This window comes from Anoplopoma fimbria, chromosome 17, assembly GCF_027596085.1.
Source record: "Anoplopoma fimbria isolate UVic2021 breed Golden Eagle Sablefish chromosome 17, Afim_UVic_2022, whole genome shotgun sequence".
NCBI classification, from domain to species: Eukaryota; Metazoa; Chordata; class Actinopteri; order Perciformes; family Anoplopomatidae; genus Anoplopoma; species Anoplopoma fimbria.
In genome coordinates, this window is record NC_072465.1 from 16,387,120 (window position 1) to 16,509,015 (window position 121,896).

General features: G+C 38.8%; 13 protein-coding genes across 18 annotated transcripts in view; 4 read left to right on the forward strand and 9 right to left on the reverse strand.

Moving 5' to 3' along the window:
* Positions 1-7,783, reverse strand: part of slc6a11a (solute carrier family 6 member 11a) — a 13,427-nt gene extending 5,644 nt beyond the window's left edge. The window contains exons 1-5 of the mRNA XM_054616581.1: positions 6,814-7,783; positions 2,369-2,503; positions 2,140-2,280; positions 1,883-1,970; positions 61-193 (exon numbers count right to left, since the gene is read on the reverse strand). Of these exons, the coding sequence (XP_054472556.1) occupies positions 61-193; positions 1,883-1,970; positions 2,140-2,280; positions 2,369-2,503; positions 6,814-6,988 (672 nt within the window). The 5' untranslated portion in view covers positions 6,989-7,783. The remainder of the gene's footprint in view (positions 1-60; positions 194-1,882; positions 1,971-2,139; positions 2,281-2,368; positions 2,504-6,813) is intronic.
* Positions 7,784-13,780: 5,997 nt separating this feature from the next.
* Positions 13,781-29,457, reverse strand: LOC129105512 (sodium- and chloride-dependent GABA transporter 2-like). The gene is made up of 15 exons (XM_054616580.1): positions 29,172-29,457; positions 28,672-28,856; positions 28,054-28,188; positions 24,939-25,079; positions 24,448-24,529; positions 23,204-23,336; positions 22,462-22,596; positions 22,202-22,305; positions 21,162-21,286; positions 20,694-20,806; positions 20,412-20,549; positions 20,112-20,214; positions 18,356-18,456; positions 15,959-16,129; positions 13,781-14,316 (listed from the first exon to the last, which is right to left on the reverse strand). The coding sequence occupies exons 1-15, from the start codon at positions 29,177-29,179 to the stop codon at positions 14,167-14,169; spliced, it is 1,824 nt and encodes a 607-aa protein (XP_054472555.1). The 5' UTR covers positions 29,180-29,457; the 3' UTR covers positions 13,781-14,166.
* Positions 29,458-38,870: 9,413 nt separating this feature from the next.
* Positions 38,871-45,655, reverse strand: frs3 (fibroblast growth factor receptor substrate 3). The gene is made up of 7 exons (XM_054617623.1): positions 45,600-45,655; positions 43,957-44,082; positions 43,749-43,837; positions 43,400-43,586; positions 41,741-41,902; positions 40,406-40,527; positions 38,871-40,324 (listed from the first exon to the last, which is right to left on the reverse strand). Exons 3-7 carry the CDS (start codon positions 43,812-43,814, stop codon positions 38,999-39,001), a joined length of 1,863 nt encoding a protein of 620 aa, XP_054473598.1. The 5' UTR covers positions 43,815-43,837; positions 43,957-44,082; positions 45,600-45,655; the 3' UTR covers positions 38,871-38,998.
* A 3,032-nt stretch (positions 45,656-48,687) lies between these two features.
* Positions 48,688-50,615, forward strand: tspo (translocator protein). Of its 2 annotated transcripts, none has more exons than XM_054616946.1 (4): positions 48,688-48,813; positions 49,532-49,707; positions 49,831-49,969; positions 50,073-50,615. In XM_054616946.1, exons 2-4 carry the CDS (start codon positions 49,535-49,537, stop codon positions 50,244-50,246), a joined length of 486 nt encoding a protein of 161 aa, XP_054472921.1. In that variant the 5' UTR covers positions 48,688-48,813; positions 49,532-49,534; the 3' UTR covers positions 50,247-50,615. The 2 variants fall into 2 exon arrangements, with proteins under 2 accessions (XP_054472921.1, XP_054472920.1); XM_054616945.1 differs by having other exon boundaries at positions 48,689-48,822.
* A 415-nt stretch (positions 50,616-51,030) lies between these two features.
* LOC129105610 (ubiquinol-cytochrome-c reductase complex assembly factor 2) lies at positions 51,031-52,938 on the reverse strand. Its single transcript, XM_054616737.1, has 4 exons — positions 52,754-52,938; positions 51,863-51,937; positions 51,300-51,366; positions 51,031-51,214 (listed from the first exon to the last, which is right to left on the reverse strand). The coding sequence occupies exons 1-4, from the start codon at positions 52,889-52,891 to the stop codon at positions 51,108-51,110; spliced, it is 387 nt and encodes a 128-aa protein (XP_054472712.1). The 5' UTR covers positions 52,892-52,938; the 3' UTR covers positions 51,031-51,107.
* A 21-nt stretch (positions 52,939-52,959) lies between these two features.
* LOC129105609 (mitochondrial import receptor subunit TOM6 homolog) lies at positions 52,960-55,986 on the forward strand. 2 transcript variants are annotated; one of them, XM_054616736.1, is made up of 3 exons: positions 52,960-53,136; positions 54,619-54,753; positions 54,913-55,590. In XM_054616736.1, exons 1-2 carry the CDS (start codon positions 53,039-53,041, stop codon positions 54,713-54,715), a joined length of 195 nt encoding a protein of 64 aa, XP_054472711.1. In that variant the 5' UTR covers positions 52,960-53,038; the 3' UTR covers positions 54,716-54,753; positions 54,913-55,590. The 2 variants fall into 2 exon arrangements, with proteins under 2 accessions (XP_054472711.1, XP_054472710.1); XM_054616735.1 differs by lacking the exon at positions 52,960-53,136 and having other exon boundaries at positions 54,735-54,753; positions 54,913-55,986.
* Positions 55,987-56,117: 131 nt separating this feature from the next.
* Positions 56,118-58,872, reverse strand: sirt4 (sirtuin 4). 2 transcript variants are annotated; one of them, XM_054617479.1, is made up of 4 exons: positions 58,710-58,872; positions 57,984-58,468; positions 57,203-57,497; positions 56,118-57,106 (listed from the first exon to the last, which is right to left on the reverse strand). In XM_054617479.1, the coding sequence occupies exons 2-4, from the start codon at positions 58,466-58,468 to the stop codon at positions 56,954-56,956; spliced, it is 933 nt and encodes a 310-aa protein (XP_054473454.1). In that variant the 5' UTR covers positions 58,710-58,872; the 3' UTR covers positions 56,118-56,953. The 2 variants fall into 2 exon arrangements, with proteins under 2 accessions (XP_054473454.1, XP_054473453.1); XM_054617478.1 differs by lacking the exon at positions 58,710-58,872 and adding an exon at positions 58,552-58,640.
* A 1,217-nt stretch (positions 58,873-60,089) lies between these two features.
* On the reverse strand, positions 60,090-67,913 carry sxph (saxiphilin). The gene is given in 18 exon segments (XM_054616633.1): positions 60,090-60,142; positions 60,248-60,434; positions 60,977-61,161; positions 61,260-61,342; positions 61,710-61,857; positions 62,653-62,835; positions 62,973-63,020; positions 63,534-63,624; positions 63,725-63,873; positions 63,952-64,138; positions 64,271-64,428; positions 65,297-65,361; positions 65,479-65,641; positions 65,765-65,941; positions 66,064-66,163; positions 67,099-67,262; positions 67,641-67,718; positions 67,751-67,913. Coding segments are annotated over 18 exon segments (2,373 nt in total). The 3' UTR covers positions 60,090-60,098.
* A 369-nt stretch (positions 67,914-68,282) lies between these two features.
* On the reverse strand, positions 68,283-76,535 carry sfi1 (SFI1 centrin binding protein). The gene is made up of 31 exons (XM_054616632.1): positions 76,214-76,535; positions 76,061-76,132; positions 75,821-75,931; positions 75,646-75,740; positions 75,425-75,542; positions 75,230-75,332; positions 74,949-75,105; positions 74,649-74,810; positions 74,444-74,514; positions 74,265-74,357; positions 74,084-74,181; positions 73,861-73,927; positions 73,547-73,677; positions 73,372-73,453; positions 73,097-73,275; positions 72,918-72,993; positions 72,385-72,480; positions 72,232-72,308; positions 72,044-72,146; positions 71,848-71,944; positions 71,414-71,574; positions 71,248-71,322; positions 70,730-70,804; positions 70,451-70,627; positions 70,165-70,373; positions 70,012-70,083; positions 69,622-69,874; positions 69,469-69,541; positions 69,226-69,358; positions 69,033-69,132; positions 68,283-68,459 (listed from the first exon to the last, which is right to left on the reverse strand). The coding sequence occupies exons 1-31, from the start codon at positions 76,375-76,377 to the stop codon at positions 68,286-68,288; spliced, it is 3,654 nt and encodes a 1,217-aa protein (XP_054472607.1). The 5' UTR covers positions 76,378-76,535; the 3' UTR covers positions 68,283-68,285.
* Positions 76,536-77,172: 637 nt separating this feature from the next.
* Positions 77,173-90,207, forward strand: eif4enif1 (eukaryotic translation initiation factor 4E nuclear import factor 1). 3 transcript variants are annotated; one of them, XM_054616565.1, is made up of 19 exons: positions 77,173-77,510; positions 78,129-78,293; positions 78,638-78,711; positions 80,151-80,278; positions 80,668-80,942; positions 81,372-81,570; positions 81,709-81,872; positions 82,566-82,725; positions 83,680-83,856; positions 84,227-84,498; positions 85,141-85,215; positions 86,154-86,340; positions 86,930-87,018; positions 87,259-87,395; positions 87,754-87,835; positions 87,971-88,094; positions 88,190-88,504; positions 88,643-88,813; positions 88,976-90,207. In XM_054616565.1, the coding sequence occupies exons 2-19, from the start codon at positions 78,180-78,182 to the stop codon at positions 89,161-89,163; spliced, it is 2,931 nt and encodes a 976-aa protein (XP_054472540.1). In that variant the 5' UTR covers positions 77,173-77,510; positions 78,129-78,179; the 3' UTR covers positions 89,164-90,207. The 3 variants fall into 3 exon arrangements, with proteins under 3 accessions (XP_054472540.1, XP_054472538.1, XP_054472539.1); XM_054616563.1 differs by lacking the exon at positions 77,173-77,510 and adding an exon at positions 77,944-78,022; XM_054616564.1 differs by lacking the exon at positions 77,173-77,510 and adding an exon at positions 77,944-78,022 and having other exon boundaries at positions 82,587-82,725.
* A 1,355-nt stretch (positions 90,208-91,562) lies between these two features.
* patz1 (POZ/BTB and AT hook containing zinc finger 1) lies at positions 91,563-101,017 on the forward strand. The gene is made up of 6 exons (XM_054617019.1): positions 91,563-92,991; positions 93,789-93,852; positions 93,942-94,113; positions 95,695-95,853; positions 98,739-98,951; positions 99,335-101,017. Exons 1-6 carry the CDS (start codon positions 91,724-91,726, stop codon positions 99,811-99,813), a joined length of 2,355 nt encoding a protein of 784 aa, XP_054472994.1. The 5' UTR covers positions 91,563-91,723; the 3' UTR covers positions 99,814-101,017.
* A 2,647-nt stretch (positions 101,018-103,664) lies between these two features.
* On the reverse strand, positions 103,665-110,244 carry LOC129105672 (solute carrier family 2, facilitated glucose transporter member 11-like). Its single transcript, XM_054616826.1, has 12 exons — positions 110,204-110,244; positions 109,365-109,463; positions 108,499-108,659; positions 107,173-107,297; positions 106,943-107,072; positions 106,524-106,672; positions 106,066-106,253; positions 105,821-105,931; positions 104,822-104,923; positions 104,655-104,730; positions 104,429-104,556; positions 103,665-104,310 (listed from the first exon to the last, which is right to left on the reverse strand). Exons 1-12 carry the CDS (start codon positions 110,216-110,218, stop codon positions 104,116-104,118), a joined length of 1,479 nt encoding a protein of 492 aa, XP_054472801.1. The 5' UTR covers positions 110,219-110,244; the 3' UTR covers positions 103,665-104,115.
* Positions 110,245-112,090: 1,846 nt separating this feature from the next.
* On the reverse strand, positions 112,091-119,572 carry LOC129105673 (solute carrier family 2, facilitated glucose transporter member 11-like). The gene is made up of 12 exons (XM_054616827.1): positions 119,464-119,572; positions 118,749-118,847; positions 118,261-118,421; positions 117,519-117,643; positions 117,266-117,395; positions 117,012-117,160; positions 116,151-116,338; positions 115,482-115,592; positions 114,506-114,607; positions 113,821-113,896; positions 113,095-113,222; positions 112,091-112,416 (listed from the first exon to the last, which is right to left on the reverse strand). The coding sequence occupies exons 1-12, from the start codon at positions 119,485-119,487 to the stop codon at positions 112,198-112,200; spliced, it is 1,512 nt and encodes a 503-aa protein (XP_054472802.1). The 5' UTR covers positions 119,488-119,572; the 3' UTR covers positions 112,091-112,197.
* Between the last annotated feature and the right edge of the window lie 2,324 nt (positions 119,573-121,896).

Genomic DNA, 121,896 nt, shown 5'->3' on the forward strand with positions numbered 1-121,896 from the left:
GAAATGAATAATAATAATCAATACATGTGTACGAGTCAGGATTCATCGTTTCAGTCCTACCTTTCCTGTGGATCTCACTCCCTTCCAGACACAGAAGTAGCAGATGACCCAGGCCAGAAGAAGGTACAAACAAAGCTCCCACTGTATGCTTCCCAGAGCCTCTATGCCGGTGGATATATTGAGCACCCGTCGTCTGTAAGGACCAAGGTACCGTTATTTGGGGAAATATACATCTTAGCAGGTCAATGAGGCTACTGTGATTGACAATCTAAAAAGTCCAAGTTGAAAGATCTAATGATGTTGAAGCTCAGCAAACTATTCATAATACATGCATGAATGTGCAATTAAATTAACTTCACACCTTCAGTACACAGGTGTTTGAAATTATTCTGGCTGATTAAACCATTTCAAGGTGAAATTAGGGGGAAGCTGTGCTCGGAGTCAGGTGTAAACCGTCCCGCCCTAACAGATGCTAGAAGGAATACCAAAACAGGGATGGAGATGCTGATCAATCATAGTCTGTACATGTCCACATAGTCCTGAAAAGAGGTCTAATCACTCAAGATAAATGAAAACACATGTGCTTGAGTGTTTTTTTGTAATGAGCCTGATAGTTCAGCACTGATGGGGCATTTACGTCACATTGCATTAATAGTAGAAATGGAAAAGACTCCCATGCTTACGACTTGGAGCGGGTTAAATATACTGTGCATAGACAATACACTGTAGTAATCTATACAATAAAGTGGGGTTAACCTTTATTGGCGAAATATTGCCGATGTAAGGCATCCACATTTGTTTGCCCTTTCTTGAAATTCTGTATCATATGGGATCTTTCTGGAATATCGTAAATAAGTATTTACAAGTAAGATATAGTTATAGCTATGATGCGTCCAAATTTGCTCTAAGTAATGTAGAAGCACCTAAAAACCCAACAAATATGGACACCTAACATCAGCAAAAGACCATAATTCAATGTAATTAAACCCAGATTTAATTGTCAACACACTGTATTTTTCTATCCTCACACTACCATTTCTTCAATCATACGACTTCTTAGTGATATGAACACTCGCAAGTTGTTAATGTTGGAATATATATATACACACAGTATTTATATAATTGAACAAATACAGACCTGTATATCTAAAGTTACTGGAGCTGACTTTGATATGATAGAGAATCAATTTATAATGATTAAAAACAGATTCTGAGATGGTTAACCTAGTTCTTAGAATTCATAATACACTCCTACAGAATGAAAAGCGCAGGGAAAGAGGGAAAGTCAAGCTCATTAAAACACATATCATATTTGTTTAGAGGGTATGCTTTGTGATTTCCTGCCCTAATGCAGATCAGGTAAACTCAACTACTTAACAGGTCTAATAGATAAAACTGTCATTTTAAAAGAGTTGTTTGAAAGTTGTTAGGTCCAGCACTCCGACATTATTCTGGCTGATTGGTCCTCTGCTCTAGTTCCAATTTGGTGGAGTTATGCCAAGAACTATGTGGTCAAGGAACTACATAATAAAATTGTTATACATGGAAGCTGCCTTGCCAGCCCAAATATGTAAAAATTATGAAATCAGCAAATCCATCAAAGTTTGCAAACACCCAACCAGTGTTGAGCAGCGGTCTGGTCTGCAATAATAAAAGTGGAGCAGGGGCATTAAGGGTCTCTTACATTCTGTCAGTGCCAGACAATACCTCAATGTGTCTTAATAGGTACGTGATAATATTTTGGAGAAGCACTGTTTGCGGCCCACATCAAAATGCAAATAGCACATGTCTTTGTTACTAAGTTAATTGATCTTGTAATCTTTTGATATTATGTGACAAATTTATACTCAATTCAGTTTCATTTTGATAAAAAAAAACTTACTGCCAGAACTCTGATACAGATGATGATGCATTCACAGGCGATGTCAAGTTAACGGTGGAATTAAAGTTGTTCAATATCATACAAGAATCTGAAAAAGATCAAAGATCTGTTAATCACAGTTTAAGCTGGAAATGCATGCTTCTGCAAGTGTCTCAACCAGACATCATACTTAATTATGCATACAATGAAATAATGTGTGTGTAATTTGTGGGAAAGAGATTACAGTTACAATGCTTAAAGAAAAATATTGAATTTACCTGAATTCCATGAGTTATTACAGCTGGCCCATGGGAGCTCAGCAGAGAAGGAAGAGAAAAGGTAGAAAAAAGCCCAGGCTAAGATCACAACATAGCTGATACATCCATAGAAAAGGATGATTTGGCTGGCGAATCCCATGCCTGGAAACAACAGAAATTGTTAGCATTGTATTACCGTATTATTTCCGTCTCAACTTGCTAAGATTCATGACAGGTACTTAACCCTCACCTTCAAACAAGGGGCAGACCATCCTCCAGCACATGATTCCTCCCTGGCTGGTGTACTGGCCCAGTGCTACCTCCAGCATGAACAGAGGAATGCCACAGGCCACAAGGAACAGGATGTAAGGAATGAAGAATGCACCTGCAAGTGTGAATAAAGCATTGTAAATATGCATGGTATACCACAGAGCACCAAAATAGCATTATTCTTTTCTGACTTCTGTAACTACTTGGACATTTTACCTTCAAAATAAATTGAAACACATAACCGTTAAAGTTTCTGAACCCCAGCACAGGTGTTTTCAGGTTTACAAATCCCCTTCATACAACTGCATCCTTGAAGTTTCTCACCAAAACTACAATTTACAAGATAATATCTGAAAACGTCTTGATGACGTTTTAATTTACCTTCGTCTAACGTAGTTTTTTACTTAATTGCAACACGATGTAACTTAATCTGAACTCAATGGCGCGCCGCACATTATATAAAGCTGATTGCTGTCGCTGCCAACGTTTTGCACTAACTCTCCTCCTGCACGTGTCAACACGGATTTGTTGTGCAGTGTTGCATTATCAGGTACCGACGTCAAGAAATAAGTAGTGCCGAGCTGTAATCGCTCAGTAATGCTGAATATAAGCCAATAACTAACGGGAGTAAAGCTTTTCCACGCTAGTATGGTTAAACTGTGTAATTAATCAGCGGTTCACATGACTCAATGGTCTTTTTCTGTTTTCTAAATGCTGATTTAATGCACATGTTTTGCGTGTATAACGCTGGAGTGTCGGCTCCCTCTGAACATTGTTTTATTGTTAAAGCTCTTTTTTCAGGTGAGGGACATACAAACAAACCGCTACACACACGTGTTACGTGATTCGTGCGAGAGAAGATTTATCACACACACAAACGACGTGTATCGCGAGACTCGTTTTCAATAGTGCAATAGTAGCAATAGTGCAGGATATCAAAGATATAAAGCTTCTCCAATTCTCACGGTTATGAAACCGTGATTTACGGAAATCCGTTATGAAACGGAAATGCGGTTATAGCTAAATCAGTTAATCCCAAGATCTTTAGTCAAGAATGCAAGGTAACACAAGGTGAGTAATTAAAGCGTTATTTTAAGGATAAGTGTTCCTTTACATTCTATTCTTAATGTTAGAGTGCAAGCAGCTAAACTGGATTGATGTGCTCTCTCCTCTGCTGCAGAGTTCTGAATGAGCTGAAGTCTGTCTGTGTTTTTATTTTGTTATTTTTTTGCAGGGAGTTACATCCTCAGATTATCAAACAGCAATTCTCTTTTTGTGTTAGGGCCAACTGTTTGGATTTCAGTTTTGTTCTCGTTTAAGTTCAAGAAATTATTGCTCATCCAACTGCCAACAGGTAGCAATAGAGTTTAGCCACAGCATGATTTGGTTCAGCAGAGATGTCCAGTTACGTGTCATCTGCATAACTATTGAAACATGCATTGTGCTCACTAATCATTTCACTGATAGCATGTATAGTGAAAATAAGAGTGGACCAATACTCCATTGATTGTACAAGCTCAAAACTGATGTCATGTTTCTTAGACACATAATCTCCAAGACTGACGTAACACCTTATCCCTTCGAAGTATGTTTTAAACCAGTTTAACACACAGTCAGAAAGACCAACTGACTTTTCAAGATGATTGATAAAGATATATCGGTCAATCTATGTCAAACGCTGTGCTTATGTCTAAAATAATTTATTCATTAATTTCATCAGAATTTAGTCTGAGGTCGCTTTTTTTTGTAAAAGCAGTTTCAGTGGTGGTGTTTTGAATTCTGATTGAAATTCGTCCAAGATATTATTTTCTTTAAGAAAGAAGTTAACTTTCACTGATACTATCTTTTCAAGTATCTTACTAATAAATGAAAGGTTGGACGACCACTATGATTATAAAGTATGTCTTTGCTTATTTCTATTCATACAAATCTAATATTAAGATGGACTTTTTAATCATCTGCTCCTTTCTCCTACTTAGTTTTTTATCAAACTTCTTAATCATTTTATTCAATACAGAGCATTGTTACATGTCTTGAAAGGCTTGGAAGTACGATCTCACACAAAAACTATACAATAGTACAACTTGACTACAGACTGTTTGGCTTTCTGAAACAACTTCATTAAATTAGAGAAAAAACTATTATTTAATTATTAAGCAATAATTACTACAAAGTATGCTGATAATGAGAATATGTATTGCTGCAACAAATAAAAAATGTCATTTTACAATTAATCTATTGCTTCTTTATTTTTTTATCTTTTGAGTGCAAGCGGTGAAGCATAAGAAAACTGCAGAAGTTCCCAAAGCCAAATATGACATTTTAAAATCGCTTGTATGTCTGAGCAACAGTATAAAACGCCAATAAATTTAGGTGACTGAGTAACAAAGAAAATGCAACAATCCTCACATTTAAGAAGCTGGAACGAGAGAATATGTTACTGTTACTAATTTACTATTTACTCATACTTTTTGCTTTTTTGATCGATTATTAGAATTGATGCAAATTGCCATCGGCCACTTGACCTATTGATTAAATATTGATTGTTTAACTTAAGCTCTAATTTACCCAAGCAGTAACATATTTCAAATATCTGATATAGGCGTAGTTTCAGTTGCAACTATTTTCTTGTTGATAATTTGGCCTCAGAAAACATCCACTCTGCTGTGTCTTTATTATTTGGATGAGATCGGTTGTTTTCCAATTGTCTCAGCTCTCAATCTTAATTGTTTTGTTAATCTTGGATGTATGGGTATCATCCACACACTGACTGTGGCTGGCATTATTTCACCTAATGCGGTTTGGTGTCTGCAGGCAAGTTCCCACCATGTGTTGACAGATGTTGTGTTTAAAAAATAAAGGTTTGAGCCACAGATCTGCATGATGACTATGACTAAGTGCTTTTAATGGATTAAAAAAAAAACACACAAAAATTCATATCGAACCAGATCTAAAAGCCACATGTGGTTAAATTTAGCAACTAAAGCTCACGACCTTTCCAACACTCTAGACTCTAAACTTACTATTTGTCTTACATGACAAGGTTTGGGGTGCTTTAAAAGAGATGTTTGACCGATCACAGGGGTGATGGAGAATATATGATGGAAATATAGACAAATTCAATAGATGTTTGTATTTGATCTAATTTCACTGACTGCAGCTGTTTGAATAGAAAACCAGTAGTAATCAGGTTTGAAGTCAATACCATAAAAAAAGATACAAAACTACTGAAATGTACAGTAACTAACCTGTTTAAAGTACTAATAATACACAGTATGATACAAGTATTAAACTGTCTTCCTCCTCTTTATGTTTTCAGTGTTAAATAAGTGTATTTATCAGTTTAATTCATTCAAAAGTATTCATTGTCCTGAAGAATTTTACTAAAATGTTCATCAAGTTCTCATTGTATCCCAACTTGTTGCCACAAAAGTGCCGATAAAGGTTTGAGTCCCCCATAATACATACCAAGCGGTGATCTTACAGTCCATTAGTTGTCCTAAATCAAGCACAGGAGACACATTGGACATGTCCACTTTGGAAAGAGTTAAGAGTTCTTTGGGGAAAATCATAAATCTTTTGGAAAATTGGGGAAAGTTTAAATGTGGCGCTATTAAAGAGTGACCATAAAGCTATTTATTTGAAATGTAACATCTTCACAGTTTAGCTCAACAATAAAATGTGTTTCTCGGCCATTGCGACTCATAGATTTACCTGGAAGGCACAAGTGTATTGTCTTCCCTGTATAAACACATTTTTAGCCTTTTATTGCATGTTTCTGTTGACTTGCTTTGTACTGTAAACTGTTCATTTAAGAGACCAGATCAGTCCAATCAGGTTCAGTGTAACCAGTATCACCAAAGTTAAAAAATCTCAGGGCTTCAGCAAAGAATGTGACTCTTCTCTTTGCACAAACACAGGCAGTAGATTATTTTCATAGCTCTTTATTACCCGTCACATCCTTAATCATCAGATGTGAAGTGGTGGGAGACACAGACAGCAAGTAGGAGAGCTTTACAGTGTACAGCCAACATGGTGTGTGAACGTAAATACTGTGATAAAATATTGTATGAACTTATAATGATGCATTCGGCAATTTATCACATGCAAAACGAGTGTTTTCCAGGCTTAAGAGGTGTAGTTTCTCTGAGTCCACTGTCATTTTTTTGTATAGATCACAAGTATTTTAATATTTTACAGTAACAATTTAAAGAGGCGACTTTGAAGTAAATTAAATAAAACAATCTTATAATCTTGTCTTGGTTAAATAATAAAACGTAAGTACTCCAACCATTTAACATCAATTGCTTTATTCCTCTAGATGAAATACTTTTAAAAGCCTGCTTGCCATAGATGATGCACTCCTTTTTTTTTTATGCTAAGCGGCAATGCTAAACTGAGAGAATAGTAAACAGAAATACTCACCACCACCGTTCTTGTAACACAGATATGGAAATCTCCACACATTTCCAAGTCCAATAATAGCACCAGCCGCAGACAGAAGGAACTCTGTTTTGCTTCCCCATTTGCCACGCTCCTTGACTGTTTGTGAAGTAGCCTTAGGAGGGAGATGGCACAGCCTGCAAAGAAAGTCTGCCATACTGCTGAGGGAGAAATGCTGTAATGGCAGGAGTGCGACAAATCCTTGAGTTTCTGGATTGACTGGCCGGGGATTGTCTGATGCAGATTTGTCTGGGGTTACCTAATTGACACACTGCGAGGTATTCAGCCACAAGGGGGACCTCTAGATGTGCGCCAAAAGTTTCCACAAAAACATCATTCTACTCAAGCTACAAACAGGAGAGTGATATATTATGTGTGACTAATTGCTGTTTCGACATGGCATTGTAGGCTTTTACAGCAGATTCTTCGCCTCACACATACAGCGGCTAAAATAAGTATTGAACACGTCACTGTTTTTCTCAGTAAATATATTTCTAAAGGTGCTATTGACATGAAATTTTCACCAGATGTGGGTAACAACCCAAGTAATCCATACATACAACAAAACAAATAAGTTCAGAAATTAAGTTATGTGTAATAAAATGGAATGACACAGGGAAAAAGTATTGAACACATGAAGAAAGGGAGGTGCAAAAAGGCATGGAAAGCCAAGACACCAGCTGAAATCTATCAGTAATTAGAAAGCAATCCTGCCCCTTCAGTGCAAATTAATATCAGCTGGTTCAGTCCCAACTGATGGCCTATAAAAAAGTGTCTCATTACCAAGGTGTCACACAAGAAGCATCTCATGATGGGTAAAAGCAAAGAGCACTCTGAAGACCTTCGCAACCTTATTGTTGCAAAACATACTGATAGCATTGGTTACAGAAGGACTTCTGAACGTTCCAGTGAGCACTCTTGGGGCCATAATCCGGAAGTGGAAAGAACATAATTTCACCATAAACCGGCCACGACCAGGTGCTCCTCGCAAGATTGAGTGAAAATAATTATCAGAAGAGTTGTCCAAGAGCCAAGGACCACTTGTGGAGAGCTTCATAAAGACCTGGAATTAGCAGGTACAATTGTTTCAAAGAAAACGATAAGTAATGCACTTTGCTTCTGAGGGACAAGCTGGAGCAGACCGGGGTGGACCACCACCTCACTGCATGGATACTGGACTACCTCACCAACCGTCCACAGTATGTGAGGATAGGGGAGTGTGAGTCAGATCGGGTGTCCTGCAGCACGGGGGCCCCACAAGAAACCGTTCTGGCTCCATTCCTCTTCTCCATCTACACTTCGGACTTCACATATAACTCTGCTACCTGCCACCTGCAAAAGTTCTCTGACGACTCTGCAATCGTCGGCCTCATCCCCGCCGGCGATGAGAGGGAATACAGAGAACTGAACCAGGACTTCATAGGATGGTGCCGGCGGAACTGCCTCCAGATCAACTCTGGTAAAACCAAAGAGCTGGTGGTGGACTTCCGCCGGGGAAAACACTGTCCTCCGGAACCAGTGAACATCCAGGGACAGGACATTGAGATTGTGCAATCTTATAAGTACCTGGGTGTTCACTTGAACAATAAACTGGACTGGACTAATCATTCAAATGCACTGTATAAAAAGGGTCAGAGCAGACTCTATCTGCTGAGGAGACTGAGGTCCTTTGGAGTGCAGGGAGCACTCCTGAGGACTTTTTTCAACTCCGTGGTGGCATCAGCCATCTTTTATGGAGTGGTCTGCTGGAGCAGCAGCATCTCAGCAGCAGACAAGAAGAGACTCAACAAGCTTGTCAGGAAGGCCAGCAGTGTGCTGGGGTGTCCATTGGATACGGTGGAGGTGGTGGGAGACAGGAGGGTGATGGCCAAGCTGTCATCCCTGATGAACAACACCTCCCACCCCATGCAGGACGCCCTGGCAGCTCTGTGCAGCTCCTTCAGCCACCGGCTGCTTCACCCCGGTGTGTGAAGGAGAGGTACCGCAGGTCCTTCCTTCCTGCTGCTGTCAGGCTGCACAACCAACTCTGCTCCCAGCAGACCACATGACACATGACAATAAAAACACTGTGCAATAATAGTTAATATAGTTTTTTTTTTCTGTCTGTAAATATTATATTTCAGTTATTGTGTTTTTCTACTGTTTTTATTGCTTATTTATAATACTTGTCTTTTTATTTTATTTTTATTTTTTTATTTTCATTTTTATTTTTATCTTGTCTTTCTTTACTATGTCTCTTGTGTGCACTTTAACTCTATGCTGCTGTAAGCCTGCAAATTTCCCCGCTGCGGGACTAATAAAGGATTATCTTATCTTATCTTATCTTATCTTATCTTATCTTAACCGCCGTGGCCTGTATGCACGCTCACCACGCAAGACTCCATTGCTGAAGAAAAAGCACGTTGAAGCTCGTTTAAAGTTTGCTGCACAACATTTATATAGTCTGGTCAGATGAGACCAAAATTGAACTCTTTGGATGCCATAATACACACCATGTTTGGAGGTCAAATGGCACTGCACATCACCCCAAAAACACCATACCAACAGTGAAGTTTGGAAGTGGGAACATCATGTGTGGGGCTGTTTTTCAGCATACGGCACTGACAAACTTCATATAATTGAAGGAAGGATAAAAATCTGCTGCCATCTACCAGGACGATGAAGATGAAACGAGGGTGGACATTTCAGCAAGACAATGATCCCAAACACAGCCAAGAAAACTCTCAATTGGTTTCAGAGAAAGAAAATAAAGCTGCTAGAATGGCCCAGCCAATCACCTGACTTGAATCCAATAGAAAATCTATGGAAAGAACTAAAGATCAGAGTTCATAGAGGAGGCTCACGGAAACCTCAAGATTTGAAGACTGTTTGTGTGGAAGAATGGGCCAAAATACACCTGAGCAATGCATGCGACTAGTTTCTCCATACAGGAGGTGTCTTGAAGCTGTCATTACCAACAAAGGCTTTTGTACGAAGTATTAAATAAATTTCAGTAAGCGTGTTCAATACTTTTTCCCTGTGTCATTCCATTTTTATTACACATTACTTAATTTCTGAACTTATTTTACCCGCTGTATATGAATAACTGAAAAACTCATTTTAACAGTCGTGAATCCAGATAAGCCTGTCAACCTGACAACTAAATTACTTTGCAATATATATATATGCATATTTGTAACGATATAGTTTTGTTGTAAAAAAAACTCATCACAGGAATTTAAATTAATCACCTTTCAAGTGAGCCTGTCTATGTTGCTTTTAACAGGCTTCTCTTCCATAAACTTATATAAACCAAGTTTACTTTTAGTACATTTCTGTTTATAGTGAACTCATATTTATATAATGTGAATTCCAAGAAGGAAATGTTAAAGCATTACCATATAATTACCATTTGATTTAAGGCTCAAAAGCTTGAAATCTTATGCATATCAGAGTCTGAGAGGAGGGCGAAACGGTGCAGAAAAAATGTTATTGTTTCAGTGTTTGGAGGTGATAGAAACATATCCAAAAATCCCATTTAAACATGTCCCTCAACTTTTTTTTGTTTAACTTACGATACATACATCAATCTTTTCTATGTGTTCCAGGACTGAATGACCTGCCAATCACCTTTATTGCAAAGCCACAGGCAAAACTGATTTCAGGCTTTACTCAGGTATTCACTTAAACTACAGTCATTTACAGTATGGTATGTGTGATTATAACACTTATCAGCCAGGTGTTAATGGAGACATATCATGCTCTTTTACAGGCTCATACTTGTATTTTGTTATTCTAGAATATGTTAAATGCTTTAATGTCCAAAAACTATAAAAACATTTCTTACACTCTCCGTCTCAATATGTATTCTCCCTCTGTCTGTTCGTTACCCAATAAATATATAATATATATTATATATATTTATATCTTCCTTGGTTTCAGCGTATTTCAACAGAATGAGTAGACAACAGCTTGGGTCCACGTTTACTACCCCTGATGTAATTCACGTACACTGCAAATAGAAATAAAATGGGACACATTTTGAATATTTACGTTTAAAACTTTAAATTGGTCCATGAATTGTAAACTTCGGAAATCATGAGGGCTTTTAATGGCACAGTTTCTGAATTTGGGCGTTGAGTTTTTCTACATGGATCAAGGTTTTCGTTACTCACAATATTTATATAGCACTTAGACCTGCTTTATAATAAAAAGACAAAATTTAACTTTATACAATTTAGGACCTTTAAATATTGTATGTCCTGTGAAAAGCCATTCAAATCTAATCTGATAATCTTTTTCAGATATTACTATACTGTTTTCAGTGTGATTACCTCTTTATATTTTTGCCTTAATGTACTTCTGCTTTGTAGTTTAAAGTTGTGAATAAGTATACCCGTCGTCGGTCCTTATGCAATGCAGTTGCTCTCATGCATAAGCACAGTTCTCCCTTTCCACCTTTTTTGCTCCTCCAGGACTATTTCAGTGCAGCTCAGTATCTTGCTTAAGCTCACAGCAGGGTGCGCTAAGATCTTTGGTCTTTGCTTTCAGTGCTGAGTGACACCTCCAGCCGCAACTGTAGCTTGTCGGTTGCCATTTCGAGCTTTCACTCATTCAGGACAAATATGTTTGATATACTCATCACCAGTTGTGTAAAAAGTAAGCAGATCATTTACTTAAGTAAATGATCTGTATAAGTACGATACCTATACAAATAAGTTAAAAGAGCTGTTCAAAAAATTCTGAACATTAATATAGCACCGTGAATGCTGTTAGTACATGTCAGAGCATGTTCTCCCAACTGGTTAGCTCACAGCCGCCCCTCTGCTCTGCTCTCATAAAGCTGATAATGACGTCCTGACCGTCATCGTCCCACTCTTCAGTTTCCCCCTCAGATAAACACTGTTAGCTCAATCACCAATGTTGTGGTATTTTCCACTGTTAACGCTGTTAGCACCTTTAACTGTGAGCCGCTGGCTCGGTGCCAACATGTTGAGAGGCAATCGAAATGCGCCCAATCTCGAATCTTGCACCTTTATTGGGTGTTGAAAGCAGTGAGGTAAAAACATGAACATGAAATAGGATTAATCGAGTAAAATTCATGAACCTCAAAATTCTGCAAAGCAAGCAAATGTACTACTATTTTTTAATGAGAAACATCTTCTATTTGGAAAAGGAGTGGAGGACAAGACCGGGAAGACAGTTCAGGCTTTTTAAGGTTCCTCCTGTAGTCAGGGGAGGAACACTGAAAGGAAACTGCTTTTGGTTGTGTCTAATTAAAGAAATGTCCAGTCCAGGACAATACACAATAAAAAAAAGAATGTGAATATAAATATGGTGTGAACAAATACAATGCAAATCAAATTCAAAATCAGCACAATATAAAATTTATTGAATTCTCAAAACATGGATATGATTTGATAAAAATATGTTCTACATTTCCATCTCCTCTCAATAAATATTTGTATTGGACAGGAATTCAATGTCAATTTTTCCAGGAATCAGCTGTTATGGATCTCTACAACACTAACAAGACAACTACAGTGGGGTTCAAAAGTCTGAACCGACTACCAATAATGATGCATATATGCCAGTGAAAAAGATCTGAATATCTTGTTTGCACAACATTAACTGAAGACCTTTTAAAACATCTGTCAAGGGAAGCATTTCCTGTGGGCAGAGCTGCAGGTTCTAGAAATATTTCAAAATTTCTAAATACATGTTTTGAATTATATTTGAAGGTTATTGTGATGATAACTTTTTCCTAAACACAGAAACACTGCGGTCTGGGAATTTAATTATACTAAAGGATTACGGCTATTGGTTATAAACATTACAATTTAATTTAAACTATTGGTTTTCTGTCAGCTTGATATGGCTAATTGTTCTAAATACTACAGTTCCCATGAGCCTCAGCAGCCTTTGCTATGGAGAAGAATCCAGACAAAGCCTTGAATCAGAATTTTGACAAGTTCTGAATGCTTTGTTGTTAAAATCAAGATCAGACTACTGCAGTGTAGTTGTTAAATTTATCCAAAATCTGAAAGTGTAGTGATTTTAAATTGCTGAACGTATTAATTCTGTACTACAAGGTGTAATCTGGAACGGAAGACTGCAATTAGTGTTGCTGGCAACATGATTTAGTGCCAAGAGGGTCATGAGAGTGACTGCCAAGTGCCAAAAGGGGGAATGTCTGCAGTCAACTAACATTTTCTATGGAGAAAATAAATTGGTCTTTTACTTCTGGAACTCTGGAGACTCTTGAAAGTCTCACTTTGCTTCTCTATACATTTAAAACTTGGCAGTAACCACCTACTAAGCAGAGCAAACTTTGATCAAGCGGTAAAACCTCAGTGCCATGTCATAACTTAGGTAGCAAAAAACAGTATTACAAATCTTTACTCTGTTGTATTATTTTAAGGAAAGTATCTGTACAATCTGCACAATCAATCCACTCAACCATTTCTCCATATGATAAACTGCATGTTTGAAGCCCAGTAAACAAACAATATCATTAGGTGAGATGAGTGTGGTGGGCTTACACGGCAAAGCAAAATGCAGACTGAACTGCTGGAAGCAGTTTGTCTCTTGGTAGCAGAGTCTGGTGATGATCCCCACTTAATTCTAATGTAATCTAATAACAGATGCAGGTAAATAAATGTAACAGCAATTATATAATACAGAACATAGATAGCTAATAGGGGACAAATTATAATATAATATATAAGGCAAATAATGTCCTATGTGTGTGTGTGTGTGTATATATATATATATATATATATATATATATATATGTGTGTACATACCTTATAAAGTTGGCAGTCTGTCAGCCTGTTGCAGCAGCTGCATTCTTTAAATTACTTTAACATGTTTTTAAAAGTACTCTATCTATCTATCTATCTATCTATCTATCTATCTATCTATCTATCTATCTATCTATCTATCTATCTATCTATCTATCTATCTATCTATATCTATCTATCTATCTATCTATCTAATCTCGTGGGATGGGATTGCCTAACAATCTGTGGTGACAGTGCATGTTACTTATGTTCAAGATTGGCATCTCTTGATCCTCTGGCAGACAAAAACATGAAAATGATTACTTGATCTGACCAAGGTTTGCTTTAACTTAAAATATATATATATATAGTTTGCTTTTCAATACTGTATATACAATGTTGGTCGACAGCAGAGACATTTTACAGTGACACAAGACTCACTGCTTATTGCCTAGGTATAAGACCTGGTAAACTAATTGCTCATCATAATTTTCTTTAAAAAGATTCACTTGTAAAACCTGGAGTTTAAAATCAAAATATTACATTTAAAATATTCTCAAAAAATGTTAGTTTCTCACAATTGCATCTCCATCTCAGCTCCACCACTTGCTTTGTATTCATTGGCAGCAGAAGAAAGAGTGTTGTCAGGGTTCAAAGGGCATTGCTCAGGTTGCTTCGCTGTGCCGTGCGTCTTGATTTCAGGCTGACAAAGCTGCCTGAGGTTCTGTGGAAACAAAATCAGTAAATTCATGTTAGTAGAATTGTTGAGGTACATCGCAGTAGGTTTTCCAAACGTGGTCAGCAGAAACACATACAGAAAAGGAGGGAATTACGACAAACAGCATCAAGGCGTACTCAGTGCTCCTTATTTGCCAAAAGTATTGACACATTTGTAACACACTGTACAAATGTAAAAATAAAGACTGATGTAGCAACAGTTTAACAGAAAGGGAGGAGCACTGAGAGTGGTAAAAATATTATAGGATTGTCTGAATTGGTGCTGTCAATTTGTATGTCTACTATTAGTTTGAAATAGTTTTAGTAGAGTTGAAGAGATTAGAAAGGCAAATAGTTTAAATAATTCTTTCATAATGAATTGATAAATAAATGTAATATCTGAGTAGGAAAAAAACAATCAATCAGATATTAATATGCTGTTTAACCCATAATGACTCATTGTTATTGTCAACAGACTTAACTGACAAATAAAATGGTGAGTAAAAAAAATATGAGCCTTTATGTAGCACTCAGACACATACAGGCGGAAATATCCAAACTGAGGCTAGATAAGAAAAAGCCATGGCTCTCACCTCTATCTCACCTTATCACACTACTAAGCTTCATTAGTGTCAAGTTGAGTAATTATGTCGGTACGTGCAGCTGCGTCTCCTTGACATTGTCTGGCTGGAGGGCCTTGTTGATACACTACTGTTCCTTTTGAAAGCTTTTAAAACTCCTGTATGTCTGTAATTGCACTCTGCTTGTCTACAACAGCACTTGAACTGTAATTCTTGCAGTAACTACTTCTCAATGTTTGAAATTTTTGTACCTGAGTAACCAATGTTGTAACCTGCTAACTGTTAACTGTTTCTTCAATGCCTCAAATTAACCATAACATTTATTTACGGTACATGTTGTTAAATGGTATTAAAGTAATGTGAAAATCTTACCTATGTGTCACTTAGTAAGAATAGTACAACAAATTAGTTGACATGCTCAATTATTCTCACAGTCTTGTCCCCTACTGTTCTCCCTTGTTCTCTGACAAAGTAATTATAGTAAGCAAGATTTAAATCAGTGAAATAGAAAATACACTTTAAAAATGATTACTAAAATGAACAAACAAACAGCAAAACAAAATCAAACTGTTAGATATGGAACACAAAATTGCAATGATTTTAGCTTCACCGCACAAATGAAAAAGTTGGGTTTCCATTTTTAGATTAAAATGTAAGCTTATGATTTCACAAACTGATCTAATATTGTAATAATCACATTAGGGCTGCAACTACAGATTGTTTTCATAATCAAAAAATCTACTGTTATATTTCTCGATTAATTATTGGTTAAATAAAATTTCTGGAAATAGCGAAAAAATGCACCAAAGAATTTCCCAGACCTCCAATGACACATTTTAATTGCGTGTTTTTGTCCAACCAACAGTTCAAAAACCTAAAGATATTCAGTTTATTATCATATAAGACTAAGAAAATGAGCAAATATTCACATTAAGGAGCATTTTGGGGCAATTCTCTGTTGATTGAATTATTACTTCAGCCCTAGACTACATAAATTACCTTAATCATGTTTTGAAATATTACATTTTTTTGAATATTTATTATATCTTTCTTCATTGCAGTACATACCTGCCCTATAGTCCCTTTCATCCGCGTAAGTTTAAAGATGATCCACAGAGGAACCAGGAGAACACAGAACAGTCCAAGGAACCAGCCCAAAGCATAAGCCCAGGTCGGGTAGACGTAGGTTTTGTTGAACTTGAGAGGCTTGTATTTCACCAATGAAAAGATGAAGGTACCCTGACAGGAAAAAAAATACCAACAACTATTATTTTCAGTTTCAGTTAAATCAGGTCAGATCACTTACTTTTACCTCCTGATGTCCAGTTTATCATACATTTTCTCCTTGAAGAAAGTTATGTCTATTATTAACACATGTAAGTGTTCGCCATAAACATAACACACTTATAAATAATTTACTGATCTATTGTGGCGTCTTCTCATTTACACTATATGAGCCAAACTATTAGGACACTCCTGTCACATATTTCAGTGTACTTTTGGTCTGGGCAGGTTTTTCACAGTTTAAGCTACGCTGTAAAATCTTAATTTACATACAATGATATTTTAAATAATAGTGTGTTGTGGCATACGTCTGGAGAATGCTCTGAGCTGTTTCAACATGAATACCTTAAAGAAAAACAAAGTCCCTAAAGAAATAGTTATATATTCAACAGAAGTGGACTGTGGGTATTAGCCTGCCATTAGCAGTGTATCTCACGAGGTATCTCTTCCCTTTCAGCAATCTGCACTATTTTGCGTACTGTTGATGCATCCTGAGCTAAGCAACGCCCGAATCTCAGATCCTATTTGCCTCTGGCGTCGGTCTGACAATGGATTAGCCTCCAGGTGCAATCTCCAAATTTTGGGGGATCCCGTGTAGCCAGCCAAGACTTGTGCGCTGTTCATTGTTTGCATTCGGATTAGCAACTTCAGATATGAGACTGAAGTTGGAGTTGAGAGACGACGTGAACCACTTGGTTGTTTCACAATGCCAATTTACAAGCTAATCTAAAACCAATAAAAAGCTAAAGTATTTTCAGACAAAAGTCTTTGGGTTCCAAAATTGCATTTCAGCCAGTGCAATTGGCCTCTTTTGCTCTCCACACGGACTGTTTACTTACATTCAACCAAAAACCTGGACTACAAATGGAAACCAAAACCGATACCAACATCCTGTTTAGCCCTGACATGTAGCTAAAGAAAGGTCTGGCTTTAGGGTTATGTAATAAATAACTGGCCGGCAGAGCTCTGAAGCCTGTTTCACTCGGATAGACTTTGACTATCTTAAAACTAGTCAGACTTCAGATGGACTTCTAAATTCATACGTTTCACGGCAAACAGTTGTCTGGTTGCTGACAATCTCTAAGTAAGGAGTAAAATAAACTCCATCAAACCACTCAACTCCCTTCACTCCACCAGCCTTCTTTTTCAACATTTTTCTGGGAAGCGTTTGTAAGTCAGTTTCACAACACAAGAACCTTCCGGTCCAGTGCAGACCTGCAGCAGAGCTGAGATGCTGTGGCTTCGTACTGTGGCAGAGATCAAAACCTCTGCCAACTCGTCCTTGTTTGCTCAACACCGTTAGCTAGCCACAAATTATGAGCCACGTTATTTTGTCACCACAGGCCAGCAGATGTCACTGTTACCATGGAAACATGGCTCTTAAGTCAGAGTTAGCCTGGGGGTAGGGAGGCTAACCTTTTTAGGCTTAAAATTGGCCAAAGGGTTTATTTTAGTGAAACTTTCTTTTTTCGAATTTTGGCTTGGTTAAAAGAACATTGTTGTCATTTCTCGTTTGAATTGCCCAAACTTTGAATGTTTGAAATTTTGTTTCTCTCTCTCCTTCACCTTATGTAAGGACCAGATTTGTTTGCTTTTGTAAACCATAGTTTAATGTGAGGTAACCATCTCATTCCCTCTCTTGTCCATGAAAAGTGAGTGATTGGGAAAGTTGAAAAAAACTGTATTTCTTCTGCTAAATGTCAACATATACCATATATTAAGTTTCCTGAATTATATGCCATAAAAACATAAGCGGCAATATTATTCTCTTCCCTCTTTCCTCTCTGTCACCTCACAGTAGGCAATCTTTTTTCTGTGAAGAAAACTTGTTTTATCAGCCTCAATAACAAAGAAAAGCGTGTCCCTATCCCTCAAACTGAGACATCTCAGCTGTAGCTTGTTTGTCAAAATGAAATTCTCAGGAAACTCTCTTCAGTCCACATTTTTTTTAAATCCTCCTTCCACTTACAGCATGAGTTAGACACAGTGGTAACATTGTAATCTCAATGTAAACTCAAAACATCATTGAATTTGATGTTAATGACCAAAAACAAGTTTTCCAAAACTGCTTAGATTTCCCTTTGTTCTTTCTTATTCACTTTGCCACATATATTATCCACAAATGCATCAACTACATGTCTTTTCACTATTGAGGCAATTTAAAGACACTATTTCACTCACCAGACACACAGTGGGGGTAATGTAAAGCCAGCAGTACTTCATTATGGGCCACGGACGATAACCCACCATGTCTTCAATGTTGTCATAGAAACGATCTGAACCTGGTAATGAGAAGGAAAATAGATATATAGTAGATATGAAAATAAATTCTGCACAGTCACCAAAAACACAAGTTAGAACACAAACAAATACATGATGTAATATATGGACAACTGACACTGACTCCAAATCACACTTGTATTTAACAGGACAATGTTAGTATTTGAAGAGAAACTATCGTCTTACAATATTTAACAATTTTTTACATCATTATTAACTATTTTATTAAAAAAAGAAATATGTAACCTACTACAGTTGACAACGCGGCTTTAAAGTGACGCATAATTTATCACATTTACCCCAAACCCGTCTGAGGCAGCATTTAAATCCTAGTTGACAGGGAGGCAGTGTGAAGACGTGTTTTATAGAGTGAATGTTTTGAGCTCAATTTAATCTTTTGTAATCATTCACAGTCAAAGAAAGAGTGCCGAATAGAAACACCCCTCCTCAAGAGGATCACATGTCTATCAAGCTTAAACATGCTAAAACAAGAGTAAAAGCTGAACGTTAAGGAGAGCACAGGAATGCAAGTGTGGACAAAAACATCTAGTAATCAACTGACAAAGTACCAGAGGAGTAAGGCATTAGTTAGAAATGCAGTCCACGTTGTAAAGCCACAAATGCACCAAAAGAATGTAAGCTATGTGAGGACTGGAGAGTAAACATTCACCTCAGTCAGTATCGGACAAACAACTATTAACAGTCAAATGTTGTTTTCAGTGTAATTTAAGTGAAAACTTGACTATTGTTTAACCTTTTGCAATCATTTAGTTCAGTTTATAGATATTGACCACTCTGCTTCAGCCTGAATTTAAACCTGGTTCAATGGGTTTAATGTACTTTTAAGCTCCAATCGTTCATATTTTCAGCCTTCAAATTAGGATTTTTGAGTCCCTTATCGATATTTCTGACCAACGAAATAAGAACTTTTAAGAACCCCTCAAATTTGGTTGTTAAAAGAGTTATGACTAAGATATGTACAGAGCGCAATATTTTACAGTTGTCAGTGCTCTCTGGTTGACAAAATGAGCAATGGAGACCTCAAACTAATCTTTTTTACTGCCATTTCTTATTACTTCTCTGTCGACAAAAACACCGATGCTGATGTATGAGGCCTGTTTTTCTGCTGCTGTTTACAAACATCCCTGATGTAAACAAAAAAGAATAATATCAACGGAATCACTTAGCTATAGTTTTATGCTTTTTAAATATACAAGAAAGAACGCTCTCTATCAAGATTTGAGAAATAGTAAAAGCATTTCAGACGGCTTTCTTTGAGACCGCCAGGTGCTCAACAGCATGAGGTGCTGGACTTCAGAAAAGTCTGCTGAGCCAGCTCCTAACAGCGGCAGTTTATTTTTCATTTAGTCAGATGTTTCAGATTTGCTTGAATGAACTGACACACACCTCCTCTTCTTTCCCCCCAGTAACAAACGAGTCAAAGCATGTTGTCCTTAACTGGTTAGCTTAGTGTTTAAGTTCACTTCAGTCAAAAATTCTGACAAACCACTTAACGAAGGCTTTTAAAACTTTTGCGTCAAGGAATAACTACCACGGTATGAAAAGATTTTTCAAAAAGATAATTTCAATAGGCATAAAAACAAAAACTGTAACAAGATCATTGTTTGATTAATGCGGCACCACCTTGATGACTCACCGTATATCCATCCGATTGCTATCGACTGACACACTGAAAGAAGGAGAAGATTGCTGCCACTACAAACGTAATGGTCGAAAAGTTGAAGGAAATATAAGCCTCCCTGCAGAAAGATAGAGGGTCGGTTTTTACTGCACATCAAACACAAAAACAACACAACAATTTTGCTTAATGTTCAGATGCTTAACATTTTTGCTTTGTCTAAATTAGATGACTAAAGAGATTCAGCATGCTGCCGGTCCGGGAGAGATTGTCTTGGCTTTTATTCATTGTTAACACACCACAAATATGAGTTCTCACCTCTGTGACGAGAAGGAGGCCGAGGAAGAAGCAAACAGCGCAGAGACAAAGCAGCAGCAGTTCTCTGCGATAAGCTCTTCTAAACACGGTGGGGAACATGTCTGTCACAGAGGTCATCAGGCACTCCAGACTCACAAACTGTAACAGAGAAACAGAAGAATGAGTAAACTGAACACTCAGAGACAAAAAGCTGTTGTCTGCAATCAACAAAGGTTAAATAATAAAACTAAAAAAAAAAAAAATCTGCTTAATGTAAATGTTTGTTGTGTTTTGTTATCTCACCTGGGTATCTGCACCCAACAAGATGACCATGATGAAGAAACATATAGACCATAACTGAGGAAAAGGCATCATGGCTACGGCACGTGGATAGGCAATAAACGCCAAGCCTGGTCCTGTATTTGGGAACATGCAGATTAAACTTTTTGATTCCACAATATAATTAAGATTACTTTGAAGGGACAATATTATTCTTATGGTGTAATAATGTAACATACAAAGTACAGTTGCTATTTTATTCCAACTACCACAAACAATCTTTTTTGGCCTTTATTGGCCTTTTGAATATGACCACGCCAATCACTCATATCAGCATGAAGAGACAAATGTGTTATGCAGGCTCCATATTCAAGCAACAGCTAAACTCTCAGCCCAGTCTATGTCATTATTTCTAATGGGAGCGCTTTACCCAAACAGAGGTGATCATTAAATGTATGTACTGTAACAGATGGGGTGTAGTGGTGGTCTTACCAGAAGCAGCCACCTCAGATATCGGCAGCCCTTGTTCGTAGGACATAAAGCCCAAAACTGAAAAGATGGCAAACCCTGCCACAAAGCTTGAGGCGCCATTCACCAAACACAGAATGAACGTGTCCCTGAGGAAACAATTAAAACAAAAAAGTGTTTAGCTAATGATTGACTTTTTGGTAATATTGTTTTCTGTTTTAAAAACAAATGGAATTGTGTAAAAATGTTACAATGAGAAGAAAACAATAGCCTAGAGGATGATGGAGATAACGGTCAAAGTGAACACAATGGCTGTGATATATTGACATTTATCTATATAAACTGGGATGATGAGTGATGTAAAATGTTAACAGACATGAGGTGGATGATTGTCTTTATATGAAACCAGTCGTTATTATCTGCCTTTCATTAACTCTGCCTTTATGAAGAGCATGCAGGTTGAAAATCATGCCTTACTGAATAAAGGCTTTTACTCTACTGTACCTCTTCCCCTCTCAACATTTATAACTTGAGTGCCGACGCAGTGGCCGCATTAAAAAAGACACTGTGGTAGAGAGCAAAACATGCTGAAAGCAACATATAGACTGCATCACTAACAACGAGAGATCACCTTATACTTCTACAAACAAAATGTATGCCAGCACAATAAGTTGCTATATTGTTTTTACATTTTTATACAAAATGGCTTTAAATGTGAAGAATTTAATTTGAAATCTCCTTCTTCCTATCATTTATCAATCATATTGCTGGTTCATTTAGCACTTGACTCTTTGTATCTTTTTCCCAACTTTAGGCAACGGATGAGACCAAAGGTTGGAAATGATAAACTTAAATTAGAACAACATAGCACCATGAAATATGCCACGGAAAACACAGATATTGTTATTAATGGCAGTATCTTTATCAAAACATCTTTAAGAGCCCATTTACATCACAGACTACATCCAAACTAAGGCTGACACTTTTTTGCAAGAATCTCAGGTTAAATATGTTTTATTGATGCATAAAGATTCAAAAACAGAAAATAAGCAGCGAGCACTTACTTGTAGCAATCATTATTATATTGATTGTAACTGCCCAGAGCTGTCAAACTGCCCTGACAAATCCCAAAAGAGAAAAGGACTTGTGCGCCTGCATCCATCCAAACCTAAGCAGATGCCAAAACATACATATCAGTAAACTTTCACCACTCAAACTACTGTAAGAGTGGACGCATATATCGTGCACTTTAGGTATTTTACAGTATTTGGGGTTCCAGTGGGAAGCCATCGTATAAAGTTGAATGTTTGACTTTATTACTTACTTGAGGGTCCACCAACCTTGTCGGGTCAGGATAGAGGTAAAAAGCTATGCCATTAATAGCTCCTGGTAAAGTGAGTCCACGAAGCAACAGAACCACAAGCATCACATAAGGGAAAGTCGCTGTAAAGTAAACCACCTGTCAAAATGAGACAAAGGCAGTTTTTAAATGTTGTTTTAAATCACAATTGATCATTGAAATCTGACAAGAAGCAGCAACAGAACAGCAAAATAACAAGCACAAGTGACATTAAAGTAAAACAAAGGAAATATCAAGAGGAAATTTGAGAAATATAATTTCCTGAACGCGCAGTTGGCACACAATGTGACACAACTAAAATCTCTCCCTGTTAAACTTTAACAGCCATTATACCAACCATAAATCCTGGATGTTTACTGACGTTAAACTAACTATGTAAACAGATGCAGAATAATAGTTATTGTTTATAATAGGTTTTCACGTATGAGGAATTAGCTTTTTGTGTGTCGTAGCAAAATATAAACATAGTAAGAGAAAATTAAATTCAATATAAAAGTAAGTACAGATCCAAGAAACAAATATACAAGAAAAAGTACAATAAACATACTATGAAAATATTCACAGTATATCTAAATCCAAATTTCAGTGTGCAGTTTTGTTCAAAAAGTGAAGCATAAAAAGACTTTTGCAATGTGCAATCTGCGATCTATCGTGGCATCTCCATCGGTAATGTTTCATTTATTGAGGTGTTTCTTTTATATTGTACCTTTCCAGTGGATCTCACTCCTTTCCAAACACAGAAGTAGCAAAGGATCCACGCCAGTAAGAGACACAAGGCCAACTCCCACCTCAGGCTACCAATCTCATCAATCCCTTTAGAGATACCCAACACTCGTCTCCTGGACATAATAGTGCCAAAACAAGGTCAGTATGAAGACAACAACCCTACGAACGTTGTTCACGATAATAAAGAAGCTTGTTATGCTACTGAAGAATCAATGTGACTGATCACATGGTGTCATTGCTACATTGAACCACATTCATTTTGAAATTAAGCAAATATTGTTTGCCTTGCAGAAGTAAATTTTCAGTTTTAGGTGGAAAATGAGTAATCAAGATATTTCTGGCAACACTAATACAGTAATGCAGCTTAAAAACTATCCACTAATTATGCTACTTAACATTAAGGTAGTTCAGCGCACCCACCAGCCCAGTACAATCAAATTTATAAATATTTTTTAGTGTTTAGTAGTAGTATTAGTTTTATTTTGTATCATTTTGTATCTGTCCCGTGTGTTAATTCACTTTTACATTCATTTTCATTTTCAGCTCAGCATGTTACATGGAGGAGATATGGAGTAGTATTTTTTTGTTCATGTGTAGCTTGCCAGCAAGTGTAGAGTATCAAACAGAGACTGTTCCTCAGACAGTATCGTCTGACTTAAGTCAACCTCATAAATCATAAATGGTTTCGGGAAAGGAAAATCTCCTGCAGGGACACAACTACTTGTTCATGTGGTGTACAAATGAAAAATTGAAAAGTTAAAATGACGGTTGTTTTTATTGCCTGAGCTACATTAATAGTGTACTAAATGTTCTGCATGTTATCTACTGAGAAAGGCTGACAGTGACATAGCAAAATAAATGTGAGAACATTTTCACACCCTGTTTTATGCATTTGCTGCCAAATAATATTTGTCAGCAAATTATTTGTAGAATTCTGTTCCGATCACAGAGACTATGGTGAAGTTTGGACATTTTGGAAATATATATATATATATAAATATACATATATTTTTGTATATGTAGGAAAACTCGAAATATCAGCTTACCTTTAAGGCCATTTTAACATGTCCTGTTAACATGTCTTGTTCATTCTTGTATAGTTTTGTATACTTTCTACCCATAAACTAGTTGAATATAGTTCTTGTTTCATTTTTTCTAATTGTTGTATTTTAAATCAGATCATCTGGCGTAGCATAAGGAGAAATATATAATCCACACACTTACTCCCAGAATTCTGTTGCAGGCGTTGTTGCGTTTGCTGTCCAATTGGATGACGCATTTGTTTTATCAAATTCAACACAAGACTCTGAGAGAAAAAAACATTTGGAGATGTTTAAATTGATCAAAGTGTAGATAGATATTTGAAAACAAAAAGACAGATTCTATATACTCACCAAATACACAATAATCCTCAACCACTTAATAGTTATTTGAGCTGTGAAGGACCCTCCACTGTGGAAGTTTTAGTTATCTAACTGTACCTTTTATGAGCTACACGGCTGCTATGAAACCAATAGCTTCATCAATCAATCAAGAATGCAACAAATTTTCAAGAAATTCTGATATTTCTGTAGCCATTTGAATCCAAGCTTGTGGGCTTGTTTCTCTATTGCTCCTGTTATAAAGATGCAAGATTAAAAGAAAAGATGAGGAAAACGTAGACACTGACGTCTGTCATGCACGTAGTTCATTTTTGCGCCTGTCTGCATGTCTACCTGTGTTCCAGCTGTTTCTGCAGCTGGCCCATGGGATCACAATGCTGAAGGACGAGAAGAGGTAGAAGAAGGCCCACGCCTGGATGACGATGTATGACACTGCAGCATATGCAATCACTACCTGGGTAGCGTAGCCGATCCCTGAGGAGGCAGACAAGGTGTGGACAATGTGGATTTTTGATAATGACGGGCAAAAATAATAAAGCACATAGGTCTATAGCAGGGACAGACAATCTAAGGTACGTTTGCCACTATTGGCATAGGGTGGCTAAACCAATGGTACACTCACCATAAGTCTCATCCAAAGGCCAAAATACCTCTTTCCCCGGGCCTGGCAGTTACATGGCCTTTTATTTATGGTAGTTTGAATGTTCTTTTTTCCACATCCGCATTCCATGCCCTACTATGCCTCTGATTTGCTGATGAACATCGTTGGTGGAAGGTCGGCCGGTTAATGATTTCCACTCAGATCTATGTGGACTTTTTCATATGGATGGCAGTCTTCTTGTAAAAGGCTCTCATATTTATGTACAATGTCTTGACTTTGGGAGAATTTCTTTATTTTAAATGTTGCTATGCACATTGCCTATAGAGATGGATAAAAGTACAGATCTGTTGGAGATTTTAACTTTTTGATGTGGTGTCAAGCCTTAACTTAATGTTGGTATGGCACACCGATCAACAAGAAAATATTGAAATGGCACTTTATATAAAAAAGATGGCCGACCACTGAGGTATAGCATCTTGTTACCTAAAAATAGTATTGTTATTGTGGTTCTGTTATTGTTGGTTGGTCAATTAATTCAAAGTACCATGCAGGTAAAGCAGGTTGTGGTATGCTTGGGCAGGATTTAAGTGTGGTTGGAGAAAAAGCAAAGCTAGCTGGTTTAGCTGTTCTGATGGCTCATGACAGGACTGTTTGCTCAGAGTGTGGCATGGATTGGTAAACTTTTAACACTGATTTGAGGTGCAGGGTTTCTTCCCACTCTGCCAGTTGGCACACCTGTCACGACCAGAGTTAACTGACCGGTTAACATATGTTTAAGTTTGTGATTTTCCAGGAGGTGAAACCAAGTGAGCGCTGTGTCATGGAGGCAAGCTGACAATCTGTGTCCAGTTATCCAGATCGGTTTGTTTTCAGTCTATATTTTTGTTCGACAAATTCCATGAAAACGCCAAAACCAACAATGAATTGAATCAACAAGTGTAGCTTGATCTTAATCCTCTGTGTTACAAACCTCCATTGTTGTCTAAAACCCCCAAAACACATCGATCCGACACACTGTTGCTCTGGGCTACATGTTCCTTTATTTTGATGAACATGGGCACTGTAGTTTAATTTACCCATAAACTAATAAAAAAATTATAGAAATTGTGATTTGATTGAAATAATATATCTGCTGTAACACCTGAACTCTACAGCTAAGGTTATGTTGGTAAAAATGTGTGAGCAAACAAACACAGAAGTTTAAACAGGTAGCTCAAAGTACTGAAAATATGTGTTTTTTTGTCACTTGGGTTGCTTCGTGGGAATAAATTTTTGAACACTCCAATATATTTGAGATTTTTGGGTGTGTCTCAGAGTCTGTACTAATCTCTGGGTGACATGAGGCATGACATTTTGCCAAGTGGAGAGTGCCAAGCAGCAACAGACACACCCGTGTGTGCACACTGAGGGTCATTAAGTTTGTGCAACAGGGTCTTTTAACACACGTGATTGATTATCACAGCTGATCAGTTGGCTATGCACTATGGACAATTTTGCTTCACGAGCAGCCTATTTACAATGAATCATAGGTCTTTGTTCTCAAGTTAACCAATCATTACACCTCTGACTGGATAATAACCTTCTTGGAATGAAGTTTACTGTTATTATAAATAGACTCATTACTCATTACTATTTTTAAACAAGTAAAGGAAAAAATGCCAAAACTACACTTATTGGCCTTACTTATTTCCTGTAATTCAAAACTCTATATGTTATAGACAAATGTTTTGTTCTGAGCTATGTCTTTCCCGAGCTTATAAATATGAGTTAGATCATCAAATTTAACTCAATAAAACTCAGGGAAATGTATTCATTATGTTCCAGGGTTTAAGGGATATAGACTTTTTTCTGTAGAATCATCTTAATTCAAGGTTCAAAGTTATATTTGTTATCCAACTAATCAAGACATTAAAACACAGAGCTAGAGAAATTCCTACCAAGTACACATGTACAATAGTGAAAATGTGCAAGTGTGCAAGGACAGTGCAAAGAGTGCAGCCAGAGTGCTAAATGCTATTGAGCATATTGATAGCATTTGGGATGAAAGAGCCGTGGAATCTTATATGTTTCCTAACGGTGTCCTGAAACGATTTACTGGATGCAAAAGCTTAAACTCCTTCAGGAGAGGATGGTCCTAGGAGCCCAATATAGCATTAGCCTTTTTTATAGCCATTACCCTTTTAAGCACCTGCCTGTTATGAATTTCCGAGAGCATATCCTGACGTCCCCCAGAAATCTTACTGGCTAGTTTAACAAGGCTTTTAAGTCTATTCTTCTTTCTCAAATTTATTTTTCCAAACCAATGATACAAAAGGTTAAACAGATTTAATTAAAAAAAACTGTTAACTGTCATCATCACAGAATAAATGTTAAGAGTTCATGTTTCTGGACCTTTTTTGAGTTAGCATAAACATGGGATTCAAAGCACAGTTTGTTATAAGCAACAATACCCAAATATCTGTAGCTGTCTAGATGTCAACACCTTCAATAATGTCTCTCCTAAAGAAACTCACTGACCTTCAGATTAGAAAATTTGGTTTGTTTTTAATCAGCTGAAGTAGATTAGTCTGTCTTTACGTATCTTTAAAGCTAAGATAAATAGATATATGTATATATATATATACATATATGGTCATCTGAAAATTACTTAAGATTGCATGTAGCTGTGCATCCAGCATTTGTATAGAGAAAAGGGAAGTAAAAGTTTAACCATGGGAGGGTGAGCATTTTCTTTTTAGATTTTTAAAAAATATATAATACAGACATATGTAATTGCTAAATTTGACAGAGTGATGATGATTATCCACACTACTAGTTACATTAAGCATTTCTTTTTAATACACTGACCTTCAAACAAGGGGCAGAAGTGCCTCCAGCAGGTAATACATCCTTGAGATGTGAACTGTCCCATGGCCGTCTCCAGGAGGAACATTGGGATGCCACATGAGAGCAGAAACAGGACGTAGGGAAGTAAAAATGCACCTGAGAGAAAACATGACAAGCAGATCAAAACACTGCTCCCTCTGACCGTTCATGTTTGTAGAGGGATCATACAAAAAGATTGTTGTTCATGGCTTTCTTTTATTGTCGCTTGCACAGAAACATCTGGATTCTGTAATAACCCACATTGGTTCTTCTTATAGAATGTATGTAAGAGTTTAGCAAGACATATAATTACTTTCTGATCAACATAACTGTTGTTTATATAAATGGCTGATTTCCAAATTTGGCAAAAAACAATGGTCTCCTTTGTCCCCTGAGCTGCATTTGGTTAAACCAAGAAAACAGCAGCTTTGATCAACGCCTGAGCAACTTCCTTGTTACTTTAATGCATTTATGTGTCAGTTCTTTTTCCTCAGTTGTTGACAGTACATTTTGATTAAGTGCAGCTGCTTGACTTTGTGCAGAAAGTATTGTATGTTTTTGTATGTATGTTTATTTTTGTTGCGTGGGAATCCTGCTTACCTCCCCCATTTTTGTAGCACAAATAGGGGAACCTCCAGAGGTTTCCTAGCCCAACCAGGGTTCCTGCTACAGCCAACAGAAATTCCAACTTGTTCCCCCACTGGCCCCGATCCAACAGTTGTGTCTTCTTCACCAGACTTTTATCTTGCCCAGGTACATCATGGCAATTTCCTTTAAGGAATTGTCTGGACATGTTCAGAAAAAGCCAGCAGATTAAGGAATGAATCAAATCCAATGAAATCTGAACTGAAATGTCTTTCAGCCTCTTCCACATTTATGGGAAAAGTACAGCCAAACCTTTGTAGCTCTGGGTTATGTACAGAGACAAAACTACTCAGCTGATGGTTTGGCACTGCGCATAAGCTTTGTTTTTTATTTGTTGAATTTGAGCTTGTGGGATTATCAGGAATGGAAAATTTTCACCAGAAAGTGTTTATCAGAAAGCTGCAATTTATTGAAGCACATTTTAGAATTAAAGTGTAAAACAAGAAGGTACTTACCCCTCCATCAGAAAGCACCCTCCCACAAGAGTTGCTTACAGCAACAGCAAACTGATCAGTATTCCTCTCAGCTGGGTGTACTGCAGGGTCTCTACACAAACAACATGTCAAGAGCAAAGCTAGAGTAAGAAACAAAGTAGCTATGGTTTCCTTTGACTCCTCTATGACCTAATTATCTGTCGCACTGGTCTGTGCACCATGCCGTCTCACTTGAAAAAGTGTTTTGCTCTGACAAAGGTATTCCACTTCCCTGCTGTATTTTTCCACTGAGACAGAGCAGCTTGAGTCGGTGAGATTAGCACAGTTGCTAACAACTAAACCAAATCAGCTGAGCCTTCTCTGTTATATCAGTGCTCACACAGGCTGCAGTTATCTGCCAATTGGGAATTTATGTTTTGGGGCAAAACTTGTTAAAATACCAACATGCTGCCAGAAGTTATGCCTATTACCATGCAGGCATGGCTTATTAACTGTAGTTTTTTTCCATTCCTAATATTGGTACTACTTTGTATTTTTATCTTTATGATGTCTGACTTAACTGGACCTTTTTTCATCGTACATATTTACTACAATAGTTTCTATATTTTACTGACTTTCTTTTCTTCTTTTTTGACGTTTTTATAGTCGTCAACTTTACTGTACTACATCAATAAAGTTTATCTTATCTCAGTGTTATAAATACCTACTGATATTGACTCTGGAATATACTACTGAAATATTTATACAATCTTTTGGTGGTTGATTGTATTGAGACAATAATGTGATGCATTTAAATTATAATTTAAAATAAACAATGAACAATGAATCGACAAATTTTTTGCATTCCTCCACCAATCATAGATCAAGTTAGCATTTCACAGTTGTGGCAAGCCATGCTTGCTCCCTCTGTGGCGACATATGGGATGACATTCTAAAGCATGTACAATCGTCTCATGTGTGCTCATTCATTCAATTTAAAATAGTCTACAGATGCCATATTTCCAAAGATAAATGGCATAAAATGTTTCCTGTCGTCGATCCCAGCTGCAATAAATGTAAGGGGGCCAATTCATCACTGATCAATATATACTGATTGAGAGATTTTAAACAATTTCTCAGGCTTTAACCGTAACAATTGAATCCTCCTCTCAACTCTATTTGGAGTTGCAGATGAAGATGCACATCTAAACAGTAAACGTACTGTATTTTCCGCACTATAAGGCGCACTTAAAAGCCTTTAATTTTCTCAAAAAACGACAGTGCGGCTTATAATCCGGAGCGCCTTATATATGGATTAATTCTGGTTGTGCTTACTGACCTCGAAGCGATTTTGTGTGGTACACGGCGCTCTGTCAAAATGTTTTAGTACGACTTTGGTAAACTACAAAGCCGCACCGCTTGCAGCATTACGGCTACCGTAGTCAGGAGCGTCAGGAGTAATACATACTGTGCTTCACCATAATATTACAGTGTGTGTGTATAAGGATCCAACATGGCTCCTGTCAAGAGACACGCTTACGACGCGGACTTCAAACTCAAGGCTATCAGTCACGCAGTAGAACATGGGAATAGAGCAGCTGCGAGAGAATTCAACATTAATGAATCAATGGTACGGAAGTGGAGGAAGTTTGACTGACTGACTGTTTTGTTTTGCTTAATGCGCCTTATAGTCCGGTGCGCCTTATATATGAAAAAAGATCGAAAATAGACCATTCATTGACAGTGCGCCTTACAATCCAGTGCGCCCTATAGTGCGGAAAATACGGTAATGCTCTGGCTTTTGCTAATCTTCTAGCTAAACGGGCAGTATTTCTGAAATGGAGGAGGCAGCACACACATTCTCAATGGTCAGAGGACAAAATGTCCCGCCTGAAACTTGTTGCTACGATCTGATTATATCCATGTAAAGATAGACTGCCATACAATTTGGTTCAGACATTCATGTCCACCTTAAGATGAATTGTATCAACTTTGATGATCCACTGACCTTTCCTCTAGTGCCGCCAACAGGTCAAAATGTTAATTGGTCCAATACTGTGCCCTATGTCCAAATACCTGCAAAACTAAACCAGCGATACATTCATCCTATCCATGAATGTACCGCTGACATTCCTATCCACTTCAGCCGTAGGATTCTTTGTGTTTAGAGCTAGAAAATGTTAGCATGCCAACATAATAAGATACGGTGGTGGACATTGTAAACATTGTTCCTGCTAAATATCAGCATGCTAGCAAATGTCACTGTGATCAATCGATGCTAACATGCTGATGTTAGCATTGATTTGGAGTGGTGTTTCATGCCACCTGGTGAATGTTAGTCGAATATTCACTCTCTTTTAGCTCTGTTTTGGATTTCATATAAAAATTCTGTTCCAGCCACCTAGGTGAGAGGCTGCTTTCATAACCACTATACCATGGTGGCTGTAAACTTCAACTCCGTATCTCTCTTTTATTGTTTGAGGCCCAAACTAGCTGATGAATTTTATGTCATGTCTGTAACATTGTGACCTCATAAAGTTACGGAAGTGAAGGAGAGAATTAAATCGAGCCGTTTCAGGCAGCTCAGGAGCAGTGATTCTGAGGGGGACGGTAACTCCTTTTAGGCGTGGACTTCAGGTTTTACACTCTACAAATCTTTTACATTTTAATTTTATTTACAAAAATATATTTAACACACTAAAGAAGAGGGAAAAAGTGGAAAAGCATAATAGGGCCACTTTGACTACAAATGACAAGGAACATGATTGCCATCATTTGTGGATCAGTGCAATCAGTTAAGTTACATTTGACTAATTACAGCTATTTACATTTCAGCGGCCTTATCTACAGTTTGGAATCTACCAAGACAAGTTTTGTATCTTAGATCTCTCTCGCTCTTTTCCATTAGATGTGCAGCCCTACCCAAACTTCCTGTCAACCAAGTAAGACCATGTAAGATCATGCCACTGTTTGTTACACAGGGGAGGGGCTAGATAGTTTGTGGTGAAAACTCCACTGGGGAAACTGGAAATTCCAGATGATCATATTTCATGTAGCCTACATTCAGTGGCTAAAAAGAAACCCAACACTCAAACGGCAAACTGTAGTGTTCTCATGGAGATTAATGACGCCATGTGCAGGCATTGTCTATCTACCTGTGTTCTGTTATAACAAAATAAATTATTGAGCGCTTTAGGTAAGACTTAACATTAGTGACGCCAAGTAGAGTAGAAATAATAAAAGCTCTGCTTTATTTGTGAGGCTCCTCTTTTGATACAATAATTCAGTAACCATAAAACAAGACAGACATACAAACACAAGACAAGACAACTACTATTTAAGGCATATATTTACAATTTGCTGTAAATTGATAGAGCTAACAAGGACCATGCTCTCTGTACATCAAATTATTAAAATTGTTTACACATTGGCAGACACTAATTTACATGCTTAAAATAAGTTAATGTTCAACTGCAAAAACAATTGTGGAATAAAATCATGATTTAATTTCTGGTTTGAGCAAAAATGGGAAAAAAGAAAACTTGGATAATAAGTAATATATTCTGGGCGGGTTACTGAGTTTGATAGTTGTACATTTTCTCAACAAAAAAAGCAATCTACTTTGACTGAATGGTATTCAAACAACTCACATCATTTCTCCTCTCAGGGTAAAGACCCCCATCACACAGCTGCCTGGCTGGAGGTTGAATAATTATTCGCATACCGGTTTGATTATTGTATTACACACGTTTCACGTCTGTCCATAGCAAACAAAGCATTTCACCTCCAAAATTGATCAGGTTTGATCGGCGTAAAATGTTCAGGTTTCACACAAGTTGTGTTGACCAGACTTGTTTCTTTCTCTCTTAAAAAAATATTATTTTAAGGGTTGTATGGTTCTGATTGTTGGGCAGACTGTTCAGGTATATTTTATAAAAATATTCTAGGAATACCTTAAAAAATATCTTGTAGATGTTGTAATGTTAACTTTTTTTACATGATATTGGAGGGAAAATGCTTTGTTTTACTCAAATACATTTATTGATTCTTTGAGACATTAAGGGTTTGACGTAAAGAAAAAAAATAGACACTGTTTAGTGCGCAATAAGATATTTTCATAGCTTCATTTTAATATTAGAATTACATTTACTTTTACATTTTGGACAAATCCACACTATAATTCAGGGTAAAATTCATCAAATGTCAGGCTCACTTTGTTTTGGGACAGGGTGGGATGAATAGGAGGTCAGATAACATACATCTGTTGTCTGGAATGATTCAAGAATGAAAATGACCCCAAAATTTATTTTTGACAGTCCAACAAATGAAGCAAATCAGCTTTTTGTATTAATTTCTTGATAAGACCATCACTGCATACACCTTTATAAGCCATGGGTAGAAACACAGAAACATACAACAAATATATGAAGAAACTGAGACAAAAACATAAAGACATTTACCCCTTTTTCATCAAAAATATTAAGCATGGTAAAACCTTCAGCTGTGCATTCGTATCACAAGTAGAGTCTACGACAGCAGCGAGTCACTCCAGTCTCACTCATTGAGTCAGAGAGTACCTGCTGTTCCTCGTGGGTCCCCGATTTTGTCATGCTCAAGCATATTTGGCACTCATTCGATTTGTAATTTGATATAATAGTTACAAAGTTCAGCAAATGCAAACTGTATGCAAATACACAAAACAAAAATGTACAGCTCAGACCCGTATGAGCTACATTACCATCTGGTGGTGATCACACCATTGTACCAGACAAAAACAACCAGATAAAAAAATAAAATAAAAACATGTAATAATATTAATAATAAAGAGATATTACAGTTTTCTGATACTTTCAGTATTTTGACAGAGATCTATCTCATAGTATGGACAGGAAGTTGAGGTTTTACAATATGTTATTTGTGATGTTCTGCCATCTTGAAGATGAAACAGAATCACTTAAGAGATGCTGATGATGACAAACCACTGATGAAGATGATGTGTAGCACTTAGGTGCACACCGTGTTGCTGGCCTTTTCTTTCTGCTGTTATTATATTCTTGTAATCTGACGTACGTTACACATTTTCAGTGGTTACAAATTGGAAAAGTATACAAAAAGAAATCTCTGAGAGGACTTTTATTTTCACATTCTTCAGCACTATGAGAAGAAATGGCAGCTGATGAGGAATCATGGAGTGCACCGTAGCCACATGACATTATAATGACAAACACACTTCAATCTTAACTCATAATTAACATTGTATGCTATATAACATACTATGATTAAACACCTTTTCAGTCACACTGAGTTTGGCTATTTTCACTGCATCTCCTAAACCATTTAACAGATTATTAAAAACATGACTCATGTAATCTCAAAAAATCACAGCTCATTCAATTTCAATAACAACAACGCTAAAGGAAAAGTTTTTTTAGAGACAGTCTTCGGATATTTGCTTTCTTGCCAAAGAGTTCGATGAGACATTACATGAGACGTGGCCGGAGGCAGTGACTTCCTGGCATTTCTCCTGTTTGCTAACTTTTGTCCCCTTTTCTTAAAATCACAATTAATTGTGTTTTGATTAAATAGATGAAACAAAGGAGACCTAACAGCTTTAGCATGGCTGGTAGGCAGATTTTGAGTGAGGCTAGTCATTTGCCCCCGATTCCAGTGTTTATGCTAAGCTAAGCTAACCATCTGTGAGCTGTAGCCTTATATTAAGCGCACAGACATGAGTGGCATCGATCTTCTAATCTTACTCAACAAGGAAGCATCTGAGGATGTTTCCCAACATATCAAAACCTTCCTTTACCCAGACATAATTAAAACATATAGTATGGTGTAAAACAATCCAGAGTTGGCCCTTTTTTAAAATACAACTTGAAGTATGAAACCACTTTGACTAAAGCCCGAAGCGACTTTGTCACACTTAAAACTTTCAACAGGCAGAACTTTTTTTAAAAATTATTATTATTTTTTATTTTTTTTACAACAGGCCGCCCCCTTTAACAGCAAAGGGAATGTTACTCCGGCTTGAAAATGAAAGGCACAGTGAGATTTTTTTTTTTTTTTTTAAATGGACTAAATGGCGTTCATGTTTGTACAGTAAACACAGAGCAAGCCCTTTTGTTAAACAACCCATTCAATAAATTCAGTTTGGGGAACTTAATGATAGTTGTTATCTTGACCTTTGGTCCCTTGCCCTGCAGAACCAATCGTACCCGTCAGCGGTGCATGTTAACTTTCCAACACCTGTGTGAGTTACGCCTTGAGCATAAACACTGAAGGTGATGAAAACGAAACCTTGAGATAGCATCAACCCCAAGTCATTAGCAATGAGTTATGGGGTGGGAGGTGCACTGTATTTGAACTCAAGTGCAATGAGATCACATGTTTTTTGTTTTTTTAATGCAATTACTTAACACATCTATTTGATTATTAATCAGTAAACACAGGAGTATGTGTTAATGATGCCGTAATCACTGTTAACTGGTTTGGGTGGTGGTGAGGTTACTGCGTTATAACAAAGATAGTTAACACATTTCAACATGGATATTTTTTTCAAATGACCATAAAACCACATGTAACAATATTCTGAGAAAGACTTTCTGAAACCTGTATGAAACATCGCCACCGGTTTGAAAAGATTAATACAATGAAATTTAATTGAAGTACTGGCAATAGCCACCTACCGTATGGCACTGTTAATGTGAGTTTAAGCAAACACAGCGTGTGACCATCAAGAAAACAGGCTTTTTTTTTTTTTTACTGTCATAGCTGAAGTTGTACTATGAAGATTGAAAAGTAAACATTGTATTCGAAATAAAAATAAGACTGCTGATTCACTGAAGAACAGGCGATTAAATACACTAAGCCCACAGCTCTATTGACTACTATTTAAATTTCACACTTCACACATTGGTCTGAATTAGATCAACAAAAAAATAATTCACCTATTATTGCAAAAATGTAAACATCCTTTCAATGTGTCATGACAATATCTTTGCAAATACAGTCAAAAAAAGTTGGCCTGTTTGTTATATAAGATAGTTCTTTTTTTAAATGTCATATTAAAGTATGACGATCAAGCAAAAATACAAACCATCAACATTTGACGTGGGTTATTTCAAGCTTCTGTGTTGGGAATGTGAATCAGAAACTAAAAATCCAAAAAAATATTATTTTGGTATGACAAAACAAGCGATTTACAGACATAACCTTGTGTTCAAGAAAATTGTGATGGAACTTTTATAGACAAAACAATTAACCAAGTAATCCACCAAAAATTGCAAGATTAATTAATAATGAAAATAATCGTTACTTATCACATATATAAAATCAACTCATTACTATTATTAAAAGATTATTTCAGTTTGGGAACCACCGATTAATTAAATAGTCTACAATTTTGATAAATGATTCATCATTTAGATTTTGTGAAAACAAAAAATCCCCTCCCAAAAATTCATTTTTATGTCTTGGGAAAAAAAATCACAAACTTGAAGCTGTTTTTTTTGGTTGAATTAATAAAAAATAAAAAATCTTTGATCTGCCTTTGTGTGACACAGAAGCAGAAAAACCTCCTCATCAAAAGTTAAGAATTTGTATTTGCATCCCTTATTGATCTACAGCTAAATGCCACTGCCATCTGTAACTCTCGAACATTTGGCCTTCCTACGTCGGTTGAAAATATCACCTTGATGTGAGTGCTCAACAAAAAGATGAAAGCATCAGTGGGCCTGTGCTTCCGTTACCTCTCCTATCAGACAACCAGTTTGTCAATGAAAACAATCGATGAAATGGAGCATTGGCCAAATGAAACATTCTCTGAAATGGTACATTAAATATTTCTACTGCTTAGAAATAATCTCAGAAGAACACAACAATGCTACTTCTATTAGCAATTAACAATATGGTAAAAGATCTGACATCGCATAGGTTTAAACACATATGTTTTTCATTATGACAAGTACCTGTAGCTTACTCCGGCTACTGTTAGTATGTACATGTAGCAGCATAAAACCACCCTGGCTGTGATTATCAGACTACAAGATTGCCATTGTTATATCTTGCTCCCAAATGGCTGTCAATGTGGATGAGGTGGAATGTGCCGTTAATATATCCTTAAAAAGTTGGATTTTTCTAAAAAGTTTGTCTCGTAACCGTTATCACCTCATGCCCTTCTGTCCTATTGTTTCCTACAAATCCTAATGGCACGCTTGATTTTATTCATCATATATTTTGCAAATAAGTTTTGGCACTTCAAATATAAATACAGTCTTTGTTATTTTCTTTCCTTTTCAAAATATAATTAAGCACAGTAATAACAGTAATACACCAGAGTCCAGTGATAATTTGAGCTAAAACTTTGGTCTCCATATTACCAACTGGATAACAAAACACTGGTCATCAATTGGAAAACAAAATGATTACAATTAGAAATTAAAGAATGAATAAATAAATAAATAGATAAATATCTGACTACGATTGATAAATAGCCTCACAAAAATCGTCACTGCATGACTTTGCGACATACTTGATTACCCTTTAAAAACAGACCATTCACATCTGATAACTGACAAATTATAGATTCAGCACTTTTTATGTGAGGTTATAGCTTAATGCCACTATTTGAGGTTGTTGATGTCTCCATCAAAACATGGAAATAAATCCTATCTACGATGCTGATTACGAATGTCCATGAAATATTTGGCCCCCTGCTTTTGGTAAAAAGGACACGGTCGAACCTGTTGCTCCAGTAGAGTGGGAGAACAGAGACAAAGAGCGTTTCAGTGGCCCCTGGTCAAAAGTGCAACGTGACAAGCGTAAACTGCGTGGACCTCCTGCAGGTCTGGGATGATGTGCAGGAGGTGTGATCGAAGATGATATGCTACTTCTTCATTTGCTGAATGTGGATAGGAGGGAGCCAAAGCTCGTTTAATCCATGTGTGCTACTTTTACCATCATTCAATTTAGTACACCTCTGCTAATATCACCATCTATTCTGTTCATTTAATTCTTGGACTGGACGAAACCATTCCCTAAAATATGATAAAATACAATTCCATAGGATTGTGTGCAAAATGCTCAATAGGCATATAGTAACAAATAATGGTCTCTTCTACTAGCCACAATATTAGACTTAAAATGCTTGTGATGAGGTATGAATATTGGCCAGTATCTTGAAGGAACCATTAACCTTCTTTCATGTCAACAACTACTGTACTTCTTCTGTAGTGAGGGTCACATTTTTGACCCTCATAGTATTTGAGTAAAAAGCTACATGGATGTAGAATAACTAAATGATAGCAACAATAATATATGTGAGTGGAGATGGGTTTATGAATGAAAATTTGCTGATACGGTATGGCAATGACAGCTTCCACCGGAAACAGAGGTCTCTGCTCTAAGTCATAGCTAAGCATAAAGTCATATACATATATCTATATATATATTTATATATATATATATATATATATATATATATATACACACACAAATATTTCTATATGATTTTATGCTTTTTTTTTTATATATATTATATATATTTTATATATTTATTATATTATATATATATATATATATATATATATATATATATATATATTTGCAGAAAAAACTGCAAATTTCTCGAAAGAGCTTCACATCACATATCTAATAAATTACACAGAATAAAATGGCAAATTCTCCTCAGAGATTTCTCATTTCCTTTTACACGCACAGATAGGTTTCAGCAAGTTTCTAATCAGGTACCTGTACTGTATCTGTCAGCCCGACAGTTGAATGGATGGATGACAGTGAAGGGTCCAGTGTGCTAAGATGAGGATAAGCCTTCGTCTGTCTTCATTGTTCCTCTTCAGTTTGAACACCGTTTACAGAGGCAGGTCTGTGCTGTTGTGGCGAGTCTTTCTGGAAGTCCCATCATCCCTGGGCAGAGCTTTCTGCAGGTTGGACATGGCAGCGGTCTTCTTTAGGTCAATGACTGCGTAGCATTCACTGCGCCGGGGTGCCTGTGGGCCACATTTTTTGGGTGGTAGGCGCTGGTGCTGTGGCTGGTTCTGGGCACCCCCGCTGCTGAGAGCTTGGCAGGGAGGTTCTCCCTCTAAGTCCACCTGGATGTAGTTCAGCTGCCGGGATGGAGGCATGTGGCCGTGCTCACAGCCTCCGACCCCTGACCTCGATCGTCTGCGGAAATCAAAGCTAAATATTCGCCCCCCTCTGTCTGTCTGACAGGGCCGTGGATGCGGGGCGCAGGCGTGTCGGAGCCGTGGCGGCTGGACCTGCTCTGTGTTGACATAGTTCTGCAGGGCATCTCTGTGGATGCCCCGACCGTCCTGGTGATACCCGTTGGGTGTTCCAGGGCCCTCTGAGAATTCATACTCATCAAAGTCCTCCTCCTCTTCCTCGTATTCCTCCTCATCCTGCTCATCATCTTCCTCTTCCTGTTCGTCGTCCCGCTGCAGAGCGCTGTACTCCCACACCGGCGGCAGAGAGGGCAGGTTCTCGTAGTTAAGCAGAGCTGTCCGACGATGACCTCCAACCATGCCCCTCTCGCAGGAGTAGCCCTGCGGGGGAAGAGACGACGGGCCGAGGGCGTGTGGGTGCAGGAGGGAGTGGGTGTGACTGTCCCCAGTGGTGCTGCTGCTGCTGCTTGAACCCACAGACTGCGACACGCTGCTGGGACTCAGCCGCTGCTTACGGCCACTCCTCAGACCGTTGATGTTCTCGTAGGTGAGTTCGCCGCTCTGGCAGCTGTCCGGGTGCTCAAGGCCAGGATGCCGATGCGTGTGGTGATGGAAATGGTGATAGGAGTGTGAGTTGCAGAGGTGCATAGAGGGCTCGTCTCCCTCCGTCTCTGAGCCTGTTGCACCCTCTACTGGCTGAAGGTTATGAGGAACGTGCCCATGCCTCTCCCTCTCTCTGTCCCTCTCTCTCTCCAGCAGATGGCGTTGTGCCGGAGTGGGGCCAAGCATGAATTTGACCTCCTGCGATGATGGCTGCAAGAACACCTGAGGATCGTTATGCTCTTCCAGGGGACAGCACCGCAGGTTGGGCGGGGGATTTCCTTGACCCCCGACAGGCATGGCTCCCCGTGTTGTTTCAGGGAAAGAGCCGGGCCGAACCTCGGGCAGGGAGTGAACACAGTGACGCATAGAGAGATCCCCCTCCATACTAACAGTATTTACATAGGTGTGGGTCTGTCGGGGACCACAAAAATAGAGTCACATTGTGAACGAGCATTGATACAGTGAACTGTAAGCAGCATGAATAAGTCTTACCTGGTCTTCCAAACCCATGAGGCCATGCCCATGATCATCAGCAAGAGAGGGTTGGGAGGAATCTCCTCTGATTGGATAACCAGGGTATCCATTGGGAAAAGCCTGGACAGGGAACGCTGGAGCTGCAAACACATTTATATGACGATATGAAGACATAGAAATTAAATGCAATACAGAAGTATGATCCGGTTGCTCGACAAACATGCTCAGAGAACCCAGAGAAAATAATGTGTTATGAATAGAATGACGCTTTAAAAAGGGCATAGAGAAATTGAAGAAAATACTGTTTTCCAATCGATGTATTTTGTCATCTACACTGCAGTTCCTTTGTTCTCATGTTTGGATTACTCAATTGATATCTCATGAAGCATTATTCCAATGAAGCCAAAGCCTGACATGTTTAAAGAGAATCATTGTGGCGAAGGAAAAGTCCAAATAAAAACAATCTACAGTTTGTAACTGTAATAAAAATAGCTTGTAGTCATATTTGCTCAAATTGTCACTATATCCTGACAGCAGTTCATGAAACTGATAATCTGTGAATTACCTAGTTTCATAGTTTTATCAGAGTTTGAGAGCTTCACAAGCACGGCTCTGACTGGGCTTTTTTCACAGATTGTCTGTATCATGTCCTATTGTGGGACATAGTGACACAAAGTATATGGCACAAAGTTAAACTTACTGACTATAGCTTTGAGTACTAAAACATGACATGATTAAAAACCTAAATTCATACTTTAACAATAGTAATATTATGTTTTAGATTAAAATCATTCTCAATTGTTGAATGGTGGCATTTACGGAGCACTTTTTATCCAAAGCGATTTATAATTAGCTCCTCAGGTTAAGTGTTTTGTCCAAGGATATGTTGACAAGAGGAACTGGGAATCAAACTACCAACCATGTGACCAGTGGGAAATCCTCCCTACCTCCTGAGCCACCACTGCCTCATGTGAGTCAACTTAATATTCATTTAAAGAGGTGAGCTCTGAACCACAACATTTTCAGCTTGATGTAAGAGGCATAATAGCAACTTTTCACACAGCCCTAACTAGCAATATGAAGTGTCCATGGCTGCAGTCTGTACTTCATCTTTACTTGGTGTATTTGGATACCTTTGTACCTGTGACTCAGTGTCTATTAATCATTAAAAACATTATTCTAAATGTACTGCTTATTGCTGCATGCAAGTTCTATAATCTCATGTGTATTATTAGCCTTACTTGTGTGTGAGTGAGTGTGTGTGTGTGTGTGTGTGTGTGTGTGTGTGTGTGTGTGTGTGTGTGTGTGTGTGTGTGTGTGTGTGTGTGTGTGTGTGTGTGTGATGTGACTCACTGTTGGGAGTCTGTGGTGTGCGAGACATTTCCATCTCTGGTGTGTGACCACTGCGACTCATCATCATGGACTCTTCCACCACGTTGATGCTGTTACATTGCATCAGCTCCTGAAGCAGATTGAAGATCTCTTCTGCCCGGGAACACTTGAATGCAAAGATCCCTAATCAAAGCGGCAAATTAACAACATTGTTAGTTACAATTAATCGCCAGCAGCAATGAAGAGACACAGAACTCCCTGGTTGAAGGATAGATGGTATATCATCGTTAAACAAATTATTTTTAAATGCTGATAACACACCATATCAATAAACAGTCAACTGAAATATCACTTTGTTTACAAAGTAATATTTCACTTTGTTTACAAAGTAATATTTAGTCCCTCAAACAGAGGTTTGACATCTTAACATCTCGTACTGTGTACATGACAAGGTGGTTACAAGCACACATGGGATGCCTCAAGTAAAAGTCCCCGGCCCCCAGACAGCACTACATAAATTCACCAGTGCAGGATATATTCTAAATAAACTGTCTCTTTCGTGTGACATCTTCAAAGTGAACGTTTATGCTATTCTTCAGTTTTTCAGTAGGACTCTTAGGGCTCTGTTATGACAGAAATGACAAAAAAGCCTTTTGGGGTCCCCTGAGCTCTTGGGGCCCCGGGCCTCCAGTAACACTACATAGGTGTACACGTGTGATGTGTAACACTTGTGAAATAAAATGTAACATCATTCCTCTTTCCCTTCTCTTTGTTTTTGCCACAAAGCTTATTTTCTGAAAAATGAATCCCATTGGCTTTTTGTAAGGGGGGCCAGTTTGATGATAACTTCTGGCTTATGATAATAAGTCCTCCCTGCAGCACTCTGTTGTACACGAAAGCCCGCTTTGTGCACCTGTGGGTCAACGTCGCAGAACACATAGTAAAAGTTTTCAAACAGGACGAGAGAAGGTAAAAAGATTCAGACAGGCTTTTGATTGGAATGTTGAATACGAAATAAGCCTTTTTCACAGTATTTATTTTGATTTTGTCACAGTAGGAAAAGCACAGGTCTAACTAATAACATTAGTGCTCTCTTCTTTTAAAAGGTCCAGGTAGGTCATAGTGTGCCAGCATGCAAAATACCAGGACCCTGAAACTGAACAGCTACAGGGAATTCAGCCAACATTAATTTGAATATGCACACCTGCTTTTCTTACTGTGACATGTCAAAATTCTTTCAGAGAAGAAAAAGCCCAATAATCAACTTACAAATTGTTTAAACAGTACATGTAACTAGAAAAAACATCATAAGCAATATGAGCAATATATTCGGGCATATTGATATTTTGAAATGAGAATAGATCGTCATGTAATAAGTGTTGTTTCTTCTTGGTTTTAAAGGCTGCATTACAGTAAAGTGATTTGTTATTTTATGAACTTAACTTATGTATGTTTTATTATTTACCTTTACCCACTTACTCCCCGTGTCCACTTTTCTAATGAAATATTAATCAAAAATCTCATTGTGTAAATATTCTGTGAAAGCACCCACAGTCAACTCTAAAATATCGTCTCAATATTATTATAGAGGTATTTAGTCATAAATATTGTGATATTCATGACCAAAATATCACCCAGCTCTAATTATGACTCTACTGAAGTAGAGAAACAGTTTCTTACCCTGCCCAGTCTGACAGCGACGACCGCTCTCAAAAGAAAACAGGTTGGAGTCGTAGCCGTAGCGGCGCAGGCAGAGGTACGGCCACCGGATGGCGTCTCTCTTGCGTGTGTGAAGAATAAGCTCGGTCTGGGTGAGCTCCATGATCCCAGAGCCCAGCTCGTTGCCCTCATCGTCCACATTGGTGACCTGGGAAAAAGAGAAGAAATATATTACATAGAGAGAAAGAATTGCAGAAGTGCAGATTTTTGCAATACACTGTAATATTCATTAGTGGGAATATACAGTGGATTAACAGTGAAAAGATCTTAAGAAATGTGTTGAATTTAAAGTAAATGTGGGATTATTTACCTTAAATTTAGTGAGATGGTTGTCTCGGATGGGGTCTCTGTACAGACAGCTCCAACAGCTCCCCATAGCTTCAGCAGGCCGGCTGAAACCTGTCATGGAAGCAAACATCATCACCCACTGCCATTAACAATATCAGCAAGTTATCCAGGTCAGACAACACAACATTGAACATCCAACTTCAGGGAACAGGCACACGCAAAGTTCTTACTCAGTCCAGGCCATCAGCGTTAAGGGATTCACGGATCAATCCCAGGATCTTCGACTGGGCATCGTCGTCACAAGCCGGTTAGTTTGTTGGACTGACATCTTCAAGAGAAGCATCATTTTCTCCCCCCTGAAACCGTCAACAAAGTCCAGGTTTAGAACATTTGTGAACATAAACCTCCCCTACAAGCAAGCATGAAATATAATTTTTCGCAGAAATATATGTGGATTCAGGGCATCCTGGTGGCCTGAACCTGCTGCATGTCATCCTTTCCTCATTTCCTGTCACCTCTTTATTATTCAGTATTATTCAGTGTCAATATAAAATGTCCGAGAAGCCTCACATTTAAAATCACGATTACAAAACATTTAACAATCTTACTTTTTAGTGACAAAGTAACAGTGAAAGTTGATAGCTTTGGCGGTTCTCCCCGTCTGTCAACATTATGAAATATACCCCATAACTAAATAATGGAGTTAAAGTCTTCATTTCCTGATGAAGACCATGAGATGTGGTTAAAAGCAGGGATGCACCGATTCCATACACTAAATCAGCACCAATTCTGACCTTACCTAGCGGATTGTGTATTGGCCATGGCAGTAATTCAGTCTCTTTGTCAATTTTATTAATAATTTCATTTTTACATGCACAGTGGGCTGCTGGTTTGGATTAAGTCCAACAACATGTTGCTATAAATAAAACATATGATATCCAGATTTTAAACTGAGCGTTGGTTTTGGCTAATAACCTGAGTTGAGGTTTCGCCGGACCGGGAGAGAAATAGCTGACCAGGGCATCACTAGTTGAAATAATAGAAAGTGGAACTTTGAGTTAAGATTATTTTGTCGAACATCTCCTATGAACAATCTCAAACAACCAGGCGAAATATTTCAAAATTATTAAAATAGTACTATTCTGTTTTTCTTACAGTAGAGAGAGTTTTCTGTAAAGTTATTATTGTAAAACACATGTGCATCTTTGAATCAGGAATGAAAAATACCCACAGGATTATCATAACAAATATTCCAAAACAATCTTACACATCTGGGCTTTGAGCTCTAGACAATAACACACAACAACATCTCCTGTTTCTTGTGCTCACATCTGCTCCCGTGATTTCTACTCCTTGACACACTCACATAGCCCCGCAAACAGATTTCTGATCAACACCGCTGCATGATGTGTACTCTAACCTGGGCCTCCACATCTGACTGGAGATGCCAGGCTGGACTCCAAAAAACACCAATTCACAGCTACCTTGAGTCAATGTAAGAAAAACAAAACAGAAAAGCTAGTCTACTTTATAGACACATGTAATACTGCCTACTGATTGAATAGGCTTTCCCTCCATTTGGGTTATTTACAGCAGGAAAAAAAAAAAAAAAAAAAAAAAAAAAAAAAAAAAAATCACAGCCGTTTTGCTCAACAAGCCAAGCCGACGAAGAGCTCCCAAAACAAGCCGACAGCGAGGCTTCATGTGCCCGGTCAGTGTGCAGAGACTTCGGCTCAGCCACCGTGAAACCCGCACACCGACTCTAAATGCACAACGACACGGTTCAATGACCATTTGTTCTCACTGGTGAGAGGATACAATAGCGTGAATAGCACATAGGAGTCAGGACGACAGCGATGGTTTTGCTACTCACATGTCTGGCACGGATTTTTTTTTTTTCTTATATATATATATATATTAGCCTTAATGCGAAATAAGCATTGAGACTGCGATTAGTGGTGGTCGGCGGCGGCTGCTGCTTCTGGTAGCGGGATGTGGCTCTTGTACGGCAGAGATGCGTAGAACAGATGCAGCCAGAGCAGTAGAAATGTTGTTATTTTTTCCTCCTTTTACGCCCCCCTACTGCAGCACGGGCCTCTCTGCCTGTATGACATTTCCCAAGCAGCTGGGGTGAGAGTTCACCGCCAGACAACGTGGCTAAGAGGAGCTACAAGAAGGTAAGAAACGCTGGAGGACCGGGAGAGGAAAGGTGTGTCTGGCTGAGAGAGGCGGAGGAGGGGTGGGGGGAAAAAACAACTGAACTTGTAAGAGAGAGAGCATCTCAAACTGGGATTTAAATGTATATGTTCCCCCCATGAGTATGTGCATGACTTTTATTTATGCAATGCTTTCCTTCCCATCGTGTTATTAAAGTCATCCTGCACTCAAATCATGTTTGGCTTATTTTTATTTTTTCCTACTTCTTTTTAACCTTCACTGTGTTTGATGCGAAAAAAGGCAGTTTTTTTTTATATTCATCTTCTCTGTGATCACTTTAAATAATAGTTTGATGTTGTGTGAAATATGCAAATGTACTTTCTTACTGGGAGTTAGATGAGATATTGATATCACTAGAAATAATAGTGTGAAATATGCAAATGTACTTTCTTTACTGGGAGTTAGATGAGATATTGATATCACTAGAAATAATAGTGTGAAATATGCTATAATATGTGAAATGTACTTTCTTACTGGGAGTTAGATGAGATATTGATATCACTAGAAATAATAGTGTGAAATATGCAAATGTACTTTCTTTACAAATGTACTAGAAATAATAGAAATAATAGTGTGAAATATTGTCTTTTTACTGGGAGTTAGATGAGATATTGATATCACTAGAAATAATAGTGTGAAATATGCAAATGTACTTTCTTTACTGGGAGTTAGATGAGATATTGATATCACTAGAAATAATAGTGTGAAATATGCTATAATATGTGAAATGTACTTTCTTACTGGGAGTTAGATGAGATATTGATATCACTAGAAATAATAGTGTGAAATATGCAAATGTACTTTCTTACTGGGAGTTAGATGAGATATTGATACCACTATTTATGTAATGTGAGGCTACAGCCAGCAGGTGGTTAGTGTAGCTTAGCATTAGGACTGGAAACAGCTGGCCTACTGTACTTAAGTATAATTTTAAAGTAGGCCTACTCTTACTTTTATTTGAGCATTTCCAATTCCGCTACTTTATACTTCTGCACCACCATTTATTTCATAATTTAAGTTACTTTTTACTTTGCAGATTCAGATTAATAATTCAAATATTATCACAAATAATTACGATGTATAATAATAATGTAAATCAACCTTTAACTGAAAGGGATGGGAATATATGCATCGCATTCTAGTCAATTATATAATATACATTATTCTGAAATTAGCCGTTCTACATAATGAGTACTTTTACAGATGGTAGTCTACTTTAGGTATATTTCAACGCTAATACATTATAAATTTTCCTAATTATAAATTTCTAGTGCTACTACTTTTAGGCTTCTTTACTTAAATATCTGAGTACTTCTTCCACCACTGTCCAAAGGTAACATAATCCACTTTACAACACCTTTATAGCTCACCAACCAACTAACATATGATATCTCTTGTTTGTTTAATCTGACCAGATTAAACAATTTAATCTGACCAGATTAAACAACAGGGGGCTATTTGTCAACAAGCTGCTGGGCATCCAGATGAGAAGGTTCCTGGAAGTTTATATATATGTCCAAAAAATGACTCCCTCGTTTACTCATATCATACTCCCGAAGAGACATTCAACAACTTACTCTACTCATGGACAATTTTGACATACTTGTAGTTTACTTAAGTAAGCTATAACCATTTTGTGCTATTTTATAGGCCTAATTCTACAGTACCAGTCACCTTCTCATTCAACTACTTTGAAGAATCTAAAATATAAAACATATTCTGGTTTGTTGAGCATTTGTTTGTTTACCACATAATTCCATATGTGTTCCTTCATAGTTTGGATGTCTTCAATATTAATCAACAATGTAGAAAAAAATAAAAATAAAAATAAAGAAAAACCATTGATTGAGAAGGTGTGTCCAAACTTTTGACTGGTACTGTACTTCACTACATATCAGGGGAATATATCAACATTTTTAGGCCAACCACCACATACGTAGATAGTATTACGTTAGTAGCCTAATATACCCAGTATCATAAGAATCTAAAATTGGCTCCACATGGACGAACTACAACATCAAAATGTTTTTGTATTTGTTTGTGATATCAATAACATAACACTTTTTTTTTTTTTTTTTTTTTAAATGATGGAGGTTTTTTTGGGGACCATGGGATTTCGTAAAAGTGCTTCACCACTCTTTGAAGCATTTTTATGGTGCAATAATTTTACGAGACTAACTATATGTAAGATTGCTTAACACTGCTTAACATCATATTTAACGTGTTTTTCAAGTTTACTAGCCAGAAGAACATTTAAGTACAAATCTACTTCATATAGACCGAAAAGCCAAGTATGAGAGTTACTAGGGTCAACTATCTTGAATGCATTTGCGTCTCTGCTGCTATTCAATTTACGGTCCATGCTATTCAGTCACGGATCCAGTTGTGCGTGTTTTGGAGTTAACAAGAAGGAAACATGAAGTAACCGGACAACCAGGAAGTAAGGTCGTGTTGTGTGTGACCTTTGGACGTTTCTAATGGGCCACGGTAGCTGCCGTTTTACGACATAAACACTCCAACAGTCTCAGCCTCAGACCAATCAGCTGGTACGGCTGGTGGAGCGCGCTGCGACGTCACATTGTTTTTCTGTGTACGTGCGTGTGCGTGTGTGTGTGCGTGCGTGCGTGCGTGCGTGCGTGCGTGCGTGTGTGTGTGTGTGTGTGTGTGTGTGTGTGTGTGTGTGTGTGTGTGTGTGTGTGTGTGTGTGTGTGTGTTAGCATGGGGAGTGTCTGTGACTGCCCGCCCCGATAAGGCAGCCCTGCCCGTTCAACTAACTACATATCAGACAGTGCTTGTTGGGCATTAGTCAGTCCGACAACACAATACAGCGCTGCATACTGTACATACTGTGTGGAGGAGCGGACAACTGGGTGAGGAGAGTGAGTAACATGGTGCAGCGTGTTAGCCAATAGTATATGGATTAATGGCACTAAATGTATCTTTATCTGTAACGTTGACTTGTCTAGTGTCGTTCCGTGCTGTTAGACATAAAACGAAGAATATACTTATTAAGGTTTGCTTAAAACTTGCATGCGTTTCAGTTGTTACAAAACGAATTAGGTAATTTCCTAATATTGAGACCACGTGACTGTGAAGTCTCCAGGTTTATGACTTTTTATATATCTTCCTTAGCCAACAGACATTTGTCATGATTTGTAGGACAACATGAAGATAGACCTGAGTTTGGTGAAGATGATGTATAGAATTATTACATTAAATTATGTTTTAGTGATTTTTCAAGTCAGTCTGCATGCAGTAATAACTGGAAAATGGGAGAAGAATTATCCCCTGACTTCAGCTCAGTACTGTTTATATATGAGCATAATAATAATAATGATAATAAATAACAATTTGGTATGTTAATAATACCACTATATGAGCATTATGCAAATACAGGTACTGCTATTTCTATTTATGTTCAGTGTTTTTTATTTTCTATTTTATGTTATAAAGTAACAGTATTCAAATGTTTGAATACTCAGTGGTATGGACACATTTTTGATCATTACCCCCCAAAAAAGTATTGTTTGTTACCCAGCCCCAAGCAGAGGTTAAACAGTTATAATGTGTCCTGCTTTTTTAATGCAGATCATGTGGCTGCCCATGCTTGGAATGACTGCCCTGCCACACCTGGGGGGGCTCTATGGCGGTTACATCACACGCAAAGAGGTGAAGACCTGGTACCCCACCCTGCAGAAACCATCATGGCGTCCACCAAATGCAGCATTCCCTATAGTTTGGACCTGTCTGTACACAGGAATGGGGTACGCTTTACTGTGACTGGCTCACACATTCTCTGAGATGTACAACTGCTTTTTTTTTTTTTTTTTTTTTTCAGTGATGCAATCTCCTTACATAAATTATAGTTTTTAAATTTTGTTATGCAGGTATGGCTCCTACCTGGTGTGGAAAGAGCTGGGAGGTTTCACTGAGAATGCACTGGTTCCACTGGGACTTTATGGGCTGCAGCTAGCTCTGAACTGGGCCTGGACTCCAATCTTCTTTGGTGCACACAAGCTGAAATTGGTAAGTTTCGCATACACAAAATACACAAAAAGATTATGAGGGATGACAGCTTGATATCCATCATCCACATGTCCATTCAACGTCCTCTCGCTGCCCAATTTAGGCACTCATGGAAATTGTGCTTCTCACTGGGACTGTCGGAGCCACCATGGTGTCTTGGTATCCCGTCAGCCGCACTGCCACACTGCTGATGGCTCCCTACCTGACCTGGCTGTGCATCGCCACATCACTCAACTACTGCATATGGAGAGACAACCGTGAGACGAAAGAAGAGTAGGAGACTGATAAGTGTTGCAATAGTATGTCTAGCAGACTTGTTTGTTTGTTTACAGTCGTCTGCAGCAGTAAAGACATTAAAGAAGGAAAAGACAACCTGCCTCTGATCAATCTTTTTCATCATTTTGTTTCCCAAATTCAATAGATCCCTAGTTAATTCATTCAAAGCTCTTACACATTTGCCAGTATATCATCAGTTTTTCAATATCCATATTGTACACAAAAAGCAATATTGATCAGGTTACATGTTTAAAACGAAGTGAATGAAAAAACCTTGTCTTATCGATTTATAAATTAAATTATTGGTGTGTTTTGAAGGAAGCATGAAACTGCATTTATTTGCTTTTTTAAAAATAAAGAATATCTCATTGATGTGTGCATTTATGATGAAGTCTTGCATTAAAGTAACTAACTCAAATTAAATAAAGATTTCTAACCAATTCATCAGTATTGAATCAATTATTTCAGTCACAGCAGGTCACCAACTCAACATCCAGTGAGGTTTACACATTTTTAGATTTGAGAAAAAGATAACACAGGTATCATCAATACTGAAATAAAATGTGCTTTTCCTTTTAGTTGATTCTGTAGTTTGTGAAATAGGGAGAAAAGAAAAGTATCTCAGTAAAATGTATGTTTTTGTAGAGAATTCCTTTTTAAAATCAACCTTTTTTATATTTAGTTGTGTTTTGATCGCTACAAATGACACATTTAACACTTGCAGAGTTAAAATTGTTTGAAAAGACCAACACAATTGATCATAATAAAAACAACATAACAGTCCATAAAGATAACAACAATAAGCTTTATTTCTATACATGTAATGAGAAAAGAAAAAGGTGAAAAGAGTGAGAGAAAAAAGTTATTTTTCAGGAGCTTTCTCTGGAACGTCTTCTGGTGATTTGGAGAATCTCTCCATTAATGTCTTCCACAAACCCTTTTTTTCCTCGTCCATCTGCTGCACATTTCCTGTACAATGAAAATGAAGTTAACTCTAATAAAAGTGTATTCAATAGATATTCATTAACATAATTGTGATAATGTGGGTCCATACCTGATAAAAGCAATTTACACTCTTCCACTGTAACTCCAGTAAAGCTTGTGTCTCTAACGCGAGGGAACTGTTAGCAAATACAAAGACAAGAGTTCATTAAATACATTGAAGTCTTTTTATACCCGTTACACTCATAACAGCTGAGTGAATACATTGTTTCGAGTAGTACTCGATGCAAGTTGTCTTTCTGATGGTAAACAGAGGTGCTTCTGTAACAAAAAAGTAACGAGACCTTTGTACTAACTGTAAAACTATTTTATTATCCTCATCATATAATGAATGCTAAAAAGTAACTTACACAAGGGTTTCTTTGCAGTCTTTAACATGACGGATAAGTTATTCCTTAACTGATATACACTTCATGTTACAAACTCTGGTAGGGAATTGTATTGTATTATATTGTGTTGTAAGGATTTATCTTCCATCTGTTTAATTTAAAAGGAAAAGGGCACTCCAAATAATGTCCTCAACAGCCAACGAAATAATTCAGTAAAATAGCTCTAATAGGTAGCTGAGGCAGATATAGAAGCACATTAGATGTGTGAATAATATACCGTACTTACTCGTTGTCTGTAGAAATTGCCATTAATGCGGGCCAAACTTTCATACATGTGGTCACACTTCTCTGGATCTGAGAGCTGGTTGGAAACATAAAAGGTACATATATACATACATGAACAATGTGACCGCTAGCATTGACAAATTCCATGAAAAAATATAACTTCAGATATTTTGCTGCCATTTTATAAGAGAACAAGAATATTATAAAAGTGCAAACAGATGAAATTTTTTATTTTTTTTAATACACTGTAAAGTAAATTGTAAAAGTTGAAGTTCCACAAGCAAAGCTCATTTGACTAGTTATATGTGTGTTTATGCTAAAAGGGAATATCAGCCATTATCCGATTTCTTAAACTGTCAATTGTTAATAACAGTATGTACTTTTGAAATCTGATATCAGTTGCACTATAAGAACTACACTAAATCTGAATTGTCTATTGCCAAGTTGTTTTTCCACATACAAGGAATTGGCTTTGGATATTTGGTGCAAGAAAAAATAATATAAGATTTAAGACATTCCCAATAACAATACAAAAAAAATACCATAAATGTGTACAGTATATCAGTTTGCTGTACGGTTTTGTGCAGAAGTGTAAAATGATACAGTAGTATAAGATATAACAACTTTAGTTCAGGTCATTTTACCTCAGAATTGTTGTACACTTTCCCACTTATGAAACAGTGTCTACATGATAACAGCCTTTCTAGCTGGTGCATTGAAGTTGTGTAATAAGGTATACATGTTTATGATAGTGTTGATCATAAAGTGGCTTCACATGCATCAATCAACAACCACACAAGGTCGACGGTGGTTAGCACATCACGGTTATCCTCTTAGCTTAGCTCGGTGTGTGTGCAGCATTGCGTGGTGTCACTTGCCGTCATAAACCTACCTGTGTGTTTTCTCCCTCGCGGAAGGCTGAGGCTACTCTCTGCCGCAGAAACGTCCCCAAATCCCGGGCTTTCTTGGCCTCGTCCCGGGGCCATTCCTCACACAGCTTCAGGAACCGACGGTACCTGGTGGCAGACATCTTTGGACATGTAATGAAAAAAACGAGTTGGTTTAAAGACGCGTGAAGTTTGAGCTTTGACGCTCTCCGTACTTGTGTTGCACCTTAACTCTTCCCCCTCCTGTCCTCGTTGTTGCTGCTTAGTTCGAACCACCGCACGATAGCAAGATGAGCGGAGCAGAGGGTAAAAAGGGTCCTTCCACCAGTGTGATGGAGTGGGTCGGTTCAGCTTGTCGGTTTGCAACAGACAGAAACGACTTCAGGAGGTGAGCTAATGTGGAGAAACGTGTGTGTGTGTGTTTGGACGGCGTGGTTGTTAGCGGCGTTAGCTAACGTTAGCACACACTGCGTCAGGGAGATTTGTCCTTGTCCAAGCTCCCTCGGATCACCACTTAGTCTCAGTCAGAATCAAGGCTGGATTACCAACCAGGTTTAGTAGGTTTCAAAACTCCAGGGGCCCACGAGAGGACTTTGTGTATGTAAAGGGATATTTTAATTGATTTGATCCTGAAACTGCACCATCAACGTTACAGCTGTACTCACGTTCATGACCTCTTTGTGGATCCTGATTTATTACCTGGATTGTGAGGCCCTGCATGGAAAAAGGGTCCTGTTTCAAGATATTTATTGTTTCAGTTTTGTGCAAGTGTGGCGTTAGAACTAATCTGGGCATACAGTACCAGTCAAAAGTTTGGACACACCTTCTCATTCAATGGTTTTTCTTTATTTTTATTTTTTTCTACATTGTAGATTAATATTGAAGACATCCAAACTATGAAGGAACACATATGGAATTATGTTCTAAACAAACAAATGCTCAACAAACCAGAATATGTTTTATATTTTAGATTCTTCAAAGTAGTTGAATGAGAAGGTGTGTCCAAACTTTTGACTGGTACTGTATATTGACCAATACCGACTTATTGCATGTGTGCAATCATTGGTGAATATGTCACATGTCGTTAAGTTACAGGAAATTACTGTACAGAATTGACAAAATATGTAAGAGGCAATTTGCAAAGCAGCCACATATCTTGTTTATTGCATATCTTGGTCACATACAGTACCAGTCAAAAGTTTGGACACACCTTCTCATTCAACTACTTTGAAGAATCTAAAATATAAAACATATTCTGGTTTGTTGAGCATTTGTTTGTTTAGAACATAATTCCATATGTGTTCCTCCATAGTTTGGATGTCTTCAATATTAATCTACAATGTAGAAAAAAATAAAGAGAAACCATTGAATGACAAGGTGTGTCCAAACTTTTGACTGGTACTGTATAAAAAGTTAAATGGATCCCTATTAAAAATGTTCACGTTGAGGCGTCCCCATCACTTGTCTACGTACTATGTGACTGCAAATCCCTGTGACTCTGTTAACTCTCCCCTCTCAGTTATGGTTACTGTGAAGTAAATGCGAATGTGTGTTCTGTGTTCATGAGCAAACAATTACCTTCATATGGTGACATTTAGATTTTCATTGATCATTCATTTTGTCTCAAAAATCCAGTACTGGTCAGCTATGGTACATTTGTGTTTAATCAAGTTACCAAACAGCAAACCTGCACCAGAGGGGGGGAAAAGTACACTATTCCACAAACAGTGGAAGCCCAGAAGGGCATTTTTTGCTATTTAGTATTTTTATTTGCAGCTGACTTGTAGATGTATGTTTTTGTTCACTTTGTTTAAAGCTTTAATCTCGTCAATTGTTACTCAGTGCATGTTTTATCTTGTTCATTTTTCAGGAATCTACTGGTCAACCTGGGCTTGTTTGCAGCTGGTGTTTGGGTTGCAAGAAATCTCTCAGATTTTGACCTGCTGTCTCCTCAGCCCGTGACATAACGGATTCAAAATACATCGCCTCTAAAACCAGGATAATGGTGAGATCATCTCCTTTATTAGAGCCAGAGGGAGGTGTGGTTCAGTTCACTACTGACCAAGCAAATGTGTCTTATTGTAGCAACTTCATTTATCTTGAAAATGTTGGGGAAATGAAAGGTACGTGTTTGTAAGTGATGGCATCTTCTTCTTTCCTTTAGGTGTCTTGGACCAACAAAGAAGAAACCAGGGTCCTGAATGAATGTTTTGTTTGACTGGTTTTACTTTGAAAACAAATCGTCCTGTTGACCCAAATCGGCTTTATTTTTCTGTAGAACATTTTTTGTCATGTCATTGAAGGTGGCCTGAAGAGAAATAATTACATTGAATAAGTGTCTCCTTTCTTATCGTTTTTGTCCCATATTTTGTTAAATAACTAAAATCATATGTCACATGATTTCTCCAGCTATGTCCACCCAGGAGCTCTTTGTTGCTGCAGCTCGTAAATGTTTGTCTGCTGGTAGAAAATCTCTTTCTGTCCCTCAGAGTCTAGATCTGGCTGTTCAGGTCTTGGCTGTTGATCTGGGATTGAAACCGGCTTTATTGTACGATAGCAACAGCGCCGGTGCAGATCAGGTGCAGCAGTATTTGAGCTCTTTGCAGTCTTCCCAGCTTGTGTCTAAATCACTTGTCACACTGGATTTAAATGGAAACACTCTTATTGTTAATACACTTACAGCCAGATCAAATGTAGAACAGCTGTTTCATGATAACAATGTGGCTGTGATTGATGTCTGCCACAAGCTGGAGAAGCCCTGCATCGCTGACTCGCTCGGAGGAGAGACGAAGAGCATGATACAAGATTTACTGCTTCTCCTGAGAGGGCTTGAACAACTGAAGGAGGCTGAGAAACCTCATTATGTTGGAGAGAAGTCAGATGAGTGGAACCTGTGCACAGTGTTTGGTCTTTTGTTGGGTTTCCCTGTCACTTACTGGTTCAATCAGACCAAGAGCTTTGAAAACTGTCTGTCTATGACTCCCCTGACAGTAACTACAGCTTCGGCAACGTGGCAGACGGACTCCGCAGCTCACAGATGTTGTTTGTACTCGTTCAGCTTCCCGGCCGATCTGCTTAAAACCGTGCAGTCCAACCTGGAACACTGGAGGCTTCGTTTACAAGAAAGATTTAAGCAGCAAAATGTCCTCAAGGATCTTACATTTGGTCAATCCACAGTTACTCTGCCCTCAGTTTGTTTGTGATGCTGACATGAAGTTTGTCTTTAAAATAAACTGTCAAAGAAAATGTGGGCGTTTACTTTATTTCTACATTAAACAGCTGTTTATTTCTTAAAATGCACTGGTTGAGAAAATGCACACACACACACACACACTTCATTTTATGGATGAAATACTATAATGCTTTGATGTTATTTATTCATAAAACAGAAAATTGTGTTTGTCATGACATGAATATAAATATTTGCATCAGTTTCAAGTAAAACATGATCCACTGCTTGACAGGTTGCAGTTTGTAATTTCAAGACTCAAACTTGAAGTAACATTGTTTAACATATTGAGGAAATGTTTAAATTGAAAATGTTCAAACATCAGCACCTTTATTTAAAAACATGAGTAAATCATGCCAGTATAGTGCAAATCAAATCACACCCTTTAAACCAGTTGATTACAGTATATTTTGCATTATCTCCACTTGGATTAGTTTCCTAAACATTGTCAAATCAATCTCTATTGTGTCTAACCTGCCACATGATTTTTAGCTCAGCAATAACAGTTTGCACTTCCACAAACATCTTGTACACCGCTTATCTGATATTTCCAATACAATAACAGTGTTGCTTGTAGCTGCACACACTCTATGGTGCTAAAACCCATAGCAATGGTAAATACAGTACAACTTGGTTCTCTCTGTGTCCCCTGGCAGGGCAGATGTGTCACTGTTTATTGGACCAAGAAGCTGATCCACTGACAGCAAATCTGTAGTCTGATGAAGAAATTGAATTTCCAAGACAGGCACACTTGTTTTGCATAAAATAAGTTAGATGTGTTAGATTTTGTCCTCCTTAGTTAATAGCAGCAAATTATTTTGGCAGAGAAGTGTAGATGCTCCTGGCTACATTTATGTTGCTCGAAAGTGCCAGTCGTGACTTTCATCCTGAAGTTGATTATGTCGTTTACCGGTTTGAATCTGAGGTAGTTTTGACCATCTTAATGTAGATTATCCAAACTGCATGTCCTTGACAGTCAGAGAGGTTGGATGACTGACAGCACTTCACCACAGCGGCCCCTCACCTTCAGCTCAGCCAGGTGGTCTGCCCTCGTGGGCCCAATGTTCACGATGGCAACTGACATTTTCCGATCACCGGCTGCCAGTAAAAACCTGTATCCTGAATAAACCTTGTGGATAACAGAGAGGGACACAATTAGATACAAACGAGTTGTGTTGTAAACTAGTGTTGATTTGAAGTGCCTCATACACCTTCTAAAACCTACCTGTAATGATGACCCCACCACTAGTAACGCATCCGACTCGCTCAGTCTGTCGTGCACAAACTGTACCGTCGCTTTGTTCACAGTGTCTCCAAAAAACGTGACCTCAGGCTTCAGGATACCTCCACAGTTCTCACAGGAGGGAACTCTGAAATTGAGGACCTGCTCGTCCTCTATGAAGACGTCACCGTCCGGAGCCACGCCACCCGTCTGTGCTCTCCAGTCCGGGTTCAGTGCTACGAATCGCGCCTGCAGCTCCTCCCTCTTTGAGATGTCACCACAGCCAAGACACATCACCCTGAGGAAACACATATAAACACTTATAATTCATCTTCATAGAGACTTAAAGGGTCACTTCACCCAAATGACAAAACATTTTCTCACGTACCCCTAGTGGCGTCAATAGATGCATATTGGTTTCTTTTTATTTGCCCAGGTTTTGGGATGTTGTGCTGAGATATCAACTCTTTTGCATCTGGGTGGCAGCATGAATAACATTGCCAAATAAACCAGATTTTTTTGTAAGACTATACCTCTAGGGGTGAAGATGTTTTTTCTCATTTGGGTGAACCATCCCTTAAAATATTTACTGACAATTGATATTCTGCCGGCTATGCCTATCAGTTTTTATCTACACCAGATCTAAAAACATATCTTCGGCAAATATGTCACAATTCTCCTTTTCCATTAATCCTGGATAAAGCAAATCTGAAGACCACAATCTTGACAACCATCAGAGCAGGCTTATGGTTAATGTTTCAGGTGGGGGTTTTTTTTTTCTCACCTGTGTGCACAGCCGTGGAGCTCAGTCAGTCTCTTCTGTCCAGCCTTTGAATGAAGAGCATCCACATTCTGGGTCACCAGCCAGTGCAGCTTGCCTCTCTGCTCCCACTGCTGCAGGGCCTTGTGTGCGGAGTTTGGCTGATGGGAGGAGAACTGGGGCCACCCGACAAAGTTCCTGGCCCAGTAGCGCTGACGGGACTTTGCACTGCGGACAAACTCTGCATGCTGCATGGGTCTCCTGTCAGTGCGAGCATACAGCCCGACCCCCTCTGAACGATAGTCGGGAATCCCTGACTCAGTGGAGAGTCCGGCTCCACTGATGACAAACAGGCGACTTGATCTGGAGACAAAGTCCTGCAGCAGCTCCAGGGACTGTCTGTCTGCGGTGCTGCAGGCGGGGACAAAGCTCGGGACACCCGCGGGGACTGAGGATGTCCTCCTGACAGCTGATGTGTGTAGTGTGAGGAACCGCCGTGGTAGTCTCATCTATGGCAGGACAAATGGATGAACATAAATACAACCGCATGTTTTTTGCACCGACGTCAACTAAGAAAATACACTTGAATTACCATTTAATATGCTTAAGAAAGTTAATGCCAAACAAAGCTTGGTAAATATTTAAGTATATCAAATATAGCTTTGAAACAGGCTACTTTCCCACAGTGCAACCTTCACAGGTAACTTGGCTCACAGCTGTCTAAAGTACCCAATTAGGTCAGTTAGTTACCTTTCCTTATCTGTGGCGGTGGCTGCAGTTTAACGTGAATAACCGTCAAAAAGAAGTGTCCGCAGCTTCAAAGTGTTGGTTGAATAACATGACTGACCACAACAGGCTGATATAAGATGGGAACTTTGGTCACCGTGGCAGAAACCGGAAATACTAGGTTTAAGGTTACACCAAGCACATTCGCGCTGTAGGCTGGGAGTTGTAGTTTAGAATTTAAAGATCCAGATTGCCAGGGTGTTGTTTTATTTGCCTTTTTTTCTAAAGAAAATAAAAGAATTCCTTTTTGACAAATCACTTTATTTATATTTTTATTTATTTATACGCTGAAGGCACATTAAATCCATGTTATTCTTGATGACAAATTGTAGTCCAAATGAATCAATATATTTATGGAGCTGTATTTAACACTGGACATTTATATAGCAGCAAACAACTATTTGCTATGTAATGATATAGTGGAGTAATGTCTACCTGAGCAGAGAATTAAGTCTCTCTCTCTCTCTCCTCTCTCTCTCTCTCTCCCTCTCTAGTTATCCAAGTTCTTCTTATGCCTTGCTTTGTTTACAGTGCCCCCTCAGGCAACCATTGTTGGCTCTGTCAGCTCTTTCGCTGTTGTTAGCGCTGTTAGTTGGAGGCCTGCTTTCAACATGTTGAGAGCCGTTTGTGAGGCAATTGGGATGCTCCCAAACCTGTAACTTGGACCTTAAACTTATTTATGAAAAGTATTACTTTAACTAACTGTCAACAGAGACACAAGTAAAAAAGAAAAAGATGACTGAATCATTTACACACATCATATTGTACATACATTGTACAACACACTGCAGTAGTCGTATCTGTATTAAGCTGTATTAAGTATTTTTCCTGTGAAGTTTGGATATCTTTATTCAAACCAAAGCTTCAGTTTAAAACATTCTGTAATCAAGTTTCAGATCTCCTTTAAGACTAATGAACAATAGCTATACGCATTGCTTCAAAATGGCATCCCCATATATCTTATGTTCCCAGTCTCACACTCATGTTGATATGTATTCACAAATACAGTGCTATAATTGGTGTATGTAAAAATGTAACACATGGTTACATATTCATATTCTACACACCCATATATGTGCCGTTACACAACACAACATTTTAAGTGACATTGGCATCTGAAAGTTGATTTTTTTTCTTTCCTTTAACATGTGTATTAATAGTGACAAAAGAAGAATGTTGTTGAAGGTTTATTCACTTCAATCAGGCAGTAAAGTTTGAATTGAACCTCAGCTGTGAACAGTATGACACCAGTTATGGTCTGCAGACATGGGATATGGACGAAACCAGATTGTGGATGAAGAGTTGAATCATTGAGTGGCACAGAAAAAAGTAACTTTTCCCTCTGTGTGTCCACTAGAATATGCTGCAAACATCCTGATTACAAAACTCCAAGATATCTGTTATAAGGAATAAAAAAAACATGTTCACATTAGTATTATGTGTGGGCCGTAGTTTGATTATACGTTTGACAATCAAGCAGGTGTGTCTGATTTCAGTCTTACCAGAGTGTGTGCAGTTGAAGACCGTTTCTGCCTGTTGGTAAAACTCCTCTCCGAGGATGGAACGGTAGTCCATGTGGCTCGTGTGCACAAAACACTGAGTTGCATCTTTGAACAGCAGATCACTTTCCCCATATTGCTGAGACTCAAAGAGCTTGAACTCTGTGTTTGGGTTGGCTGCAAAAGTTTCCTATAAAGTAAAAAAAAAAAAAAAGAGAGTAAATATGCACCTAAACACTCCGCTGTTACTTTCTTCAATGCCAAAGATCACAGTTTAACTGTCGGTTCTGATTTCAGTCAGCATAAACAAAAACTGGAATCGAATGTCTGGTCAGATTGGTATCTCGTCTACCTTCACTCTGATCAGATAATTCCTGATTTAAATCAATCATTAAAATATTATTATTACTCATGAAAACATCTTGTAAGGCTGCTTGTGTTTAGACAATTTGAACATCTTTGATATGTCTTTTTTTTTTCTTTTTCGCATTTGTATATTTGTCAAAGTAAAGCATCAAACTGTGACCTGAAATAACCCTGTCCAAAATGCAGTGGGAAGGATGGTGTATTTTTTCTTGAGGGCTGATCAGAGAAAGACATCGTCAAGACTTTCCTATATCATCTGTCCCAAACTGCAGCTTTAAGGGTTGATAGTCTAAATAAGGTGTAAAAGGACAACATGATTTGAAACATCCCCATTTATTAAACAGAAACCTGTTCACATAAGCTGACCTGTGATTTCATGAGGAAGTCGTACACTCGTGCCGTGAGCACCGGCCTTGTCATGATGGAGTTCGGTGGGATGACTCCGAGGTTACAGCTCTCCCACTCTGACAACGGGGCACGACGACCATCACTACACAGCAGCTCGTAGTCTGATGACGTTAACCCCTCTGCCCAACCAGTGGAACTCAAACCTGCAACAACAAGACAACAGCGTAATGTTACTAAACATAAAGTACATGTCAGCACCAGTGTGGTTGTTCATTTCAAAACTTTGTCTAAAATATCTCACTTAGGATGTTTGCAAGAAGGTTGTGGTGCTCGAGGAAGGCCACGTCGCCGTAGCTTTTACCACTGGGATCTCCAACCAGACACCTATGAACGATGAGTAAAGGATTAAAGGGTCAGTTCAGCCAAATGACATTAAGGCATTTTCTCATTGGTGATTTTAGTTGCTCAAGGGTTGAGATATTTGTTTTTAAAAACTTTAGCCTCTACTCAAAAGTGAAGGCATAGGCCGAATGATTTTCAACTCCCTACCGGAGCACCATAAACCTAATCCTCACACATCAACTGTAATAGGTGGCGGAACATCTAAAAAGTAAAACCAGTACAAATAAAACTAAAACTGTCTTAATGGCTGGATACCACAAAATATATGCAATCTTCATATAAACTCTTTAAATGCTCCACACCATCAATCGCAGATGAACAGAAAGCTTTGGTTCAGGTAAGCGCATACCTTAATGCCCCCATGTTGCCATAGTAACGCTCATTGTGGTTGTCAGCACAGCGTTTGGTGGCAGCCTCCCCGATGCCTCCCAGACACACTTTACACAGATTCCCCTGAGAGCCAGGAAGGCAGCCTTTCCAAAACACGTCGTTGTACACTGAGGAAACACACAATGACAAACTGACGCTTCACTGTGTGTGTGTGTGTGTGTGTGTGTGTGTGTGTGTGTGTGTGTGTGTGTGTGTGTGTGTGTGTGTGTGTGTGTGTGTGTGTGTGTGTGTGTGTGTGTGTGTGTGTGTGTGTGTGTGCAATAATATGTTTAAAATGCCAACAGCAGAGAGTGTAAATGTCAGGAAGTCAGAGCACAGAGAAGAGATAAAGCATAAAGAGGACTGCTATTGTAAATAAAAAATGTAATTCTGGTTCAATAGAGCTTTTTATGCAGCTCCACATGAATACTGTCGGATTATGAGACAACAGCCCTCTCAGCAGAGACATGCAAAGGACTTTTATAGTTTGTTATTGTTGTTTTGTGTCTCTTTGTAGTCAATTTGAGTCTCTGGTAGTTGTTTTGCCTCTTTGTTGTCCCTGTGTGGCTCTCTCTAGTTGTTATTATGTTCCTTTGTTGTCATTTTGTGTCTTATTTTGGTTATTTTGTGTATCTTGTGGTCTATTTCTGTCACTTTGTAGTTGTTTTGGCCCTTTTCATAGTACTTGTGAGTCTCTTTGTGGTCTCTTTACAGCTATGTTGCATCACTTTGTAGTTTTGCATTTAATTGTAGTCTTTTTGTGTTGCTCTCTAGTCGTTTTATGTTTCTTTGTATGTTTCTTTCATTTTGAGTCTCATCCTGGTTGGCACTGTTTCTTTGATTGACATGTTGTGGGTGAAGGTCAGGGGGGGACCCTAACACTTGGTAATCCATCCATGCAGAGAAATGATTTGAAACAGTACCTTGGTTTGGATCACAGGGGGAGCTGCTGTTGTGCTCCAGGCTTAGTGTGTGTCTGTACGGCAGCAGCCATCCTGCCGGGCTGTACATGTAGCCAAGACATGAGCGGCGGCCTCCCAGGTTCCCGATGAATACGTTTCTGTTGGAGCGCTTTGCGACCGCCACACCCACCACTGAGGGCAACACTGAGGAGAGAGGCGGTGGCCGTTTTAAATGTACAGACAACAATCACATCAGATACCAAGATAATTGTATGAAAGGTGCGTTATTAATAAGATGCATTATGATTATTGCAAGTTGTTCGTTCACTGTGCCGTCCTACCATCTGTCTCTAAGTGGGTTGATCCCTCAGCAGGCACACATTTTCCTCCTGAGAGGCCAAGAGAACAGAGTGCAAACAGATCAATGTCTTTTTATCAATAAAAACTATGACTGAAGATAATGTAATGTTAATTAAGTACTTTAGTTTATAAAATCTGTACTAATCCAATTGAAAAACAAAAATAAAACAGAAAGAAAATTGTAGGAACCAAATAAAATAAAATAACGACCATGACATTTTCCCAGAGCCCATGGAAAAGTCTTAAAATAGCATGTTTTCTTCAACCAACATATATCCTCAAAGATATATTCAATCGTGACTGGTATTAAAGCAGAAATTCTGAGACCAGCAAATGTTGGAATTTTTGCTTCATCAATAAATTAAAAAACTTGTTGGCAAAACAAATCTCATGTCAATCTGGTAAAAGATGAAGCGACTAATAGTTTCAGGAATAATGATGGCCATTAGTCGATAATATACAGTCGAAAAAGGCTCCAACTTGATTTTGGAAAAGCCTATTTGCTGTGAGTAAATGTATTTTGAGAATGTAAGCAGTCTCACCATAATATTCTGTAACTACAGGGACAAGACCACATTTTCCTGCGATGTAAGAGTGAGTTGCATCCAGAGAGGCGGCGTCCACCTCGTCCCTCTGTAGACAGGTAGTTGTACATTAAATTAAAGTTTTTTTCAAATATGATAGAGTTATAATATCCTGAGATAATGTGACTTATGCTTCTTGAATGATTTACCTTAATTTTCTCGATACAGTCGCGCATTGAGACGGCTTTGACACACACCAGCGGGTCTGACTTAATACTGAGAGCCCACTGCTCACATTTCTTCTGCTCTGCATGGCTGATGCAGCACCATCGGACAACACTGTCCTCCAGTGAGCTCCCTGCACACATACAGGTTCAATGAGATCATAAAATCTGTCTGTATTTAATATAAAAATTAACAATGTGGGTACAATCACCTTCATGTCCAAGACCTTTGAGGAGTGCCACATAATCCAGCCCCAGCACCTGACTGACATCCATGTCATCTGGCAGAACAGCTAGTTTATCTGTTACGTCTTTGAAGAGCAGGTCGTTTTCTCCAAAAGAAGATGAGTTGAAGAGTTGGAACCGCTGTCTCTCTCTCCCTCGTTGGCCAAACAGCATCTTAGCAACAATAAAGAATCCTTTAAGAATCTTTATTTGGGTATACAGACATGTAGGATGGGAAACAAGTGTTTGATATTTTTGGCAAAAGTGGGAAAAAAAACAATAAATGAACAAAAACAAAATGTTTACCTGTATAGTCACTAGAAACTTGCGAGCAATCTTGCGAAAGTTAGATCTAGTGACCGCGCCGCCTCCTGGACCACGTCCCAGATTACAGTTTCTGTAATGACTGACAGGAGCCTGAGTGCCATCTGTGCAAAGCAGCCTGAACTCGTCTCTATCACTGTCTGACAGAACAAACAGAATATGAGAAGAGTCAGCAGGATGTTGTTAAGTTATTATCAGTTATTTTGTTATTTTGATACTATTGATACTGTTGTAATATTTTTTACAAACAAGACATAGCGATCCTCCAATTGTCAATATTTAGGTTTGCATTCGTACTTTTACTGTATCACTATCACTTAGAGTGGCAGACGCTTGACATTTCAATCATCACCAGCTGGACAGCGACTCTGGTATTATTTTCCACTTGTGAGTCTGTGTGTGTCTCGTCAAAATGTGGTCCTGGAGACACCTACTGTAGCAGGAACTACCACAGAAGAGGTTTTCAGTACTTTGGTGTTCATATTTCTGTCTGTGAACAGATTTTGACACAGCGATAGCGTCACAACAATCCAAGGTGCAGTTACGAAACTTGAGATCAAAGTGAAGGCCGAGTCTGAAAAAGGGTGTGTTGCAAACAAGGGCGCCAGAAGTAAGGGGGTGGGAAGTGATTAGTCACAACCTGGCTCAAGGCTGGACAAAGAAGGGGAGACCACACATGAGTTACACGACTCAAATCTAACGATAAATTTAATGTAACATAACTGAACAGAGTGGAAGCCAGGGGAGAGAGACTGGCTGACTGCCACCAGTTTATATAGTCTACAGGCTGCTCAGAGAGGGTCATCATTATGCCTTTATTAAAAACACAGAACATAGTAATGAAAAGAGAGAGATATGGTGGATTTGCAACTCAAACTGGGAATGTTGCAGTCACATGGTCCGTATCTTAAACCCTTTTGCCCTGAGGTCGCCTCAGAAAACATCTTTAATTGTAACAGAACAAATGAATGCTAAGATACTCTAGAAGTCTATTCGACGATGGCTTACCTCCAATACTTTCAAGAGCTAAATGGTCCACAAATGCAACATCTCCCGCCCCACTCCTGAGACATCTGTGCCAGAGCAAAAGAGGCAATAGAAAAAAAAAAAGTTACATGGTGGACATGTTTGAAATGTAGTAAATGTGGGTTGTAAGTTGAGAGCTTTGTTGATTCTTTTTAGAGCATGACCTAAGGGCCCCTTGGCTGTTGTAGAAGGGCTCATTGTGGGACGTTTCGCAGAGGTAATTCTTCTGGCGAATGTAGGACTTCTGGCCTTGGCACAGAGAGCAAAGGGTTGGTGCCATGGCAGCAGCTCCGGGAACACAGCTGGCACTGAAAAAGGTACTGACGTCTGCTCGAGAGGAGAATAACAAGTCAGGGGAACCATAAAAACAGAAATGCCTAAATAGAAAACAGAAAGGAGAAACGTCCACACTCTGCTGGTCTCACTGGCAGCTGATTATAATCGCATCACCCTGAGTGAGTGGCTGCTCCTTTGACCAGCTCAGGTAGTTGCGGGACAGCAAGAATCCGAGGGGGAGACTCCATCCAGCCGTCCATCGAACCCCATTGTGACAGCTCCTGAGGCCCTGCAGGGAGCGTATGTCCAAACTGCTGTTTCTCACCACCGCCACAGATAGAACGCAGCCTCCTGCAGGACTCAGCGTAGACACGAACACACACAGACACACACATACAGAAAGGTTAACTGACACAGACACTCGTGCTGAAAAGATGTACCTGAAGTGTCTCAGAAATCTGAAGTAAACCTACCGTCACTGTATATCTCCTTGGCGACGGCGACAAGGCCAAACTGTTTCACAGCAGAATAAACTTCTCCTGCATCTAACGTCACTATATCAGCACGATTTGCCTGAAACAAAGAATTAACACAGTGAGTTTTAGTGAAAGGAGGACTCAAGGAATAACTCACTATAGTTAATAAAGGAAGGGTTTTCATCACTCTGAGATATTTTGTTGAAGCACCTTTTCAGTTATCATGAACGATTACATTTTGATCGTCCTGGTCTTCATTTACTTCCATCCCACATACAAACTTCTGGCCACGTAAAAAGGTTATCATCAACAATAGAGCTAAACTGATAAATCCTCTGGGTATTGGCATATATGGCAAAGTTACTTTTAAGTAATTGAGAAGCAGCTCATCTACGCTCCATTACATCTAATGTCCATCAGGGAGCACTGACTGGTTTAAAATGTCCTGTTCAGGGATTACTCTAGTCCCAATTTTTTAACAACAAATATAAAGGATTCTTATCAAAAAGTTTATGCAAAAAAAACATTATTAGTTGCTTTATTGTTATAATTTTTTTTTTTAAATCAAATATCGGTATTGGCTTCAAAAATCCAGTCTCAGTTGAGCTCTAAACACAAATCTAAGTGGCCTTCTTCAGTGTTGCAGAAAGCTTTATACCCCGCCCTGATCTGTCCTAACGGAAAAGCTACCTGTGAGACTTTATACAATAAACTTAATATTTTATTAAAAAAATCATCAATCTGTTTTCTATATGTCTGCTTTCCAACTCAGGTTTTTCTTTTCAATATATGTCTGAGACTTTGTTGAGAAGAAATCCTCCTTAAAATTTTCAATCGAGGGCAGATTTCTCTGTGAATTTGTCCCAAAAAAAAATGTACTGACTGTACGAATTCAACTGTAATTCATACAAAAACACAACTTCACATCATTGTTATCTGCTACAGTGACTTCTTAGTCCCTTGCACACCTTTTTGCTTGATGAAACTGGGGATAAAATCATGACACTGCATTTAAGGTGGAAGATGGCTCACCCTGATCCTATCGATGCAGTCAGTCGTGCTGGACGCTTGTATGCATGAGAGTCTGCCGTAAGCTGCCAAAGCAGCTGGCGGCAGCACTGCCACCAGAGCTTTAGCTAGTTCTGCACATTTCCTATGTTCTGGATCTGACACTGTGCACCACCTCGTCTTCTTAGCTAACATGGAATGAATAGTTCAAACAGGCCACACAAGTTAATTAATTAGAAGATAACAGAATTTGTTATTTGTCAACCATGTGATTTTTAGTAAAATGCTGGTATTTAATGTATTTCTATGTGCATTCATTCATTAAGAAAATAGAAAACAACTATTTTGTTGAAATGTGAAATTATTTGACAACATCTATAATGTTTGAATCAACTTTAATAATATAAACAAAAAGCTCCAAAAAGAGGACAGCAATCTTGCCAACAACTACCAAAAGTCAACATCTTCAAAATAATACAAAGATTTTCAACATTCAACAACATGAGACTGAATATGAACATACAATAACTTTACTATGAAAGTAATAAACTAGTTCAGTAACTCACCCCTGATGCAGCAGACACAGATGAAAAAGAGTAAAATGGCATTTAGCCCTCGCATTCTGACCTGCTGTAAATCAAAGACTCGGACAAAAATCTGTTCGTCTGTCGTCTGCAGAACCGCCGTCCTTTCTGTTAGTCTGAAATCCCTGAAACTCTTGCATAGATTTCCACAAGTATTAGAGGCATCGGTACTAAAGAAAGCCTGTTGTGCAAGGGCAGCTCCTCTGAAAACAGCAAAGTTACTTTTTTCACACATATGGAAATATTTAGCACCATCCGTCACAAGGACGACCCCTATCCAACCTTTTTCACAGGTTTTAAGTGCAAATGTAGCAGTCTAAGTTGCTGTAAGGAAGTTGGCTACAATGATTTTTGATTTGCTCAGTCAAGACAGTTGATGTCATTCAACGGCAATAAAAAGCAATACGCGGACATCAAGATATCTGGTTTTTTTACTCACAAACTGAGTGCAGTAGAAGTATAAATGTTTATTTAAAATATGCATCAGCTGGTAAAAAGTTTTCTCATTCAATTATTGTGTCAGTCTTTGTGTTATTTTAGGAAATGTGATCCAGGCAGATAAATCTTATTCATAGTCCAAACTATCAGCAGGTGTAATCACTTATGAGGGTGAGGCACTATTTTCCGTCATGTTGTAAACACAGAGCAATCTGTTTCCATTTCTTCTGTTTTCTGATGGAGAAAAAAAGCTCCTGAAGACTGGAGGGCAGTCTGTAAATGCTGGATCCTCTTTGCATGTAGCAGCATTGTTGGTTTCCGTTTTGCCAGCTCAGTGGACTGACTGCCGATGCGCTCCTCCAACTGTCAACATGAAAAACATTGGATGTGAGACCAGTAAAATACCTTTGAGTGTTAGCGATTTCATATCGCTTCCCCTCATGTGACCTCTGATTGTTAGCTTTTTCACAGACGACGATTTATTGTTCAAGCGGAAACCCAAAAGAATGCCTGCTAAATTTAAGCCTTAAGCGTAAGTAAAGAACCTCTGATCATGAACTGCATTCATTCTGGCTCATTATCAATCTGGACAAAGTTCCGTGATACAACATTTTATCTATTTTTTTCTCATTTGCTTTTTTTAATTTGTTAGTCACGGTTGATTGTAGTGAGTAGTGGTTAAACACTTTAATATAAAGATAAAGATGTGTTAAATTACGCTTAAGGAACCCACAACATCACAAGTATTGATGGTTTCTAGAGATTTGGGGTGTAACAGTTAAGGAACAATATATTCATCTTAAATACATTATCATCTCTAAAGTTTAAAATAAAAATGTAAGTACCAAAATTCTGCACTGCAGTCGCAACATTCATAAGAGTTGTTCCCAGTTTATAAAAAAAACAACCCAGGACAGAATTATCTTATCTTCTTACCTCCTTCAACTCTTGACAGACAGCATTTTTTTCCATTTGTTCTTCCCTTCCACTGGTCTGCAGCCAGCTTTGTAATACCTCTTTTAGTCTTTGCCATGCCCTGAGTCGACACACACAATCAAACATCACTCACTGTGAACTGTGATAAATAACCTGAGAGGGAAAGGAAAACCAGTTGTCACAGATTTCGTACCGGAGCTGCTTCCTGTCCTGTTGGTACGTCACCATGTCCATCTGAATACTGAGCAGTTCTCCAGTGAGAGCTGAAATTTGATCCGTTGCTGCATCTTCTACAGTTCCTTTACTGGATGCTCTCCCACGTACATCTTGAAAAAGCAAAACAAAAAAGTTGATTGGCATTTGTGATGTTCTGTATAACCAAAGCTAGAAAATGAAAAACAACCCTTACTGGGGAAGAAACGTGCAGGTAACATGCCTGAATAAGCTGATGAGTGTTGTTCAAACGGATGAGGAGCTTCTCCAAAACCTGAGCTCTTAGTCTTCCCCAACTTGTGAAAAAAAGCAGACGTTATAACCAAGTCAAGTAATTTAATTCAGCTTTGAACGCTTTCAAACAGGTGAATATTACCATATCTTTATTCACAGTGGTCATGAAAGCCGAAGGGGGTAAAAGAAGGTCTTGGTTTAGGGTTTCCTGAGGAGAATCCACAGTGGACATGTTCGGTTCAGAGGGTGACACGTTAGATATGAAGATGCTCTGACGTGTGGACGGAGGATGAAGGCAGGACGACGCTGTACGATGGTCTTCCTGTGAAGGACGACTGAGCTGCGAGGGTTTTGGAGCTGCTCTGGTGCCGGTGACTGTAGTCAGATTTTGGGTGCTGAAAAAAAAAAAAAAAAAAAGGGACATCTTTTGTCAGTTACATCCACCGAGTGAGAAACATGATGTTTTAATAAAGGCTAAATCCTAACTTGAAATAGATGTTTAGTTTTTAAAAATATAGATTTTTATTTATACTTTATTGCCAGTTGAGACTCAAACAGTTCCTCGCAGCGTCGGGGCTGACGTCGAGGCGCGTGGCTGAGTTGTCTGCAAAAAATGAAAAACTCTGTTAGACTGAGTCCAAGTGTTGAACACAGATTCGCATCATGTGAGGGGCTCAAGACTCACAGCTTTCTAAGGACTCCATCTTCAGCTTCCTGCTCCTCTGAGTCAGACGGTGATACACTCTTGGTGGAACCACATGTAGTCAAACAGAAGGTCACGCTCTTTTTGGGTGATTGCCCTTTGACCTCCTGCCCTCTTTGTGGTTTACTCAGCACCCGCTGCTTCCACCGCATCGCACAACGCTTCACCACTCTCTGGAGATGTCGTGAACTCTGCAGGACATGGGTGGACTTGATAAAACGATACTTCAATTTAACGTCTGAAGTGGAAAAAAACAAACTCAACAAACCTGCTCTTGGCCGTGCTGCGTTAGGCTCGTTGTTAGATCGTTCATGTGGGCAGCATATGTGAGGATGCACGTCACGCCCTCCCTCAGCAGCTGGTCTCTGTAGACCTGAGCAGCTGTGGCCGCCTGCTCTTGTTTTCTGCGCTGCTCTGTGACCTGCAGCCTCCATCCGTACAACACCTGCAGCAAATTCACAAAACAACATCAAGGCGGTGTGGGCACAAATTCTACAATTCAGTGCTCAATATTGCAGTGAGCGACGGCTGTGCAGGCAAGTGTTACCTTGGCCTGAAGAGTGAGGGACCAGTGCCAGAGCGCTCGCTCCGTCTGCTTCGCTTCTCTCCGTCTGTGCTGCAGCTGTTGGCGGGAAGGAAACCAAAGTCACGGACAGTTTAACTGCACTATATCGAATCACATATATTGATCTGACTCTCTGATCTTGTTCCATATAGAGAGCTGAACAACCATAAGAAACAACATCATACAAATAAAACTACCTCTGGCTGAGATTGACTATTTAAAAGGGGTACACGAGCGATTTTATACTTTAATAAAGTAAAGTGAAATTTGAGTGACAATTTTTAAAATAAGAAACAGAAGACGCCTAAATATCCTGACTTTTAGTCACTTGTATTTGTCTTGCTAAAGAAAAACACATTCAAAAGCTCCTCCAGGGCCAAAGAGGACATAATACAACTGTTTTTACAGGCTGAGTTCTTCATGACAAGTACTTGTACTTTATGTGTAAAAACAGTAGCGTTAAGAGGATAAAGTTGTTGGGGTGTGAAAAAGAAACAAACCTTGATTTTCCACTGGTCAAAGTACGTCTGGTACATCTTTAATCTCAGCAAAAGGATTCCCTGACGTTTCAATACCTATGAAATAATCACATTTTTAAAAAAAACTCATGTCGGGAAGTGTACAGTGTGGCTCTATATAACAGTTTATGGATAATAAAGTTACAACCTTGTTTCTCTGATATTGGTTGTGATGGTTTTTCCAGGCTTCCAGTGCTTTTGAACGGAGTTTGGACTCGTGGTGCTGCCTGGCTTTTTCCATGTACATCCTCTCTCTCCGAGCCTCCCTGGTCTGCTTCCTCCATCGCCTAAAAGACCGCAGGAGCCGTTCTAAACACAGACAGCATCAATCTAAAAAGTGTAGAACAATTCAGGTACATGTGCCTACTCTAAACAGTATCCCGACACAACATACATATATATATATGTATGTATATACATATATATACTTATACTTATATACATATATATATATATATATATATATATATATATATATACATATATATATATACATACACAGACACACACATAATATAATAATAAATGGATCTGAAACAGAAAATGAAAGTGGTCTTGAAAATACATTGCATGTGTTGTTACCTTGATTTATGGACCTCTGAGTCTTGGTGACTGCTTCCCCCTGCTGGTGTCGCTTAGAAGCTGCGCATGCTGTTGCTTCTCTCCAAGCAAGAAACACCTTGACAGATTAAGTGCAAAGACAGCAATAAGCAAAGGCTCCCACAAAAGGTATAGCTGTGATAGGTTTTCATTTGAAGGCACTAGACTGCTTTATAACCTTAAGACGAAGGAAGTGCTGAAAGTGATTCTGTGCTCGCTGCTCTGCGAGCCTGACTTCTGTCTGCAGCACTGCGTTCTCCCTCCAAACACACAGAACCGTCCTGAAGAGATAGCAATGAGGTAAAGCTCACATAAATCATTCAGGTGGAGCAGCAAATGTCAGATCTTAGAATGTGTGTTCAATACCTGAGAAATCTCTGATTATGTTGCCTGTAAAGTTCCTCTACGTGACCGTAGATCTGACACATCTGGAGGTGGTGTTTCTGTGAATGCAGCAGGCGACAGTGCATCAGCTTTATCCAACTTTAAAAAATCATGTGATTTCAGATGATCATGTACCTTCCAGGCCACAAACGTCTGTTTGAGGAGTTTATCTTCATGGTAACGCTGCATCTGTTTCAGTCTGCTTTTCTTCACTCTCTGGCACTGAACAAACTGACCGAACACACAAGAGCCGTTAACGCACAAATACCACACACACACACACACACACACACACACACACACACACACACACACACACACACACACACACACACACACACACACACACACACACACACACACACACACACACACACACACACACACGAAACTGATAACTGTGCATCTGATATCTGTTGGTATCTGTAGCGCTGCTTCTTGAGTTTTCTTAAAAATATGAATATACTAATTGGATTGCAAACACAGGGGAACTGTGTTATGAATTACAATGATGAGCTTTTAAATAAGATGCATATGTTAATATTATAATGCTTCCAAGTTTCCTTTTCCAAGTTTCCAGACCTAAACCGGTCACTTTCTGTGAGGCATATCATGTACTACGTGAACAAATGTTGTGCAAACTGGACTAACAAGTACTATAGAGTTACCTTTTTCCATTTATCCACAGCCAATCTCATGCAGCGCAGGTCACCCTGATGACAAGCCTGCAGCTCTCGATTTCTCCTGTCATGCAAACGAGAGATTTCCAAAACATGTGTTTATCAACAGACCAGCCAGTTTCAACACACTATACCTAATCTCTTCTGCAGCACTTAGGTTGCCTCACCTGTCTCGTATCTCAGTGCTGGTTTCCTTCCACTGTGACACCGACTTGTGGAGAAGTCTGTGAAGGTACAGACGGTCTGAAGCCACCTGTTTCTCCTCTTCGTCAATTTGTAACTCTGTCCGTTGCCTCCAGCGAGTCCAGGCTCTCTGCAAGTGGCAGCGCTCCTCGTGCAGAATTGCCTGATAACAGCGAGTTATCTGTCAGTATCTGATTAACACCTGAGCTCTTTACAAACAACATAGAGTAGTTTGTGTTTCCATTTACAGCTAACATACCATCCGCTCAGAAAGCGTCCACGCCTTGTGTTTCTCCGATTGTTCCCACCAGGTGTAAAACACCAACCTGTACTGACGCTGCCTGATAACACAGTAATCAAACCAATCATGTGCAGGCAGCAGACAGAAATAAATCACAATCACATAAATAGAGATCGCAGGGTTCTTAACTCACTGGTTAAAGACTTCTGCCTTGTGTCTCGTCTGTTTATGGAGTCTTCTCTGTGAAGTAAACTCAACCCACGAGTTTAAACAGCGAGGCAGCATGCCTTCAGCAAACCAAACGTCTGCACGATGCTCTAGTTCCTACAGAAGCCATTAATAGTTTTGAGTTTGCAATTAGCTGATATATAGGAGATAAGGTCACATATCATCACTCATATTTCACCTACTGTCAGGCTACATTGTGAATGAATTCATTCACTTTTATAATATGTGTCCATATCTCTTCCCTATAATTGTTTCTCATGTGCTGGATCTAATAAATACCTGCATGTGTCTCTGTTCAGAAAGTTTCTCTCTCCAGTGTTGAAAACATCTGCTCAGCAGAGATGTGCTGTAAAGAGAACAACAAGTCCAAATGTATATCCAAATCATGCTAACAGGGAAGACTTTACTTGAAATATGCAATATCTTTGTAGCTCGGATGCTACAACATAAAGCAGTGAATATATTTTTTCCCTTTTGGGCAAACAAAGGTAAATAAAAGCACCTATGTTTAGTCAGTGCCAGATCTGCTAGGGGCTGAAAACTCTTGTCTTCAGCTTCCTCCAAACGGTCCTTCCACAGCTTCCAATAGTTACACGTCATCTACAAAAACCAGAAGGCAAACCTTCAGGAATGTTACTTGATGCATGTTTGAGGATTAGGATGATAGAGCTTTCATTAATTACAGTTTGATGATAGTGTTGGACAGCCATGTTGTTGTCCAGTCGGTGTGTTTTGTTCCTGATGATGTTGAGAGAAAGTCCCTTCAGTCCAGCATGCTGCGACAAGAACACACAGAGATCAATACATTGAATGATAGCACTCTCTACTTACATGCAGTTGCTTAATTAGCTCTTCATCTTACCAGTAGATGATGATGATGACTTTGACTTGCAACCCTGTTTCTTTCAGCTTGTTCTCTGCACAACGTCACGTCTACTGACAAGCTCAAGAATCAAACAACTGTTCTGATTATGATAAGCCCAATCTATCCTTCACTGAACTACCTTTGATTCTGCTGTTGGTTGAAAATGCAAAGGTGTGTTTATCTTATGTTTGGCTAAGGATACAAGCTTTCCAGCGCTCCAGAGCTCTGCGCTGGGTGATCCTTATGGCCAAATGCCCGGCAGCTTGCAAACGGTCTTCCTCGCACCATTTACAATACAAAGCACTCCTCCATTTACTCCAACACATCATCACCAAGCGGAGATCGCAGGCACGCTGCACCAAAGCTAAAAAAATAAAAATTAGAAAAGGAATTAGAAAAGAAAATTGAGCGATACGGCTTAAAAATGAGAACACGAGAGGTATGAGTATGGATGAGCTTGTGGTTTATATTAAATGAAGAAAGACAGGTGATTTATAACAACCTTGTGACGTTTTCTTGGTTTGGAAGGATGACACGTAACTTTTCCAACGATGAAATGTTTTTCTTTTCAGTTTGAGGATGAAGTGAAGTGCAGCTTTGGATTCTTTCTCTTTCTGGCAACAAGCAGCTTTCTGCATTTCTTTCCACCGAAGCCAAGTCTTTGACAGAAAAAAAAAAGATATTCACAAATCGCCACGCAGAACGCAAAGCAAGGAGATCAGCATTCATCAAACATAATGTTGACAGCATATGGGTCATGCGTGCATTGGATTATGTCTTTACCCTGCTCTGTAAAGTGAGCGCCCCCTGTTTCAGGGCTTGATCCTCTAAGGTGTGAAGGTCTTGATGGTGCTGCAGCCGAGTCCGCCACAATCTCCACGCTGAACTGCACAGGTGAAATAAACACAATAGCGTTAAAACAGATAATCCTCTAAACATTATAAATGTCTGATTTGTAAATACAATGAATGATCTTACTGTAGGGTTGACAGTCTGTTCTGCTCAAGGGCAGATTGAAGCATTCTAGTCTTCATTCGCCTCATTTCTGTGAAAACCTCCCATCGTTCCCAAACCAGATGCATCCGTTGCTTGTCAGCTATTAAGGAAATACATTTGAAAAAACAGCTGCTTGTGATATCTATCAAAACATAAGGCTTTACGGTTTGATATACTCTTATTGTGGGGTGCAAAATTCTTACCAAATGATTGAGCAGATTGGACTTTGCTCTTCTTTTCCCTGTGTAATGACATAAATGTTTGCCAGCTGTGGAACGCCAAGTTATACAGATAATACCTGAAACAAAAACACATTATTATCAGACACAATCCTCTATCTGCGAACAGCTGACTGAGTTACAGGAAGGTGTTATGTACCTGTAGTGACACTCTGCCCGCATTGTAAGACTCCACTCCCTCCTGGACGTCCACCACTCGTCTCTCCATCCTGCAAAGGCCCGTCTCAAGACCACAGAGTTATAGTGGGACCTGCAACATGTAAGATTGCCTTGGATTAGAGAATTTCGGTTCAGAAGCACATTTGAAAGTGCCAAACAAATTTTAAAGCTTTAAAGTTAAAGTAATTTCTTATTTTAATGAGTTTCCAAAAAAAATTACTTTGCTTTATGAGGAAGAATTCGGCCAAAGGTGTTCTGCATCCATATCTTCAGGAACTTTCTTGCCAAGTGCCTTAAGTGGTTGAAAAAGTTTGTTTAAGTTATCAATGATAATATAAAAAGGGATAATGCAGTAATTCAAGTGTCTCAGCACCTTATTCTCAGCTCCTTGAGTCTTCCACCTTTGTTCCAGCTGTAGCCAACTCTGTAAGGGAGCTTTCTTGTGTGAACTTTGCGGACTTGTTTTCTCTCACCACTAGAACTGACACAGCTTGGTCGGGGTCTTACTGGATCTGTCTTTCTGGCGTTACTTTGCATTATATTACACCAGAACGGTAAAACCACAACAGCACATCTAATATAAACATGAACACCGATATTTTAAGTATAAAACGAAATGAACACACTTCATTAATGTGGAGAAATTGTTTCGGTAACCAAGTGGCGCGCGTTTGTTTTTCCTTGTCACGTGAACGCGGGTGTGACTTTTGGGTCTGTTCCAGACACAGCCGTCCACCGCAAGAGGTAAATCATCGTTTACAAATGCTGCGCTCAGTTCAGGTTGCGCCTGTTAAATGTGTCTCTCTGGCACTTTTACACTGTTTAATAATATTTTAAAGCTAAAGCTGATGCGAATGTAAAAAAAAAAAGCCTTATTTTCAATAAAATAAATGTAATTGTGGCATATTTATTCTCGTTGTTTTGTGTTGACTTGTTCTGTTTACAGGAGGTCTGGAACGCACCCGAGGTCCTTTCAGGGTAAGGGCTATGCGTAATGTCAGACCTGGACAGCCCGTGTGGGCGGGGTGCTACTCTTTCACAAAGAAGCACCGGGAGACGGCTATGAGTGAATGACAAATCGGGCAAACCCCCAGACAATGAGTAGGTGCCCAAAATACTGCCTTTCGAATATTCCAAATTTAGTTTAAGTTAAATCCCCACAAATCAAGTAATATTTTTTTTTACCACAGTTTGAATAGCTGCACAAAATAAATATTGTAAAACGTGATATTTATTATGATTTTAATATGAAAATGCAAAACGGCCGACGCACACCAGACTTTATAAAATTCTACAAAGGCGCAATGGGCACAATGTAATCTTTCCTAGGACCTTCTTAAAGCGGTGATCAGAGGAAAATTGCTGCTACGACTTAGAAAACAGAGAAAGAGCTGACAATAATTTGAGATTACACAGTCACCGGTTGAATTTATTTGTTACCTGGACTTGTGTTATTTTTGTTTAGTTACCCCAGTACATTGTGTGTTTGCTGATATCGCTGCAACAACTCAGCAGGTTAAAGATTTGGTACTCGCTGGGTGGGCTTTATCCCCTTTCCCCAGCTAGTTAGCTAGCTAGCTAAAGGTGCTAGGTTAGCTAGCTAGCTAACTAACGTGAACTGCCGCTGCTCGGCCGTTAGCCACCAGTGTTCCACGCACCATTTAAACGGAGTAAGTTGGCCGTTTGTGTTTTTCTGAACATACCTACTTTGTTAGCCAGCAGTTTGTACACATTGTAGGCTTTTGATACCACGAGTGATGTTCAGCGCTAACTACAACTGTGTTGGACGCTAGCTTAGCCAACCAGTGTCTGGGGTAATTGTGGTTAGCATTTTATTTTCCTGAAACAATTAAGAGAGGATTGATTGAATGTGAAAGCAACATATTCAAACAATGGTCTGTGACGTCACGGGCTGGACACGTGCATCTTAAAGGCTTCATTTACGGCCCAGATACTAACCTTTACAAACAATTGGTCAATTAACGCGCAGGCTGGGTAAATAGTGGTAATTGACGTGTCACGTCTCATGTCAGCGGTGCACGGCTGTTGTCAATTAACTTACTAATTGGCTATCAGCGTTTGATTAAAACAGTCCCCATCTAAGTTAGCCCCACGTTAGGTGAAGTTTATTGATCATGTGATGACATTTTTGGGCTGTATGTTCATATGTGTGAGAGGCCAGGTTGCCTTTCTCTTGTGTATTAAGTTTGAAGTGTTGAGTAAATCATTCTTAATTAAGTCCATGGATCTGCTTAATACATTTAGTAATGTTTAAATGTTTCCAACAGGAACAAGTTAATTGTTGGACTGGAAGCGGTTTGTTCTGTCTGAAGTCAGTCATGGAGAACGATGCTTCTGTCGAGCAGAAGAATGGTGATGGAGATGCTGCTGTGGACCAAGTTAAACAACAACAACAACAACCAGCAGCCACAGCTCCTCACAGATACACCAAGGTGATGGGAAATACCAATGATATTATATAGAAGCCATACAGCGTTCTTTATGCACACAAACCATTAGTTTTACTGAATAAACTGTAAATGAAATGTAAACATGCATATACTGTACATATCCACCCACGCATTGAATAGAAAGCAACCTATTAATCAGGATATTTTAAGTCTAGCATATTTACAATGCACTGATGCAATACTGTTTTATTGTTTGCAATTTACCGAAACAGGTGTTTGTGTGTGTATATGTATTTAACTATATAAATAATAACTAGTCACATTCCTGGTGTGTTCACTCATACCTGCCCATTCAAAACTGATTCTAATTATCAATTATTATACAGGAGGAGCTCCTGGAAATAAAAGAACTGCCAGTCTCGAATGAAAGGCCAGAATGTCTTTCTGAGAAATATGACAGGTAAGAATACATTTATCCACACCATATGCAGTCCACATAATATTTAGATCTAATATGGCATTTAAAAAAAAAAAAATGTGGCAACTTAGATGTGCATCATTGGAAAAACACCAACTTTTTGCTTCTCTTTGACAGTAACTGACATAAGTGTCTGCTTTGGTCATAGTTATGTGTTCACATTAATAATGGACTGATGAGAGTGGAAAAAGCTTTAATTCTGAGTCAACAATATTTGCTTTCATTGGCAGTTCTAAAACGGCATGCTGGAAGATGGTTTCAATGGGCATTAATTGATAACTTTTGTAATTTTGGGCAAAGAAATTATTTACATTCTAAAAGTCCATTATAGGATATGGGGGAAAAAACATTAAAAAAAACAGAGATTCAATTTCACAGATTCTCATTATACAGAACAAAGCCCATGTCCCTCATGCCAGGTTAGACCACGTCTCAGCATAGAGATCAAAGTATTCATCAAGTATGGCTTTGTCTTATCGTTTGTGCTGCTGGAATGGTGTTAAGTGTGTAGGATCAAATGTTTTTATTTAAAAATTACTTTGAATGAATGGGGTTATGAAGTCGTGAAGTATTTTACTCACAACCTCAAATTCTATGACTCGAGTTAGATTTGACTAGATTTGATTTTTATGAAAAATAATTTGGGTAGCCCCTGAATATTCTCAGGATCTGCTCTTTAGTCGCATTTACTTCAGTCTAGAACAATTAAACACATTTTAATTCCTACTGGAAATATTGACATAACAGTTAGCCAAGTGGCTAGTCAAAAATGGGCTCTGATGTTAGATGTTGTGTTTTGTCTTCTTGAGAGTAAAAAGGCATATAAAACAAGTGTTTGGTGTGCAGATCACTTGTATTATTTTATTATAGTTTGTTCATTCTAGAGGCAGTGTCTCAATTAGGAAAACCAATGCTTCAGAAGCTTAGTCCCTCCCCTAATCCATAACCAGTCTTTGTGTGTTTTCTGCTTAAATGATTTTCGATCCTGCAGAACCCTGCTGTTTTTAATTTAATTAATATTTTTTTATTTTATTTTTTTGACATGGATGACTGATGAATGTCATGAAAAATAGTTGGTATGATAGAAAATATGATTACTCTTCCTGGTTAAAAGAATAAAGGTTGAAATCCTGTGTTGTTGGGTTTTAAGAAATGTTGGCCTTGCTAACTTTTACTTAATGCAGTTGTTATATTTATTTTATAATTGGTTTTTTTAATGCCCAGAAACAAAGAAACTATATAATATTTGATTTATAAGCTGTGCCCTGCATTAGCCTTTTATTAGCCTTTTTTTATGTGCAAAATGTACATTATCTTTTAATCGGGTGAGATATTTTTGTAAATGATTTTAATCAATTTGATTTGTTTTAGTCAGCTTGTTGAGTATGTGTTCTAACTGTGTTAAATGGTCTTTGATACAGTGATGGTGTCTGGGACCCTGAGAAGTGGCATGCCTCACTGTATCCCACTTCAGAGCGTAACTCTCCAGTGGAAGGTTTTAAAAAGGACTATGTGGATGACAGAGTTCCTTTGAAACGAAGAATTCCAGGTAAATGACCCAAAGCCAAAATTCTAAAGATTAAGATTTAAACTTAAACGTAGGTCATAATATTATCTTACTTTCTGTGGCAGGATGTTTACGTGAGTTTATCTTACTATGAATCATTATTCTTATCCAGAAAAGTTGTCTGTAATTGTAATGCTCACAACTCCTGAATATTCAGCAGCTCTGGATTATGCTTAAACAAAAATAATTTGAGCTACATATTATTGTAATGCTAAGACAACAATATAAATCAGGTAAAAATGAATATTTCTTGTGAGAAAATTGGAAAATCTTCTTCCTTATCTGGGCTTGCTTTGTATTATTGGTTTGTTATGATGTACCTGTTGGTTTTAAACATCTAAAGCCAAGCTCATTTGCTTCATTGTATTCAGATCCTCGAGAGCGGTTAAAGGAGGATGATCTGGATGTCATACTGAGCCCGCAGCGACGCAGCTTCGGTGGTGGATGTCAAGGCAACGCTGCGCTTGCACCCCACGCCCGTCGCCCAATTAGCCCCCTGGAAAATAAGGAGAATGAGACTCTTCGTCTAGGAGGGGCCCGCAGAATTGGCAGTGGCCGCATAATTGCTGCCCGAGCCTTTGAGAGAGAAGCCCGTGTGGAGAAAGAGAGGGAACGTGAGAGAGACTTTAAGGATAAAAGATTCAGGGTTGGTGTTCATTGCTTTCAGTCCATCCATAATGCATTTCCCTAAAGTGTTTGGACAGTGAGGCATTCAGTTCATTAAGGTTGGCTTTTTTTTAAATGGTGATGTAAGTAGAATTGCCTAAAAAGTTAATGAAGAAAGATGTGTATGCAGATAAAAAAAGCCTCATATTTTAAAATAGTTTTTTACAAGATTTGGTTTTGGCGCACTACTCAAATATTTATCAAATTACATAAAAGCACGCATTTACTTTCTACGTGGTAAAATAAAGAACCTGCTGCTTGGACATAACAGTCCCGCTTAATCGGTGTGCTTTCCATGTACAAATAGGTTATTTCAAGAATGGCCCAATTCATTTAATCAATATTTTGCATGTGACTTTTTATCATCCATTGTATACACATTGATGTTATATTGTCTCATCATTTGCAGAGAGATTTTGGTGACAAACGGGTGTTTAGTGAAAGGAGAAGGAATGACTCGTATGCAGAGGAGGAACCAGAGTGGTTCTCAGCCGGTCCCACCAGCCAGTCTGAGACAATCGAGCTCATTGGATTTGACGACAAAATGCTGGAGGATGATAAGCGCCGGTCCAAGCGGTCAAGGAAGCGGGCAGAGTCCATAAGAGAAGGCATGTCCAAGCATAATGCAGTTTAACTTCTTTTTCATGCATTTTGTTTAATCAGTTAATGCATGCTATTTTGATAACCAGCGTGTTGCTGCTGCTATCACATTAGGAATACTTAAGATTGTGATTTTTGTTCTGCAGTTGCAGAATGTAATGGTGGACAGGCAGATGAGCGAGATGCAGGTTTGCAGTCTACTGCTGATCAGGAGGTTCCCCACCCTGATGTCCTGCCTGAGCAGTCGACTGGAGACTTTGACTTCAATGAATTCTTCAATCTGGAGAAGACCATGCCAGGACTGGCCTCTGTAAGTTTTGGGTTGCACTGTGTGGTTTTGTTGGTGTTTTTTAAAAGTGTGAATGTCACAGATTGGATGGCATCTAAAAGTCCTGTTTCCCGACAGTCTTCTAATCGGTATAAACTTTTAACAGAGGTTTTCAAGTGTTCGTCCCTTCTCCTCAACAAACTTGCTGGACATTTTCTTCATGTATTTATACAATCATTAAGAACAATTAGAGACTAGATTGACAGTTGTGGCACAATTGTGACCTGAAAGATACATAGTCAGGTGTCACATAAAATAAAATAGCCTTTTTGAAGCCAAGTATTACGTTTGTAGATACTTTGTCAGCACAAGATTACCTCTGCTGCTGGTGGTGGGGATTATCACTGAATGATGCACTTTCCAAATATTTTTGTCAATGGACTACTGCATGGGGTTAAAAAGGTATCAACAATGAAAATTTATGCCCATCATTATCGCTATATTAGGCCTTCTAATGGGAGTAGTGAGTAAACCAGAGTACAAACTAAAATAAGTGGTGTACAGACTGGTTTGAGGCATTTAAACCAAGTCAGGCAAAAGGGCAGTGCATTTAATGACACTGCCCTTTATCTTCTAGCACATTTTGTGCTAAATCACTGGGCAAACATCCTAAACGTAAGTGTCCTTGTACCTTTTGGCTTGCTTTTATATTTGTTTTCTCACTCTGTTTCACAGGCTCCTTTTTCTGTCTTGCAGATGATAGAGGACGTTTTGGGGGAGGGCCCTGTATCAGCTAGTCGCTTCAGTCAGTGGTTCTCCAGTAACCTGAGCCCTTCAGGCAGCCGGTCCAGCAGTCTGAGGTCCACTCCGCATGAGGAGCTGGAAAAACTTGCAGGTAATAATTTGATTACCCCAACGGAGTTTCATGTAACTCTGTAGCCAAAAACCAGACACTCTTTGTGGCTGTGTTTTTGGAAATTGTTAGTATAAAACGTCAAGATTGTATTGAGAAGGATTCCGATGGCTATGGTGTGATTTATGAATTTTATTAAATATTTTAAAAAGTAATGCAACAAAAAGTAACATTTATTTAAGCTAAACTTACTCAAATTTAACATTTTACTTAAGAGGTTTTAGTATGCGTAGTGGCGTAAAGAATAATACATTTGAGTTATACAAAATGTTTTTATAATAAATCAATGAAATTGGTAGGCTAGCTGCCTTTTTATTTCTCAGAAACTTCCCAATTTATTCAGTATGATCTAACGTTGCATGTAATTTCAATCAATGAAAGTGACTAAGTGTCTCCCATCATGCAGTGCATTCTGTGCGTAATTGGCAGACAGATTGTTGAAATGTTCATTAAAAAAAAAAACTTTCACAATTGATTTTTGGAAGTTGTGAATCAATTCAGAATCGTGGAAGATGAGCATCTTGATTCATACATGACTCGTTTTTTTAATTTTCAATTTATGTTTTTCTTCCCCCACCCCTACAGATGATTAAGGAAATATGCTTCTCTGTACAATCCCCTGGATTATGTTGTCCTGTTGTTGAAGCTAAGCTTAAAGGCGAATGACATTTAGGCATATTATCTTTTAAAGAATTTAAAAAGAAGCTTACTGAAAACAGCCAATCCTGACTGAACCTTGGTCTGGGGGTGTGGCATTCAAATCTTGACCTTGGGGTGTATTTTGTTAAAAAATACTTTGTCAACATAAAAACTGCTGCTTTACCATATCACTCCAGTGCTATTTGATTACTAGCCTGTTACATTCTTGCTTTGTAATGTTCATGCCCTAAAACACAATTTCTGTGTTGAATCTTGGACTGTTTTGCTCCTCTGAAGGGCTTGAGCCACGCGGGACGTCCTCTAGCCAAGGCCCTGCCTCCCACTTCACACCTATTCAATCATCAGAGTGCAAGGAGAAGGTGGACATCCTGGAGCTTCTGCACAAGGCCAAAATAGACTTGAAGCCTCTTCTTTCCACCCTGTCGGTCAACAAAGCTCGGCTACGGGAAAGCAGTGAGTGCCAGTTCACTATAACAGTTGAATTATACCATGACACAACTTTAACTGGGAATAAACTGTAAACTATGGAACTGGACTTTCTGATTTGAATTTCATAGTCTTCCAGTACCTGTTTTAATTTATCACAAACCAATGCAGCCCCATTGGAAACAGGGAACCCGTTAAGGGTAACCAGGTGTTTGGTATTCAGTAATCTGACTGTAGAAGTCCTACCTAAAGGTCCAAGTATGCAATCAGTGTCCTATTATAAATCTCAAAAGTATATAATATGGTATTCTCTTAATTAGCATTTCAATAGCACTAACTTTTTTTTTTTGTCTTAAAGTGTGCTAGATAAAGTTTAATTATATCCATCTGTCCACAGCTAACTGTGGAGCGGTGCTCTCGCTGGAGGAAGTGGAGGGAGAAATAAGGGGGATGAAGCTGGGCTCAGAACCACAGGTGCGAAAAGTCGCGCCTCCTCAAAGAGGAAATGGCACGCCCTTCATGGCTCAACATTTGGAAGAAGCTTTAACTGGTGGCTCCAGTGCCCGTCCACGCTCACGTGACACAGATATGTCGGCCTTTAATAAACTAGTCAGCAGCATGAAGGCAAGTGGAACTCTGCCAACTCACCCCAAAACCAACACAAACAGTGTAAGTATTTATATATTTTTAATCTATATTGTGACAAAGGCGTTCACTGGATAAGTAACATGATGTGTATGTTGCGGGTATTTTTATACAAATCTATCCCAGTGTGATGCTGCATGAAAGCTTTTTCAACATAACCTAGACAACCCACTTTTTGAAAATGTATTTGAGAAAGTGATGGGCATAAATTTCTTTAAATGTTTTGGAGGTTTTTTGTGATGGATGAAAGCTGCAAGGGTCCTTTTTTATGCAAGTTGGTCAGTCTTAATTTGAAATTGATTTATTTTTGTACTGAGACAAGAACAATGTTGACTTTTTCTTTGGATGAATGCATCACAAACACAACAGTACATGTATCCAAAGGGATTCCTGACTTGCATGAAGGACACTTGATTGTGACTAATGTACAAATCCATCTCAGTTGGCTTTCAGTGGTGCAGTTTGATGAGGTTCCACCAAATTCTATACAAGATGCATGTACACATTTTCATGGGGTTCACTGATGCTTGATATCAGTTTCTATGCAACTTTCACTTTTGACGTGCATCAAAATGCCTACCAAACATTCAACATTACTTACTGAGATGGATTTTTTTATTATTATTATTGCACCTGGAACATATTGTTTCTTTCTGTACAATGCAGCAACCTTCAGACCCAGCTGTGGTGACAATGTCTGAAGCTCAGGTGCCTCCTCAGCAGCAGAAAAACATATTTCAGGTTTGTATCTTGACTATCGTCTAAGGCTAATGCTGACACATGTTTATTATAGGCTACAGGTCTTCACATTAGGTTATTTTTAAGTCATGCTGGGTGCAGAGTATATTCAGTCCAACCAGATCTGAGTAGGTCACATTGTACTACAGGCTTCTGGTGCTGTGATTATGTGCTGCGTCATACAGTGTAAACTGAAGTGCAGGGGGAAAATTACATGTATTGTTCTCCAACAGAATGTGCTTATTAATTTGTGGCACAATAACTATGATGCCAGAGTTGTCTTTTATGTTTGAGTCTTTTTGGGGCAACTTCATTGTGAGTTTTGTCCGCAGGTTTATTTCTTATTTCCAAACTTCTGACTGTCCTCCAGGCCCTATCAGATCTTTAACATTACGTAACTAGACAAGGGGGGTTTTCTTAATAGCATGATGGCAACATGCTATCTAACTGTAGGGTGTTGGAAAATAAGTCCACCATAGAAAACAACTTTATATTCTGAATCAAAATCTTCAGTCAAGGACAGCCCTAAGGCAAACTTTAATAAAGGAGTGTATGTTGAAGTGGATTTATTGGTCATCATTGAATTACACTGGTATTGGTATATCTCTGTTTTGAACCCATTCTTTGAATACTATATGTAAACTAGAGGCCATGCCTGCTTCAAAAATATACAGTTCGTGCCATCTGTCTAAAGAGGAGATTCAGATTGTGTATTAGGGACAAGCCAGGGTTTTAAAACCAAAAAATAAAGATTTAATGTTCAATTACACTCTATCTTAGTGTGGGTAAATTGTCAGGTGGAGTTTGATGGGTGTGAAATACATTCTCCATCCCACATTTTATGGATGATGGCTTTTGTGTTTAAATCTTAACTGGCAGACCAATAACATTAAAGGGAACTGTGACATCTTTGGAAATGCATGTGCATGTTTGTATTGTAGGAACTCCTGGGAGGTCCTGCTCGTAGTGGCTCTCCTACACTACTTGGTAATCTGATGGCCAGCTCTGAGGGCCATCCCACCTCTGCCCCTCTACATGGCTTATTACACAAGGGCCCGTCACCCCCTCTCTTTCCGCAGAGGGCACCCTCACCGGACTACTACAACAGTCGGATGCATCCTTCTGCAGGTAAGTAAATGACAAAAGTGACACGTTGCAGCTAAGACATGTAAACCATACCTTTTTTTTTTTTTTTAGAATGGGAAAGAATACATACTGTTTAGATTGACTTTCTCTCAATCGATAGGATTTAATTATTCCCAAACCAGAAATTAACCCATAAGTATTTGGACTATTGTGGGATACCAAATGTGTTTTTTGTTTTTTCATCATATGTTTGTCCTCAGTGCTCCCTCTAACAATGTATAAGTGATAATGCAATCCAAACTATATTACAGCTTTGATACATCGTTGACCCTGTCTGGGAGATGAAGTAACAACAGGAATGTAGAAGTAAAACAAATCTCGAGGCTCTGTATAGTTTTACTACTAAAGTAGTAAAACTCAACCTTGTGAACCTTTTTTTTAAATGTTTGGTAGTTTTTCAGCATAAGCGAGTTTCAAGCCAATATATGGGTATATCACAGCAACTAGATGGTGCTATACTGGGGCTGTAGTTATTTCAACATCCAATATCTTCAGTTTTATTTTTGTTTGAGTCGATGGTGTTGGTCAGAAAAGCTGGATCATATAATGGTTATTTCTCTCTCTCCTCAAGGTTTTCCTGTTGGTCATCAGCACATGCTGCCAGAACAGTTTGCTGAGCTTCACAGGTCTATCAGCCCTGGATCTGCTGCACAGCAACAGGTAACATAAATGTCTGGACACCGTGAACCTGGATATATAGCTTTATTGTTTGACTGAAAATATATTTTACACACAATCAATTGTCTTTATGTAAAATTGATATTTAATTGAACACAAACCTTATTTTATAATATGAAATGCACATAAGGGCTCAATTTACAATGACTTCCCAAATAGGAAGCTGCATTATGAAAATATTTGATTAGACGGTATATGAATTCGTGTGTTCTGTTTGACCAGATGAGGGTGCTCTCAATGCCTGTGAATCAGACAGACTTGGAAGCTCTGGCATTTCAACAAGACCTTGCTCTACATGCCCACCACTCATTCCAGTCTGGCTACAAACCACCACAGGACAAATCCTTCCGAAATAATAGGTTAGTTTTGTTTAAAGGTATTTAGATACTTCACAGTATCCATGTTGAAATAATTAATTGAATGTTATCAATGTATAAAGAACACATTTGTCTTTGGTTACATGTTTTGCTTGTATATCTTAGCAACTGAAATTATGACAAATTATAGCTTAGTGTAATACATGTTATAGAGATGCTGCTTACAACAATTTGTTTTTCTTTTGTCGTTCTACTCGTATTGATCTCTTAACAATAATGGGGAAAAATGTACCTACGTATTGGCATACATTTGTGTCCTAAATGTATGCACCGAAACCAGGTAACAAGGATTGTTTAGCATTTTCTAGCTAAGTGTGACTGATGTGCTTGTGATCCACAGACTGCAGCGTGTTATTCGCTCCCCTGGTCCAGGCCCTCAGCCTGGTGAAAGACACTCTCCAGGCAATGCTGTCACCAGCATGGTGAGCAAAAATGTTATCTTCCAGCTGTCATTGTTCGGACTTGTCCTGTGAAGCTTTGCATTTGGCAGTCATCTTTAAACACTTTTTGGTTTTGCTAACTGTTTTCTTTCTTTAATTTATTATTGTTCAATACAGTTGTCCCCATCGTTTACACCCACATCTGTGATCCGCAAAATGTATGCAACAAAAGAGAAAAGCAGAGATGAGCCATCAAGTCGTTCAGAAATGAAGGAAGAGGCAGCAGGACACTCTCGAGATGGTACAGGGCATTACTTTACCCACAAATACCTGATTTGACGATTAGTACATGTGCTTCAACACTGTAACATTCAGATTTTGGCTATGCAATTACAGACGGCAGCTCCCCAAATCTATACCTGGAGGCGATGGATGGTAATGCTGCCCAGTCTGGGGGAGTAAAGGCCGGTTCACAGACGTTGCCAGGCAAGGACCATGAGCGTCTCAGGCCTGGCTCTGCTGGACACCATAACCCCGCCATGGGACCTCCAGGACCCTCCTCATCTTTCCCACGTCCCATTTATCCCGTACCGCTGCTATCACATGTACCTATGGTGCGCCCTCCTCCCCAGCTCCACCCTAATGTGGTTCAACGAATGCTGGCGCAGGGTATCCAGCCCCAGCAACTAGGACCTGCTCTTGTGCAGGCAGGTAAGTGTTGGTTTGTTTATTTTGCCCACACTTTCTCCTCTTTTTTTTAAAACTCATTTTTATTTGACTTTGAGTTGACCTGATGTTAAAACTTTGACATTGATAACCTCTGATGGAAGTCTTAATTTGTACACGCAGGTATATTTCCACAACATGTTGACCTTGCACAACTTCAAGGCCTGCCTCCTGCCCTACTTGGACAACAGCTGTACCCTCTAAGTGCAACAGGGCATCCACTTCTACCTCCTAGAGCCAATACTCAAATGCAGTTAGCAGTAATGCAGCAGCAACTTCAGCATCAGAGACAAAGTGAGTGGAAGTCAAATATTACGAATCAGAATGTGCTAGTGGAACCATTACGTCCACACGTTTTGATTACTGCCCAAAGAGAATAAATTAAAATAAAAGGAAAATTTACCTTTTTTATTTTCTCAGCTCTTGGACTAAACTGTCCCTTTGTCTCATCTTCAGTGCATCCAGGCGTCTCAGGCCATCAGTCGCAGAGCCAAGGCCCTCACCGGACAAATGGCTCCCAGCAACACGGGGGCCCCACCCCTCTAGGCCTCGCCAAGTGGTTTGGATCAGACGTCCTAGAACAGCCACTACCCTCCATGCCAGCCAAGGTCATAAGCGTCGATGAATTAGAGTTCCGGCAATAAGAAAATAAACACTGCTGGAAGCAAGATATTTTTTTTTCCATTTTTTCCCCATCTCCACCTCCTTGTTACCATAAAAATGTGAACTTTAATTTGAAAGACGGTGCACAGACCTGGACAGTCTAACCATGCCATGCTTTGTCTTCAACCTTGAAGTCACTGTTTTTTGGAGAGGCTTATCAGCAGAAAAGGGAAGATGAGTGATGGCGATATGTTTTGTCGACTGAGTGAAATTATTATTTGTTTTTTGTATTAGGCTCTGCGCAGTAAATAATGTATAGGCCCAATTGTACAGACCATGGGAAATAATCGTATTCTCCCTGTATATAGCTATTTTTTTCTTTTTCTTGAAATGGGGAATGTGAAACTATCCTGCAGTTCAACTGAAAACTGCGAGACAAAGTCCCCAAGAGCTGGTAGCATTCCTTTTCTTGTCCAACTTTAATTTCCCTCGCTGAACTGCACTGAGAACGGGCTACTGCTGGTGAGAAATATTGAATTGACGAGTAACTCCCAGTACTTTTGTGGCATGGGTAGTAGATGTGATTAGCTGGAGCTTTTCAAGACAACTCCGGGGGATGCAGCGAGTGCTGGTTGTGCCTTTTCTTTGTGTTATTATTTTTCTTTTCTTTTTCTTCCTTAAACTGTATCCTCTCCCATCCAACCTGTCACTGAGGGGGGGCAGCACTGCTCACATTGTCAATTTTTTGAGGGTGGTTGGGATTCAGTTTGTTTATGTGCTATTAAGTTATAAAAAGCACAAATAGAATTAATAAATAAAATTCAGTAAAACACAATTTGCTTAATTGTTTTAAATGGTTTTGTATTTCCTATTATGAATATATACCCTTAGTCAGTGGCCACTTTATTAGCTATACATATGCAATCAAATACAAACGGCTCTGCCATACAGCCAATCTTTGCGAAACTTGTGTTTGGCTATTTACACCGTCAGAAATGTGTTTATTCAACTACTGTTAAACTGGACTGTATTAGATGTGTAGATCATTTTAGGAGAAACGTGTTTCAATTAAAATGTGTCTCAAACGGCACAAACAAAGTCATAAGGTTTATTTATTGTTGAAATGCAGTTTGTAGTCTTGTTTTGCTTCAAAAGAAAAATGTTATACAAAACTATATAGACATAATGGAAAAGCTGCAGTCTTGGCTTGAATTAGATTGTGCTGTAACTTACAGTAAAGTGGCCACTGTGTGTAAATATGAACTCTGAACATGAGCGAGCGCATCCTTTTTCTACTGTTGGATGTACTTTCTAGGAGAAATGCTGATAGTTGTCTTGCAGATACTTGTAAAAAAAGTAAGTAAACCACTTATTGCATACAGTATGTAAGGATCCTCAGCAATTACGGTTGTGCTACTTAAAAGATTTAAGAATTACCTTCTTATTTGGTTAAAGTAAAATGTAGAGAGCTAGACTGATTAAATTGCCGGAGCCGATGGGTTTGTTTGCAGATACAACAGCATCAGTGAGTATTTGGGCCAATAATTGACGAGACATGTAATTTATGGTTCAGAAATATGGAAAATATTTTGAGGTTTTACAGGAATATTGTCTATTTACGACTTTAACATCTTGGTCACAATTTTCTTAACATTAAGTTAAGATGAAAAAAAAGTTATGACATTTTTAAAGTTTTTATTTTGTATTGGTATCTACCTTTAAATATTGATTATGCTCTAGTTAAAGCTCTTCTCAGTAACACTTTTTTTTGTTGACACTGTCAGAGGTGTTGATTTATGGTTTATTTTCCAGCCCGTGGTGGTGGAACGGGTTGTAATATTAAATATATTAAAAGTGCTCCTTTGTGTGTGTATATAGCAGTGGACAAATTGGAAATCAATATTTTCAAGTATAATCTTAAAAGATTAAAAAAAAAAAAAATGTAATTTATCACTCGAGACCCTGTTAAAAAATGGCAAACACCTCTCCACGAATTGCTAATCTACTGTTTAATTATTTAAGTTTATATTTATTGCATTTCACGGACACCTTTTGTTCTCGCAGTCAGTCCCGAGCCTCCCTCAGCGTACAGTAAGGTACCGCTCTGCATGCGCACAGACGGCTCTCTGGCAGAGGAAAGGGGGGGTTTGGTTATTTGTGGTCGGTTGGGGGAGGGGTTAGAAAAACCGTCCAGGCAGGAAGAGACCTGCGTGTTAACATTTCGGCTGAAAGACGTGAGAGACCCCTGCGGTGCCGGGGCTCTAACGTTACAGCCATTACACTGAGCGACTAATAACCACACATACACAGCCAGTATATATATATAACCCCCCCCCCCCCAAGAGGAACAGTTTTCCACCAAACAAGAGCGACCCCCACCCCTGAAGAAACCAGGTTCAAAGTTCACAGGAAGCTGGGGGGCTGCCATTTTTCCCTGCTACTGCTAACGTTTAACGTTAGACGCTCAACCGTCGGGGAGGGGCGGTTGGTTTTTTTGGATTCTCTAGCTAGCTGGTCTCAACCGTTCGAATCGTCACGCGAGCTTCTCCGTCATTTCTCCGACCGTCGTCGTAACAACCATTGTTATTGGATGAATTCGGCATGGAGAAGGTAGCGGAGCCGTCTTGGACTTCTTCGTACACCTACCAGGTGAGCAAGCACAGCGCGGAGATGCTACACAACCTCAACGCTCAGAGGAAAGATGGAGGCAGGTTCTGCGACGTGATCCTGCGCGTCGGCGAGGAGAGCTTCCCCGCGCACAAGGCGGTGCTGGCCGCGTGCAGCGAGTACTTCGAGTCGGTGTTCAGCCGCCAGGCGGAGGCGGACGGGGACGGGGGGGACAGGGAGCTGGAGATGCACACCATCAGCGCCAAAGTTTTTAGGGACGTTTTGGACTTCGCCTACACCTCCAGGATCGTGGTGCGACTGGAGAGCTTCCCCGAGCTGATGACAGCCGCCAAGTTCCTCCTGATGCGGTCTGTCATCGAGATCTGCCAGGAGGTCATCAAGCAGTCCAACGTGCAGATCCTCGTCCCGACCCTCCGGGGAGGCGACGCCAGCCTCTTCCAGGCCGCCGGGGCCACCACCGGGGCCACCGGGGCCACGGAGCAGGGTCTCCCCGCCGCGCAGCTGGTGAACGGCGCGGGGCTGCAGGTGAACGGGCAGGGCTTTGTGAACAATGCACAGATGCATGTGGACGGAGGAGGAGGAGGTGGAGCGGTGGTGGTGTTGCTGGAGGACGGAGGAGACTCGTCCATGCCGGTGCTGGAGCCCGTCGAGGGGCTGAGCACCGGCTCCCCGTCCGCGGACATGCTGTGCAGCGCGTTTCAGCACGACGCCTCCAAACGACACCGAGGGAGACCGAAGAAGGCTGTGGAGGCCGTCCACTTCAACAACAACACCACCACCACAAACACCACCCACACAAACACCACCCAGAGAGACATTGTGCTGTTCCCTTGCGGGACGTGCGGGAAAGCGTTCACGGAGGCGTCCCGGTTGAAGAACCACGAAGCGCAGCACGGAGCCCACACGGCCGATGTCCACAGCGCCGGGGACGGCTCCGTGATGTCTCCGGCCGGCCTGCTGGAGAACGGGCTGCAGCCACACGGGGGGCTGACGCTGGACAACGGCCGCAAACGGGAGAGGACCAGGCGGCACGTCGGCTGTGACATTTGCGGCAAAGTGTTCCGCGACGTTTACCACCTGAACCGACACAAGCTCTCCCACTCCGGGGAGAAGCCGTACGCGTGCCATGTGTGCGGGCTGCGGTTCAAACGCAAGGACAGGATGTCGTACCATGTGCGCTCCCATGACGGGTCTGTCGGTAAACCCTATGTGTGCCAAAGCTGTGGCAAAGGGTTTTCAAGGTGAGATGAACTGTGTTGACTGCTGAGTGTGATCTGTGTGTTTTTGAAGTTTGCAGGAAAAAAGCAGTGCTGTACCTCCTATGTTCTCAAGCAAACCCCCAGGACGCTGTTTTCTTACTGCCTGCATGTGTAGGTATTAAGGGATTTAAGCTACGGGCTACACAATCACACAGCTGTAAAAACAAAGCTTTGCAACAAGTCAAACAACTGATGGAAGAGGGTAAGGTGTCAGCCCTGTTGTTTTAAAAAGCTGTCAATCACCTTTTGAGATGCACAGACACAGACATAATCTAGGTCTGAGGTACAACAATAAGTAAATTAGTTAAGCTTTATCTGAAGTTATTCTTTAGAGTTGGGACTAATTGATAGAGAGAGAGGGCATAGTTCAAACAGAGAAGTGTTTGTGTGTGCGTGTCTGACACACTCTTGTGTGTTGTCATACACAAAACTGCTGAACTGTTACAGAGTGACTTGTCATCTGAGCCATTTGGTTTCAACCACTCAGACAAGTTTCCCAGGCTCAGTGCTCTCAGGCCCTGCTGCAGACTCACTGTCACCATCTACTGCTTTGGAGGGTAAAAGACATGCAGATAAAACGTGTGAATATGTCACAGGTATTTGCATGCTAACTGCTGAAAATTAATCCAAAAATGTGATACGGGAGAGAGTGGAAGCTTTGCAAGAGCCTTCACCAAATTGTTTGGTGACAAGACTTGTACTGGTCTTTAGGTGTGTGGAAATAAATTCAAAATTAGAGCTCAGTAAATATTTTTTTTCCTTTTTTTTTTCCTTTCAAGACCAGACCACCTGAATGGACATATCAAACAGGTTCACACAACAGAGAGACCCCACAAGTGCCAGGTAACATTCAATGTATACATAGAAATTAAACTATATAACTAACTATGATATGTGAGAAAGGTGTTTACGAGTTTATTTCTGTATTTCAGATTTGTAATGCCTCTTTTGCTACAAGAGATCGCCTCCGCTCACACCTTGCATGCCATGAAGACAAAATCCCCTGCAAAGTTTGTGGCAAGTTTCTGCGAGCTGCCTACATGACGGACCACCTCAAGAAACACAGCGAAGGGACGCATAACTACTGTGGCATTTGCAACAAAGGTAGTTTAAAAAATAATAATAATAATACTGCATGCACCACACTTTTACAGGCTCCTCTGAAACTCCTCTGTCTCGTGTCCAGACAAATATTTAGTTGCTACTGAAGTCATCACCGTTATCCGGTTTTGGTATTTGGCTGGCTCTGCTGTGTACTCGAAGAGGTATAAAGGATGTCTGGAGATACGGTCATGCTATTGCAATTAATACATTTTTATTTTGTTAAATACCTTGTTTATTTGTAATGTAAAAGTATTACTCTGGCCAAAACCCTTAGGATCTTCTGTACCACTCTCAAGGTGGTGTGCTCAGACTGTAAATCCGTCACTCAAAAGCTCCAGATGGCCAATGTCTAAATGTTGATCCGGGATCTAATGGGGTAATGTGTCAGCCGATCAAATATGTGCAAATGCGCATAGGGCATAAAATACATTCTAGCGCTAAAGACAGAACATGGGATAGAAAGTCACACCTCCATAGTGTGCTGTTTTTGTTCTTCTCTCCCCTGGGGTTGTCTGTGTTGGCACCTCCACTGTGTACTTATTTTCTGCCACAGGAGGAAGCATAAAGACCCTTGAGATTTCCCAAAGTCTTTTTCAGGCAGTGTGTTTTATCATTAGAGTGTCTTATGCTCCCTGATTTCATGGTGCCACTCAGATGCAATGTCTGTAAAATTGCATCTTTCAGGGATAGGTTGCATTAAGTTGTACAAAATAGTTTTTAATTCTTTGTTTGTTTCCAGGGCATGCCTGTAGACAAGATGAAATGCACATACTGAATGTGACAAATATGTGTGAAAGTTGGCCCCTACTTACATTCATTCTAGGTGCTACATGCTGAAAAGGTTTTTTGCCGGCTTCTTCTTTTTTTTGGTGCTCGTAGAGCATGCACATTAGAGTCCGATACCGTTGGCTGCGGCCACTACACCAAAATCACCTCACATCCTTGGTCTCCTCCTGGAGCCTTGGTTGCACTCTGTCTTTCTGTTAGCTTAACCTTTATCTATACAGAGGGGTCAAATAAATGTTGTGTATCCCGCTTTGCTCTCTGTGCACAAGACAATTAAAGCAGTGTTAGATTTCAGATAGAAGTACAAACAAGTTAAGAGTGAAACATGAAATGCACAAAGCTGCAAGTGGATTAAAGGGTAAAATATTTTTTTTAAAAAGCCATCAAAAGCATCAATAACTAAATTAAATTCAAGCCGGTGGAGTAAAGCTGAGGTAAAAAGAAATAGATCAGTATAAGGGGTAAGATGGTGCCAGCAGTATAGACTTCTTGTGTACCTGCTGATGCATCTGTAAACAATCAAAGAGTGAAACAAGAATATAACTATTCTGATCATTTAAGAATATCCCTTTAGAATGTCGTTTGGTTGGGATGATCACAGTGATACAATTCAAAAGAGATAGATATTAATGAAACTTCTCCTAAATAAATCATTATTGTTCCAAAGTTCTCCTGGTCAAACCAATCATGGTATCTGGCAGATCATTTTAATCAAATAGCCAGGGCGCCCCACCTCATAGTCAAGGCTTTAAGTGTGTCAAACAACTGCCTTGTTCTTTGTTCTTCTGGTCCCAGGTTTCTCCACTGCGTCCTACCTTAAGGTGCATATAAAGACACACCATGGCTCTCCACTGCCCCCCTCTGCCTCAATGCACACCTTCCCTGAGCCAAGGGGGGAGCTGCAGATGCACAACGGCACCCCTTACCACATGGGACGCCAGTGCTCAGTGGAAGGCAAGCAGCCGCCCGCCCCGCCCCAAACTCTCATCTGGCTTTCATTTGCTCTGCTGCTATTTGGAGAAACATGCCGCCGCATTGTTTGTGTTGTCGCAAGCACACGTCGACCTCTGCTGCCTCAAGCTTTGCGCTCAAATATTTTGTGCGATTTCATGTGCTGGTTGTCTTTCTGCTCGCTGTCGATGTCTTTCATTCAGATGGGGGCAGAGTACAAGAGAACCACAGCTTAAAGTATTTCACACCTCATATGAGGATATTTCTCTTATTATTGTCTAACATCTTAAACTGAAAAATTCATTATTTTATGATTAGGCAGCTAGTCAGGGTTGGGGTCGCTCAGCATACTGGCACAGTAAAAGCTAGAGGAGAGTTGGAAGTACTAGTGTGTTATCAGAAGTTTCACTGACACATGTCAACTGCTAGAATTGCAGTCTTGCTGTACCTGTGAGTGGTGCATCTCTTACTATAGAATAAAAGCAGGTCAATAGGCAGACAACTTATTTACTCACATACAGGAGTGAAACTACGGAGGAAATAGTGACCTTTCTGTAATTTAGGTAAGATACCTGCTACTATGTGCACCTCTGTTACTAAAACACTACGTTGTTACTTAGAGTGAAAGCTCTTTATAAGGCTGGAAATTGGGAACACATTGTATGTACCAATAACCACATACACATATTTAGAGGTGAAGAAGTTGTCTAGACTTTATAGTTGACCGTTCTCTTACACATGATCATGTATGATTTTGGAGTGCTGAGTCACTGTGTGTGTGTGTGTGTGTGTGTGTGTGTGTGTGTGTGTGTGTGTGTGTGTGTGTGTGTGTGTGTGTGTGTGTGTGTGTGTGTGTGTGTGTGTGTGTGTGTGTGTGTGTGTGTGTGTGTGTGTGTGTGTGTGTGTGTGTGTGTGTGTGTGTGTGTGTGTCCAGCATGGCCATGGCATCATATGGTGTTTTTGTCTGCTTGGCTGGTCCATCAACAGTCGTTCAGCAAAGCACAGTGTTGCATGAGTGTCCTAATGTGTGCTCCATTTGCCCAGGATTCTCTGGAAACATTGTAGAACCAGTTGCATAGAGACAGTGCACAGCGAACTGTGAGCCATAACCGCAATTAACATTATGGAAGACGATATTTACATCGGTTTATTGCACTTGTAACTGACGGACTGACTTATGTGAATTAGGCATGAGTGCAGAGCATTTGAAAAAATATGTTATTTGGCTAGTTACCAAACTGAGGTTGGCTATCAAAGCGATTGATTATCATGAGAGCTGCTTTTATCACAGAACTGATATAAGGTGAAACCATTAGCCAACTAGTAAACCCTTAACACCAACCATGGTCACTTTGTTTACACTCTTCTAAATTCCATCATGGCAGGCATGTGGTTGCAGGTGCATTAGCACATGTTGATATTTGCCATTATCGTTTTTTGAGCTGAAGTTGTGACTTGACAAGCTAATAAGGAGTTAGTCGATTAGCAGTTTCCTTTGAATCCAGGATGTTAAAATCAACGTTGGCTGCCAGAGTGTTCGCAAGCAGGTTTGAGACGAGAACAACCTGTCACACTACGCGATGACCCACGGATGTACCAGGTCAACATTTCCCTGCATTAGGCGTCAAAAGATTCGGCATATTGTTCATGCAGGTCCTTTGGACAACATCACTTTTTGTTTGTTGCTCAGGTTATATGCTGTTATGCAAGAATTGTCTCTTTTCTGCATCTTTATAAGATGGTTCAGTTTCAGAATAGCACAGTTGAAGTTGTGAGAGCACTAGTGGCCTTTTATAATTGATTGTGGTGTCATTCTCTGGTGATCCTCCCCAATTCATTCCTGGTATGAGTGTCACTAAATGAGCAGACCTATTGTTGCGATAGTATAAACGTGTTTTCCTTCAGCACTGTGGACAGTTGACTGACTGTCACATGGCAGATAGATATCAGTTAAGCAGTTACCAAAGTGCTTCTCAGCATGGCTCTGGACCACAAGTTTCAGTGAAGCTATGACTGAATATTTGAATATATATATACTAAAGATTGAATGAGCCTAGAAATCAGTGGGGTTTGCAATCATTGTTTTTAATGATTTAGTTAATTGAGTGATAAAAACCGATCGGATACATTTTTAAGCTGAAAATATGATTTATTCTTGGAAATGGCCACGTCCTGAGTGTGTACTGTCACTATAATTACTACAGTTTTCACTGTAGTCTTCATTAAGAGTCATTTCATTTTGTGAGAAAAACAAGTTGTATGTGTGAACATTATATTTTGTTATTCACAGTACCGGCTTTTCTCACAGGGATATTCTGACATGTTACAACAGGACACACAGGTGTAACTAATTACATTAATGATGGCTCTCTTATAAGGCGTCTGTGAACCAGTATGCACAGTGGCATAGTCCTGGTATTGTTATGTTTGTTGTGTTATGTCTTTAAATACACCTGTGTTTAATAAGTCAAAGTATCCTCTATGAGAAAGGTCTGCACTGAAATTACACACAATTTAAGATTATTTTTTTTCTGATAAAGGTGGATTTCTCGTAATATGGATGATTCACTTTCTGTGTTTTCACAAATATCTATTTTAGTCAATTATTTCAGTAATCATTTATGTCACAAGTCACCTAGTTCAGGGATTTGGTGTTTACTGGAAGGAAAACGAGGAAAAAGTTAATGAATGAATCGCTGACAGCTTTAGTGACGGGACTCACTCAACCTGGGTTCATTCAAACTAGCAAAACTGTCTCGTTTACTTTGTTTACAAAAAGCATCTCCAGTCCTAGTGATAAAATGAAGGTAATTCTATCCGTATGGTTTCCGCCGGCCTGTGATGTCTGCCCCCTCCCCTTCCTTTCTCCCTGGCCGGGTGTTGTGTAGACCTGTGTGCCAGTCGCCAGCTGCTTCTCACCTCGTCAGAGGCAGAGTGTCGCTTTCACGGGCTCTCTGGACACACAGTTCTTCCCCAGCCTGGCCCTCCAGCCTTGGGCCTGCAGCCTGAGCTGCTCATGGGGAAGGCAGGTGGGGCTCCATATTTCTGGGATTGTCGCTCTGGCGGGGTGCCTGGCTTCCCCGTCCATGGGCCTGCTGCAGGTCAGTACAGTCCAGCAGGAGGGTGGGTGGGGGCATGGTGCTGGCGCTGCCTGCTGTTTGGAAGAGCACAGCAGAATTGTCAGTGGACACTGTGCACATGGACTGAGATAGATAACTGTATAGTTTATTGCTGTAGCCACATTTTTTTTGCTATTTTTGTGATAGGTCTATAAGATTAATTGCCATTAATTTGTTTTACGTGTACTTGATGCCTTTTCACTAAAGTACTCAAGTTAAATGTTTACGTTTTTGCAGGTGCCAACCAACTACTGGATTAAAGTTGACATTTTTAAAACCTTTTACAAACCATTTGTCCTACCTTTTCTCCAATTTCTCTCTCTGTCTCACTCTCTCTCTTCGTATCCACGCTGTGCTTACCACAGATGGGCAGGAAAGCATTGGGAAATGTCCTCATCTCGAATCTGAAGAATCCGATCCTTCGTTTGGGGAATTGTCCAACGGGGACGAGCTTAAATCTCCACACAAACCTGACGGGCCGGAGCTGGAGATGCCCTCTTTAGCCTGCAACGGAGCCTCTGCAGAGGCCTTGGGCTCCCCAGAGGGAACGAAAGCCAAGACTGATCCTGAGAAGAAGTTTACCTGTGGTATCTGCGGTCAGGCCTTTCGCACCAAGTCCTACCTCAACAAGCACCAGCACCGAGTTCACAAAGCCCAGAAGGCCCAGGGGGTTTCAGGGTCGGGCTTAAATGAGCTGTCCCCCTCCCTTACCTCTCCTTTTTCCCCTCAACAAAACATGTCCCTTCTCGAGTCTTTTGGCTTTCAGATAGTCCAGTCTGCTTTTGCCTCTTCACTGGTGGATGCTGAGGCTGGTCAAAGCGGAATAGACTTTGGAGGGAAGTGACATATCTGCTAAAGTTCTATCAAATCCTCTCATTCTTAGGACAAAGCTGGGTCGCCCACAGAAGATGCTCTGTATTTGGGAATCACTTGGCCTCAAGGCTACTTCTTCTGTTTGTTATGTCACTTAATGTGTTTCCAATATTTTTGTCAAAGACTGCCATAGGATTCCTACTTTTTCTACTTTTACAGAGCATAAAAAGTGAGTGCAGTGTTTTAGTTTTCTTTATAAAGAAACGACATGAAGGTTTTATTTCCTTTATTTGATGTGGATCTGTTGAAGTTATGTTTGGTGTTCTTTTCATTCGTTTTTTGGCTTGTGTCTTTTGAGCTTTTTTTGCTGCACAAACGTTTCTTGACATGAGATGAATTATTTGCTGCAACCTTTAAAAAAGTAATTACTTATTGTCTGTTCGCCCACTTTAACTGCTCTGATGTACCCGGTAAATCAACCCTTGGCCGTTTCAATGATTTTAATGCTTCTTATTCCTCTTCCCTTAAAAGCTGTAAACTGATGTCTTTAACTCAGAGCAACAAGAGGGCTGACTTCTGTATTTATGTTGTTCTCTGCTTCTTTTGAGAAGGATTTCTTTTCTTTACTTCAATTTTGATAGCAGGTTCTATGAGAAACATTCCTAACAGGCCCACGGCATATTTCATGACACATTGTAAACTGTTTTGTCTTGTCCAGGACCTTAATGAATAACTATTGTCAGAATTACAGCTAAGAAGCACTTTTAAATCATGTGTTGATACTACTTTAAATATTAACTGTTGCGGCATCCACACAAAAACAGAAGAACAAATTAAGCTATATCACAAAAGAAAATGTGAATCAATGCAAAATGAATTGTTAGGCCAACTTCATTAGATTTAAATGATAAAAAGTTGTATATACAAATGATTTACCTGAGCAGTTGTGAATCTTGATCAGGGAGCAGAGTTGGTACACTGACGTAATAGCTTGAGGGATTAATGTTCAGAATGAAGTAAATCTTCTGGCAGCTCATTTGGATGTGAAAAGTTTTGTATCATTTTTGGACTTGACTATTTGTAAATTATTTGTACAAAAGAGAAGTAAGGAGAGGAAAGCCATTATAACTTAAATCAATGGTGTGTTTGAAAATGATCTTTCCCAGGATCATATTTTTTTTTGCCTGTTAGCATTTGTCTTGAAACATGCCTTGAACTTGTTAGGAATGAGAGACCCCCCCTCACCTCACCCACAATGACAGTGTTTCCAAACTTTGTTTGTTTGGTGTTAAATCAGCTGTGTACATTTAACAGGGACCAAGGTAAGGTATATATTTTAAGAAATGTAGATTATATTTTATTAACTTATTCATGCCCTCAGTTTTGTGTACTTTTTAAAAAAAATTGTCAAACAAAAAAATCTTGTGATTTTCCCGTTTTGATAGTTTTTCACTCTAAATTATGTTAAATAGAGATACGTCGTTATGTGTGTGTGTTGTGCAAGAGTTAGGGTGGATTGGAGAAGGAGTCACACCCTGATCCACCAGCCTCTGGACCGACCAAAAGTAATGCTACTTTTACAGACTCGAGTAATTAAGCTCACCTTATTTCTCCAGTGTTTTTTTCCCCTCTTCATCACCTGCACTTGTATTGCTCATTAATACCTCCTGTCAGATTTGCTTGTGCTGTTAGAAGATGACATGTCTTGTGTTTGCACTAATGGTCGCGAGGTTAAGGCGTAAGCTATCCATCCGAGTGTCTTGCAGTGAATTTTCTTTTTTATACAAAATGTTGACCCAAGACATTCCTGTGATGACAACAGACTAAATTGAATGGCTCCTCAAATCAGTACATAATGGGAGCCTCTCATCCACTTTTCTGCATTGCTTTGCTTCATTTGAAATCTCGCTCCACTTTCATGCCATAATGAAAACATTTCTACGCTGCTGAATTAGTTTTGCCGTTGACAGGATGTTACTGATTAGAAAATGTGTGAATATCAATTTGATTAAGATCATTTTGGTTTTGGTTGAAACATTTAAAAATGAAAACATAGACACTTTTCACAATCATGACGTACGGCCCCTTTGACTTGTATATACTGATAAACAAAAATAAGCAATCACTGATAGAAAATTGGCACGTGAGAAGATAAACATAGATAAAAATTCAAATGCAATCATCTTGTAATCATCTTATTGACCTCTCACAAACCCTTTTTTTTTTTCTTGTGTTGTAAAACCTGTATCATGATGCAACTCAAACCCAGTCCAGCAGTGAAGGGGCTAGCAGTTTGTGTGTGTGAGTGTGAGTGTGTGATGACAGTCTCTGTAAAAAGAGAGTGTATATGTGTGCGTGTGTGTCTTTTTGTGTTTTGAGCTGTGCTTCCTTCTTTCTGTTTTAATTATTATTCGTGTGTAATTTAGGCTGTTAAATTCAGTACATTCCTATATTATTTATGCTTATGTTGTGATTGTAACAAGTGTATATACCATTCATATACACATTCTATAAATATAAATATATATATATATATAAATATATATGAACCAACCAATATGATCAGTGTTTGTCAATGGTGGTCCTGTACATATATAGATTTTTTTTTCTTCTCGTCTATCATGAGGAGGGATGTTAAGTTATGGCCATTTGATTGAAAGTGTAAACTGCATGTTCTGGCCTGCGAGCTGAGCTGGGGGCTGAATGTCGATCACTGGTTGGTGGCAGTAAAAGTTTGACTGTTCACCGTACTGTCGCTCTGCTCTGGTAGCGCTCACACTGCCAGCTGCAAAACCCACGTCTTTGACCAAGTTTTTTTTTCCCCTTTTTTTGATCCACTCTGCACTAGTATTTACTCCTTAAAAAGTGATAAGGGTTGTTTTTGTTATTGTTAATTTGAAAACAAGTGGAAGATGCTGTAAGGAAATAATGTTCCTTTGTTTGTGTTCTTCACCCTGATGTATGATTTTGTTTCACTCATGTTGGTACTCAAGTGTAAAAGGGGTGTTTTTCATTGAGTATTTCGCCCTTAATGTGTTTGCTTTCTGCTTTTGGTCTGTTGCAAAGTGCCTTCCAAATACTGTTTGTGCACAGCAGTGGATTAAAAAAGGTCCTCTTTTCTAAAGGTTAAGAATTGTACAGAGTGACTTGCATTGACACTTTTGTATAAAAACCCATACAGAAAATGTAAAATATGTTAACTTGGTATTTTATCATCGTACTCAACAAGATTGAAGAAATATGAGCTACATGTTTTGTTATAACGTCTTTGGACATATTTCAATATAAGCATACTTTTCTATAGATATTTGTTTTTGTACTCTGTCATTGAGTCTCACCATTCTTGTTGGTACAGAGATGAGCATCAAATAAATTGAGATTTTAAAAGCTCTCAACTTTTCTCTTGCAGTTATTACTTGTGGATGATGAAACAATCAATCCATCCAGGATTGAATACTGTTATATTCATGTATGAATTTAAAGCCTGTAGGGATAACTACTGCGATTCACATGACATTGCATTACATTACATTACAGTCATTTAGCAGACGCTTTTATCCAAAGCGACTTACAGTCAGTAGTATATTACATATCAGACTTGCCCAAAGTGTCAGGTCAGTGTTAAAACTGCCAAATAAAAATGAGAGAAACACGCCCTTAACTGATTGAAAGACCATTCAGAAACCGAGGCACAACTGCTGCAGGTAGTACGACAAATGACCATCCCCTGTGTTTGTGTATGTAGGAACTGAAATAGCTGTGTGTGAAAGACATCAAAACTCAAAAAACTATGGAGCGTCACTATTAAGAGCTGAGTGTCAGGTAATCTGTAAGGAGTGAAAACACGTGATGTGGTGGGTCACCTGACAGCATTGAAGGGAGTTGAAGTATATTAAATAAAATAAATTTAAATGTCAGTTCAAGTGAAGGATGTGAAAGGGTGTAAAGTATGAGCAGGTGAGGAGAGCAGGTTTACTGATATTTAAGCACTTCAGAAGCTCCTGTTACCTTCTGGGGTTTTTATTTGGAAATATATATAGCAACACTGAGTGCAATTGACAGTTTATCAACATGTCCACAGTCAATCTAAATATATCCTTCTCTTTTTGGTCAGGCTTTGTTTCATGTTGGTTAAACAGTCCTAAATACCATTTGTTTGTAAGTTGAATTGCCCCCATAAGAAGGCAGGGGAGCATATTAAAACAAACAGCAAGAACAAAAAAGTGATTAGATAACTGTATTTGCCACTTTTCACCTCCTTAAGCAGATAAACCAAGATAAAGTGTTCAGATGCAGTAAGAAAGTGGTTAAAAAAAAACTATAAATTAACATGTTAAAATTGAGTTGCAAGAGTGACATCAGTCCTTTCATTGTCAGCGCCCCTGTTCTTGTAATTCAGTTTGTTGAAGTCCTCCATGATCTCTACCATTGTCTTTCCTTTGGTCTCAGGGACAAAATATAACAGAAATGCTGCACTCAAAAAGGTGTAAACCACGAAAATCAGGAAGCAGAACTGCCCGAGTCCATTCTGCAAAGATACACATAGAAGCAGTGATTTAGATAAAATAGCCAATATCATAATAAAATAGAGAAATAATATATATGGAATATATGAAATAAGATATGTTACAGAGCAGCTTTCTCACCACTATATAGACGAACAACATCCCCACGAGGAACAAGCAAAGCCAGTTGACAGACCCACTGATCACATAAGCGGAAGGACGCCAGGCTTGTAGGAAGAGGTCAGCAGGAAGAACCATAGACACTCCGGCTTTAACAAAAAAAAAGAAAAATAATAATAATGTTAATAATATACATTTATAAATATGAAATAATTCCCTTTTGGGGTACAAGCAACAGAAAACTCACAAGGTCCAAGTCCATAAATGCAGATGACACAAAAGATCAGGGCGATGTTCACATAAGGGATCCATGAATTCAGATCCTGAAAGAAAACAGACACATTTATGAATATCTATATATCTATAATATTATCTTCTAGGGCTAAGTAGTGTGCACTGATTGAGTTAATTTACCTTGATGGATAGCATGATGGTAAGAGCAACCATGGTGATACCCATCAGTAAATAGCCATAGCCCATCAGCTTCTTTCTGCCGGCACGATCTATCAAGAAGGACTGAGACACAGCAGAGATGTCGAATAGAATATACTGGATATTTTTTTCTTCATCACACAGAACTACGTCTTCTACAGTACATCTTACTTATCAACAATAAATTACCATCTGTTTTACCCATTTGTTTTTTGTTTGATTTTATTGACTACATTTTTCAAGCTCTATACCAAATAAGTACCAGGGTACTGGAAGGAAAACCCGCAAATACAAGGCACAGAATATTTCCCCTCTCTGAACCCGACCAATCCCTCCCTTCAGCAGGCTACAACAAAACTTTTATAATTTTAAATAAAAAACCACTGGAATCTAAATCTATAGAGAAATCACTAAATTTTTATCCCAGTGACCATATCGTATAAAAGGTGTCCAGATTTGACTAAAATTAGCAGATTTTTAAAAACTATTTCTACTATAGTAAATTAAGTGTTATTTACTTTGTGTTGTTATTTTGTGTTTCTGTTTCACTGCTGCACAACAAACTGCCCTTGAGGGAGAAATGAAGTGATTGATTTTGAATCCAACCAATAAAAAAAACAAGAATGCTTTTATTAAAGCAGTTATTCATTTGATCTAATCTAATCAATAATCTATTTCCCAGTGTTTTCTGTGCGTTTGAGGTTTTTTTTTTAAGAATAAGTAGCACTCTGTATCCTCACCGAATGGTAGTACTGAATTATTTTTCCACAATCACCTGTTTAGATCGTGTACAGTGCAGGAAAGGTCCATAAACTGTGATATAATTCTATGTGCATCCAAACTCAAAACCCAGATTTCAGACTCATTCAAGGAGCAAACACGTGTCTCTTTGGCTCTAAGTTGTTTTGTACTGCATTGTTTTCTTCTTTCAGGTGTGTAATTTCACAATACAGTTTCATGCTACTTTGAAGAGATACTTACACACAGTGTTACAGTGATGAGCTCTGTTGCTCCAAGACCAATGGACAAGTAATGCATCTGGTCTTCTGGCACTCCAGACTCACGGAAGATGTCAAAGGCGTAAAAATACAGCTGGAGGAGAGAATGAAATATTAGAAGCCATTTAACTGGATGAAGCAGAACACTAAACATGCTGTGTAAAACAGAACTCAGTTGCTAATATATATCAAAATATACTATTAAGGGGAAAGCTGAGTTGAACATACAGCGTTGATGCCACAGAGCTGAACTCCAGCACAGGGGATGAGCAGAGTCAGTAGCTGCCATCTCACACAGCGAGAGCTGAGTACATCCTTCACAGTCTTCGCCTTCTCTCCCTGTGTGCTCTCTTTCTCTTTCTGCATGTCGTCAAGCTCCAGCTTTAAGTTGTCTTCCTGCCACAGCCACTGCAAGGCTTATACATGCATATACATACATATCCTGGATCATACTGGAGGTTTGTGGGTTTTTTGTTTTCAACTTAACTATGCTTAACCTGAATTGACTTAACACATTTGTTAAGCTTAAAACAATATGGTGAAAATCATCCATAGCTGGAACAGATTTCTGTGATTTTCACAGTAAAGTGATGTTAAAGACAAATTGTATCTCAACAAAAGATTACTAGATACCCTTTATGATCTAGTGTGGATATGTAGATACAGAGTCTGCTGTTTCCATTCACCTTTTTTGCTGCCTTCCGTGTCTCCTTTGTCGATGTAAAGGTATCGAGGTGTCTCAGGGAAGAAAAGCAGAGTCACAAACTGCAGGATGGCAGGAATACCACTGATAGCTAAGAGGTATGGCCACATTTCTTCGGTTCCCATCAGCTCCCTTAAGAGAGTGCAAAACAAAGTCAATCTGATAAGTGGCAAGAGCAAATTTGCACTTAATATAATTAACATAACTTTATACAGCACATTGTGCTGATCAACCAGACTAATTAGTAAGACATATATACATTTACATATAATAAGTTTAAATGGTGTTGCACTTAAGTTTCAAACGAGAAAAGAATTTGATCCGGTCCTTTTCTGCCCAGCTTGACTTGGATTTTCCTTGCTATAAATACCACAGTGAATACTAGTAACAGTCAGTTCTTACTTGATGCCAATTATTTGACCCATGACTTTTCCAAATCCGATGAAGATTGAGCCGGTGAGCGTCATGAATCCTCTCAGTTTCTTTGGAGAACACTCGCCGAGATACATGAGGTGTACACTCAAGCCCAGACCTGTGAAGAAAAACAATATTAAGATAAATTAGAATAAAAACCTGACAAAAACTATTTAAAAAATGTTTTTATATACACATTTCACAATATCATAACATACCAACATTATACCCATAGAGAAATCTTCCCACCAAGATCATCTCAAAAGACTGGGCCATGCGACTGAAGAGCATCATGAGAGCAGCGACAATCGCCACAACGTTATTGAACAAGAGAGCTTTTTTCCTGCAAAATCAAAAGAAACAAAATATTTTTTCATACTGCTGTCGCAAACACCTTTTATATTGATGTCAAACTGCCACCAGCAACCAGTTAGCTTAGCGTAGCACAATCACTGGAAAACTAGGGAAACCTCTATGCTGGCTCTGTCCCAAAGGTAAAATGATCTGCCATTCAAGCACCTCTAAAGCTCATTAATTGACATGTTATAGTGTGTTTCTTTAGTTTTTACAGAAAAACTAAATGTAAAAATGACCTACTTTTATGGGGTGTAACGTTGTTGCTGGTAGTAGATTTGATAATAATAACTAATTAATATCAAGATATGTAACTATGATTAATAACTGAATTATGATTTAGTATAAAAGAATGATGGCACCTGGACTTTCCACCATTAGTTTAACAAACAGAATTTCACATAGGATTTAAAGTGGATGCCACCCTATTTTGGAAAAATAGGGAAAACTTCAAAATGTGATATTAATCAATCTAATCTTAATCTCAAGGTTGCTACAGAGTTCTTCTCAAGGTGTACAGGGACCTATTATTTCATATACACACAAATCAAATGATCAAGTTTGTTATGAATGAAATATTTATGAGACAAACTACATAGCTGCTATTAAACAGAAAATGAATGAATAATTGATAGAATAAACAACATGAATGAAAAAAAAAGAAGATTATATGAAAAGTACAATGAATATAGATGAACCACAAATAAATCAAAAGGATTTACTGTGACCAGGTAGAATCAGTGAATCAGATCATTGACAAATTAAACTTTGTTGATTGACGTTAAAATGTAGTTCAAATTATTTATGCACCGTTCAGCAGCTGAGAGTTTGAGAAGCACCAGGGAATATTGTGAAGCACCTTTGTATTAGTTTTAATTTAAATTTAGTTCATATATTTTGGTTTTCTTTCGAAACAATTAGCTTTACATTTTTAAAATGTTTCCTTTTTCAAACCTATGTAGCTGACTCAGTTGATCCTGGCATGTTTTATTGTGTAACAATGCTTACAATAGAAAATGGACTCATGTTGTACTAAAAGTGAACATTAATGTTCTTTTGCCTCCAAAACAGATTACTTGCAGGTTTGAAAATCGGTATGTCAGCAAGTAATTGTTGAGTGTTTGCTATTAATTAACAACCCTATCTAACCCACAGACTGTGTGTGCCTGTGTGATTGTGTTGTGTCTCACCTGCCATAGATGACAGGAAGGCTGCCGCTGTGAATAGCCCCGGCCCAGGCTCCAAGGCTCAACACAGACACGATGAAGGACCAAATGAGCTGGTTGGTGGAATCATCTACTGGAGCGCCATACCTCAACAACCATGTGTGGTTCACAAAGCTCTGAATATGCTGCAGAAAGGTCAGAGAGGTCAAGGGACATGTTAAAGTGGTCTCCTGATTGTCAGGTTCACAATTATTTCATAAACTTGATTCAGATAAATAAGCCATCAAAGTGAAAAATACATGTATCGATAATTTTTAAGGCAGTTCTCTGACTTTCTGTCTTTCTCTCCTTATGCTATTGTAACACCACACTTTAATATTCATCCTTATCCTGTTACTACTACTGCTACTACTGATAACAAGTGACACATCCCACTTCATCTTTACTGCATCGTATAATAAATATGATAAAACAAAAGATATATTTGAAATACTGTTTAAGTGAGAATACCAGCATCAACCATGTTGTAAAACATGGCATGTTTTCAAGGGATTATTTACTGTTCTTTATAGAAATAAGAAACACAATCCATGCACTATGTACAGTATGTAGTTACAATGAAATATGAATTTGACAGAATCCCAATAAAACGTAATATTGACTATGTTAAATGATCTTCTCGGGTCTGTTAGAATAAAGACAACACATGGCTTCTTCTGAAGGGAAGAAAATAAGACTTGATACCTCTATCTGCACAACTGTGTGCAGACACCGCAGGAAATAATGAAGAAGAGAAACAAACTGCGTAAAGTGAGAGGGTTGTGTTTCAGTTCACACAGCAAACCTTATTTCTACAAGCGTTTTTTGCAGCTTACTAATAGAAATCTTACCACTGCTGGAGAAGCGATGACAGAAACGTGAATCCCATACTGGAAGGACCCCCCAATTCCCAACACCAGCGACAGCAGGTAAAGCCTCCAGTGCTGCAGCTGAAATGTCAAGTGGACATCATATATACATTAGCATCCTTGTTGTTGTTTTTTATGTCTTTTAGTACTTTTACTTTTGATAGTTTAAGTACATTTTGCTAACAATTGTAAAATTTAATTTCAGGTCCAATTCTGTGGTTCAGATGAGTTTTATTTCATGCCCAGTGGAGACACAAGTTCACAATGTAGAATTAATTCTGACCGTAATAAGTTTCTGGCCAGGATTATGTGTCAAGTACCCCCTAAATTTAGAAACATTTGGTCACTGACCCAATCTTCATAATATTATCCTATAATTCTATAGTTGAGGAGACAATCATGGAGGAGAAACTGATGTTAGGTGACAGGGCTGGACTGGGCTCTCTTCAAATGGCAAAAAAGCTGTTCATCAATGTAAAATAATTTCTCTCAAAACAGAGTTTAGCAGACAGTTAGACCAGGATACAAAAAGACAATATGAAAATTGAATTTAAAAAAGGACTATTTTCTTCTACAGGTACTTTAACCTAAGTGAAATGTTTACAGTAGGACTTCTATTAGGATGAGTATTTTTATTTTGCAGAATTTATTCTTTTACTTGAGTAAAGAAGAATACATCCTTCACCACTGCATGTATGTACATTTGTAGCATACATTAAGTACACCTAACTGAAATGTGTTTAAAAATACAAATTTGCTTTATAAAATACTGTGGATCACAAGTAAAGATAATCTTTTTTCTTGTTACAATGTTAACCTACCTTTCTTGATTCCATTTTTTTGTGCTGGCTCTCTGGGTGCTGGCTGCAGAACAGAGCAGGAGAAGACCGTCTTAAATAGTGCCGAAGTTAAACATCAGTAGACTTTGGTTGTCCATTCATGATGTAAGGAGATCTTAATGTTTATGACGTGTGTAAAAGCGTTGACCAAACACTGCTCGAGATTCTACCTGGTCTGTCTGGTTCAGTTCTGTTATTGTTTCGAGATATTGCCGTCAGTAAAGTTACACATTACTGCAAGGGAGGTGTCATAGAAAAACACCTTGAAATAACACACACACATGCAAAGAAAATGTTGATTATAAGATTATGTGAGATTATGAGGGAAAAGGCAGAAAATGGACATGCAGGTCAGATGTGTGGATAAAAGGATTATTTGCAGCATATTTAAGCTCATGTTCAGCTTGTTCATTGTACACTATTAGTAATATTAGGAAAATATAGAACACGAACATATAGAAAAAAACATCCACTGATTTGGGATCAGAAGATCAAGTTACTCATTGCGGGGAAGTACAACTCATCCTGTTATGTAACAAAAATGTTAAACATAATGTCCCCTCTTGCTCTGAAGTAGCTATGACAAGCATGAGAATATAATCAACTTATTTATTTATTTATTTATTTATTATTATTATTATTATTATTCACTTATTAGTGAAGCACCTTTCAAAGGTGCTTCACTAAATAAATCACCATACAATGAAGGTGCAAAGAAAGTGAATCATAAAACAAAAAAAGTGTAAAGATCATAAAATTCAATTAAACATGCAGTGTTTTCAATAGTGGTCAAAAATTTAGAAAGATTAATTAAAAATATTATAAATGCCAGTCTGAACAAGTTGTTTTTTAATCTCTTTTTAAACTGAAGCACTGACTCAGTTGATCTGATGTTGAAGTATTTGTAGCTCATGGAGTCAAAGCATGATCCCACTTTGTTTTGAGTCTGGGCCGTGGAACTTTTAACAACATTTGATTCTCTGATCTGAGGGGTCTTGGAGCAGATGAGCAGACACAGACCATGTAAGGATTTAAAAGTAATCAATAGAAACTTTAATTGAATTCTGTAAGGATTTAGGGGCCAGTGTAATTTGTTCACGACTGGAGTGAAGTGTTCCCTACATCGAGCGTTTGTGAGAAGTCTTTCTGCTGCATTCTGCACCAACTGTGGACAGGAAAACAGCCCTTATGATGTAATAGTGATGTCATCAGGGTTGTCGCAGCTTGGTTTTGGGGATTTTCAGATTTTTTTCAACAGCGTATGACAATGTCATATTTTGGATCTGCTTACAAAATGATATATGTTGTTATGTTAATATTTAAAGCTAAGGTGCTGTTCTAAGGGCTGCTTTACTAATAAATCCAATATTCTTGATGTTTTGTGCACCATTTTAACAATTCAGCCTTACATTTTCCTAAATTAGAAACTTTGGGACCTAGACTATGTTTGTAAGTTAAAATACCCAAATAACATGTAAAAAACATTTGATGATCGCTTTGAAAAATCAAATATGAAAAGGGATGTTCATACAAGATACTTTTATTTACTAATAAATAAATGATTAAAACAAAAAAACATCAATATTCAATATAAACAATTGCACTTATTCCAGTCATGTAAAATCTGTAGATTTCAGTCATTACAAAACGTATGAATACTCAACATCATGATACCTTTTTTTTTCTGAATGAGGTGTGCACACTAATGCATTGAGTTTATATTTGATAAATTTGCTATGTCAATCAGTAACACAAAGTAGCAAATCATAAGTGTAACACGAGAAGATAGATCATTTATTTAAATCCTCTTGACAGAAAACATACTCAAAATAAAGGAGTGATAATAGATCCAAGTTTCTTTTGGTGATGTGAAAGTGAACATTCCTTCTTTCACGACGTCTTCCTGCTCAAGTAGATCAGGTCAGAGTGAGGCATAAAGTGGATGTGTCCGTTTGGGTTTCAGGTGTAAAGTCTGTCTAGAAGGCCGTGGAAAGACTCACTTCACCCAGCTGATACTGAGCTTTAGCTTGCGACGCACATTTTTCATCCTGGCCTTTAAAATTGAGCTTGTTGAAATCGCTTGTGATGGCTGACAGAGACTTCCCCTTGGTCTCAGGCAGAAACAGGCCGACAAACACCGCAGATAGCAGGCAGACCACTCCAAAAGGCACAAAGCAGTACTCATTCAGCTCGCTCTGTAAAAGAAATACAACAAAAAGCTATGAGACCGATGTAAGAAGTTTTATAAATGACTGCTGAAATGTCTTATTGTGTGCTTCCATCTTGCTCATGGCCTGTCTGTGTGTGTTCTATTCTTGCATACGTATATACATGTGCAAAATTAAAAAAGGATTTATATAACTGGAATGAATGAACTAAAATATTAACCTCAAATTTCATATCTTAGAAAGATCAGTCATTCTGACAGAAAGTCCCTTATTCCCTCAGTTTCAGACTCTGAACTCTGGGAGGCGCTATAGGGCGACTTTTCCTATTGCAAGAAGTCTTTTATGTTGCATTTTAACCTCACTGTTAGCTTGTTGCCCCCCCTTCTCATGCCAGGTTGTTGAAAGGTGTTGTGTTTCATTTAAAGATAAATTAACCATTTAAATATTTTCAATTTAGTTTTTTTCCTGTTATTAGATGTAGTAGAGTTGAAGACAGGAAGGAGGGAGTTGCAGTATGCACCAGTAATCCCCTGCAAGAATACCAACCATAAAAACCAGTAAGCTTTAAATAGTGCCTTAGTTTTGTCTAATTAATGATGTGGAAGGTGAATGTACACTTTGTTTTAAAATGGAAAAGGGTATTTATGCTTGTTCATTGACATTGAACATTTGTTAAAAGATGGATGGATGAATGGACAGACTGACCACTAGAAATGGAAAGATCATCCCAATAATGAAAAGGTTGAGCCACATCATAGAACCAGCGATCATGTAGGCTGCTGGCCGAGCAGTCTGATTGAAGATCTCTGTGGGCAGAACGCCAGTCACTCCAGCTGAGAAAATAAAAACAAAAAAATCATATTGAGTTAGCTTCATCATCACATCCTTAAACATATAAGTAGAAATATAAACATTAGCTATTATAGATGGACATACTGGATTTTTGATATTTGGTAACACATAATAAGCAGTAAGTTGTTCATTACACATTCATGAAAGAGTTATCAAAATGTATTAAAGCTACATAACAGTGCGAGACAGGAGTACAAAGTCACTTTGCTTTGAAATTTTGAGTGCTTTTAGGTTTGAAGATGCCTACAGGTAATCAAGTCAGGATTACTATCGGGTTATGTTTAGCTTCATGAAGTTAGAATTTATTGCTGGACTGTTGCATTTAACTGAATAAGTTTTAATTGATAAGAGTGTTTATCACCTGAAATGTGCACAGAGGAAAAAAAATCGAGTTGTTATGCAAATAGAAACAGCTGTTGTGCTTATGTGCAGCAAAGACTTCAGGTGAGAAGGTTAAAAAAACTATATTAAATATGTTTGAATTCAATTTAAGTAATCAACTGGTTCATCTAGATGACATTTTTTAATTAATGCATCTTGCAATGTCATGTGTGTGTGTTTTAAAAACATTAAACTGACCTGGTCCCATGCCAAAGCTGAGAATGTAGGTGAAGATGCAGGTCATGCTTATGTATGGCATCCAGGATATCTTGTGCTGTTTGCAGTGAGAAGAAAAAAATCCATATCTCTTTTATATTTCATAGATTGACCTGTAATGCTCCATCATTACTAAACGTTCACCGTAGAAATCTCACATTCATTCATTCTCCGTAACCTGCTTATCCAGTTAAGGGTCGCAGGGGTGCTGGAGCCGATCTCAGCTGTCAATGGGCGAAGGCAGGGTACACCCTGGACAGGTCACCAGTCTGTCGCAGGGCAGACATATATAGACAGACAACCGTTCACACTCACATCCACACCTATAGGCAATTTCGAGTCTTCAAAGAACCTTATCTGCATGTCTTTGGAGTGTGGGAGGAAGCTGGAGAACCCGGAGAGAACCCACGCTGACACGGGGAGAACATGCAAACTCCACACAGAAGGTTGTCTAGCCCGGGAATTGAACCCTGGCCCCCACTTGCTGTGAGGCGACAGTGCACTACTGTTGCCTCGACTACACCACCGTGCAGCCGAAATCTCACATAATAATCACAATTATTACTTTATTTTTCATTGTTACCGTGCAAATCATAGAAACATGCATGATTTGTCTTTGGAAAAGTATTTTGGTTATTACGTGTGTCAATTAAGTGATTTATGAAACCTCCAATAGCAGAGCAATTGTGAAGACAACAGCCCAGACGGTCATGAGGATGTACCCTCCCATCAGCATGAACCTCCGACCTTTGCGCTCTACAAGCAGGTTCTGAAAAACATTAAAATATGGACATCAGACTCTGTTCTTCTATATGCATATTTAATTATAACAAATTATATATAAGACTTTACAGAAAGGTACATAAAATCCTGAGCAGCAACCACTTAACAAAAAATTCAGGAACTTCCTTGGGATGAATTAAAAGATAATCTTAATATACGCCTTGTGTTATTTATGATCCTAAGGTTATTTTCTCAAAAAACACAGTAGTTTTCGGTGTTCAGTTAGTAGATTCATAGATATCATGAAACTTATCATTTAATAATTTTACTTTTTATTAAAGGAATAGTTTTAGATATTGGGAAATATTCTTAATCACTTTTGTGTAGAGAGTTAAATTAGAAAGTTCACTCCAATTTCCAGTCTGTGCTGTAAATATGTAGCTGGAGTTAGCAGCTAATTAGCTTAGCAGAAAGCCTGGATACAGGGGGAAACAGCTAGCCTGGCTCTGTCAGAGGTTACCAAACTCTACCTACCAGCACCTATTAAATTTGCTAATAAACACATTCACTCTTTATTGTTTAATCTGTACAAAAACTGAGCAGTGTTGTACCGGGCTATTTCATGGCTAGGTGCCGGAACTTCTGTTCAAAGATATAAATAGCAGTTAGTTACAGTTCCTTTCTTCTCTCATTTCTTGGTAGCTACTCAGGAATTTGTGTATCCTATTGTAAAGTGTTCATATTCTGTATGTCTAAGTGTTCTCAGGTATGAAATCAAATAAAAAACCTGTTGTATGTTTACTAGTACATTGGGCTGTTCCTGGTCCTTAGTCTCCGTTAAAGCTTTAAGAGGAATTCAAACAACAGTCTCTTTGCCTTTAGCCGCTTACATAACGTTTGCTTTAATGACGTATACTTACACACATTATACACGCTGTGAATTCACATGCACCAGTGCCAATTGTGATGTATTGAATTTTATCATCGGATACTCCAGCCTCTTTGAATATGTATGATGCATAGAAGTAAATCTGAAAGTAAAAGTACATAAGAAAATATTAGAGTTCTGCAGAGCATCATTACAAGTGCTTCAACTGTTAATAAGAGGATTAAACCAGCATCTTGCACAGAGAGAAACTATGTTAATACCCTGCCCGACTCCTTAAAACTGCCAAGCATGTGGGCAAAAGCCTTGAACCACAGGAGTGTTGAGTCTGCATTTTCTGATGAGAAGGCAACTTGTTGCAGCTCTGAAGATAAGTTTATACTCATTATTAACTCTCATATATTCAAAGAATAATTACAAAGAGACGACAAAGCCTTTAAGTAATAACAATAAATTGTCTTAACAAATTATTCCCTGCACAATACAGCAAGGGATGGAGCTTCATCACCACTTTACATTATTAATATGATATGCAGGAATCGTAAAGAAACATACACAAGACACAAACCACTGATGGATCAGCTCAAATTTCTAATTAACCTTCTGTCATTGCAGGGGTCAAAAGAACATCTGATACTGTAGCTCTGTATCAGTTACCCTGATCCTCATGGGTTATATAACAATATGTTCCATCTTGTCTTACCGAATCATTACCACAGAGCTGCATGGCACTGCTGATGACCATGACAGAGATGAGCTGCCAGCGCACCGACCGATCCATAAAAAGCTCCCAGGGTCGACGGGCCCTCATGCCTTTGGTTTCAGCCTGTTCCTGCAGGATCTCATCAAGCTCACTGCTCTGGACCTCACAGCCTCGCAGCCGTCTCAAAGCTGGCGACAAAAAAAAAGCACAATTTAAATACTCTAAGAAGTTGTTGTTCTGGCTCTCTGGCTATAACATATTGTTCTTTACCTTTCTCCATTATAAAATATGTTATAAATACAAGTGGCGGAGGAGTACGGAGTAGATCCTTTACTCAAGTAAAAGTGCCAAAACAATAATGTAAGAAAACTCCACCACATGTAAAAGTCCTGCATTCAAACTCCCACTTAAGTGCAAAATACACTCTTATTTTCAAATTTCAGTGATGATTAAACAATATGTATGAAACATTGTGATGTTGAGCTGGTTGATGTGGAGCTTTTTTTAATTACTGTATACATAGTTTAGTTGTTTAGTTCTGTTGCTACCAACAAAAGGGTCAATATTTTGGACTTTTCTCTAATGTATGCTTTGTTTTGAAAAATATGTATAATAATTTAAACTGTTATTTAAATGAAACATCTGAGAAAGTTAGAGAGGACATGTCTCTTTGGTGGAATTGCTAAAAACTCATAGACATCTGTAACGTGACAGAGGTAGTAGAGTAAAAGGTCCAATATTTCCCTCTCAAATGTACTGAAGTAGAAGTATAAAGTAGCATGAAACGGAAATACAAATGTATATTAAAGTTGTAGGGAAATATTTAGTTAATGTACTTGGTTGACATATTTCAGTACCCACCATTTATACAAGCCTCCTTGTCCCCCCTGTCGATGAGCAGGTATCTGGGGCTCTCAGGGAACCACGGCAGGGTGAGGAGCTGGATGACGCCAGGAATGGCATTACTTGCAAGAAGATACTGCCAACACGGCTCACTGCCCAGAATCTCTCTATAAATAAATAATCCAGGGTGTTACTGTGGATATAATTAAAATCTACAGCAGATATTTTTAAGTCTATTTTGACAAATAAAAAAAGTCTGACAGCGTCCATACCTGAGTCCGACCACCTGTCCTAAAACAACACCAAATGCAGTGAAAACAGCTGATGACAAGGAGACAGCCCCTCGTAAGTGTTTTGGTGCACTTTCTCCGAAATACATTGGTTGCACATTCATGCTGATTCCTGAAAAACAGACAGTGGCTTTATGTGAAGTTAACAAAGTTTCTGTTGAACAGTTTTTAGACTAATATTCCAGCAGTATAGCAGGTATTTGAACGCAAACATTTTGTGACACAAATTACATACCGGCATTTATCCCAACCAGGATACGTGAGATGATGATCATCTCAAAAGACTTGGCAGCTCTACTTGTCACAGCAAAGAGTGCTCCAGTCATGAGGAAAATGTTGTTCAACAACAGGCATTTCTTCCTTGGGAAGGGAAAAGAGGACAAAATAAATTGATTGCTCACAACTCTTGGTGGGAGTTTCAGCCTTAAGAAATATAGACTCATGGACCGTTTGGCCATGTTGCAGGGATATCATGTCAGTAGACTTCTTATCTTATGGAAATTATTAATATAAACCTAAAACCATTAATGAAAGATCCTTATAGCATTATCTACGTACTTAAAGCCTGAAATAAGCCAAAAACTATTACTAAACACATCAGTAGCCGTTTCACTGAGTGACATTTTCCTTCATTGTGAGTAAAACAGGCTTTAATTTATTTAGAGTTGCTCCCACCAACAAATTGCCCAATAATGTGTATGCACTTTTTACTCCTGTTTGACTAACATTTGCTGAAAACCACAGTGCCCATCTATTTTAGGAAATGATTTAGCATTTAATTGATTGATGCCTATGTGTTTCTATGAGGTTATTCAGGAAAAGTAAATAATCCATCTTTTTTCATTAATTTGTTCATCTATATCAAGAGGTCAATCATTCACTCTCTGCGTGTTGCAATGAAAATTGAATGTGTTATCCTCTGTACTCGTGAATCGAAACATTAACACACAGCAGCATGATACAGCGTCTTACATTACCTCCCGAAGCGTATGGTCATTGGTCCTGCGATAAGAGCCCCCGCAAAGCCCCCCAACGAGAAGATGGAGACAATAATTGTCCAGACCAGAGTTAACTGGTAGTCCTCCAACTGGAAGTCCCACCGCTCCAAGAATGTCTCATTGACAAATGTCTGAATAAACTTTATGAAAAGACAAGACGGTCAACCATTAAAGTTTCACAGAGTTAACCAAGCAAAAACATAATGCGCAGTGGTTAAAGCTGACACTTATTACCTCAGTTTATTTGTCCATGTGTTTGAGCTTTGGTGGTGAGAATGTGTACTCTAAAGCTTTAAGGGTCAATTTGCAGCTTCAACATATCAATTGAACTTTTGTAACTTTTTTAACACCATGCAGCACTTTATCAGCTCTGTCAATGAGTTATTACATTATATGTACCTATATTTCACACTGCTTGAACACACACATACAAGAATTTAGGTTGGCAGTTAGATTTATAAACTTACAGTTGTGGGAGCATTCATTATTGCGAGGTTGTAGCCATATTGAAGAGTTCCTCCAAAGGCTGCAGAAGCAACCATTAGCACCAATGTCAAAGAACTGCTCTGTTTAAACAAACAGATAGATACATATTAGATTATACACATCTGTCTTATCAAGTTTGTACTTGTACAAATGTTGTGGCTGTTAAAAGGGGCAGGTGTTCATTACATGATGTATTGCTAGGTGTAACATAAAATTAAGCATTTCAAATGAATTAGTTAATTAATATTTTGCATTACTAATATAAATCTGAAGATTAACTTTAGCTGTTAGATAAATGAAGTTGAGTGAAAAGTATATTTGCCTCTGAATTTTGGTGCAGTAGAAGTATAAAAAAGCATCAAATAAAAATATTCAAGTAAGGTACAAGTACCTGAGAATTGTACTTAAGCACAGTAGGCTACTTGAGTTAATGTACTTATTAACATTCCACCTCTGAGGGTGATGGTTGGTTTGATGTCACGTTGTCCGACAATGCAATGTCATGTGTAAAATATTGTCACATTAAAAAAAACAAAAGATCTTCAAATAGCACTGCACCTCTTAGTAATTACACAACCCCCAAGTAATCCATCTATTTTCCCTACATAATGCTACCCGAGCCAACAAACCAAACAAGCATTCGGGATTAAACTCTAAAATAGATTCCTTATTGAAAAGTAGAATGTACTTATTTACCTTCTGTGCATCGGCAGGCGACATTGTTAATTAAACGAAGTAGTAAAAGTGAAAAAAGAAAAAAAGCGACTTGATGGCATCACATAACAAACCACACAACTCAAGCCACCACCTGAATAACTAACCTCTGGAACACAAGCTCAAGCACACGCTTTTTCTGTGTGCCTGTGGCGGATTCTTATGATTGGCTGTAGTTAAGTAATCAGCGCACAAATGGACAAACTTGAGCTGACGTCTTATCGGCGTTCTATGAATGACACACTCACACTCTTTAAAGTAATAGATACAAATAAAATCAATCATTTGCATTTCCTGATGCAAGTTAGGGAAGCGCCACTGTTATGGTTCATGTTTTACTTGTGGTGTAAATGGACTACAGCTGCATTTCGTTGCGCATCCCTGTGTTGCAGAATGGCAATACATGTAAAAAAAAAAAAAAAAAAAAAAAAAAAAAAAAAAGGCTTTATTTCGTTTGAAATTGTGTTAATTTTCTTTTTAATTGAAGAATGAAGAAAGGTGGGGTGACACGGAAGTAGAAATAAATATACAGAAATAAAAGCCCAATACTTTTTTCCCATTATGATTAATGATGTTCTCTGATATAAGATGTGATATCGGTAGATTATTATTTCTGATGATGGGGCCTAATGGAAAAGGGGGGAGAATATAAAACTAATCCAAGAAAAGACACAAGAAACAGTTAAAGGTGGTTGAGAAATGGTCATAGTCATGGGGATTTCGGTTTTCAGTGGAGGAGAGAAGGGTAGTGGTACTTACTAACCAAGAAGATAAGAGAGGCTGGTGTAAAGATGTACGATAAACAGTTAGACAAGGTAAATACATTTCATTTTCTGGGGGTTATATTTGACACAAAGCTGAGTGTCATATAAATAAGATAAGACAAAAATGCAAAATGTATTTTAAATGTAATGAGATGTCTGACAAGGTCTGATTGGATAGTAAGGGAATATATATACATGTATATAGTATATACTAATATATGACTCTTATGACCCAGTGTCCTAAAAAAGTCAAAATAAACAATGCCATAAAAATGTTATGAAATACATCATAGTATAGTATGCCATAAAAAACATATTATAGTTTGCAATAAAAGAGTCATAAAATGTCATAAAAATATCATAGTATAGTATGCCATAAAAATGCGATAAAAGTTATCATTGTATAGTATGCCATAAACTTGTCATTCATATAAATTATAGTTTGATATTGAAGAGGCATTAAAAGTCATAAAATGTATGCCATCAAATTGAATAAAAATGGTATAGAATAGTATGTCATTTGTAATGGAAAATTATATTAGTGTATGCTGGAAGTATATAGTGTAAAGGTTTTGAATGAAATGTACTATGATGTGTACTCTAAAGGTCGAGAACCTCGTCTCTCTGTATGTTAAGTTACACTGTGTGGAGATGTTACCCCCCCTGCTCCTTATGTCACCTCCACTGAGCCACACCTGGGCGGCTGTGGCTCAGTGGAGAGCAGGGTCGTCCCCCAATCAGAGGATCGGCGGTTCGATCCCTGGCTCCGGCAGTCCATGTCGATGTGTCCTTGGGCAAGACACTTAACCCCAAATTGCTCCCGCAGGCTGTTCCTGCGGTGTATGAATGTTAGTTAGGGTCCTGATGGTCAGGTGGCACCTTGCATGGTAGCTCCTGTCATCAGTGTATGAATGGGTGTGATTGGGTGAATGATTAGTAATGTAAAAGCGCTTTGAGTGGTCGGAAGACTAGAAAAGCGCTATACAAGTACAGTCCATTTACCATTTACCTCTTTGTCATTCATGCCCACACCTTTGACCTTCCTCCCTACCTGAGACTCATATCCACCTTTTGATCTTCTTCCTCTCCTTTGTTTTACTTCCTTTTCTTTGATCACCCATTTTGTTCTTCATACCCCCTCCATGACACATTACTCAGAACTGAGCCTGGCCACCCCGGCTCCCATATATAGAGGGGTGAGCAGCCTGACTCGGGAGTTCAGTACTTTGCAGGCTCCCGGTGACTCTGTAAACTTCTGGCTCTTTCATGCAAAGAAATAAAATACCGCAAGGACATTTCATTTGTCATTTGATCATTATTTCAACGCTCATTGGGACTAGAATAACTTGTTTGGTGAGAAATCGGGATCACTAAGTAAAAGCTCAGGTAGGTATTGGACTGCTCAGAGACCTAAGGTTATTGATTCAAAGCTGTGCAATGCAGAATTTAAAGATCCAACAGCAAGTGATCAAGTATGCAAAGAAACATCGCTTAATTTCAGATCAGGTGGCTCACAATGATTGAAGACAGGATGTAATGTGTATGAATATAATGTGACTTGGTAAATTTTAAGGTCCAACACCTAAAACTAGGGATTTATATACAGGAAGAGAAAAGTTTTAAACGGCGTGGAAGGGCAGCTTAGTTTCTG

Excerpts from the sequence above, each read along its gene's own strand:
- LOC129105512 (XM_054616580.1), bottom strand. Across the intron at positions 21,287-22,201 it reads TATAATAATGATTGCTACAA|GGACACGTTCATTCTGTGTT; the intron begins GTAAGTGCTCGC and ends TTGTTTCCTCAG. Across the intron at positions 18,457-20,111 it reads AGCAATCGGATGGATATACG|GTTCAGATCGTTTCTATGAC; the intron begins GTGAGTCATCAA and ends TCTCATTACCAG.
- frs3 (XM_054617623.1), bottom strand. The coding sequence starts at position 43,814 with ATGGGGAGCTGTTGGAGCTGTCTGTACAGAGACCCCATCCGAGACAAC. Across the intron at positions 43,587-43,748 it reads ACCATCTCACTAAATTTAAG|GTCACCAATGTGGACGATGA; the intron begins GTAAATAATCCC and ends TCTTTTTCCCAG. Across the intron at positions 40,325-40,405 it reads TCATGGGTTTGGAAGACCAG|ACCCACACCTATGTAAATAC; the intron begins GTAAGACTTATT and ends GGTCCCCGACAG.
- tspo (XM_054616946.1), top strand. The coding sequence starts at position 49,535 with ATGTGGCTGCCCATGCTTGGAATGACTGCCCTGCCACACCTGGGGGGG. Across the intron at positions 49,708-49,830 it reads TGTCTGTACACAGGAATGGG|GTATGGCTCCTACCTGGTGT; the intron begins GTACGCTTTACT and ends TTTGTTATGCAG. Across the intron at positions 49,970-50,072 it reads GTGCACACAAGCTGAAATTG|GCACTCATGGAAATTGTGCT; the intron begins GTAAGTTTCGCA and ends TGCCCAATTTAG.
- LOC129105610 (XM_054616737.1), bottom strand. The coding sequence starts at position 52,891 with ATGTCTGCCACCAGGTACCGTCGGTTCCTGAAGCTGTGTGAGGAATGG. Across the intron at positions 51,938-52,753 it reads GCGAGGGAGAAAACACACAG|CTCTCAGATCCAGAGAAGTG; the intron begins GTAGGTTTATGA and ends GTTTCCAACCAG. Across the intron at positions 51,367-51,862 it reads GCAATTTCTACAGACAACGA|TTCCCTCGCGTTAGAGACAC; the intron begins GTAAGTACGGTA and ends ATTTGCTAACAG.
- LOC129105609 (XM_054616735.1), top strand. The coding sequence starts at position 55,145 with ATGATTTCTCCAGCTATGTCCACCCAGGAGCTCTTTGTTGCTGCAGCT.
- sirt4 (XM_054617478.1), bottom strand. Across the intron at positions 57,498-57,983 it reads CTCCACGGCTGTGCACACAG|GGTGATGTGTCTTGGCTGTG; the intron begins GTGAGAAAAAAA and ends GTGTTTCCTCAG. Across the intron at positions 57,107-57,202 it reads TGGTGGGGTCATCATTACAG|GTTTATTCAGGATACAGGTT; the intron begins GTAGGTTTTAGA and ends GTTATCCACAAG.
- sfi1 (XM_054616632.1), bottom strand. The coding sequence starts at position 76,377 with ATGCAAAGTAACGCCAGAAAGACAGATCCAGTAAGACCCCGACCAAGC. Across the intron at positions 76,133-76,213 it reads CTCAAGGAGCTGAGAATAAG|GCACTTGGCAAGAAAGTTCC; the intron begins GTGCTGAGACAC and ends CAACCACTTAAG. Across the intron at positions 75,106-75,229 it reads CGCTCACTTTACAGAGCAGG|ACTTGGCTTCGGTGGAAAGA; the intron begins GTAAAGACATAA and ends TTTCTGTCAAAG.
- eif4enif1 (XM_054616563.1), top strand. The coding sequence starts at position 77,981 with ATGACATTTTTGGGCTGTATGTTCATATGTGTGAGAGGCCAG. Across the intron at positions 82,726-83,679 it reads GGAGCTGGAAAAACTTGCAG|GGCTTGAGCCACGCGGGACG; the intron begins GTAATAATTTGA and ends GCTCCTCTGAAG. Across the intron at positions 85,216-86,153 it reads AGCAGAAAAACATATTTCAG|GAACTCCTGGGAGGTCCTGC; the intron begins GTTTGTATCTTG and ends TTTGTATTGTAG.
- patz1 (XM_054617019.1), top strand. The coding sequence starts at position 91,724 with ATGGAGAAGGTAGCGGAGCCGTCTTGGACTTCTTCGTACACCTACCAG. Across the intron at positions 94,114-95,694 it reads CTGTGGCATTTGCAACAAAG|GTTTCTCCACTGCGTCCTAC; the intron begins GTAGTTTAAAAA and ends TTCTGGTCCCAG. Across the intron at positions 98,952-99,334 it reads CGTCCATGGGCCTGCTGCAG|ATGGGCAGGAAAGCATTGGG; the intron begins GTCAGTACAGTC and ends TGCTTACCACAG.
- LOC129105672 (XM_054616826.1), bottom strand. Across the intron at positions 107,298-108,498 it reads CTTCCTGTCATCTATGGCAG|GAAAAAAGCTCTCTTGTTCA; the intron begins GTGAGACACAAC and ends TTGATTTTGCAG. Across the intron at positions 104,557-104,654 it reads CATTTATGGACTTGGACCTT|CCGGAGTGTCTATGGTTCTT; the intron begins GTGAGTTTTCTG and ends TTTTTGTTAAAG.
- LOC129105673 (XM_054616827.1), bottom strand. The coding sequence starts at position 119,487 with ATGTCGCCTGCCGATGCACAGAAG. Across the intron at positions 116,339-117,011 it reads CAAGGAGGCTTGTATAAATG|CTTTGAGACGGCTGCGAGGC; the intron begins GTGGGTACTGAA and ends TTTTGTCGCCAG. Across the intron at positions 113,897-114,505 it reads CAATTGCTCTGCTATTGGAG|CACAAGATATCCTGGATGCC; the intron begins GTTTCATAAATC and ends CACTGCAAACAG.